General features: G+C 40.0%; 2 protein-coding genes and 1 long non-coding RNA gene across 3 annotated transcripts; 2 read left to right on the top strand and 1 right to left on the bottom strand.

The window, feature by feature from the left end:
- The first annotated feature begins 36,749 nt into the window (after positions 1 to 36,749).
- PGK1 (phosphoglycerate kinase 1) lies at positions 36,750 to 58,563 on the top strand. Its single transcript, XM_007992139.3, has 11 exons — positions 36,750 to 36,978; positions 42,483 to 42,533; positions 46,087 to 46,242; positions 46,359 to 46,503; positions 49,703 to 49,806; positions 50,441 to 50,560; positions 55,105 to 55,219; positions 55,465 to 55,644; positions 57,162 to 57,339; positions 57,619 to 57,717; positions 58,083 to 58,563. Exons 1-11 carry the CDS (start codon positions 36,914 to 36,916, stop codon positions 58,121 to 58,123), a joined length of 1,254 nt encoding a protein of 417 aa, XP_007990330.1. The 5' UTR covers positions 36,750 to 36,913; the 3' UTR covers positions 58,124 to 58,563.
- Positions 58,564 to 61,993: 3,430 nt separating this feature from the next.
- On the bottom strand, positions 61,994 to 70,744 carry TAF9B (TATA-box binding protein associated factor 9b). The gene is made up of 7 exons (XM_007992140.3): positions 70,615 to 70,744; positions 69,905 to 69,986; positions 69,021 to 69,157; positions 68,808 to 68,942; positions 67,972 to 68,047; positions 65,553 to 65,663; positions 61,994 to 63,994 (listed from the first exon to the last, which is right to left on the bottom strand). Exons 1-7 carry the CDS (start codon positions 70,663 to 70,665, stop codon positions 63,831 to 63,833), a joined length of 756 nt encoding a protein of 251 aa, XP_007990331.2. The 5' UTR covers positions 70,666 to 70,744; the 3' UTR covers positions 61,994 to 63,830.
- Positions 70,745 to 70,792: 48 nt separating this feature from the next.
- Positions 70,793 to 86,551, top strand: LOC140710851 (uncharacterized). Its single transcript, XR_012091944.1, has 2 exons — positions 70,793 to 70,871; positions 83,575 to 86,551. It is a non-coding gene; the product is annotated as an uncharacterized lncRNA (long non-coding RNA).
- The last annotated feature ends 57,628 nt before the right edge of the window (positions 86,552 to 144,179 follow it).

The following is a 144,179-nucleotide window of genomic DNA, read 5'->3' as shown; positions in this document are numbered from 1 at the left end:
TCCACTTGCCTCAGCCTCCCATAGTGCTGAGAATCCAGGCATGAGCCACCGCACCTGGCTTATTACTGTTTTCAAAGCACTTTCATATCTATAATTTCATTTGATTCCTCTATGATGGATAACCCATTAAATTAAAGCACTCTGGTCATTCTACCAATAAATATGAAGTTAGTTCAATACTATATTGCTTTTTCTTAAAGGACACTTAAAAATCCAAGAATAGCATATAGGTACAGTGAAACTGAATAAAAAATAGGCATAAGATACAAAAGTTACAAGATAGAAAAAAATATAGTGAGGATATATTTCTAATCATGAAAATATACAACATTCATAGACTCGGATATTCATAATTAGGTAGATTTAATTATTGCTTCTAAAATAATGTTCATTGTAATTGTCAAGGTAAAAAAAAAACACAGGCTCTGGAAGTCACATATGTGTTCATTTAAAACAGTAAGCAGGGAGACGGAGCAAGATGGCTGAATAGAAGCCTCTTTTCATCTTCCCCAGAGAAACAGCAAATTAAACAGCTATCTATACACACACACAAAATCATCTTCATAAAAAACAAAAATCAAGTGAGCAATCACAGTGCCTGATTTTAACTTCATATCAGTGAAAGAAACACTGAAGAGGGTAGGAAAGACAGTCGTGAATTGCTGGTGCCACTCCTTCCTTATCTTCAGAGAGCAGTCATGTGGTGCAGAGAGTGAATTTGTGCAGTTGTGGGAGGGGAGAAAGAGTTCAGTGATTGTGGGACTTTGCATTCGAACCCAGCACTGCCTATCACAGCAAAAAGTAACACTGGGCAGAACTCAACTGATGCCCACAAAAGGATCATTTAGATCATCGCTACCCACTGGGGAATTGTCCATCCCGGTGGTTGGAACTTGAGTTCTGGCAAGCCTTGCCACAGACAGCTAAAGTGCTCTGAGGCACTGATATGGTTTAGCTGTGTTCCCACTCAAATCTCACCTGAATCATAGCTCCCATAATTCTCATGTGTTGTGGGAGAGACCCAGTGGGAGATAATTGAATCATGGGGTCCGTTTCCCCCATGAACACTGTTCTCATGGTAGTAAGTCTCACGATATCCGATGATTTTATAAGAGGAAACCCCTTTTGCTTGATTCTCATTTTCTCTTTGCCTGACACCATGTAAGATGTGCCTTTGCCTTCCACCATGATTGTGAGGCCTCCCCAGCCATGTGAAACTGTGAGTCCATGAATCCTCTTTTTCTTTATAAATTACAGAGTCTCAGGTATGTCTTTATCAGCAGTGTGAAACAGACTAATATACTACATTAGTACCTGTAGAGAGGGGCACTGTTGTAAAGATACCCAAAAATGTGGAAGTGACTTTGGAACTGGGTAAAAGGCAGAGTCTGGAATAGTTTGGAGGGCTCAGAAAAATACATGAAAATATGGGAAAGTTTGGAACTTCCTAGAGACTTATTGAATAGTTTTTACCATAATGCTGATAATGATATGGACAATGAAATCCAGGTTGAGGTGGTCTCAGATGGAGATGAGGAACTTGTTGGGAACTGGAGAAAAGGTGGTTCTTGCTATGTTTTAACAAAGAGACTGGTGGCATTTTGCCCCTGCCCTAGAGATTTGGAACTTTGAACTTGAGGGAGATGATTTAGGGTAACTAGCAGAAGAAATTTCTAAGCAGCAAAGCATTCAAGAGGTGACTTGGGTGCAGTTAAAAGCATTTCGTTTTAAAAGGGAAACAGCATAAAAGTTCAGAAAATGTGAAGCCTGATGATGCAATAGAAAATAAAAATCCATTTTCTGAGGAGAAATTCAAGCTGGCTGCAGAAATTTACATACATAACATGGAACCAAATGTTAATTGCTAAGACAATTGGAAAAATGTCTCCATGGCATGTCAGAGACCTTTGCGGCAGCCCCTCCCATCACAGGCCCAGAGGCCTACGAGGAAAAAATGGTTTTGTGGTCTGGGCCCAGGACCCTCCTGCTTGGGACTTGGTGCCCTGCATCCCAGCTGCTATAGCCATGGCTAAAACAGGCCAAGGTACAGCTCAGGCCATGGCTTCAGAGCATGCAAGCCCCAAGCCTTGGGGGCTTCCACATGGTGTTGAGCCTGTGGGTACACAGAAGTCAAGAACTGTGGTTTGGGAACCTCCACCTAGATTTCAGAGGATGTGTGGAAATGCCTGGATGTCCAGGCAGATGTTTGCTGCAGGGTCGGGGGTCTCATGGAGAACCTCTGCTAGGGCAGTGCAGAAGGAAAATGTGGGGTCAGAGCCCCCATAGAGAGTTCCCACTGGGGCACTGCCTAGTGGAGCTGTGAGTAGAGGGCCACCATCCTTCAGACGCCAGAATGGTAGATCCACCAACAGCTTACACTGTGAGCCTGGAAAAGCCACAGACACTAAACACCAGCCTGTGAAAGCAGCTGGGAGGGAGGCTATACTCTCCAAAGCCACAAGGGCAGAGCTACCCAAGACCACAGGAACCCATCTCTTGTATCAATGTGACCTGGATATGAGAATATGAGACATGGAGTCAAAGGAGATCATTTTGGAGCTTTAGGATTTGACTACCCCACTGGATTTTAGGCTTGCATGCGGCCTTCAGCCCCTTTGTTTTGGCCAATTTCTCCCATTTGGAATGAGTGTATTTATCTAATGCCCGTAGCCCCATTGTATCTAGGAAGTAATGACTTACTTTTTATTTTACAGGCTCATAGGTGGAAGGGACTTGCTTTGTCTCAGATAAGACTTTGGACTGTGGACTTTTGAGTTAATGCTGAAATGAGTTAAGACTTTGGGAACTGTTGGGAAGGCATGATTGGTTTTGAAATGTGAGGACATGAGATTTGAGAGGGGCTAGGGGTGGAATAATATGGTTTGGCTGTGTCCCCACCCAAATTTCATCTTGAATTGTAGCTCCCATAATTCCCACATGTTGCGGGAGGGACCTAGTGGGAGATAATTGAATGGGGGCAGTTTCCCCCATACTGTGTTAGTGGTAGAGAATAAGTCTCACAAGATCTGATGATTTTATAAGGGGAAACCCCTTTCACTTGATTCTCATTCTCTGTTTGCCTGCCACCATGTAAGACATGACTTTCGCCTTCTGTCATGATCATGAGGCCTCCCCAGACATGTGGAACTGTGAGTCCATTAAACCTATTTTTCTTTATAAATTATCTAGTCTCAGGTATATCTTTATCAGCAGTGTGAAAATGGACTAATAGAGGCCCTAAAAAAACTTGAAAGGCAGTCTAGGCCACAAGGAATGCAACTTCTAGGCAAGTCCTAGTGCTGTTCTGGGCTCAGAGCCAGTGGACTTGGGGGGCACACGGGCACACCAGCCAGTGCAACCAAGGGAGTGCATGTGCTACCCCCTCCCAACTCTAGATAGTGAAGCTCACAGCTCCAAAAGAGATTCATTCCTTCCACTTGAGGGGAGGAGAGGGAAGAGTAAAGAGAATTTTGTCTTGTAACTCGGATAGCAGCTTAGCCACAGTAGGATAGGCCACTGCACAGAGTCCTGAGGTCCAAATTTTAGACCCTAGTTCCCAGATGACATTTCTAGACATACCCTAGGCCAGAATCAAATCCCCCAACTTGAACAGAAGGACCCAGTTCTGGAAGGATTCATCACCTGCTGACTAAAGAGACCCTGGGCCCTGGATAATCAGCAGTGGTAGCCAAGTAATACATTCTGTGAACCTTAGGTGAGACTCTGAGATGTGCTGGTCTCAGGTATGACCCAAGCACATCTCCAGCTGTTGTGGCTATGGGGAGAGACTCTTGCTTGAGAAAAGTAGAGGAAAGAGTCAATGGGACTTTGTCTTGTAGCTTAGGACCAGCTCAGCCACAATGGGGTAGAGCAATAAGTGGGTGCTTGGGGTCCCTGATTGTAGGGCTTGGTTCCTGGATGACATTTCTGGACCTGCCCTGGAACAGAGGGGAGCCCACTTTCTTGAAGGGTGAGTCCTGGGCCTGGCAGCATTTACCATAAGCTGACTGAAGAGCCCTTGTGCCTTAACTAAACATTGGTGATAGCCTGGCAGTGTTCCCCACTGGTCTGTGGTGGCGGTGGCCATGGGGAGAGAGTCCTCTGCTTGTGGAAGGGGGAGAAAAAAGTGGGAAGGGCTTTGTTTTGTTGCTTGTGTGCCAGTTCAGCCACAGTAGAATAGAGCACTAGGTAGATACCTAAGGCTTCCAACTCAATGCTCTGTCTCCCGAATGGCACCTCTAGACCTGTCTAGGACTAGGGAGAACTTGCTGCCCTGGAGGGAAGAGCACATTACCACCTGCTGATTATAGAGCCCTAGGTCCTTAAGTGAACATAGGCAGTAGCTGGGTAGTGGTTATAGTGGGTTTTGGGTGAGACCCAGTGCTGTTCTGGCTTTAGGTCTGACCCAGCACAGTCCCAGTGGGGGTCACAGGAGTGCTTGTGACACACATCGCCCCAGCTCCAGGCAGCTCAGCAGAGAGAGAGAGAGTCCCCATTTGTTTAGAAGAAAGTAAGGGAAGAGAACAAGAGTCTCTGCCTGGTAATTCAGGGAATTCTTGTGGTTCTTTTTTGAGATGGAGTCTCGCTCTGTTGCCAGGCTAGAGTGCATCTCAGCTCACTGAAACCTCTGCCCCCAGATTCAAGCGATTCTCCTGTCTCAGCCTCCAAGTAGCTGGGACCACAAGTGCATACCACCACACCCAGATAATTTTTGTATTTTTAGTAGAGACGGGATTTCACCACGTTGGCCAGGATGGTCTCGATCTCTTGACCTCGTGATCCACCTGCCTCGGGTTCCCAAAGTGCTGGAATTACAGGTGTGAGCCACCATGCCTGGCCTTCTTCTTGTTCTTATCGAAGGATACCAATGTGGTACTTCTATGAGTCTGCAAGAGTCACAGGATTACTGGGCTTGGAGTGCATCCTAATGCAAATATGGCTGCAGTGATTAAAAAAAAAAAAAAAAACTGGCCGGGCGCGGTGGCTCAAGCCTGTAATCCCAGCACTTTGGGAGGCCGAGACGGGCGGATCACGAGGTCAGGAGATCGAGACCATCCTGGCTAACACAGTGAAACCCCGTCTCTACTAAAAACACAAAAAACTAGCCGGGCGAGGTGGCGGGCGCCTGTAGTCCCCGCTACTCGGGAGGCTGAGGCAGGAGAATGGCGTAAACCCGGGAGGCGGAGCTTGCAGTGAGCTGAGATCCGGCCACTGCACTCCAGCCCGGGCGACAGAGCAAGACTCCGTCTCAAAAAAAAAAAAAAAAAAAAAAAAAAAAACCTTAGATCACAACGCCCAAGTTCCTTCGAATGCCTGGAAAGCCTTCCCAAGATGGAGGAGTACACAAGCCCAGACACCAAAGACTACAATAAATACCTAATTCTTCAATGCTCGGACACCCCAGAACATCTGCAAGCATCGAGACCATCCAGAAAAGCATGACCTCAGCAAATGAACTAAATAAGTCACCAGGGACCAATCCTGGAGAGGCAGAGATATGTGACATTTCAGACAGAGAATTCAAAATTGTGAGGTTATGTCTGTTTTGAGGAAACCCAACAATATTCAAGATAAAACAGAAGAAATTCAGAATACTGTCAGATAGGAGCTCCAGTGGTGCAATCAGTTAGCACACAGTACTTACACATAATATTATGAGATAAATTTAACAAAGAGATTGAAATAAAAAGAATCAAGCAGAAACTCTGGAGTTGAAAAATGCAATTGACATATTGACTTATGTATCAGTCTCTTAATAGCAGAATTGATCAAGCAGAAGACGGTATTAGTGAAACTGAAGACAAGCTATGTGAAAATACAGTCAGAGGAGGGGCTGGGCACAGTGGCTCACACACCTGTAATCCGAGCACTTTGGGAGGCTGAGGCAGGTGGATCACCTAAGGTCAGGAGTTCGAGACCAGCCTGACCAACATGGTGAAACCTCGTTTCTATTAAAAATACAAAAATTAGCCGAGAGTGATGGTGCACGCCTGTAATCCCAGCTACTCAAGAGGCTGAGGCAGGAGAATCGCTTAAACCCAGGAGGCAGAGGTTGCAGTGAGCCGAGACTGCACCATTGCACTCCAGCCTGGGCAACAAGAATGAAACTCTGTCTCAAATAAAATAAAATAAAATAAAATAAAATAAAATAAAATAAAAATACAAGAAAGAAAATACAGTCAGAGGAGGCAAATGAAAAAAAGAATAAAAAAGAATGGGACGGGTGTGGTGGCTCATGCTTATAATCCCAGCAGTTTGGGAGGCCAAGATGGGTGGATCATCTGAGGTCATGAGTCCGAGACCAGCCTGGCCAACATGGCAAAACCCAGTCTCTACCAAAAAATACAAAAATTAGCTGGGCGTGGTGGCACACGCCTGTAATCCCAGCTACTTGGGAGGCTGAGACACGAGAATCACTTGAACATCAGAGGTTGCAGTGAGCCATGATCAGGCCACTGCACTCCAGCCTGGGTAACAGAGCGAGACTCTGTCTAAAAGAAAAAGAGAAAAAAGAATAAAGCATGCCTACAAGATCTAGAAAATAGCCTCAAAAGGGCAAATCTAAGAGTTATTGGCCTTAAAGAGGAGGGAGAGAGAGAGAGAGAGAGATAAGGTAGAGAGTTTATGCAAAGGGATAATAATAGAGAACTTCCCAAACCTAGAGAAAGATATCAGTATTTAAGTACTGGAAGGTTATAGAACATGAAGCAGACTGAACCCAAAAAAGACCACCTGAAGGCATATAAAAATCAAAGCCCTAAAGATCAAGGATAAAGAAAGAATCCTAAAAGCAGCAAGAGAAAAGAAACAAATAACATGCAATGAAACTCCAATACATCTGGCAACAGACTTTTTGGTGGAAAATTTACAGGCCAGGAGAAAGTGGCATGACATATTTAAAGTGCTGAAGGAAAAAAAAAAATTTACCCTAGAATAGTATTAGGTTGGTGCAAAAGTAATTGCAGTTTTTGCAATTACTTTTAATGGCAAAAACCTCAATTACTTTTGCACCAAGTTAAATATATCTGGTGAAAACATCCTTCAAACATGAACGATAAACACTTTCCCAGACAAACAAAGCTGAGGGATTTCATCAACACCAGACCTGTTCTACAAAAAATGCTCAAGGGAGTTCAACACAATAAAAGCCATAAACAACAGACTCACAGCAAGTATCATACTGAATGGGGAAACACTGAAAGCCTTTCCTCTGAGACTGGGAACATGACAGGGTTGCCCATTTCCACCACTGTCATTCAACATAGTACTGGAAATGCTAGCTAGGGAAATCAGACAAGAGAAAGAAATAGAGAGCATCCAAATTGGAAAGGAAGAAGTCAAATTATCCTTGTTTACAGATGATCTAATCTTATATTTGGAAAAACCTAAAGACTCCATCAAAAAACTATTAGAACTAATAAATACAGTAAAGTTGCAGGATACAAAATTAATATAGAAAAATCAGTAGCATTTCTGTATGCCAACAGCAAACAATCTGAAAAAAAATTAACAAAGTAATCTCACTTATAATAGCTACAAATAAAATAAAACACCTAGGAATTAACTTATCCAAAAAAGTGGAAGATTTCTACAATGAAAACTATAAAATACTGATGAAAGAAATGGAAGAGAACACCAAAAAATGGAAAGATATTCCATTTTCATGGATTGTAAGAATCACTATTTTTAAAATGTCCATACTACACAAAGCAATCTACAGATTCAACGCAATCCCTATCAAAATATCAATGACATTATTCACAGAAATAGAAAAACCTATCCTAAAATTTATAGAGAACCACAAAAGATCCAGAATAGACAAAGCTATCCTAAGCAAAAAGAACAAAACTGGAGGAATCACATTGCCTGACTTCAAATTGTACTACAGAGCAATAGTAACCAAAATGGTATGGTACTGGCATAAAAACAGACATATAGATGAGTGGAAGAGAATACAGAATCCAGAGATAAATTGTTACATCTACCATGACCTCATTTTTGACACAGGTGCCAAAAACATACATTGGGGAAAGGACAATCTCTTCAATAAATGATGCTGGGAAAGCTGGATATCCATATGCAAAAGAATGAAACTAGACACCACTCCCTTGCCATATACAAAAATTATATCAAAATGGACTAAAGGTCTTAAATCTAAGACCTCAAACTATGAAACTACTACAAGAAAACATTGGGGGAACTCTCCAGGCATTGGACTTGGCTAAGACTTCTTGATAGATACTCTACAAGCACAAGCACCCAAAGCAAAAATGGACAAGTGGGATCACATCAAGTTAAAAAGCTTCTGCACAATAAAGGAAACAATCAACAAAGTGAAGAGACAACACAGAATGGGAGAAAATGTTTGCAAACTGCCTATCTGACAAGAGATTAATAACCAGAATATATAAGGAGCTCAACCAACTCTATAGGAAAAATTCTAATAATCCAATTAAAAATGGGCAAAAGATTTGAATTGACATTTCTCAAAAGAAGACATGCAAATGGCAAACAGATATAGGAAAAGGTGCTCAACATCACTGATCGTCAGAGAAAAGCAAATCAAAACTACAATGAGATACCATCTCACCCCAGTTATGATGGCATTTATCCAAAAGATAGGCAATAACAAATACTGGAGAGGATGTGGAGAAAAGGGAACCATCAAATATGGTTGGTGGGAATGTAAATTAGTAAAATCACTGTGGGGAATAGTTGGGAGGTTCCTCAAAAAACTAAATGTAGGGCTACCATATGATCCAGCAGTCCCATTGCTGGGTATAAACCCGAAAGAAAGGAAATCAGTATATCAAAGCTATATCTGCATTCCCATGTTTATTGCATCACTGTTTACAATGGCCAAGATTTGGGAGCAACCTAAATGTTCATCAATAGATGAATGGATAAATAAAATGTGATACATACACACAATGGAGGACTTTTCATCCATAAAGGAGAATGAGATCCTGTCATTTGCAACAACATGGATGGAACTGGAAGTCATTACGTTAAGTAAAATAGGTCAGGCACAGAAAAACGAATATTGCATGTTCTCACTTACTTGTGGGAGCTAAAAATTGAAATAATTGAAGTAATGGAGATAGAGAGTAAAAGAATGTATCCTTCACAACTGGGAAGGGTAGTTGCTGGATCGGGGAGGGGGGAATGTTAATGGGTACAAAAAATAGAAAGAATGAATAACACTTAATATTTGCTAGCAAAACAGGGTAACTTTAGCAAAAAATAACCCAGGCCAGGTGCAGTGGCTCACACCTGTAATCCCAGCACTTTGGGAGGCCAAGGTGGGCGGATCACCTGTCAGGAGTTCGAGACCAGCCTGGCCAACATGATGAAACCCTGTCTCTACTAAGAACACAAAAAATTAGCCGGGCATGGTGGGGTGTCCTGTAATCCCAGCTACTCGGGAGGCTGAGGAAGAATCACTTGAACCCGGGAGGCAGAGGTTGCAGTGAGCTGAGATTGCACCACTGCACTCCAGCCTGGGCAACAAGAGCAAAACTCTGTCTCAAAAATAAATTGAAGGGTTGGCCTGCCCCTCCACACTTGTGGGCATTTCTCGTCAGGAGGAAGGAGAGACTTGAGAAAAGAAATGAGACACAGAGACAAAAGTATAGAGAAAGAAAAAGTGGGCCCAGGGGACCGGCGCTCAGCATACAGAGGACCCGCGCCAGCACTGGTCTCTGAGTTCCCTCAGTATTTATTGATAATTATCTTTACTATCTCGGAGAGGGGTAAGTGGCAGGACAATAGGGTCATAGCAGGTAGAAGGTCAACAGAAAGACATATGAATAAAGATCTCCGTGACATGAATAACTTTAAGGAAAAGTGCTGTGCCTTGATGTGCATATGCAAACATCTCCATAAACATTTTCAGTGAATAAAGAGTAGCATTGCTGCTAGCACGTCCCACCTCCAGCCCTAAGGCGGTTTTCTCCTATCTCAGTAAATAGAACATACAATTCGGTTTTACACCGAGACATTCCATTGCCCAGGGACGGGCAGGAGACAGATGCCTTTTTTTTTTTTTATCTCGACTGCCAAGAGGGCTTCTTTCCTCTTATACTAATCCTCCTCAACACAGACCCTTTACCGGTATTGGGCTGGGGAACAATCAGGTCTTTCCCTTCCCACGAGGCCATATTTCAAACTATCACATGGGAAGAAACCTTGGACAATACCTAGCTTTCCTAGGCAGAGGTCCCTGCGGCTTTCCGCAGTGTTTGTGTCCCTGGGTACTTGAGATTAACAGAATGGTGATGACTTTTAACAAGCATACTGCCTTCAGGCACTTGTTTAACAAAGTACATCCTGCACAGCCCCAAATCCATTAAACCTTGAGTCACCATAGCACATGTCTCTGCAAGGACAGGGTTGGGGGTAGGGTTACAGATTAACAGCATCTCAAGGCAGAAGAACTCTTCTTAGTACAGAACAAAATGGAGTCTCTTATGTCTACTTCTTTCTACATAGACACAGTAACAGTCTGATCTCTCTTTCTTTTCCCTACAATAAATAAATAAATAAATAAATAAATAAATAAATAAATAAATAAAAATAAGATGAAATAACCTAATTGAGCTGCATGCAGTGGCTCACGCCTGTAATCCCAGCACTTTGGGAGGCTGAGGTAGGTGGATCACCTGAGGTCAGGAGTTCAAGACCAGCCTGGCCAACATAGTGAAACCCTATCTCTATTAAAAATGAAAAAAAAATTAGCTGGATGTGGTGGCACGCGCTTGTAATCCCAACTACTTGGGAGGCTGAGGCAGGAGAATCGCTTGAACCCGGGAGTCAGAGGTTGACGTGAGTTGAGACCACGCCACTGCCCTCTAGCCTGGGTGACAGAGTGAGACTGTTTCAACAAACAAACAGAAAACCTAATTATACATTAAAAAATAACTAAAAGCATATAATTGGATTGTTTGTGTAACACAAAGGATACCCCATACCCCATTTACTCTGATGTGATTATTACGTATTGTCTGTCAGTATCAAAATATCTCATGTAACTCATAAATATATACACCTACTATGTACCCACAAAAATGTAAAAAACGGTCTACTCTGGACACACTGCCTATAGGTTAGCCCTGCTCTGCAAGGAACAGTAATTTTTTAAAAATGCAACCATTGAGGAAAATGTGGCTTCCTCACTAATCCTGCCTTGTGGATCCAGGAGAGAACTTGTTTGTGGACTTCTAGTACTGACTCCTGGTTTCCTTTTCCGAGTTTTCTCTCAAACATAAAAAAGTATACTTAATATTATGCATTATACACAAGTAAATTTATTTATGCATGTGTGTGTCTACAAAGTGTTGGGTAGATCTTTTGAATCATCTCTTTGAAAATGCAAAATTATAACCACTTGCAATGAACTGTGCTAACAAGATGAAGAAATGCTCATAATCCAATTTTCAAAATTTTTATTTTATTGTGGTAAGAGCTACATACCATAAAATTTACCATTTTAACCATTTTAAATGGTCATTATGTTCAGTGGCATAAGCATGTTAACATTTTGTGCAACTGTCACCGCCGTCCATTTCTGTAACCAGGCATCTTAACTTCAAAATGCATTTTAAAACTTTTTTTCCCTTTCTTTTGAGTTTCAAGATGTAACCTTGAAGCAAACTGGAGAAGTCCTTTGCCACAGCCTTAAAATAGACTCCATGTCTCTCCCTTTCTCACTGTATATACTCCCTTCACATTTCTCTAACCATGTGCTAGTATCTAATTATGTGGCTACTTAGAAGCCCCAGGGGCTAATCTTGAGACAGACAGAACATGCCTGCAGATCTAGCTGAAAATTCCTGAGATTACCTCAAGGCTGACTAGTCAACAACCCGTCCATTGTTTAGCTGATGCTAGTTCATGCTGTAAGTGGACTGAGACCCAAGATAGCCACCAGAACAAGACACATAGACATTGTGTTCAGCACAATTCTTGCATGCCTTTCATATCAAATTTTCCCTTTTTAAGCTCTTGCCTTCTCCCCAAAATTTGAAGTGATTGCTTTGAATGGAAATCCAGCCACTCCCCTATTACCAGTTTTGGCTAATAAAGTCACTTATTTTCCTAACAGACCTTGCTCTTGTTATTTTACTTATTTATTTATTCATTTATTTATTTTTGAGAGACGTAGTCTTGCTCTGTCGCCCAGGCTGCAGTGCAGTGACATAATCTATCTCGGCTCACTGCAACCTCCACCTCCTGGGCTCAAGCGATTCTCCTGCCTCAGCTTCCCAAGTAGCTGGGACTACAGGCTTGTGCCACCACGCCCAGTTAATTTTTGTAATTTTTCGTAGAGATGGGGTTTCACTATATCTTGGTCAGGCTGGTCTCAAACTCCTGGCCTCAGGTGATCCACTCGCCTCAGTCTCCCAAAGTGCTGGGATTGCAGGCATGAGCCACCGTGCCCGGCCCTTGCTCTTGTTATGATTGGACTCTGCAAACAGCAAGCAACTGGACCTGTGTTCGGTTACATTTCCAGAACTTTTTATCATCCCTAAACTGAAATTGAAACTCCGTACTCATTAAACGATAAGTCTCCATTCCTCCTTCCCCCAACCTCTGGTAAGCACTGTTCTGCATTCTGTCTCTATGAATTTGATGACTCTATGTACCTCATATAAGCAGAATCATACACTATGTGTCCTTTTGTATCTGGCTTATTTCACTTAGCATAATAAATTCAAGGATCATTATTTATTTTTAATACGAAAAAAGAAAAGTAAGATCTATGTGTACTACCATGAAAATCTCTCTAACACATATTGAGTGAAAAAAAGCAAAACCATGTGTATATTATCCTGTAATTTTGTGAAAAACCAAGAGGGACTTGGAAGGTATGGAGTAAGAGGAAGACTTATTTTCATTGCTTATCCTTTTGTATGATTTGAATTTTAGTCAACCTATGTATGTATGTATGTATGTGTTTTCCATTGTTTTTTCAATGCCCATATTCTTTGACCTAGTATTTTGAATGCAGGAATTTATAGTAAGGAAGTAACTGGACAAATACTTAAAGATAGGACTATTTCTTGAAGCATTAATGGTGAAAACTTGGAAACTGTAATTATGGTTAGCCACAGCACACTGATAAAATAAGTTATATGTCCATATAATGGAATGTGATAGAGGCTTCATAAATGACAGTATTAAATTATATATTTATTGAAATGGAAAGATGTCACAGTATATTGTAAACTAAAAAAGCAGGTCACAAAATGGTATGTCAAGCATTTTTTTCACTTTCATATACATGCATTTATATGTCTGTATGTGAAGGAGCATAGCTATAAGGATACGCACCAGAATTATTTATTTATTTTTTTATTTTGAGATGGAGTCTCGCTCTCCTGCCCAGGCTGGAGTACAGCAATGAGATCTCGGCTCACTGCAACTTCCACCTCCCGGGTGTAAGTGATTCTCCTGCCTCAGCCTCCTGAGTAAGCTGAGATTATAGGGGTGTGCCACCATGCCTGGCTAATTTTTGTATTTTTAGTAGAGATGAGGTTTCACCATGTTGGTCAGGCTGGTCTCGAACTCCTGACCTCGTGATCTGCCCACCTTGGCCTCCCAAAGTGTTAGGATTACAGGCTCCCAAAGTGTTAGGATTACAGGCATGAGCTGTGTCCAGCCCAGAATTTCAACAGAGATGATCATTGAATGGTGAAACTTTGGGTGGTTTAAAATTTTTCTGTTAATATACCTGTATTTTCTAATTTTCCCTCAATCCGTATTATTTGTGTGTATGGTGTGTGTGTGTGTGTGTGTGTGTGTGTGTATTTTAAATTTAATATATATAAAATTTAATTTAATTTTTATGTAAAATTTTATATAAAAATGTGTATAATTTTATTTAACATATAAAATATTTTATTTATATTATATATTATATATATTTGTTTAAACCCTTAGCACTGGAAATAATTCAATATATTAGTAATAGTGGGTGTCTTTATGAGGTGGAACTGGGGGACAATTCTTCATTTTACTTTTTGTGTCTTCTAAATGTGCTATAATAAATATCTATATTTTATTTATTTATTTTTTGGAGACAGAGTCTTTCTTTGTCTGCCAGGCTGGAGTGCAGTGGTGCAATCACCGCTCACTGCATTCTTGACCTCCCGGGCTCAAACAATCCTTCCACCTCAGCCTCCTGAGTAGCTGGGACTACAGGCACATGCCACCATACCCGGCTAATTTTAAAATTTTTTTGTAGAGATGGTGTCTCCCTATGTTGCCCAGGCTGGTCTTGAACTTCTGACCTCAAACAATCCTCTCACCTCAGCCTCCCAAAGTGTTGGGATTACAGGCGTGAGCCAGTGTGCCCAGTCTTATTTTATATTATAAAAGGAATGATTGGAAAGTGATGTTAGGGACCATCTTATTTTGCTATCATTTATGATTATGTTTTCTTTCTTTCTTTTTTTTTTTTTTTTTGAGACCGTGTCTTACTCTGTCGCCAAGCTAGAGTGCAGTGGCACGATGTCGGGTCGGTGCAACCGCTGCCTCCCAGGTTCAAGCAATTCTCCTGCCTCAGCCTCCTGAGTAGCTGGGATTACAGGCACCCGCCACCACGCCCAGCTAATTTTTGTATTTTTAGTAGAAACGGGGTTTCACCATGTTGACCAGGATGGTCTCGGTCTCCTGACCTTGTGATCCGCCCGCCTCAGCCTCCCAAAGTGCTAGGATTACAGGCCTGAGCCACCGTGCCTGGCCAATTATTTTTTCTTTAATGATCTCTCAGCAGAATCAGGGACCAGTTTTCACTTTTTACTTTATTTACTTCCATGTCATTTGAATTTGTGGCAGCAAGCATGTATTATTTTGTAATGAAAAGCTAACATTAAAAATGTATTTCAGGGGGCTGGGCGCGGTGGCTCAAGCCTGTAATCCCAGCACTTTGGGAGGCCGAGACCGGTGGATCACGAGGCCAGGAGATTGAGACCATCCTGGCTAACACGGTGAAATCCCGTCTCTACTAAAAAATGCAAAAAACTAGCCGGGCGAAGTGGTGGGCGCCTGTAGTCCCAGCTACTTGGGAGGCTGAGGCCGGAGAATGGCGTGAACCCGGGAGGCGGAGCTTGCAGTGAGCTGAGATCCGGCCACTGCACTCCAGCCTGGGCGACAGAGCGAGACTCCGTCTCAAAAAAAAAAAAAATGTATTTCAGGCCGGGCACGGTGGCTCAAGCCTGTAATCCTAGCACTTGGGGAGGCCAAGGCGGGCAGGTTATGAGGTCAGGAGTTTGAGACCAGCCTGGCCAATATAGTGAAATCCCGTCTCTACCAAAAACACAAAAATTAGCTGGGCGTGGTGGCTCGCCTGTAATCTCAGCTGCTTGGGGGGGTGAGGCAGGAGAATCATTTGAACCTTGGAGGCGGAGGTTGCAGTGAGCCAAGATTGCGCCATTGCATTCCAGACTGGGTGACAGAGTGAGACTCCATCTCAAAAAGAAAAGTATTTCAGAAAAACTCCTATTTTTAAATAAAAGATGAATCAACCACATAAAAACGTACACACAAATGTTTGTTTATAGCTGCTTCACCCATAATTGCCAAAATTTGGGAGCAACCATAATGTTCTTCAATACATGAATGGATAAACTGTGATACATCCAGATAATATAATATTTATTTATTCAATGATAAAAAGAAATGCGCTCTCAAGCCACAAAGAGATGTGAAGGAATCTTAAACATGTATTGCTAAGTGAAATAAGCTAATCTTAAAATGATACATACTGTATGCTATGGTTTGAATGTGTGTTAAAATTTCATATGTTGAAACCTTAATCCCCAAATTCGTATTTTGATGGTATTTGGTGGTGGAGCCTTGGGAGGTAATTAGGATTAGATAAAGTCATTAGTGTGGGACTGGTGGCTTTATAAGAAAAGGAAGAAAGACCTGAGCTAGCATGCTCTTGCCCTCTTGCCAAGTGATGCTTTCTGCTGTGTTATGATGCAGTAAGAAGACCCTCATCAGATGTGGCCCCTTGACCTTAGACTTCCCAGCCTCCAGAACTTTAAGAAATAGATTCCTTTTCTTTATAAATGACCCAGTCTCAGGTATTCAGCTACAGTAACAGAAAACGAACTAAAATACTGTATGATTCCAAGTGTATGACATTCTGGTAATAAAGCAAATCTATGGAGACAGTAAAAGGATCAGTGGTTGCCAGGGGTTAGGGAACAGGGAGGGAGAGATGAGCAGGTGGAGCACGGAGATTTTTAGGGCAGTGAAAATATTATTTATGATTCTGTAATGGTGGATATATGTCATTGTACATTTGTCAAACCCACAGAACATAAAACACAAAGAGTGAACCCTAATGTAAACTATATACTTAGTTAATAATATTAATGTGTCCAATGTAGATTCATCACTTGTAATACATGTACCACACTAAATGCAAGATGTTAATAGTAGGGGAATCTATGTATATGTGAGGGAGTGGGTAAAGGGGGATGTCTATGGGAACTTTCTGTACTTACTGCTCAATTTTTCTATAAAGCTAAAATTGTTCAAAAAGATAAATTATCACAAATGAAGAAAATCATGGAGAAGTTCCTAAGTGGCAGAGTTGACCCTCTCTTCAAGTTCTGTGAAGCTGCAGATTCGAGGCCCACATCCAGTGCCCTTGACAGGCATCTCCTGTCAGCTGTGGTGTGCAGTGTCCTGTGCAATTCAACGGACGGTCTTCCTTTGATTTCCACAGGTTTTGCACTCAGGCAAGGAAATGTATCAGAATAAGCAAAAGTGATAGAGTTAACCATGTACTTCCTGATATTAAACAAGAACAAATATGTGAAATAAATAATTGTGATATTAACATTTTTATATAAGCAGACTGCTGTGGGCCTATGTCTGGATGGGAATGTGAAGAGGAAATAAAGGGAGATGGTAAAAGGTTAGGAAGCATTGATGGGAAAGGGAGAATTTCAGAGGTAAAATGAGGAATGAATGTACCTCGTAATATTGTTGAATAACCAGATAATACATGTATTATGGGCTGAATTATGTCTCTTCAAAATTCATATGATGAAGCTCTAACCCCCAGTATCTCAGAATGTGACTGTATATGGAGATAGGGCCTTTAAAGAAGTAATCAAGTTAATATGAGGCTGTAAGGGTGGGCCTTAATTCAATCTGACTGGCATTCTTATCAGAAGAGAACATTTGCACAAACAAAGAGACACCAGGGATGTGTGTGCACAGAGGAAAGACCATATGAGGGCACAGTGAGAAGGTAGCCACCTGCAAACCAAGGAGAGAGGCCTAGGAATAAAATCAACCTTGTCAACACCTTGATCTTGGAATTCTAGCTTCCAGAACTGTGAGAAAATAAATTTCTGTTGTCTAAACCATCCAGTTGTTATGGCAGCTTGAGCAAACTAACACAACATGTAAAGCATTTTGCACAACGCTTGTTGAGTCTTAAGTACTCAATAATTATCTCCAGTTTAGTTAGAACTGATATGTGTGGTTACTATAACTCTGTAATATAATTTGAAGTCAGGTAATGTGATCCCTCCAGTTTTGTTCTTTTTGCTTAGTATAGCTTTGGCTATTCTGGGTCTTTTGAGGGTCCATATACATTTTAGGATAGGATTTTCTATCTTTGTGAAGAATGTCACTGATATTTTGATAGGGATTGCATTGAACCTATAGATTGCTTTGGGTAGTATGGACATTTTAACAACAGTGATTCTTCCAATCCATGAACATGGAATAAGTTTCCCTTTTTTGGCATTCTCTTCCATTTCTCTCATCAGTGTTTTATAGTTCTCATTATAGAGATCTTTCACTTCTTTGGTTAATCTTAGGTATTTAATGTTACATGTGGCTATTGTAAATGGGATTACTCTTTTAAAATTTCTTTTTCACATTGTTCACTGTTGGCATATAGAAATGCTACTGATTTATGTGTGTTTATTTTGCTTCCTGTGACTTTACTAAATTGTTTATCAGTTCTAATAGTTTTCCTGTGAAGTCTTTAGGTTTTTCCAAATATAAGATGATATCATTTGCAAACAAGGATAATTTGACTTCTTCATTTTCAGTGCGGAGGCTCTTTATATCTTTCTCTTGTCTGATTGCTCTAGCAAGAACTTCTAGTACTATGTTGAATAACAGTGGTGACAGTAGGCATCCTTGCCATGTTCCCAGTCTTAGAGGAAAGGCTTTCAGTTTCTCCGCATTCAGTATGATACTAGCTGTGGGTTTGTTGTATATGGCTTTTATTACGTTGAGGTATGTACCTTCTATGCCCAGTTTTTTGAGAGTTTTTATCATGAAGAGTTGTTGAATTTTATCAACTTCTTTTTCAGCATCAATTGAATGATCTGATATGGTTTTTATCCTTCATTCTGTTGATATGATGTATCACATTGATTGACTTGTGAATGTTGAATTATCCTTGCATCCTAGGCATAAGTCCCACTTGGTCATGATGAATCATCTTAATGTATTGTTGAATTTGATTTGCTAGTATTTTGTTGAGGATTTATACATTAATATTCATCAAAGATACTGGCCTATAGTTTTCTTTTTTTTTGATGTGTCTTTGTCTGGTTTTGGGATCAGGGTAACACTGAATGTGTTGAATGAGTTTGGAAGTATTCCTTTCTCCTCTATTTTTAAGAATAGTTTGTGGTTTGACAAACCTGACAAAAACAAGAAATGGGGAAAGGATTCCCTATTTAATAAATGGTGCTGGGAAAACTGGCTAGCCATAAGTAGAAAGCTGAAACTAGATCTCTTCCTTACACCTTATACAAAAATTAATTCAAGATGATTTGAGACTTAAATGTTAGACCTAAAACCATAAAAACCCTAGAATAAAACCTAGGCAATACCATTCAGGACATAGGCATGGGCAAGGACTTCATATCAAAAACACCAAAAGCAATGGCAACAAAAGCCAAAATTGACAAATGGGATCTAATCAAACTAAAGAGCTTCTGCACAGCATAAGAAACTACCATCAGAGTGAACAGGCAACCTACAGAATGGGAGAAAATTTTTGCAATCTATTCATCTGACAAAGGGCTAATATCCAGAACCTATAAAGAACTCAATCAAATTTATAAGAAGAAAACAACCCCATCAAAAAGTGGGCAAAGTATATGAACAGACGTTTCTCAAAAGAAGACATTTATGCAGCCAACAGGCATATGAAAGAATGCTCATCATCACTGGCCATCAGAGAAATGCAAATCAAAACCACAATGAGATACCATCTCACACCAGTTAGAATGGCAATCATTAAAAAGTCAGGAAACAGCAAGCGCTGGAGAGGATGTGGAGAAATAGGAACACTTTTACACTGTTGGTGGGATTGTAAACTAGTTCAACCATTGTGGAAAACAGTGTGGTGATTCCTCCAGGGTCTAGAACTAGAAATACCATTTGACCCAGCAATCCCATTACTGGGTATATACCCAAAGGATTATAAATCATGCTACTATAAAGACAATGCACACGTATGTTTATTGTGGCACTATTCACAATAGCAAAGACTTGGAATCAAACCAAATGTCCATCAGTGACAGACTGGATAAAGAAAATGTGGCACATATACACCATGGAATACTATGCAGCCATAAAAAAGGATGAGTTAGTGTCCTTTGTAGGGACATGGATGAAGCTGGAAACCATCATTCTCAGCAAACTAACACAAGAACAGAAAACCAAACACCTCATGTTCTCACTCATAGGTGGGAATTGAACAACGAGAACACATGGACACAGGAAGGGGAATATCACACACCGGGGCCTGTTGTGGGGTGGGGGAAGTGGGGAGGGATAGCATTAGGAGATATACCTAATGTAAATGACGAGTTAATGGGTGCAGCACACCAACACGGCACATGTATACATATGTAACTAACCTGCACGTTGTGCACATGTACCCTAGAACTTAAAGTATAATAAAAAAGAAAAAAATAATAAATAAACAAAATAATCCTAAAAAAAAAAAAAAAGGAATAGTTTGTGGATGATTGGTATTAATTCTTCTTTAAATGTTTGGTAGAATTCAGTTCCCAGGTTTTTTTTTTTTTTGGAGACAGAATCTTGTTCTGTTGCCCAGGCTAGAGGGCAGTGGCGTGATCTTGGCTCACTGCAACCTCTGCCTCCCAGGTTCAAGCAATTCTCCTGCCTCAGCCTCCTGAGTAGCTGGGATTACAGGCACTCCCTACCATGCCCAGCTATTTTTTGTGTGTTTTTAGTAGAGATGGGGTTTCGTCATGTTGGCCAGCCTGGTTTTGAACTCCTGACCTCAAGTGATCTGCCTGCCTCGACCTCCCAAAGTGCTAGGATTACAGGCATAAGCCACCATGCCCAGCTGGGAGACTTTTTATTATGGCTTCAATCTTATTACTTGTTATTGTTCTCCTCAGGTTTTGGATTTCTAGGATCTAGTATCTAGGGATTTGTCTTTTTATTCTAGATTTTTTAATTTATTGGTATATAGTTGCTCACAGTAGCAACTAATGATCCTTTGAATTTCTGCAGTATTGGTTGTAATGTGTACTTTTTCACTTCTTATTTTATTTATTTGAACCATCTCTCTTTTTTTCTTAGTGTGGCTGAAGGTTTGTTAATTTTGTTTAACTTTTTGGAAAACCAACTTTTTGTTTCCTTGCCCTTTTGTATTATCTTTTTCATTTTAATTTGATTTATTTCTGCTCTGATCTTTATTATTTCTTTTCTTCTACTAGTTTTGGGTTTGATTTGGTTTTACTTTTCTAGTTCTTTATGATGCATCGTTAAGATTGTTCATTTGAAGTTTTTCCTCTTTTTTGATATAGGCACTTATAGCTATAAACTTCCCTGTTAGTACTGCTTTTGCTGTATCCCATAGGCTTTTGTATGTTGTGTTTCCACTATCATTCATTTCAAGATATTTTTTCAATTTCTTTTTCTTTCTTTCTTTCTTTTTTTTTTTTTCTTTTTTAAAATAGAGTCTTGCTCTGTTGCTTAGGCTGGAGTGCAGTGGCACGATCTTGGCTCATTGCAACCTCCACCTCCTGGGTTCAAGCAATTCTCCTGCCTCAGCCTCCTGAGTAGCTGGGACTATAGGGGTGTGCCACTGTGCCCAGCTAATTTTTTGTATTTTTAGTAGAGATGGGGTTTCACTGTGTTAGTCAGGATGGTCTCAATCTCCTGACCTCATGATCTGCCTGCCTTGGCCTCCCAAAGTAATGGGATTACAGGTGTGAGCCACTGCACCCGGCCTCAATTTCTTTCTGCATTTTTTCATTGCCCGCTGGTCATTCAGGAGCATATTTTGTTTAATTTCCATGTATTTGTATAGTTTCCAAAATTCCTCTTATTAATTTCTAGTTTTATTCCAGTTTGGTCAGATAAGATGTTTGATAGTATTTCAATTTTGTGAATGTTTTAAGGCTTGTTTTGTGACATAACGTATAGTCTCTCCTTGAGAACGATCCATGTGGGGAGGAAAGAAATGTGTATTCTGCAGCTCCTGGGGATTAAATGTTCTGTAACGTCTATTAGATCCGTTTGATCTATGATGTAGATTAAGTCTGATTTTTTTGTTGATTTTCTGTCCAGAAGATATGTCCAATGCTAAAGGTGGGGTTTTGAAGTATCCAGTTAGTATTGTATTGGAGCCTATCTCTCTCTTTATCTCTAATAATATTTGCTTTACGTATCTGGGCACTCTAGTGTTTGGTGCAGACATATTTAAAACTGTTATATCCTCTTGCTGAATTGACCCCTTTATCATTATATAGTGACCTTCTTTGTCTCTTCTTATAGTTTTTGTCTTGAAATCTCTTTTGTCTGCTGTAAGTATAGCTACTCCTGCTCTTTTTTGGTTTCCATTGGAATAGAATGTTTTTTTCCTGTCCTTTTATTCTCAGTCTACATCTGTCTTTATAGGTGAAGTATGTTTCTTGTAGCCAACAGATCAATGGCTTTTGTTTTCTCATCCCTTCAGTCATTTTCTTTTCTTTTCTTTTTTTTTTTTTTTGGAGGTGGAGTCTTGCTCTGTCACCCAGGCTGGAGTGACTTAGCTCACTACAACCTCCCCACCTCTTGGGTTCAAGTGATCTTTCCATCTCAGCCCCCCGAGTAGCTGGGATTACAGGTGTCTGCCACCACACCCAGCTAATTTTTGTATTTTTAGTAGAGATGGGGTTTCAACATGTTGGCCACGCTGGTTTCAAACTCCTGACCTCAAGTGATCTGCCCTCCTCAGCCTCCCAAATTGCTGGGATTACAGGCATGAGCCACCTCATTCAGCCTCCATTTTATGTGTTTTGATTGGATAGTTTAGTCCATTTACAGTCAATGTTATTATCGATAAGTAAGGACTTACTCCTGCCATTTTGTTATTTGTTTTCTGGTTATTTTGTGGTCTTCTCTTCCTTCTTTTTCTCCTTGAATTCGTTAGGGAAGATAATTTTCTCTAGTGATATGATTTACTTTCTTGCTTTTTATTTTTTGTGTATCCATTGTATGTTTTATGGTTTGAGGTTGCTATGACGCTTGGAAATACTATAACCCATTATTTTAAGCTGATGACAACACTGTTTGCATAAACAAGCAAAAAAAAAAAAAAAAACCCACTAATACTGTATGCCTTAATTTTATACCTCCACTTTTTAACATTTTATTGTTTCTATGTATATTTTATTGTACTGTCTGAGTCTTGAAAAATCATTGTAGTTATTATTTTTGGATTGGTTCATTGTTTAGTCTTTCTACTTAAGAGTAGTTACACACAACAGTTACAGTGTTATAATGTTCTGTGTTTTTCTGTGTACTTACTATTACCAGTGAGTTTTGTACCTTCAAATGATTACTTATGTCTCATTAATGTCTTTTTTTTTCTGACTGAAGTACTCCCTTTAGCATTTCTTATAGGACAGGTCTGATATTAATGAAATCCCTCAGCTTTTGTTTTTCTGGGAAAGTCTATTTCTCATTCATGCTTGAAGGATATTTTCACCAAATATACTATTCTAGGGTAAACATTTTTTTCCTTCAGTACTTTAAATATGTCACGCCACTCTCTCTTGGTCTTAAGGTTTCCACTGACAAGTCTGCTGCCAGATGTATTGAAGGTCCATTTAATTTTAATTGTTTCTTGTTTTCTTGCTGCTTTAAAATTTTTTTCTTTACCCTTCATCTTTGGGAGTTTGATTGGTAAATGCTTTGAGGAAGTTTTCTTTGAGTTAAATCTGCTTGGTATTCTAGAACCTTCTTGTTTTTGGATATTGATATCTTTCTTTAGGTTTGGGAAGTTCTCTGTTATTATCCCTTTGAATAAACTTTCTACCCTTATCTCTTTCTCTACCTCTGCTTTAAGGCCAATAACTCTTAGATTTGCCCTTTTGGGGCTATTTTCTATACCCTATAGGCATGCTTTACGGTTTTTTATTAGTTTTTCTTTTGTCTCCTGACTGTGTATTTTCAAATAGCCTGTCTTCAAGCTCACTAATTCTTTCTTCTGTTTGATCAGTTCTGCTATTAATGGACTCTGATGCATTCTTCAGTATACCAATTGCATTTTTCAGCTCCAGAAATTCTGCTGGATTCTTTTTAATTATTTTAATGTCTTTGTTAAATATCTCTGATACAATTCTGCATTCCTTCTCTGTGTTATCTTGAATTTTTTTGAGTTTCCTCAACACAGATATTTTGAATTCTCTGTCTGAAAGGTAGCATATCTGTTCCTCTAGGATTGGTTCTTGGTGCCTTGTTTACTTCATTTGGTGAGGCTATGCTTTCCTGGATGTTGTTGGTGCTAGCAGATATTCTTTGGTGTCTGGGCATTAAGGAGTTAGGTATTTATTGTAGTCTTCACTGTCTGGGGTTATTTGTAGCTGTCCTTCTTGGGGAGGCTTTTCAGATATTTGAAAGAACTTTAGTGTTGTGATCTAAGTTATATCTACTTTAGGGGGCACTCCAAGCTCAGTAACGCTGTGGTTTCTTCAAACTCATAGAGGTACTGCCTTGATGGTCTAGGATAAGATCTGAGAGAATTCTCTGGATTGCCAGGCAGAGACCCTTATTCTCTTTCCTTACTATCTCCCAAACATACTGAGTCTCTCTCTCTCTGTTCTGAGCCACCTAAAGCTGGGGATGGAGTGACACAAGCACCCCTGTGGCCATCACTACTTTGACTGCTTTGGGTCAGACCTCAGGCCAGCACAGCACTGCATCTCCCCCAAGGTCTGCTGTGACCACTCCCTCGCTACTGTTTATATTCACTCCAGGCCCTGGGCCTCTACGATCTGCAGGTGGCAAAGCCAGCGAGGCCTGTATTCTTTCCTTCAGGGCCGCAAGGTTCCTCAGGCCCCAGATGGGTCTGGAAGTGTTGTCTAAGGGTCAGGGACTACAGTCAAATATCTTAGATGTCTACCTGTAGTTTTACTGTATTGCAGCTGAGCTGACACTCAAGCCACAAGATGCAGTCCTTTCCACTCTTCACTCCGCTTTGCAAAGGATGATGAGCCCCACCCAGTGTCCACTGCCACCCTAGGCCATGAGGACTACTGTCAGGCTGTAGCCGATGTTCCCTTAAGCCCCAAGGTCTCTTAAGTCAGCTTGTGGTGAATGCTGCCTGACTTGGGACTTACCCTTCAGGGCAGTGGTTTTCCCTCTGGGCCAGGGCATGTCCAGAAATGTCATCGAAGAGTTAAGTCCTGGAATCAGAGACCCCAAGTGCCTGCTTGGTGCTCTACTACCCCCCTGTGGCTGTTCTGGTACCTAAGCCCCTTTACTTTTCTTTCTGCTTTTCTCAAGCAGAAGGAGTTTTTCCTGGTAGCCACCGCAGCTAGTAATGTGCTGAGCCTCATGTGAATTCAGCAAATCTCAGAGGCTCACTGAAGGCCCTTGATGTAGTACCTGGGTATTGCTACTGTTTATTCAGGGCTCAAGGGCTCTTCAGTTAGCAAGTGATAAATGCTGCCGAGAACTGGGTCCTTTCCTTCAAAGCAGTGGGTTCCCTTCTAGAAATGTCATCTGGGAGCTAGGGTCTGGAACAGAGGCCTCACAACTCAGACCAGTGCCCTATCCTGCTGTGACTGAGCTGGTTTCCTAGATGTAAGACAAAGTCCTCCCTACTTTTCCTTCTCCTCTCCTTAAGTGGAATTAAGAGGTCTCTTTTGGAGTCTCAAGCTGTGCAGCCTGGGGTTAGGGGAGAGGTGATGCCAGCACTCCCTTGGCTGCCCCAGCTGGTGTCTCAGTATGACACATCGTGCCCCCTCAGTCCACTGCCTTTAGGCCTAGTTCAAGACTAGGGCTGCCTAAGAGTTGCAGTCCTTATGGCCTAGATTGTCTTTTAAGTTTACTTGGAGACACGGAGTGCTGTAGCCCTCGGTGGCAAGGTTTGAAAGCACTCAAGAAGCATCGCTGGGATTGGCGATTCCCTTCTGGCTAGGGTTGGTTTAAATGCTCACTCTGTGGGTGGGTGTTATCTAAGTTTGATTCAGGTTTCCTTTCTACTCTGACAGGGTGGCACTGAGTCCAGTGCCTCACAATTGCTGTGCTCTGCCTCCCCCACCTCCCAGAGATGCTCTCCACACCATGCTTTTGCTACCAGGGTTGGGGAGGGGTGGTGTTATAGATCCAGCACTGTTTTTCCTATCTCTTCAGTGCGTCTTTCAGTAATACGAAGTTAAAACAACGTACTAGGAGTGTTTATCTAATTTTTGGTTCTTATGAAGGTGTTGTTTTCTGTGTAGATAGTTGTTAATTTTGTGTTTTGCAGAGTGGGGGGATAGCCCCTAGAGCTTTCTATTCCCCCATCTTGCTTTGCCTCGACTTATCAAGAAAAGGAATTTATATTTTACAGTCATGGAGGCAAAAAAGTCCAAGAGTGAGAAGCTACATCTGGTGAGGGCCTTCTTGCAGGTAGGAACTCCCTGAAGAGTTCCAAGATGGCACAGGGCAGCGCATGGCAAGGGGGCTTACTGTGCTAGCATGCTAGCTCAGGTCTCTCTTCTTTCTCTTACAAAGCCACCAGTTCCCTTCCCATGATAACTCATTACCCATTAATTTATTAATTCATGAATGGTTTAATCCATTCTTGAGGATAGAGCCTACATGAACCAATCACCTCTTAAAGGCCTCACCTCTTAATACTGCTACATTGGGGATTAAGTTTCAACATGAGTTTTGGAAGGGATGTTCAGACCATAGCAGTATGCATCTCTAAATTAACAGCAATCCCTTAATATCATCTAAAACCTAGCCATATGCATACTTCCCCAATAGCCTCTAAATGTCTTTAATGCACTCAGCATGAAAACATGTACTAGAACATGAAATATTAGAGTGTGTTGCAGGTAGAAAGGGTAAGCATTATTTCTTGAAAATGTGTCTGTGTTTGTGTGTGTCTGTGTGTATACTGGGTTGCAAAACTAAAATGTTTTCTGTTTGTTTTTTGCTGTGGGACATTGTAAAAAAAGTTGAAAAACTTTTATGTAGATGGTGAAAGTGTCTATAAAGTCAAAAACAAAAGCAAGATGTTCAACAACACTGCTTCTCATCAACATTTTCTTGGAGGTTCCAGTCAATGTGAAAGAGAAAGAAAAATGTATAAATATTGCAAAGGAAGAGACAAAACTGTCACTGTTTGCAAACAATATAATTTTCTTCTAGAAAATCTGAGAGGATATATATAGCCAAAAAGCTTTGTCTTATTGCTTTTGAAAGTAATGTTGGCCGGGTATGGTGACTCACACCTGTAATCGCAGTACTTTGGGAGGCAGAGGTGGGTGGATCACCTAAGGTCACGAGTTTGAGACCAGTCTGGCCAACACGGTGAAACTCTGTCTCTATTAAAAATACAAATATTAGCTGGGCATGACGGTGCATGCCAGTAATATCAGCTACTTGAGAGGCAGAGACAGCAGAATCACTTGAATCCGGGAGGCAAAGGTTGGAGTGAGCCAAGATCATGTCACTGCACTGCACTCCAGCCTGGGCAACAGAGCAAAACTGTCTCAAAAAAAAAAAAAAAAAAAAAAAAAAAAAAAAAAAAAGAAAGAAAGAAAAAGAAATACTGTCAAAAATTTAATTCACATTTGTTCAGTCATTCACATCCATATCCAAATTTTCTTCCACATGCAGTTCACATTTATCTCTAGATTGGTGAGTGGGACAGGGTTGTTTGGTTTTCACCAAACTTACAGGAAAATGAGACAGCATCAGCTGGGTGTGGTGGCTCATGCCTGTAATCCCAGCACTTTGGGAGGCTGAAGAGAGAGAGTTGTTTGCAGCCAGGAGTTCAAGATCAGCCTGGGCAACAGTGCGAGACTCCGTCTCTATAAAATTAAAAAATTAGCTGACTATGGTGGTGTGTGCCTATAGCCCTTGCTACTCGGGACGCTGAGGCAGGAAAATGACTTGAGCCTGGAGGATGGCTTGAGTCCAGGGGTTCAAGGATGTTGTGAACTATCATGATGCCACTGTACTCCAGAATGGGCAACAGGGCGAGACCTCATCTCTCCAAACAAAACAAAAAAACAAAAAAACAAAGGAAAAAAAGAAAATGAGATAGCATCTGTTTAGATATAATGCCCTAGCATTGTTTATGTTTTGTTGTGTGTTCTTTCTGTTTTCCTGCTATACTTCTGTCCATCCTTTATTTTATTTTAGAGACAAGGTCTCACTCTTTTGTCCATGCTGGAGTGCAGTAGTGTGATCATAGCTCACTGCAGCCTCAAACTCCTGGGCTCAAGCAACCCTTCTGCTTCAGGTTCCTGAGTCGCTGGACTACATGAATGCACCACCACACTAGGCCTCCATCTTTTATTTTTAACCTTTTGATTGATGTATACATACATAAAAGCAAACATATTGTAAGATGATGAAATTCCAGAAACTGAAAACACCCATGTAATGGGCAGCCAATCAGCAAACAGAACATTGTTAGCACCCAGAAGCCTCCTTGTGTCCCTTTCAGTCATTACTTAAGTGCCCCTCAACTCCCCAAATAATTAAAAACAAATTTAACAGATTTAAAGAGATGGCAACAAGAGGAATTATTATAAACAGAATCATACTGTAAGCACACTTGCTACAACGCAAAAAAATCTTTTGTAATTCGAGTAAACACCTGTTATCATCTGAGTTTTGATATATATTTGGTTTTGCTAAAGCAGAGCACATTTTAAAATATATTCCACAGCCAAACTGATATTCGTTTTGAATTATTTGATAGCTTGAATTATCTGACATTGCTCACCTCCATTGGTGAAAGTACTTAAATTACATATATTTAATTTATTGTCCTTTACGTTTAATGATAACATGGCTAATAGTGAGAGAAATGTGATGTGGTGGATGGTTCAGTGTATGATCACTAATTATTTTAATACTATGTATATGTGAACATTATCCTTCAGTTTGTAACTACAATAATAGATTCTACTGGAATTTGTGAGTATGTCTTATAACCAAAAGAGGGTCTGGCTGCTTGATGGTTGCAGTAAGAAGTTAAAATAACAAGAGCCGGGTATGATAAAAAGAGAGTGAATTTTATTATCCATTGCCAGCAAGGGGGAAAGTGGCTGGAATCCTTTCCAAACATTGCCAATTTCCAATTTCTGGAGAGATGGCAAGGGTTTAAGAAGAGGGGCTTGGAATGCAAGACAGGAAGGGGGCTAGGAGGTGCCAGATGGTGTGATTTGCTCTGAAGGCTTATCTTGAATTATTGTTCCATCTGGTGAAGTGGCTGGCACCATTGTGGACCTGACAGGTTACAAATCAATCACATTCAATCTTGCAGTCAATCTCTAGCCCAGAGGGAACTCTTGAAGTAATCTCCTGCTGGGGAGAGAATACTGGAGGTGCCTGTTTCCTGTCAGGATTTGGTCCTTGAAGCTTCTAAGGAAATATATGACCAGATAGGTGAGCCAGTGTGAACTTAACAAGCATCCGGGTAAATAAATATGCATAAGGCTTGGGAGCATAACGTGGGAAAGGGGAGGAAGTGGAGTTTTAAAGCGCATCCCCAGGCTGTATTTCAAGAAAAAAGAAAATACTTCTGTAGTTTGTCTCAAAGCTATGTCTTGAGACTAGAGGGAAATAAGAAAAGAAAAAAAAATTAAAACATGGTTTGAAGCTAAGCTGCTCTATTACTCACTGATATAATTTTTGCAAAGCCAGTTTCAATTCCTTCATCTTATGATTAGGCCAGTGTCTGTGCAAATTTGCCTTACTTTAAACTGTTCTTAAAATGTTTATTTTGCCCTCTCTGTTTTCGTGTGTGTTAATTCCAGTCTTCGATCTATTTGGCTACCCCACTCTCATTGGGGAATTACGCATGTCCCAGGGTTGATCCCTTCAGAAACTACCTGACTGAAAAAATAAATTTATTTGCAGTGAGAAATATAACTGTCATGGCCAGTAGATACCAGAAAGTTGTAGTTTGCGAGGCTTACTGTGCATTAGATTCACCTGGGGTACTTGAGAAGTTTTATAACTTCCCTTTAACTGCATTACATTGTTGTTCCATTTGGAATTTCACAGGACATATGATTTAATAAACCTAGGTGGGGCCGGGCGCGGTGGCTCACGCCTGTAATCCCAGTACTTTGGGAGGCCGAGGCGGGCAGATCATGAGCTCAGGAGTCCGAGACCAGCTTGGCCAACATGGTGAAACCCCGTCTCTACTAAAAATACAAAAATTACCTGGGCATGGTGGCGGGTGCCTATAATCCCAGCTCCTTGGAAGGCTAAAGCAGGAGAATCCTTTGAACCCGGAAGGCGGGAGTTGCAGTAAGCCAAGATCGCGCCATTGCAGTCCAGCCTGGGCAACAAGAGCAAAACACTGTCTCAAAACAAAAACAAACAAAACAGATGAATAAACAAACGAAACACTAAACCTAGGTGGGGCTTGGACATCTGTGTGGCAAATTACATGGAACTAGGCAGTTTTTGTAATGGCTCCTCCATGACCAGGTCTGTACCTTGTTATTTCCCAGACTCTCATGTTTCATCCCCTTCCCCAAACCCCCATTATTGCTACTCTCCCAAGCCTGCCCTCTTCTGATACTATTCATTGCACTATTCCTTTTAGCCTTTATTTCAGCATGAAAATCTAATAACTTATTGTTCACATTTCAGAATTCTAGTTAACTGGCCAATGCATAATAAGGTGTTACTGGGTGGTAATTGCCTAATATGATAACTCCCCAACTCACTATTTAGCCACAGCATTCCAACCTTTTACTCAATCATTGCCTTAAAGGGTAACATTTGTATCCTTGGTAGTTCAAGGCAGAAAATCTGAGCAAGGGAGCTACTTAGCCTATCGGAAGTCATTTGAAGATCATTATCAATTCTCCCTACACATCTAGCTGTCTTTGCATGTATCCCAGAGGCTAAGTGATTCAACAAGAGCTCATTGCGTTTTGTGATCTCATTGTTGATCGTCTCTGCCATTTTACTATGTGGTCTAAAGTGACTGCACGTGAAACCATACTTGATGACAAGAAAAGGGACAGAAAAGGGACAGAAAGAAGTCTCATCTACCACCATAGAGAATGCTAAACCCATCAACTTCTGTGTGAATTTCTACTGTCGTTTCATGGTATCTGGATTCTCTAGCCAGTTTACAGCCCAACGACTTGCCAGTTTTCTTGATTTCCTTTTCCGTAGGTTCACTGTGGGCACACTGGTATTCAGTGGGTTGTTTAAGTAGCAGAGGCTACTGACAGCTTTAGCCTCTCCGAAAATCTTGGGCTTTCCTAATGTAGCTTATGGATGATCTTGTTTCTCTAACCCAGATTTTTTTTTTAAAGTTACTTATTTATTTTGAATAAGTAATACATTAACATGGATCAAAAATTAAAGTAATAAGTTTTACATTTAGAACCCCCATAGCTACTCCTGTCCCCATCTAACTTACACTTTCTACTCCAATAAATAACAACATTATTCGTTTCTTATATATCCTTTCAGTGATCCTTCTTCTTCTTCTTCCTTCCTCTTCCTCCTCCTCCTCCTCCTTCTTCTTCTTTCTTCTTCTTCTTCTTTTCTTTTTTGTAGAGCCAGGGGTCTTGGTATGTCGTCCAGGATGGTCTCGAACTCCTTGCCTCCAGCGATTATCCGGCTTTGGCCTCCCAAAAGGCTGGGATACAGTCGTGAGCCACCGTGTCCTGCCGGTGTTTCTTTAGGCAACCACAAGCCATATATATATATACACACATATATATATATATATTTTTAATAGAGACAGGAGACAGGGTTTCTCTCTGCCACCCAGACCAGAGTGTAGTGGTGCCATCATAGCTTATTGCAGCTTTGATATGGAATGAGCTCCTTCATTCTTAAGCTTCATATAGTACAGTATTCAATTGTATTGCTGTACCATAGTTTATTTAACTAGTCCTTTATTGACAGACACTTGGGATTTTTCCTGTCTCTTGCTATGACAAACAATGAGAAAATGTACATACATAAATACATAAAGTCCAGATCTATACTTACACTAGATTCACAGAAATGAAACTGCTGGCTCAAAGGGTAAATCTATTAGATCTTTGTACCACTTAGAGTTTTCCAGCCATATATGTGAAGAAGAGATCAATTTTTTTTTTTTTTTGAGACAGAGTCTTGCTCTGTTGCCCAGGCTGGAGTGCAGTGGCGCAATCTCGGCTCACTGCAAGCTCCACCTCCTGGGTTCACGCCATTCTCCTGCCTCAGCCTCCTGAGTAGCTGGGACTACAGGCGCCTGACACCACGCCCGGCTAATTTTTTGTATTTTTAGTGGAGACGGGGTTTCACCGTGTTAGCCAAGATGGTCTCGATCTCCTGACCTCGTGATCCGCCCGCCTCGGCCTCCCAAAGTGCTAGGATTACAGGCGTGAGCCACCGCACCCGGTAAAACTTTACCTTTCTATATAGTTATGCTGCTGTCTCAAGATCATTGATTTAAAATAAAAGTCCATTATTACCCCACTGATTTGACTCGGTACTAATATTCTATATGCATTTGGTTCTATTTATAGACTTTCTATTCTGTCCCATTGGTCTTTCTACTTATGTTCCAGTGACTCAATGTGTGCGTTTTTCATTTTGCAAGGTTAGCTCACCATAGTTTTATTAGGGAGGGGACTGGTACTGTAACAAAGATTGTACACAAGTAGTTTAAACAAGATAGAAGTTGATTTCTCTGTCATGTTAACAGTATAGAGGTGAGTGGTCCAGGGCTGGTGAGAAAGCACTACCATCACTGAGACCAAGGTGGCTGCCCCAGCTTCTGCCATCTCCTAGTCAAGGGCCAAAAGACAGCATAAACTTTCCTTTTTAGGGTCACTATGTGGCAATGGCTTACATCAGTTGTCCAGAACTTGGTCACATGGCCACTCCAAGCCACAAGGAAGATGGAGAAATGTAGTCTCTTGCTGGATAGCCATGTGTTTGATTAAAATTTAGGAGTTCTATTAGTAAAGAAAGGGAAAATTGTCTCTGTCACAATGGTGACCTGATGGTAAGGACCCCAATGTAGAAGGTATTAGGGCATTGTAACGTAAATAATGGCATAAACTTTCCTCCAGGAATTCACAATAGAGGATTGGTACAGAGGAGTCTAGGATTCATATAGGCTCTACCTCTTACCTTCACATTTTTGGGATTCTCTTTGCTTAGAATTGTATTTACTATTTTTTAGAGCTCTTGCACACTCTTTCTCTTTTTCTGCATATGTTGCTGTATGTGTGCATTTTTTTGTTGTTGTTCTTTTCTCACTGCTTTACTCACATGTCCCCGGAGTTATCAATCTATTTTTGAGGCAACTCTTGGGGCTTGTTAATGAATTAATTGGCAAAAAGAAGCCTCTCAGGGAACAAAAGCCCGAGCCTGTTTATACCTCTGAACTTCCTATCTCCCTTCCTTTGCTATCTCCCTTGAATGTGATAAAGAATAGACAATTTAAGTGGCTCAAGTAAGTGGCTCTTTTATATTTACAGAAGGCTACACTTGTATATAAAAGGGGATCTGGGTAATAGATAACTAAAGGATAGGAAAAAGCCACAAAGGAAAGATTCTATAGCCTTAGAGAGACCATATGATTTACCACCTAAACTGGGATACTTTAAAGAGTTTAGGTAGGCTGGGCGTGGTGGCTCACGCCTGTAGTCCTAGCTACTTGGGAGACTGAAGCAGGAGGATCCCTTGAACCCCGGAGGTTGAGCCTGATTGCAGTGAGCTGATTGCTGGACTGCACTCCAGCCTGGGAGACAGAGCGAGGTCCTGTCTTTAAAACAAGCAAACACCCCCCACAAAAAAGAACCACACACAGATTTTTTTGGGGCATACATGTATTTTGATCAGTTGCTTAGCTATCTCTGTCTCTAATACCATGTTACTGGTAATTTTCTGAAAAATGTATTTTTTTAATATGGTCTTATTAAGTTTTTTCATAAAATTGCCTGCAATCTGTCTCACAGTTGCATTTTATGGTTAACAAATTTAACATTACAGGTATCTTCAATTGATTTTTCTCTATAGATCATGTCTACCTAAAAGGAAGAAGTGTAGGCAAAATATGGAGAGGTCATTTCAGCCATGGCTGAGAACTGCAGCCTGGGACACACTTCCAGGTTGCCTTGAACAGTACTCTGGAGAACAATGGGGAGGTTCAAATTTTTTAAGAAAAAAGGATGAATCAGGAGAGGGGGTCATTGCAAAGTTGTTTGTCAAGAATTCTCATTGGTTTAAATAAATTACATTGGGCTGGGTGTGGTGGCTCACATCTGTAATCCCAGCACTTTGGGAGGCCGAGTCAGGCAGATCACTTGAGGTCAGAAGTTCGAGACCAGCCTGGCCAACATGGTGAAACTCCATCTCTACTAAAAATACAAAATTAGCCAGGTGCGTTGGCATGCACCTGTAATCCCAGCTACTCAGGAGGCTGAGGTATGAGAACTGCTTGAATCCGGGAAGCGGAAGTTGTAGTGAGCCGATATTGTGTCCCTGCACTCCAGCCTGGGCAACAGAGTCAGACTCCGTCTCAAAAAAAAAAAAAAAAAAAAAAAAAAAGCCAACAAGGGAGTCTCTCTAGACCAAACTAGAAAGATGGACTCTCATATCCACATCATAACCTCATCATGGGAGTTACATCTCATCACTTTTGCCACATTCTATTGGTTAGAAGCCAGTCATAGGTCCAGCTCACATTCAAGGGGAGGAAATTATAGAAAGATGTGAACACTAGAGGGCAGAGATCATGGGCACCATCTTAGAATTCTTCCCAGTGTTCCCTGGGAAATGGCTCCGAGATTGAGATTTGTGTGCAGGTGGATTACTGGGGGTTGCTTCTGGGAACAACACCTGTAAAGGAGTAAGGAAATCAGACCTGGGATAGAGAGGGAGAAGTTTCAATAGAGGCTTCAGCCAACCCCACAGACAGTTCTGAAGCAGAGGTGGTCCTTTAAGAGATGTCCTGAAATGAAGCAAAGAAGCCAGGCCTTTGGAACTGCATTGAGCAATCACTGATGGATGCCCCAGGGAAGTGGGTATAACCTTAGGCAAGGCAGCTTCCTTCAACAGAGGGCAGTTTCTGGGGAGAGACTCAGCTGTGAGCTGTCAGTAACTAATACTCCCATCAGCTAATAATGAGTGCCTCAGTTCTGAAAGGGAATCTGAGTGATATATCATCATTACACTTGGTTAACTGGAATATCTCCTCAGTCAGTATACATATTTTCCCAGCACCGTGAATAAAAGTCAGTTGAATGAGAAATTGAAAGTACCTCTGATTGTTCCCCTCCTGCAACCAATCAGGCTGGTGGCAGGCCAAGTTTTCATTTGTATAGGAGTGTAACTGTGTAACTTCACTTCAGCTTCTGATTGGTCGCTTTCTGCGACCAATCAGACTGATCATGGACCACTACTTCATTTGCATGGGGTGTAATGGGAAACCTCTAGAGAGTATTTAAACCCCAGAAACTTCTGTAATCAAGCTCTTGAGCTGCTTGCTCAGGCCTGCTCTCGCCCTGTGGAGTATACTTTTGAAACCGCCTTTGCAAAAATCATAACTGAGGAAATTATGACAGTGAAAGAGATCAGACCTAACCTACCCTACCCTATCTTCCTTCTAAATTCTAAAATGTCTTTGTTCATTCCTGGGTATAGGGCAAACTAGCCTTGGGAAGGAATTTATAGTGTACACTCTGAGACAAAATTGATAGTAGCCCTTTCCCCTTCTTGGCGGGGACCAGATTAGAAATTACGGTTTAGGGACCATGCAGCCTTTGGCTGCAAAAGTCTGAACCTCCCCAAATTGCTCCTGGGAATAACATCACCATTGCAAAACCTAAGATCAGTGCTTGAGATGTTTTGCAGCCCCTGCATTCTCATGCAGCAGAGGACACCACCCAGACTGATAATCTGGCTCAACTAGCTCCACGATCCTACCCAGGAAGAACTCACTTCTGCAAGAATTCACTTCGACCTCCTGTTAGTTCATCTTCATTCCGACCAATTAGCACTCCCCACTTTCCCAACCCATACCCGCCAAATTATCCTTAAAAACTCTGATTCCGGAATGCTCAGGGAGACTGATTTGAGTGATAATAAAACTCTGGTCTCCCGCACAACCGCTCTGCGTGAATTACTCTTTCGCCATTGCAATTTCCCTGTATTGATAAATCAGCTCTGTCTAGGCAGCGGACAAAGTGAACCCATTGGGCGGTTACACTTTCGTTTTCAATACATCTCTGCTTTTATTGCTTAATTCTTTCCTTGCTTTGTGCATTTTGTCCAGTTCTTAGTTCACGGCTCCAAGAATCTGGACACCCCCACAGGTAACAAGACTACAGGTGCCTGCCACCACGTCTAGCTAACTTTTTGTATTTTTAGTAGAGATGGGGTTTTGCCATGTTGCTCAGGCTGGGTTTCTTTTTTTATTTTTTGTATTTTTAGTAAAGATGGGTTTTGCTATGTTGCTCAGGCTGGTCTCGAACCACCTGGCTCGAGCAATCCGCCAGCCTTGGCCTCCCAAAGTGCCGGGATTAAAGGCGTGAGCCACGCTGGCGCCTGGCCCACTAAACTTCTTTGTGCATCAGCTACTTCATTTGCCTAATGAGGATGAAAGTAGTCCCTTCTGCGTTTTGTGAGTTTTGGTTAATACACGAAAAATGCCATATCTGTTTGCCATTAGCATCCATCATGCCATAACCAAAAAAATTACATTGCATTTTTATTTTTAAAAAGGTGGGGGCCAGAGTGGACCTGGGCCTTTTCCAACTTATGAGAGGTCTCTTATTAAGTAAGCCTTAAGTAGCAGAATTCCATGAAGGGAGCTGGGAAACCAGGATTTTCTAAAAGGAGGTGGCATTTGCATTAATCCTGGCAGGGCAGCTGCGAATTCCACAGGATTGGGGGTGGCGCCTTTTCCAAGGCAGTCCTGGGCTTACGCTGGGCTGCGGCTGCTCCGGGCGCGCTTCCGGCAAACGCAGCGGCGCCGACCTTGGGTCTCGCACATTCTTCACGTCCGTTCGTAGCGTCACCCGGATCTTCGCCGCTTCACTTGTGGGCCCCTCAGCGACGCTTCCCGCTCCGCCCCTAAGTCGAGAAGGTTCCTTGCGGTTCGCGGCGTGCCGGACGTGACAAACGGAAGCCGCACGTCTCACTAGTACCTTCGCAGACGGACAGCGCCAGGGAGCAATGGCAGCGCGCCGACCGCGATGGGCCGTGGCCAATAGCGGCTGCTCTGCGCGGCGCGCCGGGAGCAGCGGCCGGGAAGGGGCGGTGCGGGAGGCGGGGTGTGGGGCGGCAGTGCAGCCCCTGTTCCTGCCCGCGTGGTGTTCGGCATTCTTCTCGTCTCCCGAGGGCACGTCTGCGGTAGGCTCCCTGGTTGTCCGAATCGCCGACCTCTCTTCCCAGCTGTATTTCCAAAATGTCGCTTTCTAATAAGCTGACGCTGGACAAGCTGGATGTTAAAGGGAAGCGGGTCGTTATGAGGTAATTCTGCACGTTTGCCCGCGTGGCCTCTGTGCTCTGTCGCAAACCTCTTTGGCCTGAGCCGACTTGTTCTCTCGTCTGTTCTACGTCGCTTTTAGCTTTTGGCTGGGCCCCACGGGTCCTAGGCTTGGAGGGCGAGGCTGCTCACGGGTTTGGTGGTTTCTAGCCGCATTTTCTGCAGCCCAGAAAGCAGCCGAAACCCCCTTCGGGGATGGGTCCCACTAAGGAAGGGCTGAGATTGCTGCTGGGACCCATTTTGTCCTTTTTCCTATTGGTGAAATGCAGTTCCGTTGCCTCCACCTCCCAGTCGGCGAGATGAGACTTAATGCTTATCCTGCAAATCTCTAGGCTTCAAGGAAGGGACCTTGAAAGGTCATTTTGTTAATTTCCCTTCCCCCACACTCCTAGACCATCGCAGACAAATGAGAAACGGCCCACATCTCACAGGTCCCTGCACAAAAGGATATCTTTCCAAGAGGATGTTGATTTAACTGTTCAGGAGTAGACCCCCCAGTCCCCCGTCCCTAAAGAATTGGGGTGGGAGGGTAGGGCGGGGCGCACCGGAGGAGGCCCTGCAGAGCTTATGTAACAGGCCTCTGCTGCCCTGCAGCGTGGTATCGTTGGACTCTTGGGCACAGGATTTGCATCAGGATTGTGACATACTAGGTAATGGTAGAGCAGGGTGTGGCTGCTCATACTTGCTGGCCTCCAACCTCATCCCCACGTGTGGCTGGAAAAGCAAAATTTTGAAAGTGGGGGAAGGTTCCTTGTGCACTTTGGGTCTCTTACTCTGCGCATGTGGATCTCTGGTCACTTGCCAACACGGCTTCTCTCTTATCTGCCAGAATTGTTGGTATAGTGTGGAGCTTTTATCTTTATCCTTTTTGTCACGTGTGGTATATTTGTGCATGCCAGGAGCAAGGTGCAGGAGGATGAGTCAGTATGTAACTGATGGACTTGACTGTTCATATACCTTAACAGGATCCAAGAGTGGTGTTTTTGAGGGGTCATAAAGGTTTCTGTTGATAGCATTTTGCAACCTTGACCTTTTTGGGAAGTGGTTGATTGATGGGTAGGCATGTGGCTGGTGTAATCTAGCCCCTTTTCCAATTTGGGCTGGTTCAAATGAGGGCTTGTGTTGGATATTAACAGACACATAAGTCAGTAGGAGATCTCCCTTTAACTTTAAACATACGAGGACACGTTTGAGTTAGGGAAGTGTATGGGTACTCTAAAAGTACATATAGCTCTCCCCTTCTCTCTAATTTCACTTTGGTCAGTATTACTTTGCAGGTAACCTCTGCCCTGCTGTGGAGATAGAATAACCCAATAATTTATGTCCATGAAAAATACCTGATTTCCACATTTCCCCAAATGGCATAGGCCTTTGTAATCTGGACAAAGTAGGAATCACAGCCATGTTAGTACTAGAAGAGTGCCCTTTCTGGCCCTCATATAATCCTAATAAAAGGGGATAGACCCTGTAAAAAACAGGACAGGTGGACATTGGCATGCAACTAGCTTTTAGGTTTTAATTAGTTCCTTGCATCTCCCGTGTGTTCGAGGCTGATTCTTCCAGATGCTTGGACCAACTAAAAGACAAGGAGTGGGACATCATGCGGATAACCTTCCTATAATTGCAGTCTTGGGCTTTATTTCCTCTCTCTGTAGGGAAACTGGCTTGAAGAAGCTAGCTGGGGGTGGGATTGTAGGAGCTGCTTAACTTTTCTCCTTCTGGACCTAATAAAGTTTCATTTAGCACACACCAACCCAAAGCCTTGAAATGATTGGCTAGTCATGTTTTGCTGATGGAAAATGACCTGTTCAGGGTTACTGAACTACTAAGGTGGTGGCAGAGCTGAGAGTAGAATTTGGGTCTCCTTGGCTATCAGCTAGATCCTCTAGATCAGCTAGATATTCGAGACAATGACCAAGGATACGTTGAAATAGACCTTTCTCCTGTAATAGACCTTTCTCCTGTAATCTGGATACCTTCTTATTTAGGCTGAGGACAGGAAGTTACATCGTTCCCTGATTATTAATGTATTTCTTTTGAACAGAGAGTTTCATTGTAGGCCTACTTTTTTGGAGATGCCTAGGCAGCCATGTGGTGTCAGCTCAATTCTTTTTTGTTTCAACGTGGTGGTTGCTGGCAGTGTTTCCGGAGTGGGGCTTCCTGAGTAGTGGCTGCCTCATTTGTCGTCTTTGTCCTGCAGAAGTGAACTCTGGTATTTGCTGACTCTTCTGGTCCACTGGTTTGGATTGCCAAGGGAAATTGATTTGTTGAAGGAAAACGGGGTAGCCAGAAACCTCTGACTTGTTAATTACCAGTTCCATCTTAGTTTTTTAGGACTCCCCAGTTGACTTGACACCCTCTTTGAATACACTTCTGCTTTTTTTTGTGGTAATTTCCTTTCTTTCTCTCATAGGTTGCCAGTCATCCTTTGCTTGCACTTCCTTTTTGCTTGCTCCTGCCTGTTTTTTTTTTAAACCTCACTGGTTTTCTCCAACCTGTTGTAACTTGTAAAGAAACTGCTTTGATGTAGTAGGAAGAGAAACAGGAAAAAATTGAGAGCAGAGAAAAAGTCTCTAAGACACCCACAATATCCCAGTTTTCCATGTGGGGCAGTGAAGCATTGATGGACATGGTTCCTTTGAGAGTTTTTAATGGAACTGGACCTGGGACCTGAGATTTCAGGGGATAGAGACTTGATATTCTTATTCCAGCTAAACCAGTATATTTTTTAATGTTTTATTTTGAAATAATTAAAGATTCATGGGAGGTTACAAAGTTAGAGAAGTCTTGTGTTCACCCATTTTCCCCCAATGAATGCATCTTACCTAATTATAGTACAATATCAAAAGTAGGAAATTGCATTGGTATAAAGTGTATATGGTTCTATGCCATTTTTACGTGCATAGATTTGTGTAACCACCACCACAATCAAGATACAGAACTATTCATTCAATCACCACCAAGATCTCCTTCTTGCTACCCCTTTATAATAATAACCACCCTGTTTCCTAACTCCTGGTAACTACTGATCTATCCGCTGTTTCTAAAATTTTGTCACTTCAAAAATACTATACAGATAGAATCACGTGGTGTATAACCTTTTGGGATTAACTTTTTTCACTTAGCATAATGTCCTCAAAATTTATCCACATTGTCACATGTATCAAAAGTTCATTCCTGTGTATTCTTGAGTAGTATTCCGTGGTATGGATGTATCATAGTTTCTTTAACTATCATTGAAGGGTATTAGGGTTGTTTCTGATTTGGGGCTATTACAAATAAAGCTGCTGTGAACATTTGTACACAAGTCTTGGTATGGACATATGCTGTCATTTTTCATGGGTAAACACCTAGGAGTGGAATTGCTGGGCCACATCCTTTTGAGGTATCCCCAGACTGTTTTCCAAGGTGGCTGCAGCATTTTACATTTCTACCAGCAGTATGTGAATAATGAGTTTCTCTGCATCATTACCAGTACTTGGTGGTGCTATTATTTTTTATTTTAGTTATTCTTCGTTCTGATGGCTATGTAGTAATAACTGACTTTGTGCCTGAAGTAAAGCTCAGGAGTGTTATAAGGAAACGAAAAAAAAAAAAAGGAAATTGTGCATATTTTATGTAAAATGGAACCCGTAGAATCTGTAGGCAAGAGCAGTTTCTGTGTTGGAGTCCTCAGAGGAGAAGTAAAAGCAGAGCTGTTTGAGTGTAGGAGATGAGGGGAGGTAATCCAGAGGGCATTGAGGAGAGAGTACAAACCAAGTCTAATTCATTAGTAAGCTGACACCATGGCAGCTAGGGTAGATGAGACAGATTCTTAGGTGTCTCTGCCCAAAGATATTCCTCTCTGTAAGGGTCAGGGGTAGAGAGTAGCACTGCAAGAAGTGGCTTGTGCCCATCCTTTTGCCATTAGTTCTTTTGAGCATAGGCCTTCTGGGAGGTTGCATGGGGCAAAATGACCCATGGTAATGGGATACTCTCTTCTTTGGAATGTACTTTAAGGCTGGCAGGCACCTTGTTCAGGATATTTAAAGAAGACAGAATCAAGTGGCCTGAAGCAAAGTAGAGTATATTTCTTTCATCAGAGGCTTACTGCCTTTAATTTTGAAGACTTTAAAACATGTTTTAATATAGAATTATTTTTTCTCAACCTACCTTTGGAAAGGCTGTTTCTTCAGTGAGGTGTATTGGAGTTCAGGCCTAGTGGATATAGGAAATTGGTGGTCTTCTCAGTATGTCTGTAGGAGTTTGTAATTGCCTTAGCCTTAGAGAGGAAGGGGTATTTAAAAAGGCAGATGAAAAAGATGGAGGCTTATAATCAAGGATAGCAGCGGTCTTCTTGATTAGGTCATACTTCGCTGTAGTCCCTTTGCAAGTGATGCTAGCTAGCTGTTTTTAGTAGTGGTTGATGCACTTGTCAAATCACAGAATTACATGTTGGAGAAACATATAACAACAACTAACACTTTTATGGCACTTACTGTGTGTCAGGTACACTTCTAAGCACTTTACAAATTGCTGGCTGACTTAATTTTCTCAATAACTATGAGGTAGATACTGTCATCCCCATGAGAAAAAAATCACTTAAAAATGATCATGGTAGGCACAGACCTTAAAAATAGCTACTCTACATTATTGTTTTCATTCACATTGAAGTAGGCTGAGGTTCCAAGGAGTTCAGAATAATTGGTTCTTAAGAATGGTAACACAGTAATCTGTTGGGTAAGAGAGACTGCAGTGCATTATTATCTTGTGTCATCTTGATTACTTCCCTTCTAATTTGCCTGTTTGTCAGGTGGGCTGGGACACATGTCCCACCCTCTCTTCTCAGGCTTTTTGAAAGAGGCTGTCTTATGTTAGTGTGTATTGCTTGAAGGACCTCTAGTCTTAAGGCCCCAGACTTTCTCCAAAAAGAATGATTTTCTCTTAGTGTGTTTTATTTTTCCAGTTAATTTTTTTCTCCAGTCATGTTAGTTTCACGAGGACCCAGAAATAGTATCAAGGGAATTAGGATCAAGATGCATTCCTTATTATTCCTCACCCCTCCAGCTGCTACCCAGATACTATTGTGCTAGACCCAGACAGATATCTTTTTAGATGGAACTGGCTTTAGCTTCCCAGATCTTCAGGGCTAGTTCCTGTGATTTAAGTTAGGTTTTATTTTTTTAAAATTCTTTTTAAAGTATGAATACATACCTAAAAGGGCACAAATCACAATTTCAAAGAATTACCACAAAATGAGCACATTTGTATGATCACTGAGGTTAAGAGATAGAACATTACCAGAACCCCAAAGCCTCTGGTGTCCTATCCCAGTCACCACTCCCTCCATCCTCCCCACGACTAACCACTATTTTAACTTTTAATGCCACTGATTATTTTTAAGATGAGATTTGAATTTCCGACTTATTTAACTGGTTCATTAAAAGTGCATCTCCTAATCTTAGATGGAACAATAAGTTGATCATGGTCTTGAATCTTTCTTTTTTAGAGTCGACTTCAATGTTCCTATGAAGAACAACCAGATAACAAACAACCAGAGGTAAGGTCCCTGCTCCCTGCTAAGCCTTGGGCTGGGTTTAAATGTGTGGGTACATAGGATGAAATGTTTTTCCTTTCATATTGTGTTATGGAACTGTAGCAACTTGAGACATATGATTTTGGCTTTCTATCAACCCACTATCTGATCTGCTTTCTTATTTATGAGAATATACAAATGTAAGCAAAATCTTAAGAAAGTGTAAGAATATACAAATGTAAGCAAAATCTTAAGAAAATTAGAAGAATTTGGAGTTCATTTTGTTTTTTGGAGATAGGGTCTTACTCTGTCACCCAGACTGGAGTGTAGTGGTGTGATCACGGTTCACTGCAGCCTTAACCTTCTGGGCTCAAGCAATCCTCTGGCCTCAGCTTCCCGACTAGCTGGGACAACAGATGCATGCCACTACGCCTGGTTAAATTAAAACAATATGTTTTTGTAGAGATGGGGTCTCACTGTGTTGCCTAGGCTGTTCTCAAACTCCTGGACTCAAGTGATCCTCCTGTCTTGGCTTCCTAAAGTGCTGGGACCACAGGTGTGAGCCACCACACCTGGCAGAGGTATTCATTTTTAAAGAATATAAAAGCTGGCTGGGTGCGGTGGCTCACACCTGTAATCCCAGGACTTTGGAAGGCCGAGGCAGGAGGATTGCTTGAGGCCAGAAGTTCGAGAACAGCCTGGCCAACATAGTGAGACATCATCTCTATAAAACACACAAAAATAAAAAGAATATAAAAGTTTAAAGTTACTTGGCTTCTCTTGCAAAATGAAGAACTATGTAAGAGAAGGATTTTAAAAGTACCAGTAGTTATTAAGGTTATGTGTAGTTTTACAAGCCCTCATTGCAGGTGGCTCAGATAAAGTCAATTTTTGAGAATTTTCATTTGTTTTGGCTTCCAAAAAACAAACAGGAAAGACTTCAGAAGTACATTTTCAATCAGTTTAGCTGCTCCAATGTCTTGGATCCTAGATTCAGAAACAGAAATTTTAAGTGAGAGTACTGCTCTTGCTTTTGACTAGATTGTAAAAGGTCTTTATTTATTTTTGTCTTTACTTTTTAATTTTTAATTTTTGTAGAATATATGTATATATATGGGTTACATGAGATATTTTGATACAAGCATGCAGTACATAATAATCACATCAGGTTAAATGGGGTATCCATCAAGAAGGTTTTTATTTAATTTTTTTTTTTTTTTTTTTTTTTTGAGACAGGGCCTTGTTCTGTCGCCCAAGCTGGAGTGCAATGGCACGATCTTGGCTCACTGCAATCTCTGCCTCCTGGGCTCAAGTGATCCTCCCATCTCAGCCTCCCAGGGAGCTGGGACCACAGGCGTGGGCCACCACACCTGGCTACTTTTTTGTATTTTTTTTTTGTAGAGACAGGGTTTTGCCATGTTGCCCAGGCTGGCCTTGAACTCCTGGACCCTGCCCACCTTGGCCTCTCAAAGTGCTGGGATTACAGGCGTGAGCTACTGTGCTTGGCCTATTTTAAATTTTAAATGAAGGGTTGTACTGGCAAGGTGCTTTCCAATGATGTAGACCAGTGGCATCTAATAGAAACATAATGTGAGCCAAATTGTATTAATTAAATTAAAGGGACATTTAACTTTTTTGGTACTAAGTCTTCAAGATCTGGCATGTGTTTTTATACTTACAGCACATCTCAATTTGATCTAGTTATATATCTAGTACTCAACAGACACGCAGACTTAAATGACTGTCATATTGGATGGTGCAGGTCTAGACCCAGAACATTTTCAGGTATTGGTCCCAGAATAGAGCCTGTCATTTTGCCAAGCACATCCCTTATATCTGTTAAATATTAATAGCATAAGATATTTTAGAAATACAACTTTTTTAATCATTCCATTCTTTGCTAAGATGTCATCTTATCAGACTGTCCCTGGCCATCTTATCTAAAAATCTCCTCTACCATTGTTCTCCGATTATTTTTGTCCTCAAAAGTAGGGAGACAAAAATGAGGAACAATGGTGTGTTTTTTTCTGTATGTCACCATCTGATGTATTACATGTACACACACATACATACATGTTCATTGTCTTTCTCCATTAGAATTTCACTTCCATGAGAACATAGACTTTTTAAAAAAGTTTTCCATTTCATTCTCAGAACCTGGAATGATGCCTGGCCCAAAAGAAGCATTCAGTAACTATTTGGTGAATAAATAAATGCTTTTCTTTATCAATTTTAATTTCTTATAAACTGGCAAAATGGCAAGTTAGTAGCAGGTTTGTAACAAAACTTTTAAATGTCTAAAGGGAGTTAATTTTTTGATTAATTTATAATATAATAAACGTGATACATTATGGAAACCAAGCTCTGTACAGTGCAATTATTTTTTCCTACATAAAAAAGTGACTTAGTATCTATTAATATAATAGGTGCAGAAAAGTTACATGTTTTTGATTTTTCCCCAAATTTCCTTTGATGGTTTCAAGATTTGAGAATTTTATGTATTTTCCATAGTCATATAAGAAGAGTGTGTTCAGGGGTCCCCAGGACCACCCACATATCTCATGATGATTTACTAGGATTCAGAGTTGTTCTCATGGCTAAAGTTTATTACAGTGAAAGAATGCATGACAAGATTAGGAAGAGGAAAAGACCATGGGGCAGTCTAGAGAAATCCATAGGCTTCCAGTTACCCGTGAGGGGACACATCAAGTGTTTTTCTTCAGCTATGAAAAATGCAGTAATTGTCTGCAATGTTTCTGCCTGGAGAAGCCTGCTAGAGACTCAGATTCCACGATTTTTGTTGGGAACTGGTCATGTAGGTATCCTCTGCCTAGCAACTACCAAAATTCCAAACTTTGGCTGGGTGTGGTGGCTCATGCCTGTATTCCCAGCAGTTTGGGAGGCTGAGGCCGGCAGATAACTTGAGCCCAGGAGTTCAAGACCAGCCTGGACAACATGGCAAAACCCCTACAAAAAATACAAAAATTAGCTGGGCATGGTGGTGCATTCCTGTAGTTCCAGCGACTTGGGAGGCTGAGGTGGGAAGATCACCTGAGCCCCCGGGGAGGTTGAAGCTGCAGTGAGCCGAGATTGTGCCTCTCTACTCCAGCCTGCTGGGTGACAGAGTGAGACCCTGTCTCAAAAAAAAAAATTCTAGACTTCTAGAGTGGGGCAGGTGTTAAGCATAAATCACCATGTTTGTATAGACAGTCTAGGAAGAGTGAATAGCCCTTGTCGGTCTTGTCACTTGTCAGTTAACTTTGAAAGCCAAGTTCCCAGATACCAGCCAGGATCCAATCTTGCAAACAGGTCCTTCTGTAGATAGCAGCCTCAGGCCTGCTGTGTTAACTGTTTTCTGTGAAAGGGGCAGATACATAATGAGATTGTACAATCCTAGGTGGAGGGTTGGCATTGTATTTAACTTCTCCTAAGGACCACCATTGAATTACTGATAAGTAGATTTGAAGGAACTTGGAGAAGAAAAGGAACTTTATGCTTTATGAGGTTATCAATAAAGTAGTTCCCACTAATTTCTAGGACTAACTTCCTTCTGTTTGTTGTCTCTTTTTGGTTGCAGGATTAAGGCTGCTGTCCCAAGCATCAAATTCTGCTTGGACAGTGGAGCCAAGTCGGTAGTCCTTATGAGCCACCTAGGCCGGCCTGATGGTGTCCCTATGCCTGACAAGTACTCCTTAGAGCCAGTTGCTGTAGAACTCAAGTCTCTGCTGGGCAAGTAAGTGCCAGGCTCTGGTGCTGGTAGACTTTGTGGTGGGGGAGGTTGTCAAGCACGTTGTTACTGGTTCTTAACTTTCAGACTGCTCAAGTGTCTTCATTTCTTCCTCTCCTCAGGGATGTTCTGTTCTTGAAGGACTGTGTAGGCCCAGAAGTGGAGAAAGCCTGTGCCAACCCAGCTGCTGGGTCTGTCATCCTGCTGGAGAACCTCCGCTTTCATGTGGAGGAAGAAGGGAAGGGAAAAGATGCTTCTGGGAACAAGGTAGGACCTGTGATTTTGACATTATTGGGGATGAGGGCCTGAGTTTGTAAGAGACTGTGGTTGAAGAAGAGAGAAGGCTCATTTATTTTTCCTTAGACACCTTTTATTGAAGTATACAATGCGCACAGCTTGATGGATTATCTCAAAGTAAACACACTTGTGTAACCACCACCTAGGTCAAGGGATAGAATATTACCAGCATCCCAGAAGCCCTCCTGAATTCATGTTCACGTGGTGTTTAAATATGTTTGAAAAATATGTGAACACCTTTGTTGTGGAAGAGTATTCAAAAGTGAATATGATGGTCATGATGATGTCACCTTGGATTTAAGGCATTTTCTTAAGACGTATAAAGCATGTTCCTTTAAATCTCTCTTTAAGATAAAGAGGTACAGGTATCACCTTATTTCATAAAGAAACTAAGCCTCAAAAAAAAAAAAAACTTGAGTTTCTGAAAGGCAGTCATATGATTAAAGTTAGAGGCAGTGGTGCTGTTGGTGGGCTTTAGAGCTCAGCCCATTCAATCAGCAAACTTTTTCTGTAAATGGCCAGATAGTTAATATTTTAGGCTTTCTGTGTTGTGCAGTCACTTCCGTCTGCATATAGTCTCTGTTGGAACTACTCATCTCTGCCGATGTTGTGCAAAAGCAGCCTAGATAACTCACCAAACAGATGACTGTGAACTGACAACCGGAATTCAAATATTCAATGATAAAACTGTCTCTTTGCAGATGATTTTGAATTTGCCCATTGGCTAGAAAGGAAGCTGAAGGCATTTTTTAGTACTTTCCACTATTCTGGTCTTTAGTGTCTCAGAGAACAAGATGCTCTGAGTCTAGTATCTCAGTCTCCTTTGGCTTCTCACATTTCTTAAGGTCATTGGGAGTGCCTGCTTTCAAGCAGTTTCTTTTTTTAGCACCAAAGGTGCTGGTCTTGCCTTATCCTGCTTTTGGCATGGTCTTGCTACAGTATTAGGAGTCAAATGCTGACCTAAAATTTGGTGTCCTTTTAAACTGGAATTCATGATGCATGAACTCTAGGGCTTAGAAGTGGCAGGAGGCAACGGGCAAATTGAAGCAAAACTTTTTATTTAGGAAATGATGAGCTGACTGTGCTAGTCTATGACTGTTTTATTTAATTGACTTGACATTCACTATCCAATGGCTTTTAATACCTGAAATTTCAGGAGTCAGTCCCAAGTTCAAAATGGATGAAAAAAACAAAGTGAGGCTGGGCACGGTGCCTCACACCTGTAATCCCAGCACTTTGGGAGGCTGAGGTGGGTGGATCATGAGGTCAGGAGTTCGAGACCAGACTGGCCAACATGCTGAAGCTCCGTTTCTACTAAAAATACAAAAAAGTTGGGCATGGTGGCAATTGCCTGTAATCCCAGCTATTCGGGAGGCTGAGGCAGGAGAATTGCTTGAACCTAGGAGGTGGAGGTTGCAGTCAGCCGAGTTTGCACCACTGCATTCCAGCCTGGGCTACAGAGCAAGTCTCTATCTCAAAACACAAAAACAAAGTGAGGACATGAGGACATAAACATTTTCCCTTTATCCAAAGTGCCCACATTGATCTTTTAAGGGCCTTCTCTTTCTTCTAGTTATTTGCAGATCAGTAAATGAGAAATGAGTTCTGATTGATATTGTTTATTTCCATGGCACCTTTATTCATGAAGAGCTTTCAGTTTACCCCGTTTTTCCTTAAATATCTTTTTAAAGAGACAGGGTCTTGTTCTGTTGCCCATGGTGGAGTGCAGTGGCATGATCCTAACTCATTGCAGCCTCAAACTTGTGGGCTGAAGTGATCCTCCTGCCTCATCCTCACGAGAAGCGAGGACTACAGGCACATACCACCATGCCCAACTGACTTTTCCTTTTTTTTCCTGGTGGAGACGGGGTCTTGCTATGTTGGCCAGGCTCATCTCGAACTCCTGGGCTTAAGTGATCCTCCCATGTTGGCCTCCCAAAGTGTTGGGATTATAGGTGTGAGCTACTGCCCCTGGCCTCCTTAAATAGTTCTTAAATGGAGGGGTTGTTATGCCTTTTTGACAGAAGGGAAAATTTCAGAGAGAGCAACTTTCCAAAGGTTACACAATGAATTAGTGTCAGAGCTGGACATAGAACTCAGGTCTCCTTACATTTGAGCATTGTTATCATTACTACATGTGTCATCTTCCAATCACTAGTGGCAGATGTTATTCTATTCTAGAGAGGTTACGGGAGTGCCACAATCTTCAATTTTAGCATTAGTGCCTCAGCAGTTCTTTGGTTCTTTAGGGAAAAGCCCCATTTTTTATGACAGTCCATAAAAAATGGACTCCTTGATGCATAGGAGCATAGGAGTGGGCAGTGACTAAAATGAACATCTGCTTTGTGCTGTGTACTCTTCTGTGTCATGTCTCCTTTTATCTGGCTTGCTTCCTGTGCATCTTTGCTTAATCTCCTGCCAGAGACTCTCTATTTTGCTTATCCTCCCATCTTGCTTTCTGTCCCTTTTGGGGTATCCCTTGATGGCAAGCTGACATTTCAAAGCTCTATGTTTAACTTCTACATTTTCTTCCTTTCTCTTTCTGTAGAAGTATATTTCTTGTGTTCTCAGATGCCTAGCTTCCAGAGAAGGCCATAAAATACCTAAAGTATAATAATAATAATAAAAAATACCTTTTTGTCAATGTAAAGTGTTTCTGAAGCCCTTTTCTGTTGTCATGTTTCCTTCTGCCTTCTCTGTCCCAGCTTGCCCTTGTTGCTTTTATAAGGAATATGTGTGAGAGCCCCTTTCACTTCGCAGAAAGGCCTTGGTAGCCAGCAGCTTGAGTCAAGTATGATACTATCACAAGGAGAATGTTTAAAATGAGGAACTAAGTCAAGGAGAGGGAAGGATAATCAGAACCTTGAGCTGAAGGCTGGGGAGAGGCTAGTGGGATGTTGTTAACTTCATGTGATTAGAGGTTAAGCCATTGTTCAGGAATATTAGGTTTGCAATTTGAGGGAAGTTAAGGGAGAGTAGAAACATGCAGAAATGACCAAAGTACCTGGAATATTTGGAAGAAAGAACACATCCTACTGCTGGTTGTAAAAAATCACTGTCCCACCTACTCAGGGTCTTTAGAGATGTTTAAGAGGACTCTTGGTGTATGAAATGCTTTTATAGTTGTCTTTGGAGCCATCACATTTTCTGTTTTTGTTTTTCTCTATAGGTTAAAGCCGAGCCAGCCAAAATAGAAGCTTTCCGAGCTTCACTTTCCAAGCTAGGGGATGTCTACGTCAATGATGCTTTTGGCACTGCTCACAGAGCCCACAGGTACCAAGAACCTTGTTGACTACCACACTAAGAACAGCATTCCTGTTTACTTGAGTAGCCCAAGCTCTGGGTTGCTTTTGGAGAGTCCTGTATTATACTGTAATCCTTTCACCTTCTCTAATTGGAACTGCCACTGTGGCTCTTGTTGAGTAGCTTTCATCCAAAGAGGAAATAAAGGTAAAAAAATGTTGGTGACTGTAGAGCCTTTTGTGGAGTTTCAGGAAGAGGTTGCTCTTTCTCACCTTAGATACTTTGTACAGAGTTATCCTTTTATGAACGTTATAAGATCAGACTCTCATGCTGTCAGTAGGAAGCAAATTGAGGAATCCTCTTCTGCTATCATCAACCGGCCAATTACTTACCTGTGATTTGCCCTTTGGCCTGCTGAAGAGTGTTAACTGGGTAACTTAAATTCTACCTAAGTTCAATACTTTTTACTCTTTCCCCTTGACCTTGCACTATTAGTTAAAAATCTTATCTTGTACCTAAGTGTTTTTTGTTGCAATGTAGGGATGAAAACCATGATTTCTTGCAGTCCAAAAGTAGAACTGTTTTAATGATAAGGAGCTGGCCTCTAGGACTAGGAGGAATGATAGGGATTGACTAGAATTTGAATGTCTTTGATCTTTTCTAGCTCCATGGTAGGAGTCAATCTGCCACAGAAGGCTGGTGGATTTTTGATGAAGAAGGAGCTGAACTACTTTGCCAAGGCCTTGGAGAGCCCAGAGCGACCTTTCCTGGCCATCCTGGGCGGGTATGAAGAACTCTTTAAGATCATGCTTTAAGTATTGTTTGCCTGGTAGTAGGCCATAACTTGGGTGGTTTATTGTCATACAGCTCAGTCACACTGGGTAACTGAGGAGAATTTAATAAAGGAACTACAGGCTGGGCATGGTGGCTCACACTTGTAATCCCAGCACTTTGAGAGGGCCCAGGCAGGAAGATCGCTTGAGCCCAGGAGTTTGAGATGGGCCCAGGCAACAAAGTGAGACCCCATGCCTACAAAAAAAATTAGCTGGGTGGTGGTGATATGCACTTGTGGTCCCAGCTACCAGAGAGGCTGAAGTGGGAGGATCACTTGAGCCTGGGAGGTAGCGGCTGCAGTGCACTGTGATCACGCCACTGCACTCCAGCCTGGGTGACAGAGCAAGACCCTGTTTCAAAATGAGTGAATGAATCAATGAATGAATAAATAAATAAATAAATTACAGAGGTGTGGGTAGGGTTCAGGGAAACCGCAAAGGGACAGTACAGTAATTTGGGGCTAGCAACAGGCATCACCATCTCTAGGCCTGAAGGGACAAAGGGAGGGGAATGGTTTTCAGAATTCAGAGAGGACAGTTGGTGTGGAGAGAGCTATCTGATGGGAACTGTAGCCTTTGGTCAAAGGACACAGGATCTGGTAGGGAGGGGGAGCGAGGGCAATAAATACTCTAATCTTTCAGTCTCCTGCTGCTGCACTCCCTCCTACCCTCAATTTGGCTGAAACCCAAATGGAAACCAGAGGGCAAGAAAACTCCTTGATGTGGTCCATGCAGGTCCGCCTCCTGTGACACAACAGGGTAGAGAAGGATAGAAGATGGCTCTGCAGGGAAGAATGGGAAAGATCCACTATAGGTGCTCATCTAGCAATTTCGAAGTGCTTGAGCCTTTTACATACATACAACCTGGCAGGGTATAACTATGAAAACCTCTTCATATGTGTTTAATATATAATTTTGACCTAATTTCTCTAGATTACATACCTATTTTATTTTTTCTCCTATAGGATAAGGCAGCAAGTAGATAATGATTTTCTAATGGCTTAGTTAAAAACAGAAATTTCAGAATTGAGGGTTGAGAGGAGGATAAATTTTAGGTGATAAAGCAGGGATAGAGAGCCAGCAGTACTTGGATAAGACAACTTCCTGTGACTTGGTATGGTGATCTAGGTAACAGCCTCTTTATGGCTGGAGGCCCATTACTCTTCTATGAGCAGAGTTTTTTTCCCCCAGGGGAGTGAACATACTATTTCCTGATGAAAATTGACTCTGGAGTTGGGTGTCAATTTCAGGTAGTATAGTTGCTTATACCGTTTGGCTCTGTGTCTCCAGCCAAATCTCATCTCGAATTATAATCCCCATGTGTTGTGGGAGGGACCTGGTGATTGGATCATGGGGGCAGTTCCCCCCATTACTGTTCTTGTGATAGTGAGTTCTCACTAGATTTGATGGTTTAAAAGTGTTTGGCAGTTCCCCCCTCGCTTGCCTCTCTTTTGCCACCATGTAAGATGACTTGCTTCCCCTTTGCCTTCCGCTATGATTGTAAATTTCCTGAGGCCTCTCCAGCCATGGGGAACTGTGAGTCAATTAAACCTTTCTTTATAAATTACCAAGTCTCAGGTAGTTCTTTATAGCATTGTGAAAATGGGCTAATACAGTTGCTGTCTAGGCTTTATGAGCCCAGTTTCAGAGTCTTAAAAATAACTCACGTAGATACAGGTTGTTGTGTCTTGTTCTTGGAAAAAGATATATATTCCTGGGCTTTGTTCTCCAACTTTCTGTAGACCTGCAATATGGGAGTGAGTGCCACCTAGTGCCACCTTATGGTTAGGTTTTTAGGTTCAGACTGCAATAGCTGTTATGGGGAAGTGGATATGAGATTTTTTTGCCACCTTTCTTGCAGTGTAGTTTCCCTAGGCCATTAACAGTTTTTGGGAAAACTTTCATTTTTTATTAAACAAGCTTTATTGTAATAAATACTTATATGTACAGAAGTTGAGAGAATAGTATAGTAAACTCCCAGGTACCCATTACCCTGTTTCAACAATTAATTGACATTTTTGCTAATCTTGTTTCTTTTATGTCCTAACTCTGTTTTGTCAGGAATGTATGCACACATATATATACACACACACATATATATGTATATATTACTGACAAAGTGAATACAAGTGAAATATGTGTGTGTATCTCTCTCTCTCTCTCTCTCTCTCTATATATATATATATATATATATATATATATATATTTTTTTTTTTTTTTTTTTCTGCTGCCCAGGCTGAAGTGCAGTGGCATGATCACAGCTCACTGCAGCTTTGACCTTCTGGGCTCAAGCGATCCTCCCACCTCAACCTCCCGAGTAGCTGGGACTACAGGCATGCATCACCATGCCCGGCTAATTTTTGAATTTTTTTTTGTAGAGACAGGGTCTCACTATGTTGCCCAGGCTGGTCTCGAACTCCTGGGCTCAGGCGATCTGACTGCCTTGGTCTCCCAAAGTGTTGAGATTACAGGTGTGAGCTTATGCCTGTAATGTTTTTAAGTTAACCTTAGACATCATACACTTTCAGTTACGTAGGTTTGAGTATCTCTTATCTGAAATGCTTGGGACCATAAGTGTTTTGGATTTCAGATTTACTTTTGGATTTTGGAATATTTGCATGGTACTTACTAGTCGAGGATCCTAATCTGAAAATATGAAATCTGAAATGTTCCGATATTTCCTTTGAGCTCAAACAGTTTTGATCTTGGAGGATTTCAGATTTTTGGAATAGGGATCCTCAACCTGTAATACTCCTGTATACATCTTGTGACTGATAAGCAGATTTCTTTTAAATAATCACCATATTATACCTAACAAATTTAGCAGTTTTGTTACTATCATCTAATACCCAGTCTGTATTCAGATGTTCTTGATCATCTCAGAAGTGTCTTTTTACAGTTGGTTTGTTTGAATAAGGATTCAAATGAAGTCCATGCATTGCCTTTGGCTGTTAGGTATCTCTTGTAATAATCCCCTATTTATTATTTTCATTTTGTTGATTCGTTGAAGAAACAGGCATTCGAGCTGTAAGCTATTCTTTAGAAGAAATTGAACTCCTTTCTAACTGCTTTCTTCCGTGTGTGTGTGTGTGTGTGTGCGCGCGTGCGTATGTGTGTGTATTTAAAACAATCTATCTTTATCCTTGGTGGTAACCAATCTTTACAACTGAAATAAATAGTAAATAGTTTCTTGCCATCCGTTCACCCACATCACTGTTGTTTCATACCTCCTTTTCACAAATCCTGGCATAGGGTCTCTCACCGGATAGGCATTATCTTGTTTATTGAATGAAGAAAGAAACAGACGCAAGGTGATTTGTCCATGTAAGTGGGATTTAGTTATATGGGAATATTTATGGAAGGCCAGCTATTACTTTGTTTCTCTTTAGTTTGGATCTTTTCTGTCTCATAGGGAGATGAAAGATAAATGTGTGTTTATCTTATTTCCATCTACTAGAAAATAAACTCCCAAAGGGTAGGGTTCTTTTGTTGCCTTTGCCCTCTGATGTTTCTCAAAGACCTAGAATAGTGCTTGGCACAGAGTAGGTGCCCAGTAAATGTGTTGAATTGGGTGATCCAACAAAAATAAATGCCATAATGAAAATATCCTGGCTGGGCATGGTGGCTTAGGCATGTAACCCTAGTGCTTTGGAAGGCCAATACAGGAGGATCACTTGAGCTCAGGAGTTTGAGACTAGCCTGGGCAACATAGTGAGATCTTGTCTCTACAAAAAAATTTAAAAAGAAAAATTATCCAGGGGTAGTGTTGTATGCCTGTAGTCACAGCTACTTGAGAGGCTGAGACAAGAGGACTGCTTGAGCCTAGGAGTTCCAGGTTACAGTGAGCTATAATTGTACCACTGCACTCTAGCCTCAGCAACAGAGTAAGCCTTTGTGTTGAAAAGACAGAGGAAAAAAATGTCCCAGCAACTGAGCATAGGGTATGACTTCAGGAATATCTATTTTTGTTCAGTATATATTTATTTAGTATACAGTCTGATCCCTGCTCTAAGGTTAGGATAATTCTGAGTGTCTCCAGGATCCCACAGTTAGCAATCGTGCTTAGACACAATTAGCAGCCTTGATGCTCTGAATTGTGTGTGTGTGTGTGTTGGGGAGTGTGCAAAATAGATTTGGAACCCATAGTTTCTTTAGATAAGAGTAGGTCTTCTGAGCCCTACTTAAACAAAGAATATGGATTTAAATCTGTTGTCTGTCAGCTTCTAGGGGGAATTAAAAAAAAAATGTACTGATGGTAATTGGGGTGAGGAATTTTTAAAAAGATGTAGTGATGTCTGGAGCCATACCTTGAAAGGATTTCTTAGAAATGGATTGAGTTTTTGGGTTGGAGAAACATAGAGCAAAGTTAGGCAGTACTTTTGTCACTTTGAGACTTTCTTTGTTCCTGTGCCTTGAAATAGAAACTCAGGTTCTTTGTAATATCACTTCTCTAGTCCATTGTTCTTTAAGTGATGATTCTTGCTTTCTCTTCTAGAGCTAAAGTTGCAGACAAGATCCAGTTGATCAATAATATGCTGGACAAAGTCAACGAGATGATTATTGGTGGCGGAATGGCTTTTACCTTCCTTAAGGTGCTCAACAACATGGAGGTAGGAAACCAATGCCAAGTGGATGTGAAATAGCTCTCCATAATAATAGCAGGTTGTATAAATGTAAAAAGAAAACAGTCTTTTAACATGAGCCCTGTAAACTCCCATTTTTATTTATTTTGGCAAGTCTTTTGTCTTTGCATTGTTCGTTTTTACTGTATTGTGTCTGGTTCCTGTATGCTTTGTGAGGCAGTCTTGTTCTTAGTATAGATGCTGACCTCCATCATTTTGGCTCCCCTATGTAGATTGGCACTTCTCTGTTTGATGAAGAGGGAGCCAAGATTGTCAAAGACCTAATGTCCAAAGCTGAGAAGAATGGTGTGAAGATTACCTTGCCTGTTGACTTTGTCACTGCTGACAAGTTTGATGAGAATGCCAAGACTGGCCAAGCCACTGTGGCTTCTGGCATACCTGCTGGCTGGATGGTGAGTCACTTGAGTGGGTTGGTAGTATGAGTGAACAGAAACTTTGTGGTATCAATCATTCATTGATTCAGCCAATCAACAAGCATTTTAAAACAATCTCTATCAATCTCTATAGGAGATCTCTGCCAGAGAGGGCTCTGAATGTTGCAGTGAGTCCCTCATTATGGAAGAATCCGTGGGAGAAAAGCAGTGCTATTGGATTACTGGCCTTCAGTAATGTGTTGCAAAACCTTTTTTTTTTTTTTTTTTTTTTTTTTTTGAGACGGAGTCTCACTGTGTCACCAGACTGGAGTGCAGTGGCACGATCTCAGCTCACTGCAACCTCTGCCTCCCAGGTTCAAGCAATTCTCCTGCCTCACCCTCCCCAGTAGCTGGGACTACAGGTGTGCACCACCATGCCCAGCTAATTTTTGTATTTTTCGTAGAGATGGGGTTCCATCATGTTGGTCAGGATGATCTTGATCTCTTGACCTCATGATCCACCCGCTTCAGCCTCCCAAAGTGCTGGAATTACAGGCGTGAGCCACTGTGCCCGGCCCATTTTTAGTTTTATCTGTTTTTTCTTCATCTGTTTAATGTGTATTAAGTACTTACTATGTGCTGGAGATAGTGTCATGTACTTTCAAGGTTTGGGTTGTTTTGGATTATGTTGCTATCTAGAAAGCTATATAAGAAAACTTTATCATATGAAAAAATAAGTATACTGATTACAATCAGGGAGAAATGTAAGTGTGTATTAAAGACTAATATAGTTAATTTTAGGGTGCTCCAAATATCATTTTGATTGCTGTGTAAAATTGTATCGTGTTTTTACCATGCTAGTTTGCTTATTTTTCTTTTGTCAGGCATTCATGTATTATTTAGTTCCGTGTTTCTCAAAGTGTGTTCCTAAGACCAGCAGTATCAGTATCATTTTTGGAACTTGTTAAAAATGCAAGTTCTTGGGCCCCACCCCAGACCTACTGAATCAGGAACTGGGGGTGGGGCCCAACAGTCTGTGTTTGAATAAGCCCTCCTGGTGATTCTCACGCGTGGCAGAGTTTGAGTACTACTGATCTAGTTCACTGTCATTCTCAACACTATTGACATCTGTGTTTTTGTGGGGGACTATTGAATTGTAAGGTTGTTGAGAGCATCCTTGGCCACTAGATGCCAGTAGCACCCTCCCAAGTTGCAACAACAACACTATCTCTAGACATTGCCACATGCCTATCTATTGTGAAGGGGCAGAACTGACCCTGGTTGAGAACCATTGATCTAGTCTTCACTAACATAAATAGTGTGGCTAAGAATGTCTTTATTAAATAACTTTTGAGGTTTTCCTTTAGTCTTGATCTTCCATACAGCAGAATTTTTGAGTACAAAGGGCATGAACAGGTTTATAATTTTAAAGACTGAAGGGTACTATTTGGTTCTAGAAGAAACTTTGATGTGCAGCCCTGAGTTCTGTTCTTGGTGGAGGTGGTGTTTAAGTAGCTTTTCTTGATAGCTCATCTTCTCTCACCTCTACCCCTCAGGGCTTGGACTGTGGTCCTGAAAGCAGCAAGAAGTATGCTGAGGCTGTCACTCGGGCTAAGCAGATTGTGTGGAATGGTCCTGTGGGGGTATTTGAATGGGAAGCTTTTGCCCGGGGAACCAAAGCCCTCATGGATGAGGTGGTGAAAGCCACTTCTAGGGGCTGCATCACCATCATAGGTAAGTGGTACTATACAAAGCTACTACCAGTATAAGCTGGCAGAATTCTAATCAGAGGAAGGTGGAATGGAGAACTTCTTCTGTGTCTCTTTATTCTGGATAAATCTTAAGAACTAAACAGGTAGATAATTTACAGAGGAGCCTCTTCGTAAGATAGAGTTGGGGTTTATCAGCTACCTTTTGGATTGGAGAGCACACTGCCTTACAGTTTTGGTGCCAATCTGTTTTTTTTCTTTTCTTTTCTCTCTCTTCCCTTTTTACCTGGCTTTCATTCAACAGGTGGTGGAGACACTGCCACTTGCTGTGCCAAATGGAACACGGAGGATAAAGTCAGCCATGTGAGCACTGGGGGTGGTGCCAGTTTGGAGCTCCTGGAAGGTGAGGTTCTTCTGTTTTTTGACTTGTTTGGGAGAAGGGCGGGACTGTGTAGTGAGAGGTGGGTAGAATGGAGTGGAGAAAGTTAGTAGGTAGTGTTGTCATTAGCAGTCATTACTAGCTGAGCAATACAGAGGAACTTCAGATAAAGCTTCTGGCATCCGCTGAGGCGGGGAGGGACAGATAGAAATTTGTTCTGAGAGTTATGGTCTAGTAGACCTGGAATCCAAAATGTAAAAGTTGGCCAACTCCTGGCCATATATCCTAAAAAAGAGCTGGCATGTTATTGGGAAGATAAAGTGGGGGAGATCTGGTTTACTGGGCACTATAGTAATGTTGTCTATGTATGTGTGCTCTCTCAAAAACAGGTAAAGTCCTTCCTGGGGTGGATGCTCTCAGCAATATTTAGTACTTTCCTGCCTTTTAGTTCCTGTGCACAGCCCCTAAGTCAACTTAGCATTTTCTGCAACTCCACTTGGCATTAGCTAAAACCTTCCATGTCAAGGTTCAGCTAGTGGCCAAGAGATGCAGTGCCAGGAACCCTTAAACAGTTGCACAGCATCTCAGCTCATCTTTACTGCACCCTGGATTTGCCTACATTCTTCAAGATCCCATTTGAATTTCTTAGTGACTAAACATTGTGCATTCTAGAGTGCATATATTTATATTTTGCCTGTTAAAACAAGTGAGCTGTGTTAGCTTAGTTCTCTTTTGATGTAGGCTATTATGATTAACTTTGTCACTGTTTCACTACTCAGCATGGAAACAAGATGAAATTCCATTTGTAGGTAGGGAGACAAAATTGATAATCCATTAAATAAACAATAAAAGTGTCCACTGAAACCGTGATTTATTTTTTCCTGTCATACTTTGTTAGGAAGGGTGAGAATAGAAACTTGAGGAACGGATCAGATATCTACATTGCTGAATGCGAGAAGTGGGGCAGCAGCAGTGGAGAGATGGGACAATTAGATAAATGTCTTTTCTTTATCAAGGTCCTACTTTATGGCAGACATTGTGCTAGTGCTTTTATTCTAACTTTTATGTCTATCAGTTACACATGATCATAATTTAAAAAGTCAAGGCTTGTAACAAAAAAGCCCCAGCCCATTCCTCCCATTCAAGATTCCCACTCCCCAGAGGTGACCACTTTCAACTCTTGAGTTTTTCAGGTATATACCTCCATGTTTCTAAGTAATATGCTTATATTGTTCACTTATTTTTTTTTATTTTTTAAAGAAATCTATCTTTCATACCATGGAGGAAGGCTCTGTTTCACATATATTTCTATTTCTTCATTCTCAGTATAGTTTTGTCACAATTACAGATTAGATCAAAAATTTTCATACCTAATACTCACAGCTGAGCTATGTAGTATGCACGATTGAATTTACTTGTGTAACTTTTATTGTCTTTGGCGTTAACAGTGTTTAAAAAAATTTTCTTTTTCTGTGTATACCCATCAGTGATTCATTCCCAAATCTTCCAGAAGTGTGTTTCAATATATTAAAACATATTGAATAATCCTTGTTAGAGTTATCCCTGCAGGAGTCCTTGGTGCTCCTTTTCCAATTTGTACTTGATGCCCTCTAAGTAAGCTGTACAGCTAGCTATTGCTCTGGGATTTCCTGTAACCTTCTTGGGGATTCCTTTTACCTCCTGTGTTAGACTCCTGTTTTCTGAATTCCACCTTTTCCCTCTTTCTTGGTCTACTTTTTGTAGAACACAAGACTCTATACTAGCTTCCTGAGAAAGGGTGCCTGGGAGGCAAGATCTCTAAGACTTTGTAAGTCTGAAAATATCTTTATTCGACCCGTATGCTTGATTCCTAGTTTGGCTATATATAGAATTTTAGCTTGAGTATCACTTTTTGAGACTTGAAGCCACTGTTTCATTGTCACTGTTGAGAATCTAATGGCCATTCGGATTCTTTCATCATCTTTATAATTTTACCTTCCTATCTCTTTCCTGTCCTTTTAATGGAGTTTTGGGAGAGAGCAAAGGTAAACATGATTTGAAAAAGCCATGTCTGACCAGAAATTCTGTGCTGGCAAGATATGTATTTCACCTTTAGGGACAAAGAAATAGTTAAACTTTTGGACAGGACCACAGAGCTACTGAGTAACAGCAGGGATTCAAGTCCAGGTTTGTCTGGTTCCAGTGGCTGTTGCTTTTCCAATGTGCCTCCCTCCCTGACATGATGCTTCTAGACTATAGATGCTTCTAGACTATTTTGTTTAACCCTGGATAGAATAGCAAAAGAAAATTTTGGTGGTTGCTCTGAACAAAACAAATTTGAAAGCTCAAGTTTTTTCTTAACTTCATTTGTATTTTAGTTAATACTGTACCCATATTTGTAGTTAATTTTAAATTGCACCATGTTTCTGCATACCTCTAAGGGTACTCAGGAATTCTAGTCCAATTTTTTTGACTTTTTTTCCTACTGATTACCTTTCCTCCAACATTTAAAAAATTATTTCAAATAGAACTGAAAGAAGCATAAACTCCCATAAACCCAGCAGCTAGACTCTACAGTTGCCAACATTATCTATCCAACAATCTCCGACTGTACCTTTTAAGTACTTTCTACTGGACTGTTTCCAGGATCACCCCCCATTTATTTGGGTTGTTAACCTAAAGAACGAATGGGGGAAACTCCAGTCGTAAACAACTTGTCAGGCAAATAAATTTGAGTTCCTGCTATGTGCTTAAAGACGTGATAGAGGGAATATAAGATAGCATTTATGTTCCGAAGGAATTTTTAACCTAGCCAAAGAAGATAGTAGATAACTTATGTGCATATAAGCTAGAACAGCATAAGGGGCGGGGCATGGTGACTTATGCCTGTAATCCCAGGACTTTGGGAGGCCGAGGCGGGCAGATCACCTGAGGTCAGGAGTTTGGGACCAGTCTGGCTAACATGGTGAAAACTCGTTTCTACCAAAAATACAAAAATTAGCCGGGCGTGGTGGCGGGTGCCTGTAGTCCCAGCTATTGGGAAGGCTGAGGCAGGAGAATCACTTGAACCCGGGAGGTGGAGGTTGCAGTAAGTCGAGATCACACTACTGCACTCCTGCCTGGGTGACAGAGCGAGACTGCCTCATAACAAAAATGCCACAAAACAGTATAAGGGTGTGCTTTCTAATTTGGAATTATGAATTATTGGTAAAATATTGCAAAGGTATATGCTTTTAAGTTGTAAATTCACCTTTAACCCTAGACTATATACATGTATGTGTTTATATGCAGAAAAAAAAAATAATCCCCATGTCGTAAGTGAACAAATTGGTTCTTAAGCTCAGCGTTTTCCTGTTTTCTTCTTCATTTCCAAAATTTCCCTCCAGCACAGGGGTTTACACATGATCAAAAAGGAGTATACAATGAAGACACCTTGCTCATTCCCCTACCTACCAGTTTCCCTCCCCAGAAGCAACCTCTGGAAGAGCAGTTTCCTTTAATCTAAGGCTACTTAATATACATAAAGAGGCTGGGCGTGGTGGCTTACGCCTGTAATCCCAACACTTTGGGAGGCCGAGGTGGGTGGGTCACGAGGTCAGGAGATCGAGACCATCCTGGCTAACATGGTGAAACCCCGTCTCTAAAAATACAAAAAATTAGCCGGGCGTGATGGTGGGCGCCTGTAGTGGCAGCTACTCGGGAGACTGAGGCAGGAGAATGACGTGAACCCGGGAGGCGGAGATTGCAGTGAGCCGAGATGGGCCACTGCACTCCAGCCTGGGCGACTGAGTGAGGCTGCATAAAGAGCATACCATGTGTGTATATCTGTATATAAATATATTAAAATGTAAATGGTGGCATACCTGCTCTTCTGTAGTTCTGATTAGTGTTTTCTTTCCTGCCTCTTGAGTATTCCCTGTCACCTTGGATCCCTTAGACCATAGTGTGCATCATATCTTTCATTCTCCCCCTGCCCCATGCTGGCTATATTCCTATATTCATACTTAGATTATAGACACTTGTTTGCTACCCATAAAAGGAAGAACTAGAGGTAACAGTGTCCTAACCCCATTTACCATCAGCACATATTTTTTAAAAATTCCACCTAGAAGCTGAAGGACAACAGATTTAAATGCATATTCTTTTACTCATTTTCAATTTGCTTCACTATGATGTGTTACATGCTGATTCCAGATAAAAGCAAGTGATTTTCTGATATATAATTAACTGTTAAACAAGTCTTAATGGCTTTTGGCCATCAGAATTACTGGGCTTTGTTATCTCCCTTGAATCCTTTAAGTAAAAAATGAAAGAGCGCTGATAAGCTCAAATTTTTATTAATAACCTTGGAACAAATACAATAATTCCTTATACTCATATAGTATTTTACAGTTTTGAAAGAATTCACATATACCAATTGAACCCTCACAACAGCCCTGTGAGGTAGGCAGGGTAGGTGTTACTTTCCTACTACTAGTGAGGAGAACAAGGCTAAGAGGTGAAGTAAGGTCACACAGTTGGTAAATGATGGAACTAGGACTAGAACCTAGGCCTCCTGACTTGCTGCCTCCCTGAGAACATTCAAGTAATAATATCCTATGCTATATAATGAATATTTATCTCCTATGATGTTGATCAGGTCTGTTTTTATACATTTTACCTGTTTTTATATTACCTTTCCCTAATATCGAAAACACTAAAACTGATGAGACATTTCTTCTCTGTTATTGGACTTTTTCTTAGATATATCAAGCATTATCCTAAGATGAAACTTCTGTTTTGAGGATCCTTGGCTATAAATTCTAAATTATGATACGAACACATTTATTTTACAAAATTCTACAAAAGTACATTGAACTTAAGAAAAACAAAACAGGTGTGTTTGTATTTGCAAAAGCTTTGCCATCTTTCCCAATATGACTGTGTACATGGAAAACAGGGTATAAGTGTTCAGCAACATTACAGTATTATTGGGAAACCTATGCAGAGTGCACATAAATCCAAGTCACATCACACTAATTTGTTTTCCTTGTGGGCCTTACAGAGGATGGAGAACCATCAGCGTCTTACTTTCAGGTTTGATCCCGTCTTATATGTGACATCCTCATGTCAACAAGCTAAAAAACCGATCTGAATTATACCAATAGGGGGGCTCAAGCAGCAGTGATCAAAACATAATATGTATGTGGTAAAAAGGAACACTTGTTCTTCAGTGGTTTTGCCTAGGTCCAGTGTAATTACTTATCAAAACATGTTTTAAGCTACAGCATCTCGTTAAGTTTAGAAATGTGAAACATGTAGTTATCAACTTGGAATACAAGACTAAAACTGAATGTAACCCAAAACTACCTGTCAAGCACAGTAAAGCTTAACAGGCATAAAAACTAAGGTGTAAAACCCAACTGCTCTGATAAGAAGAGTGAAAACCAGCAAATGCAAACCATCAGGTTAAAGTGAATCACAAAACATTAGGCATGCAGAGCATGTTTTAAAAATAGGAAAATGACACTGAGCTGTATTACCAGGAATGATATTTTTAAAATTCCAGGTATGGCCTTTTACATTTAACAGCAATGGAGAGAAACAAGCCTATGGGGGAAGTGCAGAAAATGAATGGGATCCAGAAAAGGAGTTGAGTTTGGGAGTTAAGGAAGGCAAAGAAACAGATACATTCAAAATGGATTTAGAATCTCTCCTCTAAATCCACCGTTTCCAAAAAATATTTCCTAAATTGAGAGATTTGGTAAAAAAATAAGCTAGTGACAGTAACTATATTACCTTATAAAATAAAGTAGTATTTAAATGTAGATCAGAAATTATGCTGTTAAAGATAAATCTGCTGACCAGGCTGTAGAACCTGAAACTTAAGTGCTGCTATCAGTGATAGAAGGCAGAAAAGTGTCTCAAAAACAGAACTGCCATACTAGGACTCAACATTAATGAAACTATTAAGAAACAAGTACTTAACTGTTTGTAATTGCAGCCTAATGATAAACACATTTGTATGTTTACTAAAGAGATCTAAAAGTTTGATGAAAAATACTGCAGCTACGTTTCGGTCTTAAGGTAAAACGAGAAGATCTAGAATATTCTAGTTCAGTATACTGAGTTCAAAACCAACTTTCCTTTTGAAATGCATCTAGACTAGATTATATTCCTTACATAATATCATTGTCATCATCCTCTTCATGCTTTCTCTTCAGCGGGTTTGCTTCATTGGCCGTGTTCTGTGACGAAACCATGTTGGTGGTAATAAGAATATTTTTGGGCCCAATCATTGAAGGATTAATCAGAACATTTTGAACTGCAGTTGTTGCAGGAACTGTAAACAGAGAAGAAAGCCCCCCCAAACCAAAGCTATGAATTACCCAGAATCCAAAACATGGTAAAAAGTATACAACAAAGCTGAATGTAATTCTAATACCAATTTCAACAGCATGAAGTGCAACTATATCATAGAAGAAACACAGGTACTTATACTGCAATGAGTTGAATTTTATAAAATCTTTATTTTTAATTGGCAAATAATTGTATATTTATTTATTGTTAAATTATTTTTTTTTTTTGAGACAGTATCTCGCTCTGTCGTCCAAGCTGGCGTGATCTTGGCTTACTGCAACCTCTGCCTCCTGAGTTCAAGTGATTCTCATGCCCCGGGTTCCCAAGTAGCTGGGATTTTAGGCATGTGCCATCATACCTGGCTAATTTTTGTATTTTCAGTAGAGACAGGGTTTCACCATGTTGGCCAGGCTGGTCTCAAACTCCTGGCCTGAAGTGATCCTCCTGCCTCAGTCTCCCAAAGTGCTGGGATTACAGGTGTGAGCCATCGCACCCTGCCAATAATTGTGTATATTTATGGCATATAATGTGATATTCTGATCTATGTATAGATAAAGATTAAATCAAACATACCTAGTACAAGGTTGAAGAAGTTCTGTTGTATTTTAACAACCTAGAATTTCAATTTAGTCATGGGAAACTGCACTGGACTCATCATGCAACATACTACATAAAGGCCTATGTTCAAGGCCAGGAATCACTTCCCTAATAGGTCAGTATTTTACGTAAGTTATTTATTGTGTGCAGTTAGGTTTCAGAAGATGTGAAATCTAAACATACTTATTAGTAAACTGTGCTATGACAGAATTCTACTTATTCCAGCCGTGTGTGTCTGTGTGTGTGTGTGTGTGTGTGTGTGTATCCTATGAACTAAAGGTACAGTTTCATTTGAATTTACATTTATGTTCTGGATTGCATACACATATTCATCACTAAGTTTTGTCGCTTTCTTGAGCTTTTACTTTAACTGCTTTTCCTTGAAGATGCCTTAGATTTGTGGATCCTGTTTAGTTCATGGTGTTCTTTGAAAATCTGATGAACACACTTTTCCTCCTCCCCAAAACATTACATATATAGTAGTCCCCTGTTATCCGCAGTTTCAGCTACTTGTGTTCAACTGTGATCCAAAAATAGATGAGTACAGTACAGTAAGATACTTCGAGAGAGATCACATTCACATATATTTGATTACAGTATGTTGTTGTAATTGTTCTTTTTTTATTATTGTTAATTTCTTGCTGTGCCTAATTTATAAATTAAACCTCATAATTTAGAAAGTTTATAAATTGAACTTTAAAGGTTGTAAATTTAACGGGGGGGGGGTCTTGGAACATAATCCCTCAAGATAAGGGGGGAGACTCTGTAAAATTTCACAGAATTTTAGAGGGCTCATAAGTCCCTCTGAAGAACCATGATTTGCAGCATTACTGCCACCTTCCTGTTGGGATATTAAAACAATTTACCTCTTGCTATAGGAACACAAATGGTTCTACAATTTCAAATTATTCACAAATTCTGTTCCCTACCCCCGATCACATTACCTGGTTTCACAGGTGTGGACTGAGAAGGTGGAATCTGCACCGTAAATCTTTGGCTTGTCACTGACATTGGAGTTGCAACTTTATTTGGGACAGACACTGTTTGTGGGGTTGCTGTAGTTACAATAAAGAGACCATGTTTGTTAGGTGATTTATACAGATTTATATTCTACACTCAGCTTACCGCAAACTATTTTCAAAGCAAAGGACACTAATAAAAGGTGAGGAAAAAGTCATTAAAAATAAGAGCAAAAGAACCTTAAAAAATTTACAAGCTTGCTTAGATGTTACAAAATTCAGTTTAGAATAGTGGTAAAGAATGTTGGCTCTGTAGCCTACCTGCTTGAGTTTGAATTCAGGCTCTCACCTACTAGCTGAGTGTCCCTGGGCAAGTTATTTAAATTTTTGTGCCTCAGTTTTCTCCTCTGTAAAATGGGGGATAATATCACCTATTTCATATAATTCTTGTGAAAATTAAGTAAAACTAATCCCTGTAAAACTCTTCAAACAGCATCTGTTACATAGTAAGCACTGAGGTTTAGCTGGATGAAGACATAAAGATGAGAGTTTAACCTGCCAGAATAAAGACCCAGGTTTTCTATTTATTACCTTAGTTGGCACTTTTCATCTTGGTCGCTTGCTGAGAATCAGAAGATGTCATCTATGCCCATGAAACTAAAGCAGAGATCAAATATACCCCTTGAGGTCTCCAGGTGGGCCCAGAAAATTTATTCCCTTTCTGTGTTCGGATATTTCTTAAGCAGAAAAATATCTTGGAGATAACCTAGTCTAAACCCCCAATCATCTAAATTCTACCCATTATTCCAAGGTACAACTCAAATACTACCCCGTTTTATAAAACTTTCCTTAATTTTCTCAGTTAAATGTCTTATATTCTGCCTCTGAAGTTCCCTTAATGTCATAGGAGTCATTATTATTATTTTATCTCACTGACTAGATTACAAGCTTGGTTAACATTTTTCATCCTTGTGAGCACACGGCTCTTTTACCTTGCTCCTAATAGCTACTCAACAAATGTTTGCTTAATAAATGCATTTTGCAAGACTCGAAGACTTAATATATATACTGACATCATTGCTCTCTCAAAAAATACATTTATGGAAATGTATCCATTTCCAATTTTTCATTTGGGGATGCAGGCTATCCAATACATCCCTTCCCCCTGGAACCAGCAGCCTACCCAGAGATAGAGTTGCTGAGGACACTACAATTATCATTTCTAGAGAAAAAGGTGCAGAAAGTCTAAGGGAAGAAAGCTCAAAGGTACCGAGAAATCTGGGTTTTACTGCTTTCTCTCCCAAACACAGAAGGTGAGACCTTCCTCTAAAATATCTCCATCCCTAAGTAAGTTTTCCCATGTATTAAGGATCAGTCCAAAGAATTTGGTGAAGCGTAATGAAGCAATGTAAGTATTTTATTTTATAAAGAAAAAAGAAAATTCACAGTAGGTGAATGTTTTCTTGGCCTAAGGATTGTTAATACATTTAAGCAGGTATGGAGTTCAGGCTTTAAAACTGAACACATTAGACTGTAGATGGAGCCTCCCCAAATTGAACAGAGTAAATACTCAGGTCTTAAGGTCTATATAAATCATTTTAATTTTTTTTTTTTTTTTTGAGACAGAGTCTTACTCTGTCACCCAAGCTGGAGTGCAGTGGCATGACCTCCGCTCACTGTAACCTATGCCTCTTGGGTTCAAGTGATTCTCGTTCCTCAGCCTCCCGAGTAGCTGGGGTTACAGGCACCCCTCACCATGGCCGGCTAATTTTTGTATTTTTAGTAGAGACGGGGTTTCACCATGTTGGCCAGGCTGGTCTTGAACTCCTGACCTCAAGTGATAGGCCCACCTCGGCCTCCCAAAGTGCTGGGTTTACAGGCATGAGCCACCGCACCTGGCTAACTCATTTTAATTTTTTTTAAAGTTTAAAACTTGCATCTTTAGGCCTGGCGTGGTGGTTAGTATTAAAAACAGTTTTTTTCTTTGAGATCCTTAAGATTTTTGTACATCTTAATCTTCTACTGTATTCTCTTATCAATTTATTTGGAAATTTAAATTTCTAATAAGCAGTCTACTGCCATAAGTGTGTGTGGCACCTTATAGAAGGCACAAAGTACACAGCTAAGAGTAAATTCCTGTTTTTGGTATCAGAGTTTATACCACCAACAATGGGGGCAATGTCCAATTTTATACTCATTTGAGATCAGACGTTCCTTGTGGCTTTCTCACTTTGAAAGCCAGTAAAATGTATGTTTATAGTTTTATTAGAGGATGAGTAAAATTATTAATAGTAACACATACACAAGAATTTCTGATTCACTTTTTGACTTGCATTAAAGTTCAAAACCAAGTGCTGAGGCACTGCTTTACCAGCCAGAAATGCCATTGTCTCCTCTCACTTACCTATAGTAGGAGTAGTAGGTTTGCTACTAACAGCACCAACACTTAATCGTGGAACTAGTCTCCCTTGGTTAGGTCCCTAGGGGATTTAAAAAGCAAATTAATGTTAAGATGTGACACCTAACTTTACCAGGACTGAAATTAGGATTGCTGATGTAAATGATCATGGATAATCCATGGCAAGAAAGTCCTGTTTTTGTTCTCTCAGTGTTCTAAATCCAACATTTAATCTGGGGTTTGCATAAACATATATACATGTCTTTATATAAAAATAGATATGAATACATATATAATCTTATGCAGTATTAAAGTTTAAGATAGAGTCTTATTTGAATGGGGATAACAGCTAACTACTTTGTGATTTGTAATCTTAACTAGTCAATTTCTTAACCCAAAAAAGAATAAAACTCTTATAGTGGAACTTCAGAAAACAAAGGCAGCCTATTATAGGGAGAACTTTTTCAGTGGTGGGAGAGCTTTAGGTCATATTTCAGAAAGCTGGCCCAATTCCTGATGGTATCATTCCCTCTGTTATTAGGCCTCACTAAAAAACTAAGGTATAGTGGAAAGATTGGGAGTTATGAGGCTTGGAATCAGTCCTAGCTTTGCTACCAACTTCACAAATGAGTTCAGGCCCCGCTTCCTGATGTGAAAAATGACTGTTGAATTAGATGAGCACTAAAGTTCCATCTAGCTCAAAAAATTTTTAAAATTAAAAAAATTCTAGTAAGTTATCTTAACCTTTAATCTACTATACTAGCTACAGGAATTTGCTTCTCACAAAGTCCCCTATCATATTCCACCTTTTAAAAAAAGAAAAGTTGACTAAAATTTCTTACCTTTTTAATTAAGGACTTCAGCCTATAGTTTGGAGCTGTTAGGCAGTATCTATCAGGTGGCAGTCTAGGTCCTGCATATGGCTTAATCAGTGGCAAAGGGGTTTGATTTTTCTGCCTTGCGATATCCAGTAAAAACTTAAAAAAAAAATCCTTATTAGAACTACAGTTTAAAAAATTGTAAGTAAAAATAACTTCAAATCCAAGTTTGCTCACATCTCTTGGGGGAGGAGAGGTAAAAGATTGGTCAGCACGACACTGGATTGCCAGTCTCACATCATCTGCATCAACGTTAGGTTTCTTAGCATGGCTCGAATAAATTTTTGCATCATCCAGAATTGTAGTCACATAACCTTTAAGAACAAAACAATCTTTTCTTAAACATATGAAGACAGCTTAATATTTATGGCTACTTAAAAAAAGTTTCCACTAATTTGTAGACAGTTTATAAATTTTGTGGTTTTTTGTAGAGACAGGGTCTCACTATGTTGCCCAGGCATAACTCAAACTCCTGGCCTCCCGCCTCAGCCTCCCAAAGTGCCGAGATTACAGGTGTAAGCTACTGTGCCCAGCCTAAATGCTGATTTTAATAGGTAATTGTCCTGTCTATATGATCAGTTTTAAACATATCACAGTATGAATACTACTGTCCCCTAGCATGAACTCCTTTTTAGTTCTTTAGGCTGAATTCTACGATACTGTTAACATAATTTGGTTGAAAATGTTCTCACAAGGCTGGGCGCGGTGGCTTACGCCTGTAATCCCAGCACTTTGGGAGGCCGAGATGGGCGGATCACTTGAGTCAGTAGTTCGAGGCCTGCCTGGACAATATGGCGAAACTCCCTTTCTACTGAAAATACAAAACTTAGCCGGGCATGGTGGCAAGTGCCTGTAGTCCCAGCTCAGGAAGTTGAGGCATGAGAATCGCTTGAACCCAGAAGGCGGAGGCTGCAGTGAGCCGAGATCCCGCCACTGCCCTCCAGCCTGGGCAACAGTGAGTCCCTGTCTCAAAAAAGAAAAAAAAAAGAAAATGTGCTTACAATAAAAATATCCTTTCTAGTTCACAAGTTAGGCAAGTTTTTGGTGTTTCATTAACTTACGGAAAGCAAATTCCAACATTTGATTTATAACCCTTGGTTCATACTCTGTGATTCCCATATCCTTCAGGATCTGTGCCATCACCTGTGGATTCAAATAAAAATGCCAGATGCAGAATTTGGTACTGGAAATCAAGGCTGGACAGAAGGGTAGTATTTATATTTATGATACAAGGTTCCCCTTCTTTGGGCTCCAAAGTCCTACTCACCCTTGCCCTCCCAAGTGAGTCAGTGATCACACCAAATCGCATTGTATGCTTTTGCAGAAAACTTTTATTTTTATTTTTTGGCGGGGTTGGGGGCGGGGTGGGGGGCAAAGAGAAGACAAGTTGGCTTCCCCAGCAGAGGTAGGGATAGCTCCAGCTGGTTGTCATTTTTGGCTGTGGCGGCGGGATAAGCTAGCATCAGAACCCTGGACGCAGAGTCAGGGCTGGCAGATAGGTAGAGACGAGGGGGCGGCAGGGGCCCGAAGCCCAGGACACAAAGCTGGGCAGCCGTTCCGCAAGCTCTGCTGGACCACGACCCTCTGGCAGAGCTTGGCCGGAGCGGCGAGATAGGGGCCCGGGGGCATCCCCATCATCCTCTCCTCCTGACAACCCTGACCAGACTGAAACGAGCGTGCGAACCCTCCCTCAGGCCCTCAGGGTGGCCCTGCCTCGCAGGTCCCTGGCTGCACCTGGCTTCGCGCTCCGCCGCTCATCCTTCCCACTTACCAAGGCATCTCTCGGAGCGTTCTTGGGAGGCGCCATCTTGCCCGACTCCATATTATCCAGCCACTCGTCATCGGAGGACAGAGGAGAGAGAGAGGAGCTCGCGGGCTCCTCGCTCAGGCTCCACCCCTGCGGGGAGAGGGAGGAGAGAAGCGGAAGGCGGGGTTACGTGCCAGCCGCGGGGGGCGGGAGTTTCAGCAAGACGCTGGCCAGGGGAAGAGACGCGCTTGGGCGCCGGAGCTCAGGATTGGAAGAAGCAGGTAATCCTTCCCCGTGGAGCCTGCTGGGGGCTAAAAGAAGTAGAGGAGCCGAGAAGCTCGACTCCCCAGAGTTGTTCTCCGGCAAAGGGCACCAAATGGGCCAACTTCACCTTTGCGGGGGTCCCTCCTCACACCTCCATGGCTACCACCTTGGCCCCTTTCGGCTTCCCGAAATTCCAGACCCAGTCAATGTTAGGGCTGCTTGGTCCAACACAGTTGGACTCGTTACATTTGAATGTCACATCAACAACGAATACATTTTTAGTATAAGTATATCCCAGATTTGCACAGGCCATACTTATGCTACGAAATAATTGTTCTGATGTTCATATTTAACCGGGTGTCCCGGATTTTTATTAGCTAAATCTGGCAATCTTACCCAATAGCTTGCTGTCCACACAGGATTTTCGTTAGCCTTTGTCACACTCAAAGCCCTACCGTGGCTGCCCATTTCACACTGATGAAAAACTAAAGCCTTCACTCTGCCCGTTAGAGACCCTCTAGCCACTCTTGGCCCCGAGCAGCTTCCTGTCTCCCCGCTGAGGCCAACACAGGACCCTTCCTTGCCTCCCAGTTACACCCTTCCCAGCCCCTCCCCACAGAACTGCCCGAATGACTCTCGTGAGAACCGACCATCTAGCCCCAGTGACTTTAAAAAAAAAGTGCCTCAGTTAACTATCTCTGGCTTAAAATGTCGCAGATAACTTACTCTTAACCTACACATAAACCAACGCCCTAGGATTCTCCATCTCGGGAACAGGAACTCACCCAGGCCAGAAACGGAGCAGGCAGCCATGTTGGTGCTTTCCCTCACAATCCACATTCAATCTAGCAACAAGTGTTGTCCAGGTGACCTCCCAAAGTTCTATCCATGTCTCCACATCTCCATCCAGTGCTACTATGCTAACGAGTCCAAGCCAACATCCTTACTCACCAAGATTACAGATATATGCTCCCCAAATAGTGTCCCCCGACATTCATTACACAGCTAGACGGACCTTTCGGTCATAAATCCAATCACTGTTTTCCTTAAAACCCTCCAGCGGTTCTCCTCACAAACACATACACAAGTACATACTAATTTCCCAGGCTTAGTGCGCCTTTCAGTTTTGCGGAGCAGCTCACCTCATCAGACTCATCAGAATCAGCCGTCCACCTGGCCGCCATCTTGAAGTTTGGGCAGGAACCCCCAAGAACCAAGTGTTCTCAATACATTGTTTCGAGTGAGAGCACGTGCCCTCACGCTGAGCTAGTGCCTTTCCCCACTCTTACTGTGGCCAGCCCCTCTGCAGAACTAACAACAGTCGCTTGCTTTTGAATATTTGCAAGGTACATTTAAAAATAGGTGGAGGCCAGGCACGGTGGCTCATGCCTGTAATGCCAGCGCTTTGGGAGGCCGAGGCGGGCGGATCACTTAACGTCAGGAGTTTAAGATCGGCCTGGCCAACGTGGTGAAATCCTGTCTCTGCTAAAAATACAACATTTAGCCGGGCGTGGCGGCACAAGCCTATAGTCCCAGCTACTCAGGAGGCTGAGGCAGGAGAATAGCTGGAACCCAGGAGGTGGAGGTTGCAGTGAGCCGAAATGGTGCCACTGCACTCCAGCCTGGGCGACAGAGAGACTCCGTCTCAAAAAAAGAAATAAAATAAAATAAAAATACGTGGTATATTTGCAGGGTACAACATTTAAGACTACTTTAAAATACCCTAGTAAAAGAAAGCCTCTCTCACCTGTTCCGGCCACTGATGTCACTTTCACAGAAGGCACCATTGTTTATCAGTTTCTATTCTGTGCAATTTACAAATAGTGTCTTGTTTGTATATTTTTCCTCCCACTAGAATGGTACTACAGTCTTAGGGTGACCAACTTGCAGAGAGCCAACCCAGGACCTAGATGTTGTAGATGAAGAAAACCCATAACATATTATAAATAATTGTCCATATGTATCATTACTTAACAATAAGTGTTCACTTGAAATTATGTTTTTATGTATTATTTTCTGTTACATAAGTCCTATTTAAACAAAACACTAAGACTAAACCGTGGCCATTGGTAGTAATTAATAGTAGGATAAGTTAAATAATATGTGTGAGAAAATCTAACAATATTTTTCATTATATTTCTGTCCTCTGTGCAATCTAACTCTTGCACATTTAAATTTTGTACTCTGTATTGTGTATTCTTTATATACAGAAATATAAGACTTTTAAAAGGAATGTAAATACAATAAGACAAACAGCTATCTATATATATTTTTAATTTTTCTGTGTATATAGTAAGTATATGTATTTATGGGGTACATGAAATGTTTTGATGCTTGCATGCAATGTGAAATAATCACATCATGGAAAATAGGGTATCCGTCTCTTCAAGCATTTATTGTTTGTGTTATAAGCAATCCAATTGCATTCTTTGTTATTTTAAAATTTACAATTAAATTATTATTGACTATAGTCACCCTGTTGTGCTAGCAAATGCCAGGTTTTATTCATTGTTTCTATTTTGTTGTACACATGAACATACCTGCTATCCCACTATCCTTTCCAGCCTGTGGTAACCATCTTTCTACTCTCTGTGTCCGTGAGTTCAATTGTTTTGAGTTTTGGATCCCACAAATAAGTGAAAACATGTGATGTTTGTATTTCTGTCCTTGGCTTATTTCACTTACCATAATGACTTTTGGTTCCATCCTTGTGGTTGCAAATAACAGGATCTCATTCTTTTTTATGGCTGAATAGTACTCCATTGTGTATAAGTGCCACATTAAAAATTTTTTTTATTTTATGTTCAGGGGTATATGTGCAGGTTTGTTATATAGGTAAACTTGTGTCACAGGGGTTTGTCATACAGATTATTTTGTCACCCTAGTACCAAATAGTTATTTTTCCTAATCCTCTTCCTCCTCTTACCCTTCAATCTTAGGTAGGCCCCAGTGTCTGTTGTTCCCCTCTTTGTGTCCATGAGTTCTCATCATTTACCTCCCACTTATGAGTGAGAATATGTGGTATTTGGTTTTCCGTTCCTGCGTTAGTTTGCCAAGGATAATGGCCTTCAGCTCCATCCATGTTCCCAGAAGACCTGATCTTGTTCATTTTTATGGCTGCATAGTATTCCATGGTGTATATGTACCACATTTTATTTATCCAATCTGTCACTGATGGGCATTTAGGTTGATTCCGTGTCTTTACTATTGTGCATAATGCTGCAATGAACGTTCACATGCATATATATATGTGTGTGTGTGTGTGTGTGTGTGTATATTTAGATGGAGTCCTGCTCTGTTGCCCAGGCTAGAGTGTAGTGATGTGATCTCGGTTCATTGTAACCTCTGCCTCCCAGGTTCAAGTGATTTCCAGCTAATTTACGTATTTTTTTTTAGTAGAGACAGGGTTTCATCATGTTGGCCAGGCTGGTCTCGAACTTCTGACCTCAAGTGATCCACCTGCCTCGGCCTCCCAAAGTGCTAGGATTACAGGTATCCACTGCACCTGGCTTGTATTTGTCTTTATGGTAGATGATTTATATTCCTTTGGGTATATACTCTGTTATGGGATTGTTGGGTACAATGGTAGTTCTCTTTTTAGCTCTTTGAGGAATTGCCACACTGCTTTCCAGAATGGCTGAACTAATTTACACTACCTTCAACAGTGTATAAGCATTCCCTTTTCTCTGCAACCTTGCCAACACCTGTTATTTTTTTACTTCTTTTTATTTGAGCCTGGGTCTCACTCTGTCACCCTGGATGGACTACAGAGGCACGCTCACAGCTCATTGCAGCTTTGACCTCCTGGGCTCAAGCGATCCTCCCACCTCAGCCTCCTTAGTAGATGGGACTATAGGTATGTGCCACCATGTCCAGGTAATTTTGGTACTTTTTGTAGAGGTGGGGTTCTGCCATGTTGCCCAGGCTTGTCTCTGACTCCTGGACTCAAGCGATCTGTCCACTTCAGCCTCCCAAAGTGCTAGGATTACAGAAATAAGCTACTGTGCCTGGCCTGACTTTTTAATAACAGCCATTCTGACTGGTGTGAAATGGTATCTCATTGTGGCTTTGATTTGCATTTCTCTAATGATCAGTGATATTGAGCTTTTCTCATATACATGTTGGCCACATGTATGTCTTCTTTTGAAAAATATCAGTTTATATCCTTTGCCCACCTATTGATGGTTCTTGTGCATTTGTTTAAGTTGCTTAGAGATGCTGGATACTAGACCTTTGTCAGATGCATAGTTTGCAAATACTTTCTCCCATTCTGTAGGTTGTCTGTTTACTCTGTTGATCGTTTCTTTTGCAGTGCAGAAACTCTCAAGTTTAATTAGATCCCATCTGTCAATTTTTGCTTTTGTTGCAATTGCTTTTGGCATCTTTATTATGAATCTTTGCTCATTCCTATGTCCAGAATGGCATTGCCTGGGTTGTCTTCCAGGATTTTTATAGTTTTGAGTTTTACATTTAAGTCTTTAATCCATCTTGCATTGATTTTTGTATATGGTATAAGAAAGGGGTCCAGTTTCAATCTTTTGTCTGTGGCTAGCCAGATATCCCAGTACCATTTATTGAATAGGGAGTCCTTTCCCCACTGCTTGTTTTTGTCAGCTATGTTGAAGATCAGATGGTTGTAGGTGTATGAGCTTATTTCTGGGTTCCCTATTTTGTTCCATTGGTCTATGTGTCTGTTTTTGTATCAGCACCGTGCTATTTTGATTACTGTAGTCCTGTAGTATAGTTTGAAGTCAGGTAACATGATGCCTCCAGCTTTGTTCTCTTTGCTTAGGATTGCCTGGGCTATTAGGGCTTTTTTTTTTTTTTCCCAGATGAATTTTAAAATAGTTTGTTTTGGCCAGGCATGGTGGCTCATGCCTGTAATCCCAGCACTTTGGGAGGCCGGGGTGGGCGGATCACCTGAGGTCAGGAGTTCAAAACCAGTCTGGCCAACATGGCGAAACTCCCTTTTAGTAGAGATTTTTAGTCTCTACTAAAAATACAAAAATTAGCTGGGTGCAGTGGTGGGCACCTGTAATCCCGGCTACTTGGGTGACTGAGGCAGGAGAATCGCTTAAACCCGGGAGGTGGAGGTTGCAGTGAGCTGAGATCATGCCATCGTACTCTAGACTGGATGACAGAGCAAGACTCTGTCTCAAAAAAAAAAAAAAAGTAAATTTTTTTCTAGTTCTGTGAAGAATGTCATTGGTGGTTTGACAGGAATAGCATTGAATCTGTAAATTACTTTGGGCAATATGGCCATTTAAACAATATTGATTCTTCCTATCCATGAGCGTGGAATGTTTTTCCATTTGTTTGTATCATCTCAGATTTCTTTGAGCAGTGTTTTGGAGTTCTGATTGTAGAGATCTTTCACCTCACTGGTTAACTATATTCCTAGGTATTTTATTCTTTTTGTGGCAATTGTGAATGGCATTGTATTCCTAATTTGGCTCTTGGCTTCACTGTTGTTGGTGTATAGAAATGCTAGTGATTTTTGTCCATTGATTTTTGTATCCTGAAACTTTGCTGAAGTTGTTTATCAGCTAAAGGAGCTTTTGGCCTGAGACTATGGATTTTCTAGACACAGAATCATGTCATCTGCAAACAGGGACAGTTTGACGTCCTCTCTTCCTATTTGGATGCCCTTTGTTTCTTTTGCCTGATTGCTCTGGCCAGGAATCCAATACTATGTTGAATAGGAGTGGTGAGAGAGGGCATCCTTGTTTTGGTACCACATTTTCTTTATCCATTCAGCTGTTGATGGACGCTTAGATTGCTTCCAAATGATGGCTATTGTGAAGAGTGCTGCAATAAACATGGGAGTGCAGACATCTCTTTGATATATGGATTTTCTTTCTTTTGGGTATACCCAGCAGTTGGATTGCTGGAATACATGGTAGTTATATTTTTGTTTTTTTTGAGGAACCTCCAAACTCTTCTTTATAGTGGTTGAGTATTAATAATTTACAATCCCACCAACAGTGTAGGGGACTCTCTTTTTTTCACACCCTCGTCAGCATTTGTTACTGCCTGTCTTTTGTATAAAAACCATTTTAACTGGAATGAGATAATATCTCATTGTAGTTTCGATTTGTATTTCTCTGACGGTTAATGATGTCAAACACCTCTTCATGTACGTTTTCTATTTTTGTGTCTTCTTTTGAGAATGTCTATTCAACTCTTTTGCCTATTTTAAAAAATCAGATTATTAGATTATTTTCCTATAGAGTTGTTTGACCTTCTTATATTGTCTGGTTATTAATCCCTTGTCAGATGGGTAGTTTGCAAATATTTTCTCCTATTCTGTGGGTAGTCTCTTCACTTTGTTGATTGCATCATTTGCTGTACAGGAGCTTTTTAACTTGATGTGATCTCATTTGCCTATTTTTGCTTTGGTTGCTTGTGCTTGTGGGGTATTACTCAAGAAATCTTTGCCAAGATTGATGCCTTTTGGAGTTTCTCCAATGTTTTGTTTCAGTAGTTTCATAGTTTCAGGTCTTAGATTTAGGTATTTAATCCGTTTTGATTTGATTTTTGTATATGGCAAGAGATGTATGAGTCTAGTTTCATTCTTCTGCATATGGATATTCAGTTTTCCCAGCATCATTTATTGAAGAGAGTGTCTTTTTCCCAGTGTATGTTCTTGGCACCTTTGTCAACAATGAGTTCACTGTATTTGTGTGGATTTGTTTCTGGGTTTTATATTTTGTTCCATTGGTCTATGTGTCTGTTTTAATGCCACTACCAGGCTGTTTTGGTAACTGTAGCTCTGTAATATAATTTGAGGTCAGGTAATGTGATTCCTCTAATTTTGTTCTTATTGCTTAGGACAGCATTGGCTATTCTGGAGTTTTATTCGTTCTATAAACATTTTAGGATTTTTTTTTTCTGTTTCTGTGAAGAATGTCCTTGGTATACTGATGGAAATTTTATTGAATCTGTAGATTGCTTGTACCTTACAGATCTCCTGGCCGGTAAGGTTTTCTCTGAAAAGTTTGGTGCCACATGTATTGCAGCTCCATTGTATGTTATTTGTTTCTTTCCTCTTGCTGCTTTTATGATCCTTTGTTTGTCCTTGACCTTTGGGGTTCTGATTATTAAATGCCTTGACATAGTCTTCTTTGGGTAGTGATATGGTTTGGCTGTGTCCCCAACCAAATCTCATCTTGAATTGTAACTCCCACATTTCCCACGTGTCATGGGAGGAACCTTGTGGGAGGTGACTGAATTATGGGGGTGGGTCTTTCCTGCACTGTTCTTGTGAGAGTGAATGAGTTTCATGAGATCTGAATGTTTTAAAAATCTAGGGTTTTTCTGCACAAGGTCTTTCTTTTTCCCTGCTGCCATCCATGTAAGATGTGACTTGCCCCTCCTTGCCTTCTGCCATGATTGTGAGGTCTCCCGAGCCACGTGGAACTGAGTCCAATTAAACCTCTTTCTTTTGTAAACTGCCCAGTCTCGGGTATGTCTTTATCAGCAGTGTGAAAATGGACTAATACAATAAATTGGTACCAGAAATGAGGTGCTGCTGAAAAGACCCAAAAATGTGGAAGTGACTTTGGAACTGGGTAACAAGCTGAGGTTGGAACAGTTTGGAGGGCTCAGAAGAAGACAGAAAAAATGTGGGAAAGTTTGAAACTCCCTAGGGACTTGTTTAATGGCTTTGCCCAAAATGCTGATAGCAATCTGGACAAGAAAGTCCAGGCTGAGGTGGTCTCAGATGGAAATGAGGAACTTGTTGGGAACTGGAGCAGAGGTGACTCTTGTTATGTTTTAGCAAAGAGACTTGGTGGAATTTTGCCCCTGCCTTAGAGATTTGTGGAACTTTGAACTTGAGAGAGATGATTTAGGGTATCTGGCAGAAGAAATTTCTAAGCAGCAAAGCATTCAAGAGATGACTTAGGTGCTGTTAAAGGCATTCAGTTTTATATGGGAAGAAAAGCATAAAACTTTGGAAAATTTGCAGCCTTACAATGCCATAGAAGAGAAAATCCCATTTTCTGAGGATAAATTTAAGCCCACTGAAAAAATCTGCATAAATAACAAGGGGCTGAATGTTAATCCTCAAGACAATGGGGAAAATGTATCCAGGGCATGTCAGAGGTCTTCAGGGCAGGCCCTCCATCACAGGCCCAGAGGCCTAGGAGGAAAAAGTAGTTTTGTGGGCCAGGTCCAGGGTCCCAGTGCTGTGTTCAGCCTAGGGACTTGGTGCCCAACATCCCAGCCACTCCAGCCATGGGTGAAAGGGGTCAATATAGAGCTTGGGCTGTGGCTTTAGAGGGTTCAAGCCTCAAGCCTTGCCACATGGTATTGAGACTGCAAGAGCACAGAAGTCAAGAATTGAGGTTTGGGAACCTCTGCCTAGATCTCAAAGGATGTATGGAAATGCCTGGATCCCCAGGCAGAAGTTTGCTGCAGGTGCAGAGCTGTCATGGAGAATCTCTGCTAGGGCAGTGTGGAAGGGAAATGTGGCGTTGGAGCCTTCTCATGGAGAACCTCTTGCTAGAGCAGTATGGGAGGGAAATGTGGGGTCAGAGCCCCCACAAAGAGTTCCTACTGGTGCACCACCTTCTGGAGCTGTGAGATGAGGGCTACTGTCCTCCAGACCCCAGAATGGTAGATCCACTGACAACTTGTACTGTGTGCCTGGAAAAGCTGCAGACACTCACTGCCAGCCTGTGAAGGCAGTTGGGAGGGAGGCTATACCCTGCAAAGTCACAGGGCTAGAGCTACCCGCTACCCAAGACCATGGCAACCCATCTTTTGCATCAGTGTGACCTGGATGTGAGACAGAGAGTCAAAGGAGATCATTTTGGACCTTTAAGATTTGTCTGCCCTGCTGGATTTTGGATTTGCATGGGGTCTATAGCCCCTTTCTTTTGGCCAATTTCTCCCATTTGGAATGGCTGTATTTACCCAATGCCTGTACCTCCATTGTATCTAGGAAGTTAGTAGCTTGCTTTTTATTTTACAGGCTCATAGGCAGAAGGGACTTGCCTTGTCTCAGTTGAGACTTTGGACTGTGGACTTTTGAGTTAATGCTGAAATGAGGTAAGACCTTGGGGGACTGTTGGGAAAGCATGATTGGCTTTGAAATGTGAGGATATGAGATTTGGAAGGGGCCGGGATTGGAATGATATGGTTTGGCTGTGTCCCCACCCAAATCTCATCTTGAATTGTAACTGCCACAATTCCCACGTATTGTGCGTGGGACCCAGTGGGAGGTAATTGAATCATGGGGGCTGGTCTTTCCCCTGCTGTTCTCACAATAGTGAATAAGTCTCAGGAGATCCGATGGTTTTATCAAGAGGAGTTCCCCTGCACAATCTCTGTCTTTGCTTGCTGCCATCCATGTAAGACATGACTTGCTCCTTCTTGCCTTCCACCTTGATTGTTAGGCCTCTGCAGCCACGTGGAACCATAAGTCTATTAAACCCCTTTCTTTTGTAAATTGCCCAGTCTCGGGTATGTCTTTATCAGTGGTGTGAAAATGGACTAATAGACCTTCTTAAGTTAATTTTTAGGTATTTAAATTTATTTGTGGCAATTTTAAATAGGATTACTTTTTTTGTTTATTTCTTATTCACATTGTTTACTGTTGGTATATAGAAATGCTACTGATTTTTGTATGTTGATTTTGTATTATACAACTTTACTGAATTTGTCAGTTCTGATGGTTTTTTGATGGAATCTTTAGATTTTTCCAAATATAGGATTATATCATCTGCAAACAAGGATAATTTGACTTCTTCTTTTTCAATTTGGATGCCCTGTATTTCTTTCTCTTCTCTGATTGCTCTAGCAAGCACTTCCAGTACTATGGTGAATAACAGTAGTGAAAGTGGGCATCCTTATCCTGTTCCATATCTTAGAGGAAGGGCTTTAAGTTATTCCCCATTTAGTATGATACTATCTATGGGTCTGTCATATATGGCTTTTATTATGTTGAGGTATGTTCCTTCTATACCCAGTTTTCTGATGGTTTTTGTCCTGAAGGGATGTTGAATTTTATCAAATGCTTTTTCACCATCAATTGAAATAATCATATAGTTTTCATTCTTTATTTTTTTGCTAAGATCTATCACGTTGATTGATTTGTGTTTGTTGAACCAGTTTTTCATCCCAGGGATAAATCCCACTTGATCGTGATGAATTATCTTCTTAATGTTTTGTTTAACTTGGTTTGCTAGTATTTTGTTGAGGATTTATGCATGAATATTCATCAAAGATATTGGCATGTAGTTTTCTTTTTTTGAAGTGTCTTTGTCTGGTTTTGGTATCAGAGTAATATTGGCCTTGTAGAAAAGAGTTTGATGGTGTTCTATCCTCCTCTGTTTTTTGAGAATAGTTTTAATAGAATTGGTATTAGTTCTTTAAATATTTCATAGAATTAATCAGTAAAGCCATCAGGTCCTGGGCTTTTCTTTTGTGGGAGACTTTTTATTGTATCTTTGATCTCATTAGACTAATATTCTAAGTGAAGTAACTTAGGAATGGAAAACCAAACATCATATGGCCTTTAATTATCATTGACCTTAAAGACTGCTTTTTTTTCATATTCCTTTAGACAAGTCAGACTGTGAAAAATTTGCTTTCACTGTAACTTCCATTAACAATTCAGCTCCTGCAGCTAGATATCAATGGAAAGTTTTACCTCAAGGAATAATTAACAGTCCTACTATTTGTAAGTTGTTTGTCGGTACTGTGTTACAACCTATCCAACAGACTTTTAAAAATAATTACCTTCTTCATTATATGGATGATATACTGATTGCTGCCCCCACTAAAGATGAATTAATTCAATGTTTTACTTCTTTAAAATTAGCTGTTGCCAATGCAGGACTCCACATCGCTCCTAATAAAATTCAACAAGCCACTACTTTTCTGTACTTAGGAATGCAGCTAGAAGCTCACTCCATTAAGCCTCCAAAAGTCCAACTTTGTACTGACAATTTAAACACCTTAAATTATTTTCAAAAATTACTAGTGACATCAACTATCTCAGACCAACCCTAGGCATCCCTACTTGTGCATTATCTCATCTATTTGCTACTTTATCGGGAGATACAGATTTAAACAGTCCTCGCTGTCTATCTGAACCAGCAAAACAAGAGTTGTCTTTTGTAGAACAAAGAGTGAGAGAGGCACAAGTCTCTCGTATTGACCCAAATTTGCCTTTACAATTTTTAGTTTTTCCTTCCATGCACTTTCCTATGGGACTTACAGTACGAGATGATTCTCTAGTTGAAAGGGTATTTCCTCCTAATTCGGCCTCTAAAACTCTTTCATTATATCTTGATCAAATGGCCACTTTGATTGGGTTAGGATGTCAACATATCACTAAAATTTCTGGCTTTGATCCAAACATTATTGTGGTCCATTTGTCAAAAAATGAAGTTAAAACTGCCTTTTCTACATCTTTGTGCTGGCAGACTAATCTGGCTGACTTCACTGGCACTATTGATAATTATTTGCCTAAGTCAAAGTTCTTTCAATTTCTGTGAAATACTTCCTGAATTCTACCAAAACTTACTAGTTCATCACCACTAGAGGCAGCTGTTACCATTTTTACTGATGGATCCAGTAATGGAAAGGCAGGGTATGTAGGACCAAGAGATAAAGTCGTTTCTACTCCATACACTTCTGCTCAAAAAGCCGAGTTGTTTGCTGTTATCTCTGCATTACAGGATTTTGATCAGCCTCTTAATATTGTCTCTGACTCAGCTTATGTAGTCCATGCCACTAAGGCAATAGAAACAGCTGCCACCAAAAATATTACTGACACTAATCCATTTTCCTTGTTCCCTTTGTTACAAAAAAAGGCAGAAACTGAAATCACCCTTTTTTCATCACTCGCATTTGATTTCATACTAATTTGCCTGGACCTTTATCCAGTGGTAATCATAACGTTGATACTATAGTTTCTCTAGCCATTATAGATGCAGAACAATTTCATCAACTCACCCATACTAATGCCTCAGGTCTTAAACATAAATATTCTCTCATTTGGAAACAAGCTAAACAAATTGTACAACACTGTTCTCAGTGTCAGGTTCTTATCTTACCCACATAATCTCCCGGAGTTAATCCCCAAGGCCTTTCTCGTAATGCTATTTGGCAAATGGATGTTACTCATGTTCCTTCTTTTGGAAAATTAGCTTATGTGCATGTCGCAGTTGACACCTTTTCCAGTTTCATCTGGGCTACCTGTCAAACTGGAGAAGCCACTTCTCACATTAAAAAACATATGTTTTCATGTTTTGTGGTTATGGCAATTACTAGTGAGCTCAAAATAGACAATGGTCCAGCCTATTGCAGTAAAGCTTTAAAAAATTGTCTTGATCAGTGGCATATTAAACATATTACTGGTATCCCTTATAACCCACAAAGCCAAGCTATTGTAGAAAGAACTAACAAAACTTTAAAATTACAATTACTGAAACAAAAAGAGGGGAATAAGGAGTTGTCTATCCCTCACATACAACTAAACTTGGAATTGCTCACATTAAATTTTCTTAATATTCCTAAATCTAGTTCTGTTACTGCTGCTGAAAAACATTTCTCTGGTAACTGTCCCACGGTAAATCAAGGAAGGGAAGTATGGTGGAAAGATGTTCAATCTAATATGTGGTCAAAAGGTTCTATTTTAACGTGGGGAAGAGGCTATGCTTGTGTTTCTCCATGTGAACATTAATCTCCTGTTTGGATTCCTGCTAGACACCTGAAATTGTGTCCTGAAGATGCATGCAACAACAAGACAGAGAAATTTGCTGAAAAAAATGCCACAGCAGGAAACAACTAATACATCCAATCGTCAAAAAGAAGAAAATGACCACGCTAACTCCTTTACAACAGACAATCCAGTCAGTCATCCTGAACAACTTGTCTGCAGCGATCCAGGTCTGGCTCAACCTCTGCCTCCTCCTGATGACACTGATCCTTTTACCATCTGTCACCCCACAGACTGTTGAAAACCATACATATTGAGCCTGTATTCCTTTTCCTCTTCTTATTCGAGCCATGACATGGATGGACGCCCCTATCGAGGTCTATGTTAATGATAGTATTTGGATGCCTGGTTCTGTAGATGATCGTTGTCCTGCTCAACCTTCAGAATAAAGAACCCCTTTCAATATCACTTTAGGTTTTAGGTATCCACCTTGGGCCTGGGACCCACTAATGGATGTCTCTCATTAGATATTCAAATTTGGGCAGTTACACTACCATCTAGTCACTCTGTCCCTCCTTTAGGACACTTGGTATCAGTGCTCTCATTAAAACCTCTAAGACGGATCAAAATAAGAATCACTGATTATATTCACACATCCCAAAATAAGCCTTTAGGACCTGCGTGTCCCCTGAACTTGTCTTTAAATGCTGACAAATTAATATAGAAGGATTGTGTTAGTTCAGAAGGAACTGTGTTATTTAATTCTTCTCACTACACCATTGCTGATTGGGCTTCTAAAGGTCATATTACTAATGATTGCTCTCAAAGTCACAGAGATTATCAACATTTTCTCCATGATATTACTTATCAAAAAAGTAATGATAATCCTCCCCTATTATATCATATGTTTAACTCCTTTTTTCCTTTTAAGTGGAAAGGGGCAGGGGTTGCCCCTCCAAAGCCAAGGCTCGTTGTTCCCCACTTAGGACCTGAACATTCAGAATTGTGGAGATTAACCATAGCTATGACTGGTATGAGACTTTGGGCTGGAGAAAGTGTTATAAGTAAATCCAACTTGTCACCTCGAAAACTAAAACAACAGATTGATTTACACTACTATTTCCACACAGCCAAAAATATCACTATGGCAGTCATCAAAAGGTCAATTCAAAGACGGGACAGTAAAGATTATGAGAACTTCTACCCCCCTGTTGCTAATGTCCCCCCACCACCTCTCATTCAACTTATTCCCCCCACTCCACATTCACAAAAAAGAGTACCATCCCCAAAATATATATACTCTCTATATGGAGTCCAATAAAACTATCCCACTTAAAAGTTGTATTAAACCACCATATATGTTCTTAGTACAAAAGATGCATATTATTTAAAAAAAAATTACCTGTCTTAATTGTTACTTGTATACTTGTATTGACTCATCCTTTAATCAATACCATAGTATTTTAATAGTCAGAGTCAGAGAAGGTATTTGGCTCCCTGTAGCCTTACATAGGCCTTGGGAATCTTCCCCTTCTATCCATGTTATTAACAATATTCTACAAAAATTTCCTAAAAGGAGTAAATGATTTATTTTTACATTAATTGCAGTAATAATGGGCTTGATTTCTGTTACTGCAACTGCTGCTACTGCTGGAGTTGCATTACATCAATCTATTCAAACTGTTCATTGTGTGGATAAATGGCAAACAAATTCTACTCAGATGTGGAATTTTCAGTCAGGTATTGATCAAAAATTGGCCAATCAAATTAATGATCTAAGACAAGCTGTTATATGGATGGGAGATAGAATTATGAGTTTAGAACACAGATTAAAAATGCAATGTCATTGGAATACTTCTGGTTTTTGTATAACTCCGTTTCAATATAATGAGTCTGTTCACAATTGGGAATTGGTAAAATGCCATTTACAAGGAAGTGAAGGTAATTTAAGTTTAGACATAAGCAAACTAAAAGAACAGATTTTTGAGGCCTCTCAAGCACACTTAACTGCTTTACCCAGTGCTGAAGTTTTAGACGGTATCTCTGAGGGGTTATCTAATCTCAACCCCATTCAATGGGTAAAATCTTTGGGAGGATCCACTATCGTTAATTTTGTTCTGTGTATAATTTGTGCTATTGGTTTATTGTTCATGTGTAAAATTGGAAAAAGTATTCTTCAATCTAGTCGTAATCAGTGCCAAGGTATGATTGCTATGGTTCATTTAAATCAGAGAAAAGGGGGAGATGTAGGGAGACCCCCCTGAAACTATTGCTATGGAATAAAAGATGAAATGCTCCTGATTGTTGTAAATACAAAATTGAATGCAGGATTGTGTAAAGACAATGCCAGGTTGGACTGCCAGAATGAGCCAACAGCGCATGACGTGCTTTCCCCTGCAGAGAGCCTGTGAACGGACGTGCAGTCAGGGAGGTTTCACATCACTAAGATTCCTATCCCAGAAAAGTGGATGTTCATAGCTCTGGGAATGGAATGCGACCCTTGTGGAGAGCCTATAAACACATGCATGAGAGGCACCTGTCCTTATGGATAAGATAGGGCTATAAATGCCCTCATCTTGCCATGGCTCTTCTAGATCTCTTTAGGGTTAAGGCATACTCCCTTCTGAGAATTTCTGGTCTAAATGGTTGTCTAGCTTCACATCCTGTTGCTGTGGATTGTTTGTAACCAGCTTTTGCTGCAACTGTTACTGCTGATTAATATCTGGCTAATCATAGGTTATGGAAAGACTATGTTTCTGTTTTAAGTCTCTGTTAGAAATTACTGATGTACGCACTATATTGTAAATTCTTATCTCTGTATACTTTACTTCTGCATACAGATGTTATGTTAAAGAATTACTTCATCCCCATGTGACCATCTAACCTCATAATCAAATGACCCTAAATCCCTCACTAACCTACCCTTGCCCTCACTGAATATAATAATAAATGCTGGTATATCCAGTGCATTGGTGACACCATGGGACCAGAAGGCAGTGACCCCCCTGGACCCAGCTTTCACTATCTTGTGTGTATCTATTATTTCTTGACCTGCCGATCCACCTGGGAACAAAGAAAGAGCCCCATTGCATTGCAGGCTGCTGGCCAGATCCTGCAATATTCAGTCCCATCCAGGTTGCTGTGAATGCCATTAATTCATTCCTTTATGGCTGAGTAGTATTCGATCACATACATATATACCACAGTTTCTTTAACCACTTGTTGATTGTTGGGCATTTGGGCTGGTTGCATATTTTTGCTATTGTGAATTGTGCTGCTATAAACATACTGAAATTGTGTATTCAGACAATTTCACAGGCTGATAGTTAACTCTAAAAATAGAAAATAGGGCTCAAACAAATGTTAGTCCTCAATGGTATAAATGAGGTTGAAACTCAGTCTAATGTATAAGGAAACCATACCATATGAATGACCTAGTGGTTTAAAATAATATTTTTAAAAAAAAATTTCCATGGGTTATTGGGAAACAGGTGGTGTTTGGTTACATGAGTAAGTTCTTTAGTGGTGATTTGTGAGATTTTGGTTTACCCATCACCGGAGCAGTATACACTGCACCCTATTTGTAGTTTATCCCTTTCCCCCTGAGTCCCCAATGTCCATTGTGTCATTCTTATGCCTTTGCATCCTCATAGCTTAGCTCCCACTTATAAGTGAGAATATAAGATGTTTGGTTTTCCATTCCTCAGTTACTTTACTTAGTATAATAGTCTCTAATCTCATCCAGGCCTTGATATTGAGGTTTTTTTTTTTTTTTTTTTTTTTTTTTTAGAAATATCCATACTGTTTTCCATAGTGGCTTTAATAATTTGTGTTTCTACCAGCAGTGTATGGAGTTTACTTTTCTTGAGAGACGGTGGATCATGGCAGATGAGAGGCAGGAATAGATTGCAGCTCTGGATAGAGCAGCATTGTGGAGGCTTGCATTGTGAATTTTAGCTCCAGATCGACTACAAGGACAAAACAGCAATCCTGAGAGGACCCACAGACCCTCTGAAGGAAGCAGACTGCTCCTGCAGGACCCGGGAGACACCCCAAATACTGTGAGTGCCCCAACTGTGGAACTGGGAAAGGGAGACCCTCCTTTCTGGAAAACACACCCCCAGTGGAGAAGTTGAAGGTCTGTTAGTGAGAGACATTCCGGACTTTATCTGGAGCTGAGTCAAGTTAGCAGAGCCGAGTGAAATACAGGGTGGAGGAGGCAGCAGGAAGGCCCGGGGAGCTCACTGAATCCCCAAGCAGCCTATTCCTGCCTGACACCACAGGGATCTATCAGGAGGGAGGCCAGAGGAGCAGGGGGTAAAACCCCACCAGGGAGAAGGACTTCCCTAGCTGAACTCTGTAACAATTTGAATGTGGCAAGAATTCTCCTAGCCAGAACTCAGGGGAGAGCGCAAATCTGGCTTACAGACTTCACAGGCTAGGGGAAGAACTAAAGCCCTTTTCTTTGGCGGCTGGGAAGTGGAAAACCTCGGGCAAGCTTTCAAGCCTGCACTCCGCCTGGAAACATACCTGGGGCTGTTGTGGGTGGCACAGTGGGAGTGAGACCGGCCTTCAGTTTGGGTGAGGCCTGTGACTGCTGGCTTTTCCCCACTTCCCTGACAACCTACATGACTCAGCAGAGGCAGCCATAATCCTCCTAGGTACACAACTCCAGTGACCTGGGAGTCTTACCCCATCCCCACAGCAGCCACAACAAGACCCACCCAAGGAGAGTCTGAGCTCAGACACACCTAGCACTGCCCCCACCTGATGATCCTTCCCTACCCACCCTGGTAGTAGAAGACAAAGGATATGTAATCTTGGGAGTTCTAGGGCCCTGCCCACGGCCGGTCCTTCTCCACACTACTACAGCTAATGCTTTCTGGAAAGCATCACCTCCTGGCAGGAAGCCAACCAGCACAAAAATAGAGCATTAAACCACTAAAGCTAAGAACACTCACGGAAGGTTCTTGCAACCTTCACCACCTCTACCGGCACAGGGGCTATTATCCACGGTTGAGAGACTCATAGATGGTTCACATCACAGGACCCTGTGCAGAAACCCCCAGAACCAGCCAGGAGCTGGGTAGACTCGCTGGGTGGCTAGACCCAGAAGAGAGACAATAATCACTACAGTTCAGCTCACAGAAAGCCACAACCACAGGAAAAGGGGGTGAGTACTACATCAAGGGAATACCCTGTGAGACAAAAAAATCTGAACAACAGCCTTCAGCCCTAGACCTTCCCTCTGACAGAACCTACCCAAATGGAAAGGAACCAGAAAAGCAACCCTGGCAATATGACAAAACAAGGCTCATTAACACCCCCCCAAAATCACACTAGTTCAACAGCAATGGATCCAAACCAAGAAGAAATCCCTGACTTACCTGAAAAAGAATTCAGGAAGTTAGTTATTAAGCTAATAAGGGAAGCACCAGAGAAAGCAAAGCCCAATGCAAGGAAATCCAAAAAATGATACAAGAAGTGAAGGGAGAAATATTCAATAAAATAGGTAGCTTAATTTAAAAACAAAAATTCAGGAGACTTTGGACACACTTTTAGAAATGCAAAATGCTCTGGGAAGTCTCAGCAATAGAATTGAACAAGTAGGAGAAAGAAATTCAAAGCTTGAAGACAAGGTCTTCAAATTAACCCAATCCAACAAAGACAAAGAAAAAAGAATAAGGAAATATGATCAAAGCCTCCAAGAAGTTTGGGATTATGTTAAATGACCAAACCTAAGAATAATTGGTATTCATTAGGAGGAAGACAATTCTAAAAGCTTGGAAAAACATTTTGGGGGGATAATCAAGGAAAACTTCCCCAACCTTGCTAGAGACCTAGATTTGCAAACATACAAAGCACAAAGAACATCTGGAAAATTCATCACAAAAACATCTTCACCTAGGCAAATTGTTATCAGGTTATTCAAACTTAAGACCAAGGAAAGAATCTTAAGAGCTGTGAGACAGAAGCACTAGGTAACCTATAAAGGAAAACCTATCAGATTAACAGTAGACTTCTCAGCAGAAAGCCTACAAGCTAGAAGAGATCGAGGCCCTATCTTTAACTTCCTCAAACAAAACAATCTTCAGCCAAGAATTTTGTGTCCAGCAAAACTAGGCATCCTATATGAAGAAAAGATATAATTGTTTTCAGATAAACAAATGCTGAGAGAATTTACCAAGCCACCACTATAAGAACTGCTAAAAGGAGCTCTAAATCTTGAAAGAATCCTGGAAACACATCAATCAAAACAGAATCACTTTAAAGCATAAAGCACACAGGACCTATAAAACAAAAATTCAAGTTAAAAAGCAAAAACAATGTCCAGGCACGGTGGCTCATGCCTGTAATCCCAGCACTTTGCGAGGCTGAGATGGGCGGATCACGAGGTCAGGAGATCGAGACCATCCTGGCTAACACAGTGAAACCCCATCTCTACTAAAAATACAAAAATTAGCCAGGCGTGGTGGTGGGCGCCTGTAGTCCCAGCTACACAGGAGGCTGAGGCAGGAGAATGGAGTGAACCTGGGAGGCGGAGCTTGCAGTGAGTGGAGATCGTGCCACTGCACCCCAGAGCCTGGGCGACAGAGTGAGACACTGTCTCAAAAAAAAAAAAAAAAAAAAAAAAAAAAAAAGCAAAAACAAAAAGCAAAGTACACAAGTAACAAAGAGCATGATGAATGCAATGGTACTTCACTTTTCAATACTAACATTCATAAATGGCCTAAATGCTCTACTTAAAAGATACAGAACTGCAGAATGGATAAGAACTCACCAACCAACTATCTGCTGCCTTCAGAAGACTCACCTAACACATAAGCACTCACATAAAGTTAAAGTAAAGGGGTGGAAAAAAGCATTTCATGCAAATGGACACCAAAATTAAGCAGGGGTAGCTATTCTTATATCAGACAAAACAAACTTTAAAGCAACAGTGGTTAAAAGAGACAAAGGGGGACATTATATAATGGTGGAAGGCCTTATCCACCAGGAAAATATCACAATCTTAAACATATATGCACCTAACACTGGACCTCCCAAATTTATAAAACAATTACTAATAGACCTAAGAAATGAGATAGACAGTAACACAATAATAGTGGGAGACTTCAGTACTCCACTGACAGTACTAGACAGGTCATCAAGACAGAAAGTCAACAAAGAAACAATGGATTTAAACTATACCTTGGAACAAATGGACCTAACAGATATCTACAGATCACTTCATCCAACAGCCACAGAATACACATTCTATTCAACAGCTCGTGGAACTTTCTCCAAGATAGACAATATGAAAGGCCATAAAATGAGCCTCAATAAATTTAAAAAAATTGAAAATATATCAAGCACTTTCTCAGACCACAGTGGAATAGAACTGGAAATCAACTCCAAAGGGAACCCTCAAAGCCATGCAAATACATGGAAATTAAATAACCTGCTCCCAAATGAGCATTGGGTCAAAAATGAAATCAAGATGAAAATTAAAAAAATTTTCAGGACAGGTGCGGTTGCTCATGCCTGTAATCCCAGCACTTTGGGAGGTGGAGGCAGATCAGCTGGGGTCAGGAGTTCTCAAGACCAGCTTGATCAACATGGTAAAACCCCATCTCTACTAAAAATACAAAAATTAGCCAGGTGTGGTGGCAGGTGCCTGTATTCCCAGCTACTTGGGAGGCTGAGGCACGAGAATTGCTTGAACCTGGGAGTTGGAGGTTTCAGTGAGCCGAGACTGCACCACTGCACTACAGCCTGGGCAACAGAGTGAGACTCTCTCTTAAATTTTTTTTTTTTTCACACTAAATGACAATAAATGACACAACCTATCAAAACCTCTGGGATACAGCTAATATGGTGCTAAGAGAAAAGTTCATAGCCCCAAACACCTACATCAAAAAGTCTGAAAGAGCACAGACAGACAATCTAAGGTCACACCTCAAGGAACTAGAGAAACAAGAACAAACCAAAACCAGCAGAAGAAAGAAAATAACCAAGATCAGAGCAGAACTAAACAAAATTGAAAGAAAAAAAAAGTATGAAAGATAAATGAAACAAAAGGCTGGTTCTTTGAAAAGATAAATAAGATTGATAGACCATTAGCAAGATTCACCAAGAAAAGAAGAGAGAAAATCTGAATAACTTCACTGAGAAACGAAACAGGAGATATTACAACTGACACCACCAAAATACAAAAGATCATTCAAGGCTACTATGAACAGCTTTATGCACATAAACTAGAAAACCTACAAGAGATGGATAAATTCCTGGAAAAAATACAACCCTCCTAGCTTAAATCAGCAAGAGTTAGATAACCTGAACAGACCAATAACAAGCAGTGAGATTGAAATGGTAATTTAAAAATTACCAACAAAAAAAAGTCCAGGACCAGAGGGATTCACAGCAGAATTTGACCATACATTCAAAAAATAATTGGTACCAATCCTTTTGACACTATTCCACATGATAGAGAAAGAAGGAAGCCTCCCTAATTCATTTTATGAAGCCAGCATTACCCTAATACCAAAACCAGGAAAGGATACAACCAAAAAAGAAAACTATGTGCTGATATCCCTGATGAACATGGATGCTAAAATTCTTAACAAAGTACTAGCTAACCGAATCTGACAACATATCAAAAAGATAATCCACAATGATCAAGTGGGTTTCATACCAGGGATGCAGGGATGGTTTAATACACACTAGTCAATAAATGTGATTCACCACATAAACAGAATTTAAAACAAACATCACATGATCATCACAATAGATGCAGAAAAAGCATTCAACAAAGTCTAGCATCACTTTATGATCAAAACTCTCAGCAAAATCGGCATACAAGGGGCATACCTTAATGTAATAAAAGCTATCTCTGACAAACCCACAGCCAACATGATACTGAATGGGGAAAAATTGAAAGCATTCCCCCTGAAAACAGGAACAAGACAAGGATGCCCACTCTCACTACTCCTCTTCAACATAACACTGGAAGTCTTAGCCATAGCAATCCAACAAAAGAAAGAGATAAAAGGCATCCTAATCAGTAAAGAGGAAGTCAAATTGTCCCTGTTTCCTGATGATATGATAGTTTACCTTGAAAACCCTAAGGACTCCTCCAGAAAGCTCTTAGAACTAATAAAAGAATTCAGCAGACTGCACGCGGTGGCTCATGCCTGTAATCCTAGCACTTCTGGTGGCCGAGGCAGGTGGATCACCTGAGCTCAGGAGTTCGAGACCAGCCTGGCCAACATGGTGAAACCCTGTCTCTACTGAAAATACAAAAATTAGAAAAGGCGTGTTTGTGCACACTTGTAATCCCAGCTACTTGGGAGGCTGAGGCAGGAGAATCACTTGAACCTGGGAGGAGGAGGTTGCAGTGAGCTGAGATTGCACCACTGTACTCTAGCCTGGGTGACAAGACTGAAACTCTATCTCCAAAAAAAAAAAAAAAAAAAAAAAAAAAAATTCAGCAAAGTTTCTGGATACGAGATTAATGTACACAAATCAGTAGCCCTTCTATACACCAACAGTGACCATGCAGAGAATCAAATCAAGAACTCAACCCCTTTTACAATAGCTGCAAAAAAAAAAAAAAAAAAAAAAAAAAAAGGAATATACCTAACAAAGGAGCCAAAAGACCTCTACATGGAAAACTACAAAACATTGCTAAAAGAATCAGATGACACAAACAAATGGAAACACATCCCATACTCATGGATGGGTAGGATCAATATCATGAAAATGGCCATACTGCCAAAAGCAATCTACAAATTCAATGCAATCCCCATCAAAATACCACCATCATTCTTCACAGAGTTAGAAAAAGCAATTCTAAAATTCATATGGAACCAAAAAAGAGCCCACATAGCCAAAGCAAGACTAAGCAAAAAGAACAAATCCAGAGGCATCACACTACCTGATTTCGAACTATACTATAAGGCCGTAGTCACCAAAATAGCATGGGACTAGTATAAAAATACACACATAGACCAGTGGAACAGAATAGAGAATCCAGAAATAAAGTCAAATTCTTACAGTCAACTGATCTTTGACAAAGCAAACAAAAGCATAACATGGGGAAAGGACTGCCTTTTCAACAAATGCTGCTGAGATAATTGGCTAGCCACATGTAGGAGAATGAAACTGGATCCTTATCTCTCACCTTATACAAAAATCAACTCAAGATGGATTAAGGACTTAAACCTAAGACCTGAAACTATAACAATTCTAGAGGATAGCATTGGAAAAACCCTTGTAGACATTGGCTTGGGCAAGGATTTCATGACCAGAAACTTAAAAGCAATTGCAAAAAAAAAAAAAAAAAAAGATAAATAGCTGGGACCTAAGTAAACTAAAGAGCTTTTGCATGGCAAAAGGAACAGTCAGCAGAGCCCAGCCTGATTTTGAACTCCTGGGCTCAAGGAATCCTCCCACCTCAACCTCCCAAAGAGCTGGGATTACAGGCCTGAGCCATCAAGCCTGGCCTTTGTCTTTTTAATTATAGCCTTCTGACTGGTTTAAGATGATATCTTATTGTGGTTTTGATTTACTAATGTTGAGCATTTAAAAATATACCTGTTGGCCATTTGTATGTCTTCTTTCATCACCTATCCTTTGGCTATTGCAATGACCTCCTAATTAATAAATATGTATTGTGAGAGCATTTTTTCCAACACAAAAAATAGTGACACCCAACAAATCTGACAAAGGATTTTTTTTTAAAAAAGACAACTTTCAGTTATGAAAGGCAATCTTTGGGATGGACATTAGATATCAAGTATCAGTGTTCAGGTTATGAATCTTACAGTTCTAGTAGTTAGGAAGAGGAAGAGATCACTTCCATTTTGGTTATCAGGGAAACATTTATACAAGAGCTTGGTTTTAAGGAACAAGATAGGCAGAGAGCACAGTATGAACAAATGCACATGGCATATATGTTAGTGGTGATGGCGGAGTAGACTTGCTTGTTTGGAATGGAGAGTTCATGCAGTTTTTCCTAATTGATGATAGTTATCACTTTGGGTGCTTGTTAAATATACGATTAGCAAACCTCTGGATTAGAAATTTTGATTCAATAGGTCTGAGTGAGGGTATAGGAGTCAGTGTTTTTAACAAGCATATCAGATGATTCTTAGGTTCAGGGAAATTTGGGAAACACAGAACTGTAGAGAGAATAATGGCAGATCAAGGTGGAATGGAAAGTAGGTGCTAGATTATGTGAGACTTTCAAAGCCAGGTGCAGGAGCTCAGAATGTTGCCACTGAATATGAGCAATATCTAACATTTGGAAGTCTATGACTATCTCCTGCTTTCCATACTGGAAATGCTGCCAGTATTATGACTGTGGATAGCATAAGTTATGAGCTGTTGTCTTGTTTACATTGGAGGAACTGTCAGGTTTACCTGGACTCTGCAAAAATATGTAGTTGCAGGAATGAGATCTTTAACTTCATAGCTCAAGCAAGGGCCTGTGTCAATCAAGTGCACTGATTTTTCAATTTGTCCCCACTGTAGCCTGTAATCAGTGATTTCAGCACCATTGCATACAGGAATGTGAAAGATGCAACAGACACAGAAATTGAGTTCTTTCTCTAGGTAGTCACTATACTAGATACTGTCAAGAGTTACAGCATGATCCTTTCAGTGTCAAAGCTTACAATCTATTAAATGCTATGAGATACAGACAAGTGTAGAAATAATTAAGCATAAGGCAGTATACTGTAATTAACATTAAAAGGCTCAAAACTAAGAAAAAGGATCATCTAATTTTACATATTAGATGAATGCCTTTAAAATTGTATTAAAATTATTTTTAAGTGAGTTACTTAAAAAAGAGCAAACTTACATATACTAATGTTGCTTTATATTACTATTGGTTACTGGGATGAAACACAAACCCCAATATTCTCTGGCCTTTGTACAGTGATACAGTGATACAGTGATGTAATCATACCTGTCATCTATTATTAAGAGACTAAGGCTTTTTGTTAATGCTACACATACCTTGCTAGAGTCTGGGAAAAAGGGAAGAAAATTTTAAAGATACTTACATGGCTAAATAATTAGGCCTTTTTTTTTTTTTTCTGGAGCTTAGTTTGAATGTGAAAATATTCACATGGATGTAAAAAAGTTATTTTCTGTCTTTTTTTTTTTTTTTTTTTGAGATGGAGTTTCGTTCTTGTTGCCCAGGTTAGAGTGCAATGGCGCCATCTTGGTCCACCGCAACCTCCGCCTCCCGGGTGCAAGTGATTCAGTGATTCTCCTGCTTCAGCCTCCCGAGTAGCTGGGATTACAGGCATGCGCCACCACACCCGGGTAATTTTGTATTTTTAGTAGAGACAGGGTTTCTCCATGATGGTCAGGCTGTCTTGAACTTCTGACTTCAGGTGATCTGCCTGCCTCGGCCTCCTAAAGTGCTGGGATTACAGTTGTGAGCCACTGCGCCCAACCAAAAGTTTGTTTTTTTTTAAAGCTTTATTATCTTATAGCCACATTTCTTATGTATCATACTGTATAGTTACATGCAAGCAAACATGACCAGAGATTTCCCAATGATGCTTTAAAAAATACTAAGTTCTATAAATTGATTTAACTTTGTCTCTTATTTTAGTTTTAAAAATTAAATTAGTGACCTATTGATATTCTACTTGGTTTTCCAAATGTATTACTCTCCTCAAATATAGGCTCTGTAGAGCAGGATTAGCATTGCTATAGCCTACCTAATACCATTAGTATTACATCCTAGATGTGTTCCAAAAACCATGATCCAAGATTTGTGGGATTCTAATTGTAAACTCTGACTCCTTAGGGAGTTCCAGAGTTTCCAAAAAAGATTCTAAAAAAATTACTGTGCTTTTATAATAATCATAAATTAATAACAATAAATTGATAACATACTCCCCAACTAACAACAACACAGTTTGGACCCTTTCAGGTTAGTACAGGTGTACCACATTGAGAAGGAGGGCCTGGGACTGATGCGGTTTCACACTTCATTGAAAGATCCAAACTACAAACAAACAAATAAGCAAACATACAAATGATTGTGCAGGCATGATCACTTCCCACCCTGACGGGAAGTAGCAGCATATATCCATCCAAAGTGAAATGGACTACAAATGGGACAACGTAACAATATAACTTCTCTATCCCTATTTGCTGTTTTTAACTAGAAATTGTGTATTCTACAGGAATTTGTTTACTCAATCTGTATTTCACTTCAGAGCCAGAGTACCCTTGTGTGTCATCGTGGTTACTGTTTGCTTTTTTGACACATACAAGTGCTTCAGGCTTTCCATTAGCAACAGAATTTTCTATTAAAATATATGAAATCAAATTTAAAGTATTTTGTAAATAGTTTTAAAGGTGCTTCTGTAAAATTATACAAAATAATTTGAGAAGACTGTTAAAACACTTAAAGTAACAGAAGACTCAAAATATAGTAATTGTGTCAATTAATTGTTAAATTTTATTTACAGACTTAAAAAAATTTGTGGTTTCAATTACTAAGTAAGAAACAACTGGCCAGGCTCGGTGGCTCCTGCCTGTAATCTCAGTGCTTTGGGAGGCTGAGGTGGGAGGATCACTTGAGGCCAGGAATTCATGACTACCCTGGGCAACAAAGTGAGACCCTGTTTCTTCAAAAAATAAAAAATGTAGCTGGATATGACGGTGCATGCCTGTAGTCCCAGCTGCTCGGGAGGCTGAAGAGGGAGGTTTGCTTGAGCCCAGGGGTTCAAGGCTGCAATGAGCTATGATTACTGTCAGTGCACTCCAGCTTGGGTGACAGAGTGAGACCCAGAATCTAAAAAATGAACAAAGTAAGAAAAAGAAACAATTGGCTGACCAATATTTGATTATATACTAAAAGAAAATCACTCTTTCTGCTTTAATATCATTTAATATATAAAAAATCAAAAGTTACAAAACAGGAAATATAGGCTTAGTCATACAAATCATACAAAGAAGCCTCACTACATAGGACATTGGTTTCTCTGGACTTTGTCTTATCATTCAAGGGTGGAGGACAGCAAGATGCAGGAGAAAGAGTAGGTGTTTGAATAGTCAATATATCTGGAGGCTAAGAGAAAGAAAAAATACGTTATGACTGTACTGAATTAAAGTTCAGTTTTGTAAAACATTTAGTAATATGATACAGCTCATTTCAGTCTTCAGTTTAAAATGTTTTCCATCTTTCTTTTCTCACCTGTCTGGACTATAAGTGAGTTACAAAAGACTCTCAGTTTATATGCAGTACCAGGTTGCAGGTGATTATATAGAAATTCCCTTTTGTTGCCACTGTAAATTATGTTCCAGAGATTCACTGAAGGGATAAAAGCAAATTTATTCAATTTATTTATAGGTAGCTTATCATTTAAAAAAATTTTTTTGAGTGGAGTCTTGCTTTATCGTCCAGGCTGGAGTGCAGTGGTGCAATCTTGTCTCACTACAACTTCCACCTCCTGGGTTCAAGCGATTCTCATGCCTCAGCCTCCCAAGTAACTGGGATTACCAGCCTGTGCCACCAAGCCTGGCTAATTTTTGTATTTTTAGTAGAGACGGGGTTTCACCATGTTGGCCAGGCTGATCTTGAACTCCTGACCTCAAGTAATCCACCTGCCTTGGTCTCCTAAAGTGTTGGGATTACAGGCGTGAACCACCATGCCCAGCTTGCTTATAAATGTTATCGGTTTCCATGATATCTCATGTATATACTAAGAAATAACAACTTTGGAAACGAAGTTGGTCCAGTTATCTATTTCAATAGTAAAATAATATATGTCCCGCGAATTAACCGTAAAATCATAAGATATCAGTCAGTAAACATGATTTATTACTAAAAACTGCAGAAACTCAAATAATTTCTTGGGTTTAGGTGATAGTATTATCCCAATGCCAATTTTCTAGTTTTGATAATTGTACTGTGGTTATGTAAAATATTAATTCTAGGAGAAGCTGAGTAAAGATTTAACATGGGAACTCTCTATACCTTTTTTTTTTTTTGCAGCTTCTAGTGAGTCTAAAATTATTTCAAAATAAAATATTTAAAAAAATCATGATGCCTTACCATCTGAATTTTCACTAACTTCTAAACTGTAACTTGAAATGTATGTTCCATCATTATCTTTGGATGGTTCTGCAAAGAGAAATAAAATCAAAATTATTCTTGAATAAACTTAAAAGTCTCCCACTTGAATGTTATCTCATGAGTTAACAAAAATTTTTCACAGAGGAAAAAATATAAACATGAAACAATAGTGTATTAATAACCAGACATTAATAAAGATAATAAAAACATAATTCAAGTTACATGTTTGGAATATTGGACATGAAGCATTTAAATAAATATTGTAAAGTTATTTGCAAGAGACTGAAAAGCTAAGTATATGTGCCATAAAGTTGATTTCTCTAGTTTGGAGAGAAAATAATTTGTATGAATATAATTTCTTAAGCTGATGTTTATCATTGATGTGACCTTCTAATTGTGGCCTCCATATTAGATGTAATCGTACTTAAGGACACGTAAAACTCAATAATTTGTTCATGTGCAAATTAATGAGATAGCAAGAGAGAACTAGAAAAATAATATAGTTTACAACTAAACCCATTTATATGGCAGAATATCTCACATATAAATGATTAAGAGAACATTTTATAAAGCTGAGGACAATGAGAGGAAGATTTCTTCTCAATATTAAGACAGAGGGAACATTTTAAATACAAAAACATTACTTACTCCATCCTATTTTTACACTGTGTGCATAGATCTTTCCCTTTATATATGGTTTTCTAGGGGATCCAGTTTTATCTGGACAGGTAGTATATTTTACTTCTCCACTGGAGTTGCTTCTTCCTTCCATATTGCAGGCAAAGATCTGTTTAAATAAAAGAGGATGATGTGGCTGACCATTGCAAATGAATGTCTGATTTGAAAATGTTCAGTTTGCAAATACAAAGTAAGTTGAGTGAGCATTTCTAAGAAGTAAATACAAAATAAGGTTTAATTTCAAATAAAATACACTCATTTCTCTGGTGAAAAGTATAATTTTATATTAAAATATGACACAAATTTATAAAGTATAGCCACATACCCTTGTATGTAGTACTTCTCTGAAGACTTCTTATAGTGCATAAAAAGTCTTCTCCATTGTATTTCGGCTTAAAATCTAAACCCTAGAAAGACAATGAACTTTGGAACTGGGCAAGCATGCATTACAACTTCAATTTATTTTCCATCTGGGTGATTCTGAGCAAGTCCCTTAGTGTCTCTGAACTTCAGTTTCTCTGTATAAAAAATGGAGATAATTTCTACTTTGACAGGCTCCTTCCTTTGGGGGGATTTAATGAGGTAATGAATGTGAAAGCACTTAGCACGTTACTTGCAACAGAGAACACTTCTCAAAATTTATCTACTTTATGTAAACTGTGGTAAAATATACGTAATATAATTTACAGCTGCTTTACAAATTTACCAGCCTATTCAGTACAGACTTGAAAGTTCAGGATGGAATGAAATAGTTGCCCGCCCTTATCAGGAATCTAGTGATACAAACAAAGGGTAGAAATATGTTGAGGTGCTGAAGATTTATGTGACTATGCAAGGTTGTCTGGTATAGGCCCAAAGTTAAAAACTAACACAATTCTCTGAGTCTCTATGCTATTGTTATGGCTGCTGCTGCTTTAGCTAATTTGCAGGGACTTGAGAAACTGATCTTTCTGTGCAGCATTGCCTAACCCCAGCTCTGCACTGGCCCCATCTAGAACACAGGAAGTCAGGAATCACGCAATTCCTGACCCAACCTTGGCTCTGTATTGGCTCCCTGCAGAACACAGGTGACTCGGGAATCATGCAATTCCTGAATGAATTGACTGAGTAGAAAGCAAATTGATTAAATTAAAACTCTTCTCAAGTGTGGAATCCATGTAACAAATACCTAAAACTGAGGTTGAAGATTAAAGCATATGAAAGAAAAATGTACAGATCCTGCTTCCTCCATTTCTAGTACATAAGTAGGGGTGTCATTTGGGTTTGTGTTGGGGCACACCAGTCTAATGACAAATAACGGATTCTTGCTTCTTTTAGCTTAGGAGGTGGAGGTGTTGGAGACATAGTTCCTGCTGCTATTTAACTGAAATCACTGAAAAATAGATTAAGATGGAAAATTAGTCTCAGATTCTTATTGAAGTATAGACTTAAATATTGTAAACATTTAAATATACTTCAAGCCAAAGTTATTTTTGGCAGCTAATCTGAATGAGTATTTTGTAGAAACACTCAGTCCAAGGATCTTGTGCTGTTTTATGATACTCATATAGCAACTTTTGAAGTCTTCACCTTTGCCTTTAATAATAGACACAAAATATTAGAATATCATAAAATGCTACAGTTAACAACAAAAATTCATCATAGCATTAATAATCATCCACAATCAAGTGCTTTTTAAAAATAAAACTGTATACTTCATCCCATTCCAAAAGAAAACTGTTTATTTTGGAACGATTATCATTGGAACACTAAAAATATTTTTAAAAAGTTATGAGGGGCCGTTTTTACATGGAATACATATATATATGCTAAATACATGTATGCATATGTATATACATTTAAAGTTGTATAAGTTACTCTAAAATTAATCTACTTATATTTTGTTTATGAAACAATCCAGATTTTAAAGCTAAAATGCACTTTTTACACTCTGCAAGACATTCTTAGATTCTTTGTGTTGTTATGTTTTCCAAATTGTATACAATGAAAAAAATTGGAACTTAAGCAAATTGAGAGGTAGATTTATTGGTAACTACAGTTATAAATAATTAAGTTATAGAAATCGATACTCCAACTTTGTTAATTATTGAAATTCTTACAAATATTTCTCAATTTTCCTTGATGCTTGGTATACATAGAAGTGAAAGATTACTATGAAGAACACAAAGTGCTAGGGAAATAAGTCGAACGAGACATGCATCATTCTATACAATTTAGGACACTGTAGGAAGGGTATTTTTAAATTATAAAAATATGTTCAGGTGCTTTTGATAGTAAAATCCTTACTTTCCACTGTAAATTCAGGCTGCTCTTGGATCTGTTAATCAGTCTGGGTGCAAGCGGAGGGTCCGGTTTGCAACTTGGGGTTATGAAGCTAACCACTTCAAACACAGTTGTGTGTTCTGAGCCTCTTATGGTTGTTACTCTAAAAATGTAATAACAATTGTAAACTTTCAAATATTTATCCTGACATACATGATAAATTGCAAACTTGGGTTTCAGACATATTTCCTATGAGCTAAGTATAAGAAATTTACTAATAAAAATTTTCTAATAAAGCAAAGTTGAGTCCCTGCAAATAATGATTCTCAAAGCACTCTCTTACCTGTTCCAAATGAAAGAAAGTGAACTAATGCTAGATTTGGAGGAGCCTATTTGGAAGCTTGAAGGCAAGGTCACTTTGTTGGCAAATAGTAAGGCAGACTGAAGGAATTATAAGTAGTGACTGATACAGATTAGAGAGTCTGGCTGGATATGGGGTGGTGTAGTTTGTTTAGAATGAAGTTCTTACCTTAAAAACTAGGTCATGGATGATTGTAGATCAACTAGGGTAAAGGTAACTCCATCACCACTGTGAAGACAATCTTTGTTTATAGTGGATCTCACACATATTTAAAAGCTAAGTAAGCAGTGTGAATCATATATATTCAACTGACAGAAAAAGAGAAGCACAATTGAAATTTGGATAACTTTAATCCGTTTTATGTGCATGCAAAATAGTGATTTAATAATTCATTACACTTTATTTGCATGCCAAATTAATATAGCTTTAAGAAATGAAATTTTACTATTTTACCATTGCATATTCTTCACACTGTAATAGTGCAGACTTCTCTTTAACTAGTTTATTTTAAATAGTATAGATATGAAAATCCTCAATGAAACCATGAATCATGAAATTTATTCATTCAGTCGTCAAGAAAAATTTTCCTGTGGTGGGCACTTATCTGCTACAATGAATAGAGTGACTGCTCCCAAACTGATGCCTTCCTGAGCAAACAGTCACAAGTACCTAGGTGTATTCTACCACCTTAGGAAACTCCTTCAGGCTACAGACTCTAAAATGTCCTCCAAAAAAAGGTAAAAAAATTGATGCTTCTAAGCACAGGCCACTCAGGGTGACCAGAGGTATCGGAAATAATATTTTCAATTAAAAATAATAATTTTTGTAAAGTGCATACTAGACAAATACCACCATGCAAATTCATACAAAAGTCATTTTTACAAAGAGCTTTTCATCACGTCACACCTTCCCATCCCCCATCCAATATAGAAGGTTACATACTGTAAAACTTAGACTTAAAAATTTTGGCTGCTAGTTATAAAATAAATAAAACTGATCATTAAATGCAAATCAAAACCACAATGAGACACCATCTCATACCAGTCAGAATGGCTATTATTTTATTTTTTTTGTTTCTTAAATTTTATTTTTCCATAAGTTATTGTGGTACAGGCGGTATTTGGTCACATGAGTAAAATTTTTGGTGGTGATTTGTGAGATTTTGGTGCATCCATCACCTAAGCAGTATACACTGTACCATATTTGTAGTCTTTTATCCCTTGGCCCTTCCCACTCTTCCCCCCAAGTCCCCAAAGTCCATTGTATCATTCTTATGCCTTTGCATCCTCATAGCTTAGTTCCCACATATCAGTGAAAATGTACAATGTTTGGTTTTCCATTCCTGAGTAACTTCACTTAGAATAATAGTCTCCAATCTCATCCAGGTCACAGCAAATGCTGCTAATTCATTCCTTTTAATGGCTGAGTAGTATTCTATCATATATATAGCTACCACAGTTCTTTATCCACTTATTGATTGATGGGCATTTGGGTTGGTTTCACAATTTTGCAATTGTGAATTGTGCTGCTATAAACATGCATGTGCAAGCATCTTTTTCACATAATGATTTCTTTTCCTCTGGGTAGATACCCAGTAGTGGGATTGCTGGATCAAATGGTAGTTCTACTTTTAGTTTTTTAAGGAATCTCTGCACTGTTTTCCATAGCAGCTGTACTAGTTTACATTCCCACCAGCAGTGTAGAAGTGTTCGCTGATGAACGCATCCATGCCAACATTGACTGTTCTTTGATTGTTTGATTATGGCTATTCTTGCAGGAATAAGGTGATATTGCATTGTGGTTTTGATTTGCATTTCCCTGATAATTAGTGATGTTGAGCATTTTTTCATATGTTTGTTGGCCATTTGTATTTCTTCTTTTGAGGATTGTCCATGTCTTTAGCTCACTTTTTGATGGAATTTGTTTTTTCTTACTGATTTGTTTGAGTTCATTGTAGATTCTTATTATTATTCCTTTGTCAGATGTATAGATTATGAAGATTTTCTCCCACTCTGTGGGTTATCTGTTAACTCTGCTCACTCTTCCTTTTGCTGTGCAAAAGCTCTTTAGTTTAATTAGGTCCTGGCTATTTATCTTTGTTTTTATTCCATTTGCTTTTGGGTTTTGGGTCATTAAATCCTTTCCTAAGCCAATGTCTAGAAGGGTTTTTCCAATGTTATCGTCTAGAATTGTTATAGTTTCAGGTCTTAGGTTTCAGTCCTTAATCCATCTTGAGTTGATTTTTGTATAAGGTGAGAGATGAGGAACCAGTTTCATTCTCTTACACGTGGCTAGACAATTATCCCAGCACCATTTGGTTCAAAAGGTAGTCCTTTCCCCACTTTATGTTTTTTGTTTGCTTTGTCAAAGATCAGTTGGCTGTATTTGGGTTTATTTTTGGATTCTCTATTCTGTTCCAGTGGTCTATGCATGTATTTCTATGCCAGTACCATGCTGTTTTGGTGACTATGGCCTTACAGTATTGTTTGAAATCAGGTAGTGTGGTGCCTCCAGATTTGTTCTTTTGGCCTAGTCTTGTTTTTGCTACAAGGGCTCTTTTTCAGTTTCTTATGAATTTTAGAATTGTTTTTTCTAATTCTGTGAAGAATGATTATGGCATTTTGATGGGGATTGCATTGAATTTGTAGAATGCTCTTGGCAGTATGGTCTTTTTCACAATATTGATTCTACCCATCCATAAGCATGGGATGTGTTTCCATTTGTTTGTATCTATGAATTCTTTTAGCAGTGTTTTGTAGTTTTCCTTGTAGAGGTCTTTTGACTCCTTTGTTAGGTATATTCCTAAGTATTTTATTTTTTTCCAGCTATCGTAAAAGAAGTAGAGTTCTTGATTTGATTCTCCACTTGGTCACTGTTGGTATATAGAAGAGCTACTGATTTGTGTACATTAATCATGTATCTGGAAACTTTGCTGAATTCTTTTATCAGTTCTAGGAGCTTTCTGGAGGAGTCCTTGGGTTTTAAAGGTACGCAATCATATTGTCAGCAAATAGGGACAGTTTGTCTTCCTCTTTACTGATTTGGATGCCCTTTATTTCTTTCTCTTGTCTGATTGCTCTGGCTAGAACTTCCAGTATTATGTTGAAGAGGAGTGGTGAGAGTGGGCATCCTTGTCTTGTTCCAGTTCTCAGTGGGAATGCTTTCAATGTTTCCCCATTCAGTATCATGTTGGCTACGGGTTTGTCATAGATGGCTTTTAGTACATTAAGGTATGTCCCTTGTATGCTGATTTTGCTGAGAGTTTTAATCATAAAGGGATGCTGGATTTTGTTGAATGCTTTTTCTGTGTCTATTGAGATGATCATGTGATTTTCATTTTTAATTCTGCCTATGTGGTGTATCACATTTATTGACTTGTGTATGTTAAACCATCCTTGCATCTCTGGTATGAAACCCACTTGATCGTGTTAGATTATCTTTTTGATATGTTGTTGTATTCGGTTAGCTAGTATTTGTTAAGGATTTTAGCATCCATATTCATCAAGGACATCAATCTGTATTTTTTTTTGGTTATGTCCTTTCCTTGTTTTGGTATTAAAGTGATGCTGGCTTCATAGAATGAATTAGGGAGGGTTTCTTCTTTCTCTGTCTTGTGGTATAGTGTCAAAAGGATTGGTACCAATTCTTCTTTGAATATCTGGTCAAATTCTGCTGTGAATTCATCTGGCCCTGGACTTCTTTTTGTTGGTGATTTTTAAAAAAATTTATACTTTAAGTTCTAGGGCACATGTCCACAATGTGCAGGTTTGTTACATATGTATACATGTGCCATGTTGGTGTGCTGCACCCATTAACTCATCATTTACATTAGGTATATCTCCTAATGCTATCCCTCCCCCCTCCCCCTCCCCACAATAGGACCCGGTGTGTGATGTTCCCCTTCCTGTGTCCAAGTGATCTCATTGTTCAATTCCCACCTATGAATGAGAACATGCGGTATTTGGTTTTCTGTTCTTGCGATAGTTTGCTGAGAATGGTGGTTTCCAGCTGCATCCATGTCCCTACAAAGGACACGAACTCATCCTTTTTTATGGCTGCATAGTATTCCATAGTGTATATGTGCCACATTTTCTTAATCCAGTCTGTCACTGATGGACATTTGGGTTGATTCCAAGTCTTTGTTATTGTGAATAGTGCCACAATAAACATACATGTGCATGTGTCTTTATAGCAGCATGACTTATAATCCTTTGGGTGTATCCCCAGTAATGGGATGGCTGGGTCAAATGTTATTTCTAGTTCTAGATCCTTGAGGAATTGCCACACTGTTTTTCACAATGGTTGAACTAGTTTATAGTCTCACCAACAGTGTAAAAGTGTTCCTATTTTTCCACATCCTCTCAATTACCATTTCAATCTCACTGCTTGTTATTGGTCTGTTCAGGGTATCTAATTCTTCCTGATTTAAGGTAGGAGGTATTTTTCCAGGAATTTATCCACCTCTTTCAGGTTTTCTAGTTTATGTGCATAAAGGTGTTCATAGTAGCCTTGAATGATCTTTTGTGTTTCAGTGGTGTCAATTGTAGGATCTCCTGTTTCATTTCCTAGTGAGGTTATTTGGATTTTCTCTCGTATTTACTTGGTTAATCTTGCTAATGGTCTATTGATTTTGTTTATCTTTTCAAAGAACCAGCTTTTTGTTTTATTTATCTTTTGTAATTTTTTTTTGTTTTAATTTCATTTAGTTCTGCTCTGATCTTGGTTATTTCTTCTCCTGGGTTTGGATTTGGTTTGTTCTTGTTTCTCTAGTTCCTTGAGGTGTGGCCTTAGATTGTCAGTTTGTGTTCTTTCTATCTTTTTGATGTAGCATTTATGGCTATGAACTTTCCTCTTAGCACCGCCTTTGCTATATCCCAGAGGTTTTGGTAGGTTGTGTCCTTATTGTCATTCAGTTTAAAGAATTTTTAAATTTCCATCTTTATTTTGTTTTTGACCCAATGATCATTCAGGAGCAGGTTATTTAATTTCCATGTATTTGCATGACTTCGAAGTTTCCTTTAGGAGTTGATTTCCAGTTTTATTCCACTGTGGTCTGAGAGAGTGCTTGATATAATTTCAATTTTCTTAAATTTATTGAGGCTCATTTTATGGCCCGTCGAATGGTCTATCTTGGAGAAGATTTCATGTGCTGTTGAATAGAATGTGTATTCTGTGGTTGTTGGATGAAATGTTCTGTATATATCTGTTAAATCCATTTGTTCCAAGGTATAGTTTAAATCTATTGTTTCTTTGTTGAGTTTCTGTCTTGATGACCTGTCTGGTGCTGTCAGTGGAGTATTGAGGTCCCCCACTATTATTGTGTTGCTATCTGTCTCATTTCTTAGGTCTATTAGTAATTGTTTTATAAATTTGGGAGGTCCAGTGTTAGGTGCATCTATGTTTAGGATTGTGATATTTTTCTGTTGGACAAGGCCTCTTACTATTATATAATGTCCCTCTTTGTCTCTTTTAACTGAAGTTGCTTTAAAATTTGTTTTGTCTGATATAAGAATAGCTACCCCTGCTTGATTTTGGTGTCCATTTGCATGAAATGTCTTCTTCCACTACTTTATTATAAGTTTATGTGAGTCCTTATGTGTTAGGTGAGTCGTCTGAAGGCAGCAGATAGTTGGTTAGTGAGTTCTTATCCATTCTGCAGTTCTATGTCTTTTAAATGGAGCATTTAGGCCATTTATATTCAATGTTAGTATTGAAACATGAAGTATCATTGCATTCATCATACTCTTTGTTGCCTATGTACTTTGCTTTTTTTGCTTTTTGTTTTGGTTTTTTAACTTGTACTTTTCTTCTATAGGTTCTGTGTGATTTATGCTTTAAAGAGGTTCTGTTTTGATGTGTTTCCAGGATTTGTTTCAAGATTTAGAGCTCCTTTTAGCAGTTCTTGTAGTGGTCGTTTGATAGTGGTGAAGCCTCTCAGCATTTGTTTGTCTGAAAAAGACTCTGTTGTTCCTTCATATTTGATGCTTAGTTTTGCTGGATACAAAATTTTTGGCTGATAATTGTTTTGTTTGAGGAGGCTGAAGATAGGGACCCAACCCCTTCTAGCTTGTAGGGTTTCTGCTGAGAAGTCTGCTGTTAATCTGATAGGTCTTCCTTTAAAAGTTACCTGGTGCTTCTGTCTCACAGCTCTTAAGATTCTTTCCTTTGTCTTAACTTTGGATAACCTGACGACAATGTGCCTAACTGATGATCTTTCTGCAATGAATTTCCCAAGTGTTCTTTGTGCTTCTTGTATTTGGATGTTTAGATCTCTAGCAAGAATGGGAATTTTTCCTTGATTATTCCCCCAAATATGTTTTGCAAGCTTTTAGAATTCTCTTCTTCCTCAGGAACACTGATTATTCTTAGGTTTGGTCGTTTAAAATAATCCAAGACTTCTTGGAGGCTTTGTTCATATTTTCTTTTTCTTTTTTCTTTGTCTTTGTTGGATTGGGTTAATTTGAAGACCTTGTCTTCAAGCTCTGAATTTCTGTCTTCTACTTTTTCAATTCTATTGCTGAGAGTTTCCAGAGCATTTTGCATTTCTATAAGTCTGTCAATGTTTTCTGCATTTTTCACTTTTTTTCTTTAAGCTATCTATTTCCTTGGATATTTCTCTCCACTTCTTGTATTGTTTCTTTTTTGGATTTCCTTGCATTGGGCTTCACCTTTCTCATGTGCCTCCCTCATTAGCTTAATAACCAATCTCCTGAATTATTTTTCAGGTAAACCAGGGATTTCTTCTTGGTTTGGATCCATTGCTGGTGAACTAGTGTGATTTTTTGGGGGTGTTGATGAGCCTTGTTTTGTCATATTACTAGGGTTGGTTTTCTGGTTCCTTCTTATTTGGGTGGGCTCTGTCAGAGGGATGGTCTAGGGCTGAAGGCTGTAAAGACTTTTTTTTGTCCCACTGCGTGTTTCCTTGATGTAGTATTCTCCCCATTTTCCTACGGATGTGGATTCCTGTGAGCTGAACTGCAGTAATTGTCTCTCTTTTGGGTCTAGCCACCCAGCAAGTCTACCTGGCTCTGGGCTGGTACTGGGGGTTGTCTGCACAGAGTCCTGTGATGTGAACCGTCATGGATCTCTCAGCTGTGGATACCTGTGCCTGTTTTCATGGACGTTGTGGGGAGGGGGTGCAGTGGACTTTGTGAGGGTTCTTAGCTTTGGTGTTTAATACTCTATTTTTGTGCTGGTTGGTCTCCTGCTGGGAGGTGGCACTTTCCAGAGAGCAATCAGCTGTGGTAGTATGGAGAGGGACTAGCGGTGGGTGGGACCATAAAACTCCCAAGATTATACACCCCTTGTCTTCTGCTACCAGGGTGGGTAGGGAAGGACCATCAGGTGGGGGCAGGGGTAGGTGTGTCTCAGCTCAGATTCTCCTTGGGTGGGTCTTGCTGCGGCTGCTGTGGGGGATGGGAGTGAGATTCCCAGGTCACTGGAGTTATGTACATAGGAGGATTATGGCTGCCTCTGCTGAGTCATACAGGTTAGAGAAGTGGGGAAAGCCAGCAGTCACAGGCCTCTCCCAGCTCCCACTCAGACGAAGAACCCGTCTCACTCCTACCGTGCCCCTGCCCCCAACAGCCTGGTCTCTGTTTCCAGGTGGTGGGCAAGCCAGGCTTGAAAACTTGCCCCAGGCTACCCTCCTCCCAGCTGCGAAAGAAAACGGCTTGGTTTTTCCCCTGTCTGTGAAGTCTGCATACCCTATTTGCACCTTCCCTGGAGTTCTGGCCAGGAGGCTTCTCTCTTCCTTCAAATTGTTAAACAGTTCAGCTAGAAATTTTCTTCTCCTTGTGGAGTTTTATTCCCTGTTCCTCTGGCCACCCTCCCCATGGATCCCTGTGGTGCCAGGCAGGAATGGTGTGCTTGGGGACCCAGGGAGCTCCCAGAGTGTTTCTGCTGCTTCCTCTACTCCTGTATTTTGCTTGACTCTCTAAATTGATTCAGCTCCAGGTAGGGTCAGAAACTTCTCCCGCAAACAGAGCTTCAGTTTCTCCAGTGGGGGTGTGTGTTCGGGAGAGGAGACTCTCCCTGTCCCACTTCTGCAGTTGGGGCACTCACAGTATTTGATGTGTTGCCTGAGTCCTGCAGGATCAGTCTGCTTCCTTCAGAGGGTATGTGGGTCCTCCGCTGGTTTGTTTTCACAGTTGATCTGGAGCTAAATTTCACAATGTGAGCATCCGTACACTGCTCTGTCCGAAGCTGCAATCTAGTCCTGCCTCCTGTCCACCATGATGATCCAGAATGGCTATTATTAAAAAGTCAAAAAATAACAGATGCTGACAAGGTTGTGGAGAAAAAGGAATGCTTATACACTGTTGGTGAGAGTATAAATTAGTTCAGCCATTGTGGAAGACAGTGTGGTGATTTGTGAAAGAGCTAAAGACAGAAATGTCATTTGACCCAGCAATCCCATTACTGGGTATATGCCCAAGGGAATATAAATCATTCTATCATAAAGACATGTGCACATGTATGTTCACTGCAGCACTATTCACAATAGCAAAGACATGGAATCAACCTAAATGCCCGTCAATGATAGACTGGATTTTTAAAATGTGGTACATATACACCAAGGAATATTATGCAGCCAAAAAAAAAAAAAAAAAAAAAAACACTGAGATCATGTCCTTTGCAGGGACATGGATGGAACTGGAGGCCATTATCCTTACCAAACTAATGCTGGAACAGAAAAGCAAATACTACATGATCTCACATATAAGTGGGAGCTAAATGATAAGAATACAGGGCCACATTGAGGGAAACAGTACACATTGGCGCCTTTTGGAGGGTAGAGGGTGGGAGGGAGGAAGGAGAGGATCAAGATGAATAATAGATACTAGGCTTAATAACTGGATGATGAAATAATCTGTACAACAAACCCCCATGACACAAGTTTACGTATGTAATACACTTGCATTTGTACCCCTAAACTTAAAAGTTAAAAAAAGAAATAAAACTTTATACAACATATAACCAATTACATTCAAGTTTTTCACTTTGAGCCTCTAAATAAAGGTGACAAATTCTAACAAAAAAAGTTGAGGATATCGTGTTTGTTAAAGTACAGTACAGACAACTTCACAATCTCTGACTTACTTATTGCCTAGTTGTTTGGTTTGGTGGGCATAGGAATTTCTCCTTCTTCCCCACTTGGGGTTTTTTTTTTTTTTTTCTTTGTTTTTTTTTTTTTCCTACTGTGCCTCCCTCAGCTTGCTGTCTTTCAGATTGTATATACCTCTGCAGTCCAGAAGCTGTTAGGAGTGACTGGGTGTGCTCTTGCTGTGCCTTCCACTGTATCCCTGCCCCCATCTTGGTTCTATCTTTGAGCACATTTCTAAGCTCATCCTACTACTACTATAGCCTCCAACTTATAACTAGCTACTATAATGAAATTCCCAGGAGAGTCAAAGTCTTAAATTTCCATTGCAATATAAATACCTCACTTGTGCACCCAAAGGCCTACCATCATGGGAAACTTTATTTTTCCCTAAAATGACCTAAGTGAAAAATGAAAAGGAGGATATGGAAGAGTCTTTTCTTCCTTGAGTCTAAACTTACCTAATAGGAAGTCTTCAAACTAAAGAAAATGGACCAGTTGATATTTAAGGCCCGCCTCAGCTCTAATCTACTTATGATCCAGTGAATTTTGTGGCGTGGCCTGGCCTGGTGACCTACCACCATTTGGAAAACTATTTCTGTGGAAAAATGCATTCAGTTGGGAAAAAAATTACAGAACTTTAGAACTCAAGAGGAGGTGTAAGTTGGTATTTATATGTTTAGATAGTATATTTGAATTGAATTATAAGAAATAAGATATGATCAAAAAGAGCTTACATATATATTTTTATATTTTCCATTTTTACCATGGTTAGATATTGCCAATTCAATGTTATAGGAGATTTAGTATGGTCACACATCTCAGAACCACGTAGAGTCCATGAAATAACAGCAGATGATGTTTGAGTATCAGAAACCTAAAATAACAAAAATTCAAGTAGCATACTAAAAATTATAATCTGTAAGTTATGATGCAGTCTTTCACTAAGTCTTATTCGATGCTAAGCATATTGTTCTTCTCATATTAGGTGCTTAAATACTGTGATTAAACAATGGACCATTAATTTTATTTTTAACAATGTCACACTTGATCTTTACTTGTTGAATTGCTAAAGGAGATTATCAAAGTTTTAAACAGGTAAAGCTTGAAATTAAAACTGTACTGGAGAATGCGTATGTTTTAGCCTGACAAAAGGAATAAATATGCACTTTAATTACTTACTACAGGTTTCCCAACGTTGAAACAACATGACTTTCCATTTTCTGCTTTGCTCTAAAAGTAAAAAAGGAGCAACCCAAAACAAAATATTACATTGACAAAAGCAAGAGAAAGGAGTTAGATGTCTGTTATGCAACTACAAATATATAATCACCAAGAGTTCTACCAAACACCTAATAGCAATTAACATTAAAATATTTTAAATGCGAGGGCAGTCTAAAGGTTGTACTATTAAACGAATTTTAACAAAAGTCCTCAGTTTAAATGAAATCATGTTAACTGGTTAGGGCTGTAGAATAATTCACAATCTTTTTACTAGAAGGCAACTAGAAAAAATTATGTGGTATATGTATTTTGCATGAAAGTAATTTCTTCACGATTTTAAGAGGCAGCTTAGATGGAGAACCAGAATATGTAGGGATAAGTACACAGAGGTTACAGCTCTTTTCAATTGAGAACTGAAGCTACAGAACACCAACATTTTTGCTGTGGTTGCTATTCTCTAGCCTTTAAATGAGACCCTAATAACTAAAGGATGTTTTGGTTTTCTGAATGTAAGCAAAATTAACAACCAAAGTACAGATGAAAAAGATGGCTGACTGAGGCAGCTGAGATGTGCCTCTTCCATGGAGAGGAACCACAATATTGAGTAAATTTTGATACTTTAAACAGATCTTTTGAGAGCAAACACTGAAATTTAATAGAGAGGCAATAGAAGGCACTGGTTGAAGAGGGAGGAAGCATAGCTGCCTGCTCAGTATTACTGGGTGCCAGGAATGGATCCCAGACCCAGACTGGACTCAAGGTAGGGGCAGTTTAAGGAACCCCAGGCACCACATTCCTTCTGTAGACCTCTGAGATCCTAGCTACAGGAGTTTCAATGACCTCCATAGACCTTTGGACTGGCAGGGGGAGTTGCCTGGAGAATAGGTAGAGGCACTGCTTGAACCCACGTGGAGACAAAAAGACTTCAGTATGCTGGGATGCTGCAGCACAATTGACTGGGTGCCCACCCCTAAGGCTGTGCATCCTGCTCTAAGCAGCTGCAGCTCCCGCTGTCTGGTGGGCCAGGAGAGAGTAGAGCCTACGCATCGTCATACACCCAAGATAGGCCCCACCGCCATTGCCCATTGGCGCAGGACCAAGGTGCATCCGAACTACACTCCCGCCTCCCCCGCCCAGGTTTGCTGGTCCCTACCAAGATTGCCTGCCTGCCTGTTCCTGCAGAGGGTGCCCACAGCATAGCCTCCATTGCTCATTGCTCCGCACCCCCAGTGTTTTGTTTGTGGCCTGGGTACCTCCCCCGTCACAGCCAGTGATTGACCCAGAGGGTGCAGGTGAGAAATCCACTGGCCTGGTCCCAGTTCTCCAGGACTTGATCACACCACCCAGGGGTATGGGGATGAGATTTGTAGCCTGACCCTGAGTAGGGGAGGAGACTCCACTGTTACAACAGAGAAAAGTGGTGCATGAGTTGGTATGGTGCCACAGGAGCTGGGCACCACTTCCTTTCTAATACTGGACTGGAAAGATTCTGGTCTGTTAGCTGAGGTTTCTGCCACAGGGCATTTCATGGTCCAGAATGCCTGGAATGGCGCAGCAATCTGGGCATGGGAAGCCAGATGCCAGAGCTGCCAAGTCAGGGGTGTGGGAGGTGAGTGGTCCCCACAGCTGCCTGCTGAGCTGAAAACCATGGGCTGTCTCTCTTCCCCTGAGTGGGCTCTGTGACACAAGGGGATGCCCCTGTCCCTCTTTGGAGGGTTGTCCTGGTGGCCTGAGAGTGGTCCTTAGACCCCCTTAAAAGTTGGCTCTTGCACCCACATTGGAGAGCCTGGTCATGGGCTCACCTGACCTAGCCCCGCCCACCTTTGCCCCATCCAGGTGCCTTGGTGAAAGAGCGTGTGATGGGACCCCTGAGAGCCTTATGCCCTGCCCATCACCAGGAACACCTGGGTACTTCCCTCAGTAGACAAAAGCCAAGCGAAAAATTCCACTGCTATGGCTGTAACTGCCTCTCACCTGCAAGTGCCACCTACTGGCCAGGAGGTCAAACTGCGTGGCTCATCACAACTTCAGGGGACCTCCTTGCACAGTGCTCAGCCAGATCATACCTTCAACAGCTGCCTACTGGCCTGCAGGGTCAACTGCACAGCCCAATATAATTTCTACTGACAGAAGTGTACAGCGCTGGAAAACAAGATAAGCCTCCTGAGGTATTTAACTTTGGTCTCTGCAGGAGAAAGTGAGCCTGACCACATGTACAGCACACTCCTACTACAACCTAAAAACAACTAGTATTTGAGAAAACCACTACACTAAGGCTATCTATAATCAAGGAATTCATAAAGAGCCCTGGCCCCCTGAAAGCACATAGAAATAAAACCAAAAGTCCCTACCTAACATAAGAAGGGAAGAAAAAAATCCCACCCGAACAAAAGTAAATTCAAAAGAAAGTGACAGCTTCTACAGATGACAAGAAAACAGCACAAGAACTCTAGCACCATGAAGAAATGAAATAGAATCAGGACCACACTAGCTCTCTAGCAATGGATCCTAACCAAAATGAAAACTTTGAATGACAGAAAAAAAAAATCAAGATGTGGGTTATAAGAAAGCTCAATGAGATCCAGAGAAAGTTGAAAATGAACACACAGAAAGCAGAAAAAACAATTCAGGAGATGAAAGATGAGATAGATGTAACAATAACAACAGCAAACAAAACTTTTGGAAGTGAAAATTTCACTGAAGGAATTTCAAAACAGACATAAAAGCTTTAACAACAGACTAGACCAAGAAGAAGAAATAAATTCAGAGTTTGAAAGGCAGTCTTTTGAAGTAACACACTTGGACAAAAAGAAAAAAGAATTTTAAAAAATGAACAAAGCCTTTGAGAAACATGGGATTATGTAAAGCTACCAAACCTATGACTTACAGGCATTTCTGAGAGAAGAGAAGAAAAAGTGAGAAGTTTGTAAAATATATTTGAGGGAATAATTCAGGAAAATTCCCCTAATCTTCCTAAAGAGGTACACATCCAAATACAAGAAATGCAGAGGACACCTGGAAGATACTATACAAAACAAGCATGTGTTAGGCCATTCTTGTATCGCTATAAAGAAATACCTGAGACTGGATAATTTATAAAGAGAAGAGTTTTAACTGGCTTACTATTCTGCAGGATTTACAGAAACATGGTTCTGGTATATGCTAGGCTTCTAGGGTGGCCTAAGGAAGCTTACAATCATGGTAGGAGGTGAAGGTGGAGCAGGCACATCAAATGGCAAAAGCAGGAGCAAGTGAGAGAGAGAGAGTGGGTAGGGGAGCTGCCACACACTTTTAAATGACCAAATGTTGTGAGAACTCATTCACTGTGATGGTTAATACTGAGTATCAGTTTGATTGGATTGAAGGATGCAAAGTATTGATTCTGGGCATGTCTGTGAGGGTATTGCCAAAGGAGATTAACATTTGAGTCAGTAGTCTGGGAAAGGCAGATCCACACTTAATCTGGATAGGGGGCAGCATCTAATCAGCTGCCAGCCCGGCCAGAATATAAAGCAGGCAGCAAAACGTGAGAAGGTTAGACTGGCTTAGCCTCCCAGCCTACATCTTTCTCCCATGCTGGATGCTTCCTGCCCTTGAACATCAGACTCCAAGTTCTTCAGCTTTGGGACTCAGACTGGCTTCCTTGCTCCTCAGCTTGCAGATGGCCTATTGTGGGACCTTGTGATCGTGTGAGTTAATAATACTTAATGTACATATATATATATATATATTTTCTAATATATATATTAGTATATATGTTCTATTAGTTCTGTATCTCTAGAGAACTCTGACTAATATAGATTTTGTTACCAGGAGTGGTTCTAGAGCATCAGAATATTAAGGATGGAGTCATTTCATTGATTTGGGGGTTTCTTGAGTTGGCTGCTTAATATGATTAGACCCCAAAATGCTAAGGACTCTACTTCTAATAGTGTGGAGAATACTGATAGTCCATTGCGTGAACTGTTTAGAGAGTTATGCAAAATAATGCATTTGACACTTCTGATTCACCACTCATGAGAGGTAAAGAGTTTAGGGACTCTATACATAATAACTTTGATTATATGTGCAGAACCAAGGAATACAGTAAAGTTGGCTGGTTGCTCCTAAGTTCACTGGACAAAGTGATGAAAGAAAATGAAGAATTCGGGGATCCTAACTCCTGGCTTCAGAAGCAGTTACTGAGCCTCAAGTTTGTTATGATTGCCCTGAGTGATAGTATTATCTTCTGTAGAGAAAGAGCTAAAATTGTGGAAAAACAGATACAAACTCCTATCATGTGAGTGGCTTACTTGAAATAAAAGGGCAATGCACAGCCTTGCCATGTGTCTACTGTTAAAGTGAGGGCATTGATCGGAAAAGAATGAGATCATGCAACTTGGAATTGGGACCGTGATGAAGCTGGGGACATTGAGCTTATAAACTCCGATGAACCATTTTTTTGCCAGAAGAAATAGCTTCTCCACCCCCAGTCGTGGCAACATCCCCTCCCCAACCCATGCTGCCATCAGCCTTTCCATCTTTGTCTGAGATAAACCCTTCACTGCCTGAGGCAACAGTGATGGCCTCCCCTAAGGCAGTTGCCAGGCAAGATGTTTATTCTCCTCAGGAGCCACCCCCAACACCCCTGTTTGCTTCTAGACCTGTAACTAAAGTCCTGGCAGGCCCCTAGAAGTGAGATTCAGAGTGTGACCCATTTGGAGGTGCATTACACTCGAAAAAAACTGATTGAGTTTTCTAATCCATATAAGCGGAAATCTGGATAACAGGAATGGGAATGGATATTAAGGGTAATGATGGAAGGAACATAGAGTTGGATCAGGCTGAATGTATTGATTTGGGCCCAGTAAGTAGGGATTCTGCATTTAATGTTGAAGCTCAGGGAGTTAGAAAAGGTTCTAATAGTTTATTTGCTTTGTTAGCTGAAATATGGATTAAAAGATGGCCTACTGTGAGCGAGCTGGAAATGCCCAATCTCCATTGGTTTAATGTAAAGGATGGGATCCAAAGTCTTAGGGATATTGGGATGGTGGAGTGGATTAGTCACTTTAGACCTACTCATCACAGCTGGGACGGTCCAGAAGATATACCCTTGACCAATGCCTTGAGAAATAGATTTGTGAGGGTAGCACCTGCATCTTTGAAGAGCCCTCTAATTGCTTTTCTCTGTATGTCAGATCTAGCAGTGGGAACCACAGTCATTCAACTACAAAATTTAAGTACAATGGGAATAATTGGATCCTGAGGTGGCAGAGGCCAAGTGGTGGCACTCAGCTGTCAAAGGCAAGGTAGATGTAACTACTGTAATGGACAACAGAGGCAAAGCAGCAATCAGAATAGTCTGACTCATGTAGAGCTCTGGCATTGGCTAATTAATCATGGTGTTCCTAGAAGTGAGATTGATAGGAAGCCTACTACATTCATACTTAATTTATATAAGCAGAAAACTTCCAGGTTGAATGGACAAAAGACTAATTTGAATTCTAAAAACAGAGAATCACTGCCCCTCAATCAATTTCCAGACTTGGGCTAGTGACAAATCTGGAACCACTTGAATGAAGGGGAGGCCAGGTCCCCTTGAGGAAGAAACCCCTACACTACCAGCAATTTAAGCTGTTAATCTTTCTCTCATCCTTCCCCAAGGAGAGCTCTGGCATTTTACCAGGGTAACTGTGCACTGGGGAAAGGGCAAACGATCCGACATTTTGGGAACTACTGGATACTGCCTCTGAGCAGATGTTGATACTGGGGGGGCCAAAACGTCATTGTGGTCCTCCAGTTAAAGTAGGGACTTATGGAGGTCAGGTAATTAATGGAGTTTTGGCTCAGGTCCAACTTACAGTGAGACCAGTGGGTCCTCAGACTCATCCTGTGGTCATTTCCCCAGTGCCAGAATGCATAATTGGCATAGACACACTTAGTAGCTGGCAGAACCCCCACATTGGCTCCCTGACTGGTAGGGTGAGGGCTATTATGGTGGGAAAGGTCAAATGGAAGCCATTAGAGCACAGCTACCTAGAAAAATAGTAAATCAAAAACAATATAGGGATTGCAGAGATTAGTGCCACCAAGGACTTGAAAGATGTAGGAGTGGTGATTCCCACCACATCCCCATTAAGCTCTCCTATTTGGCCTCTGCAAAAGACAGATGGATTTTGGAGAATGACAGTGGATTATTGTACACTTAACCAAGTGGTGACTCCAATTGCAGCTGCTGTATCAGATGTGGTTTCATTGCTTGAGCAAATTAACACATCTCCTGGTACCTGGTATGCAGCCACTGACTTGGCAAATGCTTTTTTTCTCCATTCTTGTCCATAGGACCCACCAGAGGCAATTTGCCTTCAGTTGGCAAGACCAACAATATACCTTTATTGTCCTAGCTCAGGGTTATATCAACTCTCTGGCTTTATGTCATAATCTTACTCAGTGATCTGGAGTGGCTGGCAAGATAACCAAATAGAAACAGCTCCAGTCTGCAGCTCCCAGTGAGATCAATGCAGAAGGCAGGTGACTTCTGCATTTCCAAGTGACATACCTGGCTCATCTCATTGGGACTGGTTAGAAAGTGGGTGCAGCCCATGGGGAATGAGCCAAAGCAGGTTGAGTGTCACCTCACCTGGGAAGCACAAAGGGTCAGGGAAATCCCTGCCCTCGCCAAGGGAAGCTGTGAGGGACTGTGCCATGAGAAACAATGCATTCCAGCCCAGATACTATGCTCATCCCATGGTCTTCACAACCTTCAGACCAGGAGATTCCCTTGGGTGTCTACACCACCAGGGCACTGGGTTTCAAGAACAAAACTCGGCGGCTGTTTGGGCAGACACTGAGCTAGCTGCAGGAGTTGATTTTCATACCCCAGTGGTGCCTGGAATGCCAGCGAGACAGAACTGTTCACTCCCCTGGAAAGGGTCCTAAAGCCAGGGAGCCAAGTGGTCTAGCTCAGCAGATCCCACCCCATGGAACCCAGCAAGCTAAGATCCACTGGCTTGAAATTCTTGCTACCAGCACAGCAGTCTGAAGTCGACCAACACTTGAGCTTGGTGGGGGGTGGGGCATCCACCATTACTGAGGATTGAGTAGGATGTTTTCCCCTCACAGTGTAAACAAAGCCTCTGGGAAGTTCGAACTCGGTGGAGTCCATTGCAGCTCCGCAAAGCTGCTGTAGCCAGAAGGCCTGTTTAGATTCCTCCTCTCTGGGCAGGGCATCTCTGAAAGAAAGGCAGCACCCCCAGTCAGGGGATTATAGATAAAACTCCCATCTCCCTGGGGCAGAGCACCTGGGGGAAGGGGTGGCTGTGGGTGCAGCTTCAGCAGACTTAAACGTTCCTGGCTGCCGGCTCTGAAGAGAGCAGCGAATCTGCCAGCACAGCACTTGAGCTCTGCTGAGGGACAGACTGCCTCCTTAAGTGGGTCCCTGACCCCCGTGCCTTCTGACTTGGAGACACCTCCCAGCAGGGGTCGGCAGACACCTCATACAGGAGAGCTCTGACTGGTATCTGGCAGGTGCCCCTCTGGATAGGGAGGGACGAAGCTTCCAGAAAAAGAAACAGGCAGCAATCTTTGCTGTTCTGCAGCCTCTGCTGGTAATACCCAGGAAAACAGGGTTTGGAGTGGACTTCCAGCAAACTCCAGCAGATCTGCAGCAGAAGGGCCTGACTGTTAGAAGAAGAACTAACAAACAGAAAGAAATAGCATCAACATCAACAATAAGGATGTCCACAGAAACCCCATCTGAAGGTCCCCAACATAGAAGACCAAAGGTAGATAAATCCATGAAGATGAGGAAAAACCAGCACAAAAAGGGTGAACATTCCAAAAACTGCAACGCTTCTTCTCCTCCAAAGGATCACAACTCCTCACCAACAAGGGAACAAAACTGGACGAAGAATGAATTTGGCGAATTGACAGAAGTAGGCTTCAGAAGGTGGGTAATAACAAACTCTCCGGGCTAAAGGAGCATGTTCTCATGCAATGCAAGGAAGCTAAGAACTTTGAAAAAAGGTTAGAGAAATTGCTAACTAGAATAACCAGTTTAGAGAAGAACATAAATGACCTAATGGAGCTGAAAAACACAACATGAGAACTTTTCGAAGCATACACAAGTATCAATAGCCAAATTGATCAAGTAGAAGGAAGGATATCAGGGATTGAAAATCAACTCAATGAAATAGAGCATGAAGACAAGATTAGAGAAAAAAGAATGAAAACGAACGAACAAGGCCTCCAAGATATAGGGGATTATGTGAAAAGACCAAACCTACGTTTGATTGGTGTACCTTAAGGTGACGAGGAGAATGGAATCAAGTTGGAAAACACTCTTCAGGATATTATCCAGGAGAACTTCCCCAACCTAGCAAGACAGGCCAGCATTCAAATTTAGGAAATACAGAGAACACCACAAAGATACTCCTTGAGAAGAGCAACCCCAAGACACATAATTGTCAGATTCACCAAGCTTGAAATAAAGGAAAAAATATTAAGGGCAGCCAGAGAGAAGGGTGGGGTTACCCACAAAGGGAAGCCCATGAGACTAACAGGAGATCTCTCTGCAGAAACCCTACAAACCAGAAGAGGGTGGGGGCCAATATTCAAAATAGTATTGGAAGTTCTGCCCAGGGCAATCAGGCAAGAGAAAGAAATAAAGGGCATTCAAATAGGAAAAGAGAAAGTCAAATTGTTTCTGTTTGCAGATGACATGATTGTATATTTAGAAAACCCTATAGTCTCAGCCCAAAATCTCCTTAAGCTGATAAGCAATTTCAGCAAAATCTCAGGATACAAAATCAATGTGCAAAAATCACGAGCATTCCTATACACCAATAATAGATAAACAGAGAGTCAAATCATGAGTAAACTACCATTCGCAATTGCTACAAAGAGAATAAAATACTTAGGAATCCAACTTACAAGGGATGTGAAGGACCTCTTCAAGGAGAACTACAAACCACTGCTCAAAGAAATAAGAGAGGACACAAACAAGTGGAAAAACATTCCATACTCATGGATAGGAAGAATGAATATCGTGAAAATGGTCATACTGCCCAAAGTAATTTATAGATTCAATGCTATCCCCATCAAGCTACCATTGACTTTCTTCACAGAATTAGAAAAAACTACTTTAAATTTCATATGGAACCAACAAAGAGCCTGTATAGCCAAGGAAATCCTAAGGAAAAAGAACAAAGCTGGAGGCATCATGCTACCTGACATCAAACTATACTAAAAGGCTACAGTAAACAAAACAGCATGATACTGGTTCCAAAATAGATATATAGACCAATGGAACAGAAGAGAGGCCTCAGAAATAATGCCACACATCTACAACCATCTGATTTTCGACAAACCTGACAAAAACAAGCAATGGGGAAAGGATTCCCTATTTAATAAATGGTGTTGGGAAAACTGGCCAGCCATATTCAGAAAACTGAAGCTGGACCCCTTCCTTACACCTTCTACAAAAATTAACTCAAGGTGGATTAAAGATTTAAATGTAATACCTTAAACCATAAAAACCCTAGAGGAAAACCTAGGCAATGCCATTCAGGACATAGGCATGGGCAAAGACTTCATGACTAAAACACCAAAAGCTATGGCATCAAAAGCCAAAATTGACAAATTGGATCTAATTAAACTAAAGAGCTTCTGCAGAGCAAAAGAAACTATCATCAGAGTGAACAGACAATGTACAGAATAGGAGAAAATTTTTGCAATCTACCCATCTGACAAAGGGCTAATATCCAGAATCTACAAAGAACTTAAACAAATTTACAAGAAAAAAAAAAACCCATCAAAAAGTGAGTGAAGGATATGAACAGACACTTCTCAAAAGAAGACGTTTATGCAGCCAACAAAGATGAAAAAAAGTGCATCATCACTGGTTGTTAGAGAAATGCAAATCAAAACCACAATGAGATACCATCTCATGCCAGATAGAATGGCAATCATTAAAAAGTCAGGAAACAACAGATGCTGGAGAGGATGTGGAGAAACAGGAATGCTTTTACACTGTTGGTGGGAGTGTAAATTAGTTCAACCATTGTGGAAGACAGTGTGGTGATTCCTCAAGGATCTAGAACCAGAAATACCATTTGACTCAGCAATCTCATTACTGGGTATATACCCAAAGGATTGTAAATCATTCTACTATAGTGACACATGCACACGTATGTTTATTGCAGCACTATTCACAATAGCAAAGATTTGGAACCAACCCAAATGCCCATAAATGATAGACTGGATAAATAAAATGTGGCACATATACACCATGGAATACTATGCAGCCATAAAAAAGGATGAGTTTATGTCCTTTGCAGGGACATGGATGAAGCTGGAAACCATCATTCTCAGCAAACTGACTCAGGTACAGAAAACCAAACACTGCATGTTCTCACTCATAAGTGGGAGTTGAACAATGAGAACACATAGACACAGGGAGGGGAACATCACATACCAGGGCCTGTTGGGGAATGGGGGGCTAGGGCAGGGATAGCATTAGGAGAAATACCTAATGTAGATGGTGGTTTGATGGGTACAGCAAACCACCATGGCATGTGTATATGTATTTAACAAACCACGTTTTGCACATGTATCCCAGAACTTTATATATATAAATATTATACATATAATATTATTATATATATAGTATATTTATTATATATATATCACTCAATGCCACTAATCATACAAATGCAAATTGAAACCACAATGAGATATCATCCTACACAAGTCCAAATGTTTATTATTGAAAAGTCACAAAATATCAGATGTTGGTATTGATGTGGAGAAAAGGCAACCCTCATTTGCTGTCAGTGAGAATGTAAATTAGTACAACCTCTTTGGAAAATAGTATGGAGATATTTCAAAGAAATAAAAATAAAGCTATTATTTGACCCAGCAATCCCACTACTGGGGATTTACCCACGGGAAAAAATTATTACATAAAAACATCAGCATCTTTATGTTTCTTGCAGCACTATTCACAGCAGCAAAGTTATGGAATCAACCTTAGCAGATGGTTGGAAAAAGACAATGCAGTATATATACACCATGGGATACTATGCAGCTATGAAAAGAATGAAATAATGTCTTTTGCAGCAACATAAATGGAGCTGAAGTCCATTATCGTAAGTGAAATAATTCAGAATCAGAAAATAAAATATTGCATGTTTTCACTTACAAGTGGGAGCTGAACAATGGGTACTCATGGACATAAAGATGGAAGTAATAGACACTGGGGACTCCAAAAGGGGGGTTGGTAGGGGATTAAATATTACCTACTGGTGGAACAGAATAGATAACTTAGATATGAAAGTCACACCTCTACAGCCATCTTATCTTTGACAAAGTTGGAAAAAAAAGCAATGGAGAAAGTCTCTCTATTCAGTAAATGGTGCTGGGATATTTGGCTAGCCGTATGCAAAAGAATGAAACTGAACCCCTATCTATTCCATGTACAAAAATTAACTCAAGATGGATCAAAGATTCAATGTAAGAACTGAAACTATAAAAATCCTAGAAGAAAACTTAGGAAACAGCATTCTGAATATCAGCCTTGGCAAATAATTTATGACTAAGTCCTCACAAGCAATTGCAACAAAACCAAAAATTGACAAATGTGAACCAAATAGATGAAAGAGCTTCTACGTAGCAAAAGAGATATCAACGGAGTAAACAGACAACCTATAGAATGAAAGAAAATATTCACAAACTATGCATCTGACAAAGCTCTAATATCCAGAATTAATAAGGAACTTAGACAATTCAGTAAGCAAAAAATAACCCCATTAAAAAGTGCACAAAATACATGAATATATACTTCTGAAAAGAAGACTTATGAGTGGCTAAGAAACATTAAAATGTCCTTCACATCAGTAATGTCAGAAAAGAGCAAATCAAAACCACAATGAGATACCGTAATAATAGTCAGAATGGCTATTATTAAAAAGTCAAATAACAACAGAGGCTGGCAAGCCTGTGGAGAATAGGGAACACCCATACACTGTTTGTAGGAATGTAAGTTAGTTTAACCACCGTGGAAAACAGTTTGGAGATGTCTCACAGAATTTAAAAACAGAACCACCATTTGACTCAGCAATCTCATTATTGGGTATATACCCAAAGGAAAATAAATCTTTCTATCAAAAAGATTCGTGCACTTGTATGTTCATTACAGCACCATTCACAATAGCAAATAAATGGAATCAACCTTGATGCCCATCAGTGATGGACTGCATAAAGAAAATGTGGTACATATATACAATGGCATACTATGAAACCATAAAAAATAAAATAATGTCCTTTGCAGCAACATGGATAGAGATGGAGGCCATTATCCTAAGTGAATTAATGCAGGAACAGAATACCAAATACTGCATGTTCTCACTTATAAGTGGGAGCTAAACATTGGGTACATGTGGACATAAAGATGGGAACAATAGGCACTGGGGACTACTAGAGGGGAGAAGAAGGGAGGGGGCAAAGGTTGAAAAAGTACTTGTTAGGTACTATACTGACTACCTGGGTAATGGGATCATTCGAACCCCAAACCTCAGCATCACACAATATAATCATGTAACAAATCTGTATATGGACTCCCTGAATCTAAAGTAAAAGTTGTAATTATTTAAAAATTACCTATTGTGTATAATGTTCACTATTTGGGTGATGGGTACACTGGAAGCCCAAACCTCATCATTATGCAATATATCCATGTAATAAACTTGAACTTATACCCCTCGAATCTAAAATTTTTTTAAAAGAGAAAAATAATAAAAAGCAGCATAATCATGGTTTCATAGATTATTTTGCCCTTAAGGGGGGGAAATTCTGTGATTTGCCACAAAATGGATGAATCTCTAGGACATTATGCTACGTAACATAAACCAGGCACAGAAAGACAAATGCTGCATGATTTCACTCATGTGAAATTTAATAAAGTTGAACTCATAGAAGTAGACAGTAGAATGATGGTTACTAGAAGCTGGAGGGTAGGAGGGAGTGAATGGGGAGTTGTTGATGAAAGGATGCAAAATATTTAAGATCTGTACACCAGGGTGCTTATAGTCAACAATATTGTATTGCATATTTTGAAATTAAATCGACAAATTTCAAATATCTTACCATAAAAATGATAGGTAAGTGTGGTGACAAATACGTAAATTAGCTTGATTTAAGCGTTCTGCATTTTTTGCATATGTCAAAGCATCACATTGTACCTTATAAATTGTATATATTTATGATTTGTTAATAAAAGTATTAATTTAGAAAAGAATTTAAACTTAAGGGTACAAACAAGAAAAGGAAATGAAAGTAGAAAATGACACCTTAATATTAAAAATGGACTGAGATTCCTAACCATTAAGATGTTTATTTATTGGCAACAAAACCAAAGTCCTGATCTTACCTTTATCTGCAGCATTTGGTGATGGTCACTTGTTTTGTTTTCCACTTGGTTTCTGCTTGATTTCTTCACCTCCTATAGCACTCTGTTTCTTTCTATGTCTAGTCTCAATCTCAGCACTGGCAGTGTTGGAAGTATTGAGAGCATTATCAATGTCAGAAGTGCTGGGAGCATTTTCAGAGATGAAAGTGTTGGGAGCACTGTGAGAAATAGAAGAGCTTGGAGTACTGTCAATACTTGATGGTTTGGGAGTACTATCAGATGATCTGGGATTTCTGTCAGAGGTGGCAGTCTTGGGAGTATGATTAGTGCTAGAAGGGTTCAGAATGCCATCAGAGGTAGCAGGGCTCAGAGTAGTGTCTGAGATGGAAATGCTAGGGACATGGTCAATGGAAGAATTTCTGGGAGTTTTGTCAGCAATGTTAGTGCTTGGAGGGCTGTGAACAGTGTAAGTACTGGGAGTACTGTCAGTGTAAACATTTACATTGCTCGCAGTGTAGGTACCTGGAGTATTGTCCACAGTGTAAGCGTTCAAAGTATTGTTCACAGTGTAGGTGCTCAAAGTATTGTCAACAGTGTAGGTGCTTGGAGCATAGTTAACAGTGCTTGGAGTACCAGAAATATTGAAAAAATCATTAGTTTTGTTCGCAAGCAAAGAAGTATGGTTAGCCACATAGCTATTCTTTTGTCCACCAACTTCTCTAGTTTTTTTCTTCATATGTTCTCCCATTTTAGCAGCTCTTTCACTGAGTTGGTTATAATTTGCTATTCCATGGGAATAGGTTTCTAAAAGAGACAATGGAATACTGTTTAATAATTATAATAATTACATATCTCAAAGCTTTTGTTTTTAGAGACAGGGTCTCACTCTGTCATCCAGGCTGGAGTGCAGTGACTCAGTCATAGCTAACTGTAATCTTGAACTCCTGGGTTCACGGGATCCTCCTGCCCTGACTTCCCAAAATGCTGGGATTACAGGCACGAGCCACAATGCCTGGCAAGGTCTTTTTTTTTTCTTTTTTCTTTTTCAAATCTAGTCAACAAAAGAACATTGATAAGCCACGCTTCGCTTTAAAAAATTTTTACTTTGCTTTAATACAAAGGCATTAGGGGTGTGTGTGTGTGTGTGTATGCATGTGCACATTTATAATGTATTGATAGGTACAGATAGAGAAACATGAGTAAATACAGTGTTTTCCTAGGTAGTAACTTTACTTCCAAGTTTTAAGTTCTTAAATCTAAATTTGAGCTTCTAGTGTCTTTTATATTTTTAGTATATGGCATTAACAATCAAAACATTTTTAATAATTGTTCAGTCTGATATTATAGATCCAGTAAGTAAAAATAAATACCACAAATTACATACTACGTCAAAGTACAGCAAACACTTAAGGAAAATTTGAATTTATAGAACATTTGCCCAAGATGTAAACTTTAGACAAAATGCTTATGCACGAGCATTTTGCCTAGGGATTGTCATCAATCCTAATATAAATGCATTAAATGCAATCATTTATGGAAGTGTTACTATCTTCCTCTTTTCATTTTAATAATTATCCAAGGTTGCTGATTTTAACAGACTCAAAATATTTCCTGTTTAAGAAAATTATATACTACCATGATGTTCTTGGTATATACACGTTGCTGGTAGTGGCGAGAGTGGTGGTGGTGGTGGTGGTGGCAGCCACAGCTGCTGTGGCACAGACTCTTGGATGTAGGTGGTGGAAATTCCTCTTGAGCTCAGGGATACATAAGCTGAGGGGCTTGTGGATATAAAGGAGAGGATGGTGTTATAAAGTGTGTTACTTGTATAGGTGCAGGCATGGATGTGTGATAGTTGTCTGAGAACAATGATAATTTTGCGAATCCCATTTTCTTCTACTACCTAAGATGGAAGAAAGAATAATATAAAAATATTAGAATCCATAAAAATCAGCATTTTGCTCTATTAAACTTTGTATTTATATTATATGCTTTTAATTTAGAAACAAAAAACAATTTTCAAGTGAAACTATAATGTCAAGCAGGAGGCAAGGTAATTCTTCTTTTTCCCCACATGTATTGCTTTTAAAGAGGTTATTTTTTTAAATTTAAATTTTATTTTATTTTATTTTATTTTTTTTGAGACGGAGTCTCGCTATGTCACCCAGGCTGGGGTGCAGTGGCGAGATCTCGGTTCACTGCAAGCTCCGCCTCCCGGGTTCACGCCATTCTCCTGCCTCAGCCTCCCGAGTAGCTGGGGCTACAGAAAAGAGGTTATTTTTTGACAATAGATAATATATTGACATGGTTCAAAACCATAAAGTATAAAGAAGCGTATGATTAAAAGTTTCCCAGCAGGGTGCCATGGCTCAAGCCTGTAATCCTAGCATTTTGGGAGGCCGAGGTGGGCGGATCACCTGAGGTAAGGAGTTTGAGACCAATCTGGCCAACACGGTGAAAGCCCCTCTCTACTAAAAAAAACAAAACAAAACAAAACAAAAATTAGCCGGGCGTGGTGGCGGACGCCATGGCGGGCGCCTGTAATCCCAGCTACTCGGAAGGCTGAGGCAGGAGAATCGCTTGAACCCGAGAGGTGGAGTTTGCAGTGAGCCGAGATCATGCCACTGCATTCCAGCCTGGGCGACAGAACGAGACTCAGTCTAAAAAAAAAAAAAAAGTAACCCTATCTGTTCAATACCTTCCCAACAGATAACTACTGTTCTTAGTTTCTTATGAATCCGTCCAGAATTTCTTTATACCTGTACAAGCAAATAAGAATGCATATTCTTATTTTTCCTTTATTTTTTATTACATAAAAGGTAGAATTGTAGGACTTTGTAACTTGAACTCAGCGTTAATCTTGAAGGACTCTCTGTATCAAAGTAGATAGAGCTTCTTTTTTTGCATAGCCAAAGAGTGCTCCCTTATGTGGATGTACTATACAGTCACCCATTGACAAGCATGTGGGCTGTTTTCAGCCTTTTGTGGTTATAAACAGTATTGTAATGAATAATCTTGTATATTTTTCATTCCAAATTTGTGAAAATATATATGTAGAATAAATTTCTTAACGTGGAATTGGTGGGTGAAAGGATTATGCATTTGTATTTTCATTAGATATTGCCCAATAGATAATTCCATTAAGAATTAAACCACATTAAATTTATTTATTTAGCATGTTATTCATATCCACAGCTGTGCAATAAACACAACGAAATAAGCCACTAAGGTAAACACTATGAAGAAGTAGAAAAAGTCATATTTTCAATTATAAAAATTTCCTAGGCTATGGAATATCTTATTAATCTTTATAGGAGTTATAGCTTCCTGCTCATTTTAGGCACTTGGCAAATACTTATGGAATTTCTTAAAAGTGCCCCTAGCGGCCGGGCGCGGTGGCTCACGCCTGTAATCCCAGCACTTTGGGAGGCCGAGGCGGGCGGATCACAAGGTCATGAGATCGAGACCATGGTGAAACCCCGTCTCTACTAAAAAATAGAAAAAAATTAGCCGGGCGCAGTGGCGGGCGCCTGTAGTCCCAGCTACTCGGGAGGCTGAGGTAGGAGAATGGCGTGAACCCGGGAGGCGGAGCTTGCAGTGAGCCGAGATTGCGCCACTGCACTCCAGCCTGGGCGACAGAGCGAGACTCCGTCTCAAAAAAAAAAAAAAAAAAGTGCCCCTAGCAGTTTGGGAATGAAATACTTCTGAACTGAAAATGCAAAGTAATTTTAGGGACTAAAGCACACACATCAGAAGCCATTAGTGTAGCAATTTTGATAGATAAGATGGGTGAAAATACTGAAAAACCAAAAAAAAAAAAAAAAAAAAGGAAGATTAGTGAATATTAAGAGATCCAAATTCACTGGACGAATTAAACATCGTTTATAAGGCAATCTAAAAGAGGACTGGTTTTAAAGCTTTGGTTAAATGCAATGGCTTTTAGCAATGATGATAACAGTAAAATAAATAAATAAATAACATGCCAGAAGTTATCTTATATAGTGACATAATGAAAAATGTTAAATGATAGAGCTAAACATCAGTTAAAACCACATGAGCATACCTGAGACATGTAGCCAGGAGGGAGATAGATTGATGGCAAAGTACCAGGTGGTGACATCAGAGGAACATCAGCTGATCCTAAAAGAGAATTATTTTAATAAATACTGTAATAACATTAAACAAAGTCCTTTACAGGAGTCAGTTAACTTTGTACAGTCAAAACCAGCTCCAAGCTTTAATAATAGTCAGCTATTTTACCAGGTGGTGACATCAGAGGTACATCAGCTGATCCTAAAAGAGAATTATTTTAATAAATACTGTAATAACATTAAACAAAGGCCTTTACAGGAGTCAGTTAACTTTGTACAGTCAAAACCAGCTCCAAGCTTTAATAATCATCAGCTATTTTGAAAATATGTGTTGTTTACTCACAAGCATGAGTCAGAGTATAGATGAATTGATGAAAATTAATCACAACTAATGGGAGAATAACGAAGGCATGGTTTAAATTTAAACTATAAAAAATATTGGTAATTCCTACTGCTAATGAAAATCAACTATCATACCAGCCTTCTGGTATAATTGTACCTTTACTTATCTATTGTTTCTCACCTATCATGGTCATATATTGGATAATAAAAAGTTTACTCTGTAACATAACATATATTTCTTATAGTGACATTGCCTAATAAAACTTAAATTTTCATTTAAGGCTTTCCATCAAATATACTAAAGTGGTTTTTAGAAAACAGTATGTTATAAAGAAGGACCCAATAATACTCATGTGATGCCCTACTTTCATACTACGTATTTTTAGTATCTTAAACATATGATTGCATAGTATCTAAAATACAACACGGAATGGAGACTTTTAATGTTGTAATTCTTTTGTTTATCTGAAGTTATTATAATTAATGCTTAGTTCTAGAAATATATGTGGCTTTCAAGTCCTAGAATGGTAATTTACTTTGAATAATGGGAAAATAATAAATATGAATTCATGATAAATTTTGAATAGCAGCAATACGAAATCCATTGCTAGGTGATGATGTTTTTAACATTACTGGATATATACCCAAAGGATTATAAATCATGCTGCTATAAAGACACATGCACACGTATGTTTATTGCAGCACTATTCACAATAGCAAAGACTTGGAATCAACCCAAATGTCCATCAGTGACAGACTGGATTAAGAAAATGTGGCACATATACACCATGGAATACTATGCAGCCATAAAAAAGGATGAGTTTGTGTCCTTTGTAGGGACATGGATGCAGCTGGAAACCATCATTCTTAGCAAACTATCTCAAGAACAGAAAACCAAACACCGCATGTTCTCACTCATAGGTGTTAACTGAACAATGAGATCACTTGGACTCGGGAAGGGGAACATCACACACCGGGGCCTATCATGGGGAGGGGGGAGTGGGGAGGGATTGCATTGGGAGTTATACCTGATGTAAATGACGAGTTGATGGGTGCTGATGAGTTGATGGGTGCAGCACAGCAACATGGCACAAGTATACATATGTAACAAACCTGCACGTTATGCACATGTACCCTAGAACTTAAAGTATAATAATAATAAAAAATAAGAAATATTAAAAAAAAAAGAAATTCTTGAGACAGCTCAAAATCACTTTAGGATACAAAATAATTGTCATCTCATTGAAATAATAATAAAGCTTATATGAAGCAAGTATTTATGAATTTTATATTACTACTGAAGCAAGTCTACATGCTATATATTTGCTATCTACCTATCTATAGAGTATGTGTGTGTGTGTGTGTGTGTGTGTGTGTATGTCTGTATAATCACCCCTTCTACACATTGTTGTATCCTAAGTGTCCAGTAGAGGGCTGGTACATGCTAGACACTGAGTAAATACTTGTTGAATGTATGAATGAATGAGCTGTCTGAAGGCCTTAGCAATCATCTCCTATAGGAGAATAGTCTAAAACTATAATCAGCTATCAATATCTCCAAAATCTGGACTTCAAATAGAATTTTGGAATTAATCTCCTTCAGTTTTTTAAAGTACTTTACTTTTGTAGGTCTCTAGTAAGATTAGCATGATTAGCCCGGGTTATTCTATTGATACTAACCTCCTATGAGGATTATATTTAGGAGCATTTAATCTGTCTCAAACAGTAAGTGGGCTACAGTAAAGTCATTTCACATTAATATTTAAGTTCACTCTATTTGATATCAAGTAACACATGCCTAATTACGCTTTAACTGACCTTGAATCTTCTGAATATTCTCATCATCAGACTTGATGGTATGGGTCTCCCCGGGGTTAACTTGAACCAACATAATCTAGAAATAATTTTTTAATGACTTCCTTTTCTATTATTCTATGAAAAATTATTATCTTTCTGAATAATATTTGGACTCACTAATTATGGGGATCTCAAGGTGCTCAAGGAGAAGAGTACAATTGGATCAATGGACATTTAGATGAAATTTAATATCCATTAATAAGACCAGATAATCCCCCACCCAAGTAAAATTTAACATAATAAGGTCATTGAAAATGGGTGCATTAGCTGGGTACAGTGGCTCATGCTTGTAATCCCAGCACTGTGGGAGGCCAAGGTGGGCGAGCTGCTTGAGCTCAGGAGTTTGAGACCAGTCTGTGTAACATAGCGAGACCCTGTCTCTACTAAAAATATGAAAAATTAGCCAGGTGTGGTGCTGTGTGCCTGTGGTCCCAGCTACTATGGAGGCTGAGGTGGGAGGATCACTTGAACCCCGGGGATGGAGGTTGCAGTGAGCTGAGATCACACCACTGCACTCCAGCCTGAGTGACAGAGTGAGATCCTGTCTTAAATAAATAAATAAATAAATAAAATAAAAATGGGTGCATTCCATGGAATACTATGCAGCCATAAAAAGGAATGAGATCATGTCCTTCGTGGGGACACAGATGAAGCTAGAAGCCGTTATCCTCAGCAAACTAACGCAGGAACAGAAAACCAAACATGGATGTTCTCATTTATAAGTGGGAGCTGAACAATGAGAACACACGGACACAGGGAGGGGAACAACACACACTGGGGCCTGTCAGGAGAGAGAGGGTGGGGTGGGGTGGAGAGCATCAGGAAAAATAGCTAATGCTTGCAGTGCTTAATACCTAGGTGATGGGTTGATAGGTACAACAAACCACCATGGTATGTGTTTACCTATGTAACAAACCTGCACATCCTGTACATGTACCCCAGAACTTAAAATAAAATAAAATGGGTGCATTAACATAGAAAGATCAACTCCTCTGTCCTGAAAAAAACCCCACAAGATGAAACACAAAACAGAGCTTCATATCTGAAGGTAAAATTCAGACATACTTGTTGTGTCCAGTACTGAGGACAAGAAGACCATTTGGTATATCTCTCGGGATGAGTCAACATTTGTGAATAAGTAGTGATATACTGTATTGCAACAGTGGTGTCTAGATGACTAGATACCAGGACACCAGTTTAAACTGTCTAGGCCAGTTTAAAGCTGGACATCTACAATAAGACAACCTCTAATTAGGTTGGGCAGTCAAATTTCATCTTTTTAACTCATAGGGATAGATGCGTGCTTATTTTGTTTACACATGACTTCTGAGAGTATTGCAGGAGTTTTAATCAAAGAAAGCAAATAATAAAAATAGTAGCAGTATTAATAATAATAATAGATAACACATGTTGCTCTCTTACAACATGCTAGATACTGTTCTAAGCATTATTCATGCATTAGCTCATTTAATCCTTACTATTACCATATGAAATTATTTTGTAAATGTTTATTATGTTATTATATATTGAGCATCTATTTTGTGATTTGCTTGTTCTGTGATTGTGAGGAATGTACAGTATCTTTCCTTTGCCATCTGCCTGCCTGCCCTGAAGTTGCAAAGGTAAGTTTTTCTTCTAAGGAAGGGCGTTTAGAAATAAAACAAATAAGGCAATCAATGTAGGTATTTCCCAAGTTCTGACTTGTGCCCTGCACATAGTCCTCCACCCTAACTCTTGGGCCTGATATTATCATCTGGTGGCCAAAACAAAGAATTGACTTCAGATTTTTTTTTTCTTCCGATTCATCCCCTAACCTAATTCACTCTGTACCCTATTGTTTTCTATATTTATTTTTATTGCTTAGTTAATTCTACCACCGACAAGATTTTTCTTACATACCATCTTAATTGTTTGGTCTTTCAACTCTTGCATAATTCCCACATTTCTGTCTAATCTGTGAACCTCAGGAGAGAAAAAAACCTTTGGCATCATTCATCAGTAAAAGGTAGTGCTGGTATTAAGTCTAAAATAAAGTATTAGATTTAGAAGTGAAATTATATATGGCCAATAAATGCCATTATCTGCTTGCCCAGAAGTTTCTTAACAATTCCCATGTTGCCAACTACTACTTTGACATGTCCTTTAATTTTAGTTCATTTTCTCTTAAATACCAGCATTCAATTTTTCATAAAAAGGACTTTAATGTTCTTTGTGGTTTCTGTTTTAATTAACACTGTAAAAATATAATGTTCTTAGTATTTGTCATCTCAGTTATACAGCATTTCAGTTAGATGTGTCAAATAATTTTTCTGGGAACTCTAATGACCATTTTATAACTTTTTTGGCAAAACGCATAAGGGGGGTCTTTATTAATAAACCTACATGCTTTTAACACACACCTATTTGTTAAATGGGGGTCACAATATAAAACAAAATGCTAAATTGAATATAATAAAATATTAACATATGCGATACAGACAGTAGGTTCCAGAATATGTCAGGAAAGTGAGAGATCAATGTGGCTTGAAATTATAGACAAATGGGGCTTGAAATGAGCTGTGAAATATGTATTTATATTAGCAAACCTCAAAGCCCTCTTGCTATAAATGTTCAATTAGGTTAGGATATATACACATATGAAGTATGCATATAATATATCCATAGAATTTGCAATAGAAAACTAGCATATAAATATGTGGACTATATAATGTGAAATAAATGAAAATATATAGAAATAGAAAACAGAATAATCTTTTACATACTGAAGCCAGGGGATGCAAGTGAGAATTTGATAAAGCTTCAACCGTCTGTGGTGTCATAAAGAGCAGGGACTATAGTCCTTAACTTTAAAGTTTCCTTTCATAAAATTAAAGCCCTGTTAATAACGGTCTTCTTTTAATGGTTCTTTACTTTAAAAAAGCACCTCTGAGGGTATGAAGTTATTATGTGAAAACTCTACACAGCCCCTGCCAATATCTGTGAGTCCTGGTAGAATGTGGAAGATCCATGACATAGTACCAAGCCAGACGCAGGGCAGATATATACACACACACTATGCATATATATATATAGATAGATATCTATCTATCTATCTATCTATATATATATAGATATAGATATACACACACACACATATATATATACACACACACACATATATATGCACACACACACATATATATTTTTTTGATCCAAAATTTTTCAAAACTACTTAGCTTTAGAAACAGTTATTCATAATGTTTGAATGATTATGGCTTGACTAATAAAGTTTTCAGAATCTTGAAGAAAGAAAAACTGCCTCTTGAAGAGAAAAGTCACATATTGACTGTTTTTCAGTGTGCCATTCTCTGAATTTAAAGCCATGGATTAGGTAGGTTGATAAAAATGTATTCCAAGGAAAATAATATACATAATTAGGTTGAGAATTGTAAGGAATAAATATTAAGATGTTTCCCTAAAAAATAGACACAAGAGGTAATAGTGGGGAGTAATATATAAAAAGTACACCATCACAAGTATTTTGAAGTTCCTATAGGCAGTTATAAAGAATATTTTTTAAACTAGAGATTTAGTATGCTACTATTATATGAAAGAAAATAAAACTTCAACAAAACTTGGGGTTCTGGTTAATATTTTCTGTATATAATAAATTTGGAAAGACATTGAGTGTAATTTTTAAAAGTGTCATATAGAATTTAAATATTTTTGGCAGACTTCCATAAATCAGGCAATGTTACCATAGAAGGGACACAAGCATATCTTGTGCTATATTGCATTTCAATGAAATATGCAGAGAAATAACACATCGTTTGAGATATAAACATGATTCCAAATCTCAATAAAGCAGGCATACTTAAAGATTGATTTTTTTTTATTATACTTTAAGTTCTGGGATACATGTGCAGAACCTGTAGGTTTGTTACATAGGTATACATGTGCCATGGTGGTTTGCTGTACCCATCAACCTGTCATCTACATTAGGTATTTCTCCTAATGTTATCCCTCCCCTAGTCCCCCACCCCTTGACAGGCCCCAGTGTGTGATGTTCCCCTCCTTGTGTCTGTGTGTTCTCATTGTTCAACTCCCATTTATGAGTGAAAACATGCGGTGTTTGATTTTCTGTTCCTGTGTTAGTTTGCTGAAAATGATGGTTTCTGGCTTCATCTATGTCCCTGCAAAGGATATGAACTCATCTTTTTTTTATGGCTGCATAGTATTCCATGCTGTATATGTGCCACATTTTCTTCATTTAGTCTGTTATTGATGGACATTTAGGTTGGTTCCAAGTCTGCTATTGTGAATAGTGCTGCAATAAACATACATGTGCACATGTCTTTATGGTAGAATGATTAATAATCCTCTGGGTGTATACCCAGTAATGGGAATGCTGGATCGGATGGTATTTCTGTTCCAGATCCTTGAGGAATCGCCACACTGTCTTCCACAGTGGTTGAACTAATTTACACTCCCACCAACAATGTAAAAACGTTCCTATTTCTCCACATCCTCTCCAGCATCTGTTGTTTCCTGACTTTTTAATGCTCGCCATTCTAACTGGCATGAGATGTTATCTAATTGTGGTTTTGATTTGCATTTCTCTAATGACCAGTGATGATGAACCTTTTTCTTATGTTTTTTGGCCACATAAATGTCTTCTTTTGAATACCTATTTGAATACCCTTTATTTCTTTCTTTTGCCTGATTGCCCTGGCCAGAACTTGCAATATTGTGTTGAATAGGAGTGGTGAGAGAGGGCATCTTTGTCTTTTGCCAGTTTTCAAAGATAATACAGCTTTTGCCCATTCAGTATGATATTGGCTGTGGGTTTGTCATAAATAGCTCTTATTATTTTGAGATACATTCCATAAATACCTAGTTTATTGATAATTTTTAGCATGAAGGGATGTTGAATTTTATTGAAGGACTCTTCTGCATCTATTGAGATAATCATGTGGTTTTTGTCATTGGTTCTGTTTATGTGATGAATTACGTTTATTGATTTGCATATGTTGAACTGGCCTTGCATCCCAGGGATGAAGCTGATTTGATCATGGTGGATAAGATTTTTGATCTGCTGCTGGATTAGGTTTGCCAGCATTTTATTAAGGACTTCACATCGATGTTCATCAGGGATACTGGCCTGAAGTTTTCTTCTGTTGTTTTGTCTCTGCCAGGTTTTGGTATCAGGATGTTGCTGGCCTCGTAAAATGAGTTAGGGAGAATTCCCTCTTTTGCTATTGTTTGGAATAGTTTCAGAAGGAATGGTACTAGCTCCTCTTTGTACCTCTGGTAGAATTCGGCTCTGAATCCATCTGGTCCTGGGCTTTTTTGGGTTGGTAGCCTATTAATTACTGCCTCAATTTTAGAACTTGTTATTGGTCTATTCAGGGATTTGACTTCCTTCTAGATTAGACTTGGGAGAGTGTATGTGTGCAGGAATTTATCCCTTTCTTCTAGATTTTCTTGTTTATTTGCATAGAGATGTTTATAGCATTCTCTGATGGTAGTTTGTATTTCTGTGGGATCAGTGGTGATATCCCCTCTATCATTTTTATTGTGTCTATTTGATTCTTTTCTCTTTTCTTTTTTATTAGTCTGGATAGCAATCTATCTATTTTGTTAGTCCTTTAAAAAAAGCAACTCCTGGATTTATTGATTTTTTGAAAAGTTTTTCGTGTCTCTATCTCCTTCAGTTCTGCTCTGATCTTAGTTATTTCTTGTCATCTACTAGCTTTTGAATTTGCTCTTGCTTCTTTAGTTCTTTTAATTGTGATGTTTGGATGTTGATTTTAGATCTTTCCCGCTTTCTCCTTTGGGCATTAAGTGCCATATATTTCCCTCTAAACACTGCTTTAGCTGTGTCTCAAAGATTCTGTTACATTGTGTGTTTATTCTCATTGGTTTCAAATAACTTATTTATTTCTGCCTTAATTTCGTTATTTACCCAGTAGTCATTTAGGATCAGGTAATTTAGTTTCCATGTAGTTGCGTGGTTTTGAGTGAGTTTCTTTATGCTGAGTTCTAATTAGATTGCACTGTGGTCTGAGAGACTGTTTGTTATGATTTCCATTCTTTTGCATTTGCGATAATTTCCAATTATGTGGTTAATTTTAGAATAAGTGCGATGTGGTGCTGAAAAGAATGTATATTCTGTTGATGTCAGGTGGAGAGTTCTGTAGATGTCTATTAGGTCCACCTGATCCAGAGCTGAGTTCAAGTCCTGTATATCCTTGTTAATTTTCCATCTCGTTGATCTAATATTGATAGTGGGGTGTTAAAGTCTCCCATTATTATTGTGTGGGAGTCGAAGTTTCTTTATAGGTCTCTAAGAACTAGTTTTATGAATCTGGATGCTTCTTTATTGGGTGGATATATGCTTAGGATAGTAATCTCCACTTGTTGCATCGATCCCTTTACCATTATGTAATGCCCTTCTTTGTCTTTTTTGATCTTGGTTGGTTTAAAGTCTGTTTTATCAGAGACTGGGATTACAACCCCTGCAATTTTTGCTTTCCATTTGCTTGGTAAATATTCCTCCATCCCTTTATTTTGAGCCTATGTGTGTCTTTGCAGATGAGATGGGTCTCCTGAATACAGCACACTGATGGGTCTTGACTCTGTCCAATTTGCCAGTCTGTGCCTTTTAATTGGCATATTTAGCCCATTTACATTTAACGTTAATATTGTTATGTGTGAATTTGATCCTGTCATTATGATGTTAGCTGGTTATTTTGCCCATTAGTTGATGCAGTTTCTTCCTAGCATTGATGGTCTTTACAATTTGGCATGTTTTCGCAGTGGCTGGTACTGGTTGTTCCTTTCCATGCTTAGTGCTTTTTTTCAAGAGGTCTTGCAAGGCAGGCCTAATGGCGACAAAATCTCTCAGCATTTGCTTGTCTGTAAAAGATTTTATTTCTGCTTTACTTATGAAGCTTAGTTTGGCTGGATGTGAAATTCTGGGTTGAAAAATCATTCCTTTAAGAATGTGGACTATTGGCCCTCACTCTCTTCAGGCTTGTAGGGTTTCTGCAGAGAGATTCACTGTTAGTCTGATGGACTTTCTTTGTGGGTAACCCGACCTTTCTCTCTGACTGCCCTTAATATTTTTTGTCTTTATTTCAATCTTGTTGAATCTGATGATTATGTGTCTTGGGTTTGCTCTTCTTGAGGAGTATCTTTGTGGTGTTCTCTGTTTCCTGAGTTTGAATGTTGGTCTGTTTCTCTAGGTTGGGGATGTTCTCCTGGATAATATCCTGAAGAGTATTTTCCAACTTGGTTTCATTCTCACCATTATTTTCAGGTACACCAATCGAACGTAGGTTTGGTCTTTTCACATAGTCCTCTATTTCTTGGAGGCCTTGTTCATTCGTTTTCCTTCTGTTTTCTCTGATCTTATCTTCATGCTTGATTTAATTAAGTTGATCTTCAATCTCTAATATCCTTTCTTCCACTTGATCTATTTGGCTATTGATACCTGTGTATTCTTCACGAGGTGCTCGTGCTATGTTTTTCAGCTCCATCAGGTCATTTATGTTCTTCTCGAAACTGGTTATTCTAGTTAGCAATTCCTCTAACCATTTTTTAAGGTTCTTAGCTTTCTTGCATTGAGTTAGAACATGCTCCTTTAGCTTGGAGGAGTTTATTATTACCCACCTTCTGAAGCCTACTTCTGTCAACTTGTCAAACTCATTCTCCGTCCAGTTTTGTTCCCTTGCTGGCAAGGAGCTGTGATCCTTTGGAGGAGAAGAAGCATTCTGGTTTCTGGAATTTCCAGCTTTTTAGTCCTGGGTTTTCCTCATCTTTGTAGATTTATCTACCTTTGGTCTTTGATGTTGGTAGGACGGTGTTTCTGTGTGGAAATTTTTTTTGTTGAGGTTGATGCTATTTGTTTCTTTCTCTTAGTTTTTTTTTTTTTTTTTTTTTTTTTTTTTCTCTAAGAGTCAGGCCCCTCTACTGCAGATCTGCTGGAGTTTGCTGGAAGTCCACTCCAGATCCTGTTTTCCTGGGTATCACCAGTGGAGGCTGCAGAACAGAAAAGATTGCTGCCTGTTTCTTCCTCTGGAAGCTTCATCCCAGAGGGACACTGCCAGATGCCAGGCGGAGCTCTCCCGTTCGAGGTGTCTGTTAACCCCTGCTGGGATGTATCTCCCAGTCAGGAGGCACGGGGGTCAGGGACCCACTTAAGGAGGCAGTCTGTCCCTTAGCAGAGCTCTAGCACTGTGCTGGGAGATCTGCTGCTCTTCAGAGCCTGCAGGCAGGAATGTTTAAGTCTGCTGAAGCTGTGCCCACAGCTGCCTCTTCCCCCAGATGCTCTGTCCCAGGGAGATGGGAGTCTTATGTATAAGCCCCTGACTGGGGCTGTTGTTTTTCTTTCAGAGATGCCCTGCCCAGAGAGGAGGAATCTAGTTAGGTAGTCTGGCTACAACAGCTTTGCAGAGCTGTGATGGGCTTTGCCCAGTTCAGACTTCCCAGCGGCTTTGTTTACACTGTGAAGGGAAAATATCCTACTCGATCCTCACTAATGGTGGAAGCTTCTCCCCCCACCAAGCTTGAGTGTCCCAGTTTGACTTCAGACTGCTGTGCTGGCAGCAAGAATTTCAAGCCAGTGGATCTTAGCTTGCTGGGTTACATGGGGGTGGGATCCACTGAGCTAGACCACTTGGCTCCCTGACTTCAGGATCCTTTCCTGGGGAGTGAACAGTTCTGTCTCACTGGCATTCCAGGTGCCACTGGGGCATGAAAAAAAAACTCCTGCAGCTAGCTCAGTGTCTGCCCAAATGGTTGCCCAGTTTTTTTTTTTTTTTTTTTGTGCCCCAGTGGGGGCCGTGCTGGTTTCTTTTCTTTTCTTTTCTTTTTATTTTATTATACTTTAAGTTCTAGGGTACATGTGCACAACATGCAGGTTTGTTACATATGTATACATGTGCCATGTTGGTGTGCTGCACCCATTAACTCGTCATTTACATTAGGTATATCTCCTAATGCTATCTCTCCCCCCCACCCCACTCCTCACAATAGGACTTGGTGTGTGATGATCCCCTTCCTGTGTCAAAGTGATCTCATTGTTCAATTCCCACCTGAGTGAGAACATGTGGTATTTGGTTTTCTGTTCTTGTGATAGATTGCTGAGAATGATGGTTTCCAGCTGCATCCACGTCCCTACAAAGGACACAAACTCATCCTTTTTTATGGCTGCGTTGTATTCCATGGTGCATATGTGCCACATTTTCTTAATCCAGTCTGTCACTGATGGACATTTGGATTGATTCCAAGTCTTTGCTATTGTGAATAGTGCCACAATAAACATACGTGTGCATGTGTCTTTATAGCAGCATGATAATCCTTTGGGTATATCCCCAGTAATGGGATGGCTGGGCCAAATGGTATTTCTAATTCTAGATCCTTGAGGAATTGCCACACAGTCTTCCACAATGGTTGAACTAGTTTACAGTCCCACCAACAGTGTAAAAGTGTTCCTATTTTTCCACATGCTCTCCAGCACCTGCTGTTTCCTGATTTTTTAATGATTATCATTCTAACTGGTGTGAGATGGTGTCTCATTGTGGTTTTGATTTGCATTTCTCTGATGGCCAGTGATGATGAGCATTTTTTCATGTGTCTGTTGGCTGCATAAATGTCTTCTTTTGAGAAGTGTCTGTTCTTATCCTTTGCCCACTGTTTGATAGGGTAGTTTGTTTTTTTCTTGTAAATTTGATTGAGTTCTTTATAGGTTCTGGATGTTAGCCCTTTGTCAGATGGGTTGATTGAAAAAAAATTTCTCCTATTCTGTAGATTGTCTGTTCACTCTGATGGTAGTTTCTTTTGCTGTGCAGAAGCTCTTTAATTAGATCCCATTTGTCAATTTTGGCTTTTGTTGTCATTGCTTTTGGTTTTTAGTCATGAAGTCCTTGCCCATGCCGATGTCCTGAATGGTATTGCCTAGGTTTTCTTCTAGAGTTTTTATGGTTTTAGGTCTAACATTTAAGTCTTTAATCCATCTTGAATGAATTTTTGTATAAAGTGTAAGGAAGAGATCCAGTTTCAGCTTTCTACATATAGTTAGCCAGTTTTCCAGCACCATTTATTAAATAGGGAATCCTTTCCCCATTTCTTGCTTTTGTCAGGTTTGTCAAAGATCAGATGGTTGCAGATGTGTGGCTTTATTTCTGAGGCCTCTGTTCTGTTCCATTGGTCTATATCTCTGTTTTGGTACAAGTACCATGCTGTTTTGGTTACTGTAGCCTTGTAGTATAGTTTGAAGTCATGTAGCGTGATGCCTCCAGCTTTGTTCTTTTCGCTTAGGATAGTCTTGGCAATGCAGGCTCTTTTTTGGTTCCATATGAAATTTAAAGTAGTTTTTTCCAATTCTGTGAAGACAGTCCTTGGTAGCTTGATGGGGATGGCATTGAATCTATAAATTACCTTTTGCAGTGTGGCCATTTTCACGATATTGATTCTTCCTATCCATGAGCATGGAATATTCTTTCATTTGTTTGTGTCCTTTATTTCGTTGAGCAGTGGTTTGTAGTTCTCCCTGAAGAGGTCCTTCACATCCCTTGTAAGTTGGATTCCTAGGTATTTTATTCTCTTAGTAGCAATTGTGAATGGGAGTTCACTCATGATTTGGTTCTCCGTTTGTCTGTTATTGGTGTATAGGAATGCTTGTGATTTTTGCTCATTGATTTTGTATTCTGAGACTTTGCTGAAGTTGCTTATCAGCTTAAGAAGATTTTGGGCTGATACAATGGGGTTTTCTAAATATACAATCATGTCATCTGCAAACAGGGACAATTTGACTTCCTCTTTTCCTAATTGAATACCCTTTATTTCTTTCTCCTGCCTGATTGCCCTGGCCAGAATTTCCAACACTATGTTGAATAGGAGTGGTGAGAGAGGGCATCCCTGTCTTGTGCCCGTTTTTAAAGGGAATGCTTCCAGTTTTTGCCCATTCAATAAGATATTGGCTGTGGGTTTGCCATAAATAGCTCTTATTATTTTGAGATACGTCTCATCGATACCTAGTTTATTGAGAGTTTTTAGCATGAAGGGCTGTTGAATATTGTTGATGGCCTTTCCTGCATCTGTTGAGATAATCATGAGGTTTTTGTCTTTGGTTCTGTTTACGTGATGGATTACGTTTATTGATTTGCTTATGTTGAATCAGCCTTGCATCTCAGGGATGAAGCCAACTTCATTATGGTGGATAAGCTTTTTATGTGCTGCTGGATTCGGTTTGCCAGTATTTTATTGAGGATTTTTGCATCGATGTTCATCAGAGATATTGGTCTAAAATTCTCTTTTTTTGTGTGTGTCTCTGCCAGGCTTTGATATCAGGATGATGCTGGCCTCATAAAATGAGTTAGGGAGGATTCCCTCCTTTTCTATTGATTGGAATAGTTTCAGAAGGAATGGTACCAGCTCCTCCTTGTACCTCTGGTAGAATTCGACTGTGAATCCATCTGGTTCTGGACTTTATTTGGTTGGTAGGCTCTTAATTATTGCCTCAATGTCAGAGCCTGTTATTGGTCTATTCAGGGATTCAACTTCTTCCTAGTTTAGTCTTGGGAGAGTGTATGTGTCCAGGAATTTATCCATTTCTTCTAGATTTTCTAGTTTATTTGCATAGAAGTGTTTATAGTATTTTCTGATGGTAGTTTGTATTTCTGTGGGATTAGCGGTGATATCCCCTTTATCATTTTTTATTGCATCTATTTGATTCTTCTCTCTTTTCTGCTTTATTAGTCTTGCTAGCGGTGTATCAATTGTGTTGATCTTTTCAAAAAGCCAGCTCCTGGATTCATTGACTTTTTGAAGGGTTTTTTGTGTCTCTATCTCCTTCAGTTCTCCTCCGATCTTAGTTATTTCTTGCGTTCTGCTAGCTTTTGAGTTTGTTTGCTCTGGCTTCTCTAGTCCTTTTAATCGTGATGTTAGGGTGTTGATTTTAGATGTTTCCTGTTTTCTCTTGTGGACATTTAGTGCTAATAATTTTCCTCTACACACTGCTTTAAATGTGTCTCAGAGATTCTGATATGTTGTATCTTTGTTCTCATTGGTTTCAAAGAACATCTTTCTTTCTGCCTTCATTTCGTTATTTACCCACTAGTCATTCAGGAGCAGGTTGTTCAGTTTCCATTTGGTTATGTAGTTTTGAGTGAGTTTCTTAATCCCGAGTTCTAATTTGATTGCACTGTGGTCTGAAAGACAGTTTGTTGTGATTTCTGTTCTTTTACATTTGCTGAGGAGTGCTTTACTTCCAACTATG

This window comes from Chlorocebus sabaeus, chromosome X (assembly GCF_047675955.1).
Source record: "Chlorocebus sabaeus isolate Y175 chromosome X, mChlSab1.0.hap1, whole genome shotgun sequence".
Lineage (NCBI taxonomy): Eukaryota > Metazoa > Chordata > Mammalia > Primates > Cercopithecidae > Chlorocebus > Chlorocebus sabaeus.
The sequence above is the reverse complement of the archived record's forward strand: the minus strand, read 5'-3'. Positions and strand labels throughout refer to the sequence as shown.

Coding starts and splice junctions, on each gene's coding strand:
- PGK1 (XM_007992139.3), top strand. CDS start 36,914: ATGTCGCTTTCTAATAAGCTGACGCTGGACAAGCTGGATGTTAAAGGG. Junction 36,979..42,482: donor GGGAAGCGGGTCGTTATGAG/GTAATTCTGCAC, acceptor TTTCTTTTTTAG/AGTCGACTTCAATGTTCCTA. Junction 49,807..50,440: donor ACTGCTCACAGAGCCCACAG/GTACCAAGAACC, acceptor GATCTTTTCTAG/CTCCATGGTAGGAGTCAATC.
- TAF9B (XM_007992140.3), bottom strand. CDS start 70,665: ATGGAGTCGGGCAAGATGGCGCCTCCCAAGAACGCTCCGAGAGATGCC. Junction 68,943..69,020: donor CCTCTCCTCCCCCAAGAGAT/GTGAGCAAACTT, acceptor TTTTTTTTTAAG/TTTTTACTGGATATCGCAAG. Junction 63,995..65,552: donor GTCCACACCTGTGAAACCAG/GTAATGTGATCG, acceptor CTCTGTTTACAG/TTCCTGCAACAACTGCAGTT.